The 113645-nt window shown below is 39.1% G+C and overlaps 12 protein-coding genes, 1 long non-coding RNA gene and 2 other non-coding genes across 22 annotated transcripts; 6 read left to right on the top strand and 9 right to left on the bottom strand.

Annotated features, from left to right (window-relative positions):
- The first annotated feature begins 3159 nt into the window (after positions 1–3159).
- On the top strand, positions 3160–12265 carry LOC103696658 (THO complex subunit 4A-like). The gene is made up of 5 exons (XM_008778346.5): positions 3160–3518; positions 3706–3852; positions 7254–7322; positions 7402–7586; positions 11891–12265. The coding sequence occupies exons 1-5, from the start codon at positions 3354–3356 to the stop codon at positions 12051–12053; spliced, it is 729 nt and encodes a 242-aa protein (XP_008776568.2). The 5' UTR covers positions 3160–3353; the 3' UTR covers positions 12054–12265.
- A 1954-nt stretch (positions 12266–14219) lies between these two features.
- On the bottom strand, positions 14220–22876 carry LOC103697838 (uncharacterized). Of its 3 annotated transcripts, none has more exons than XM_039132461.2 (4): positions 22470–22876; positions 21918–22110; positions 15134–15223; positions 14220–14940 (listed from the first exon to the last, which is right to left on the bottom strand). In XM_039132461.2, the coding sequence occupies exons 2-4, from the start codon at positions 22019–22021 to the stop codon at positions 14415–14417; spliced, it is 720 nt and encodes a 239-aa protein (XP_038988389.2). In that variant the 5' UTR covers positions 22022–22110; positions 22470–22876; the 3' UTR covers positions 14220–14414. The 3 variants fall into 3 exon arrangements, with proteins under 3 accessions (XP_038988389.2, XP_038988392.2, XP_038988390.2); XM_039132464.2 differs by having other exon boundaries at positions 21918–22128; positions 22470–22610; XM_039132462.3 differs by lacking the exon at positions 22470–22876 and having other exon boundaries at positions 21918–22164.
- A 736-nt stretch (positions 22877–23612) lies between these two features.
- On the top strand, positions 23613–27076 carry LOC103700457 (ATP synthase). 2 transcript variants are annotated; one of them, XM_039132466.2, is made up of 3 exons: positions 23613–23821; positions 23937–23979; positions 25759–26033. In XM_039132466.2, the coding sequence occupies exons 1-3, from the start codon at positions 23701–23703 to the stop codon at positions 25913–25915; spliced, it is 321 nt and encodes a 106-aa protein (XP_038988394.2). In that variant the 5' UTR covers positions 23613–23700; the 3' UTR covers positions 25916–26033. The 2 variants fall into 2 exon arrangements, with proteins under 2 accessions (XP_038988394.2, XP_038988395.1); XM_039132467.2 differs by lacking the exon at positions 25759–26033 and adding an exon at positions 26819–27076 and having other exon boundaries at positions 23614–23821.
- Positions 27077–29193: 2117 nt separating this feature from the next.
- On the bottom strand, positions 29194–34369 carry LOC103696667 (UDP-glucuronic acid decarboxylase 6). 2 transcript variants are annotated; one of them, XM_008778355.5, is made up of 14 exons: positions 34260–34369; positions 33920–34184; positions 33714–33820; positions 33171–33257; positions 32122–32209; positions 31702–31793; positions 30974–31038; positions 30795–30883; positions 30614–30691; positions 30386–30479; positions 30233–30299; positions 30073–30136; positions 29773–29813; positions 29194–29657 (listed from the first exon to the last, which is right to left on the bottom strand). In XM_008778355.5, exons 3-14 carry the CDS (start codon positions 33789–33791, stop codon positions 29472–29474), a joined length of 1029 nt encoding a protein of 342 aa, XP_008776577.1. In that variant the 5' UTR covers positions 33792–33820; positions 33920–34184; positions 34260–34369; the 3' UTR covers positions 29194–29471. The 2 variants fall into 2 exon arrangements, with proteins under 2 accessions (XP_008776577.1, XP_026656941.1); XM_026801140.3 differs by lacking the exon at positions 34260–34369 and having other exon boundaries at positions 33987–34209.
- Positions 34370–36572: 2203 nt separating this feature from the next.
- On the top strand, positions 36573–36644 carry TRNAH-GUG (transfer RNA histidin (anticodon GUG)). The gene has a single exon. It is a non-coding gene; the product is annotated as a tRNA-His (tRNA).
- Positions 36645–37572: 928 nt separating this feature from the next.
- TRNAR-CCG (transfer RNA arginine (anticodon CCG)) lies at positions 37573–37645 on the top strand. The gene has a single exon. It is a non-coding gene; the product is annotated as a tRNA-Arg (tRNA).
- A 2107-nt stretch (positions 37646–39752) lies between these two features.
- LOC103696681 (SEC14 cytosolic factor family protein / phosphoglyceride transfer family protein) lies at positions 39753–51174 on the bottom strand. Its single transcript, XM_008778372.5, has 7 exons — positions 50754–51174; positions 48434–48906; positions 47424–47566; positions 46333–46428; positions 43896–44152; positions 43153–43373; positions 39753–40235 (listed from the first exon to the last, which is right to left on the bottom strand). The coding sequence occupies exons 2-7, from the start codon at positions 48713–48715 to the stop codon at positions 39870–39872; spliced, it is 1365 nt and encodes a 454-aa protein (XP_008776594.2). The 5' UTR covers positions 48716–48906; positions 50754–51174; the 3' UTR covers positions 39753–39869.
- A 5472-nt stretch (positions 51175–56646) lies between these two features.
- On the bottom strand, positions 56647–57942 carry LOC103696696 (CASP-like protein 4C1). The gene is made up of 3 exons (XM_008778392.5): positions 57573–57942; positions 57334–57469; positions 56647–57252 (listed from the first exon to the last, which is right to left on the bottom strand). Exons 1-3 carry the CDS (start codon positions 57812–57814, stop codon positions 57031–57033), a joined length of 600 nt encoding a protein of 199 aa, XP_008776614.2. The 5' UTR covers positions 57815–57942; the 3' UTR covers positions 56647–57030.
- LOC113461297 (uncharacterized) lies at positions 57103–60629 on the top strand. Its single transcript, XR_015973260.1, has 3 exons — positions 57103–57240; positions 59274–59988; positions 60129–60629. It is a non-coding gene; the product is annotated as an uncharacterized LOC113461297 (long non-coding RNA).
- A 1549-nt stretch (positions 60630–62178) lies between these two features.
- LOC103696704 (ubiquitin-conjugating enzyme E2 7) lies at positions 62179–69095 on the bottom strand. 4 transcript variants are annotated; one of them, XR_015973259.1, is made up of 7 exons: positions 68865–69095; positions 68642–68744; positions 67438–67535; positions 67243–67343; positions 65760–65837; positions 62807–62896; positions 62503–62681 (listed from the first exon to the last, which is right to left on the bottom strand). XR_015973259.1 is itself a non-coding variant. In XM_008778404.5 (6 exons), exons 1-6 carry the CDS (start codon positions 68911–68913, stop codon positions 62506–62508), a joined length of 507 nt encoding a protein of 168 aa, XP_008776626.1. In that variant the 5' UTR covers positions 68914–69093; the 3' UTR covers positions 62179–62505. The 4 variants fall into 4 exon arrangements, 2 of the variants coding, with proteins under 2 accessions (XP_008776626.1, XP_088567079.1); XR_015973258.1 differs by having other exon boundaries at positions 62797–62896; XM_008778404.5 differs by lacking the exon at positions 62807–62896 and having other exon boundaries at positions 62179–62583; positions 68865–69093.
- Positions 69096–76197: 7102 nt separating this feature from the next.
- Positions 76198–77206, bottom strand: LOC103696718 (Pathogenesis-related thaumatin superfamily protein). The gene has a single exon (XM_008778421.6). It carries the CDS (start codon positions 77150–77152, stop codon positions 76382–76384), a length of 771 nt encoding a protein of 256 aa, XP_008776643.4. The 5' UTR covers positions 77153–77206; the 3' UTR covers positions 76198–76381.
- Positions 77207–88332: 11126 nt separating this feature from the next.
- LOC103696725 (heat shock cognate 70 kDa protein 2-like) lies at positions 88333–91532 on the top strand. The gene is made up of 2 exons (XM_008778434.5): positions 88333–88875; positions 89607–91532. The coding sequence occupies exons 1-2, from the start codon at positions 88665–88667 to the stop codon at positions 91343–91345; spliced, it is 1950 nt and encodes a 649-aa protein (XP_008776656.1). The 5' UTR covers positions 88333–88664; the 3' UTR covers positions 91346–91532.
- Positions 91533–93591: 2059 nt separating this feature from the next.
- LOC103696732 (uncharacterized) lies at positions 93592–96334 on the bottom strand. Its single transcript, XM_088711000.1, has 2 exons — positions 96213–96334; positions 93592–95516 (listed from the first exon to the last, which is right to left on the bottom strand). The coding sequence occupies exon 2, from the start codon at positions 95442–95444 to the stop codon at positions 93903–93905; it is 1542 nt and encodes a 513-aa protein (XP_088567126.1). The 5' UTR covers positions 95445–95516; positions 96213–96334; the 3' UTR covers positions 93592–93902.
- Positions 96335–100439: 4105 nt separating this feature from the next.
- LOC103696740 (vacuolar protein sorting-associated protein 2 homolog 1-like) lies at positions 100440–107002 on the bottom strand. The gene is made up of 5 exons (XM_008778456.5): positions 106732–107002; positions 106256–106386; positions 103739–103843; positions 100849–101109; positions 100440–100735 (listed from the first exon to the last, which is right to left on the bottom strand). The coding sequence occupies exons 1-5, from the start codon at positions 106766–106768 to the stop codon at positions 100598–100600; spliced, it is 672 nt and encodes a 223-aa protein (XP_008776678.1). The 5' UTR covers positions 106769–107002; the 3' UTR covers positions 100440–100597.
- A 4360-nt stretch (positions 107003–111362) lies between these two features.
- LOC103697847 (WUSCHEL-related homeobox 5-like) lies at positions 111363–113394 on the bottom strand. The gene is made up of 2 exons (XM_008779789.4): positions 113025–113394; positions 111363–112120 (listed from the first exon to the last, which is right to left on the bottom strand). Exons 1-2 carry the CDS (start codon positions 113356–113358, stop codon positions 111699–111701), a joined length of 756 nt encoding a protein of 251 aa, XP_008778011.1. The 5' UTR covers positions 113359–113394; the 3' UTR covers positions 111363–111698.
- Between the last annotated feature and the right edge of the window lie 251 nt (positions 113395–113645).

Consider the following 113645-nt stretch of genomic DNA (forward strand, 5'->3'; position numbering starts at 1 on the left):
TATTGTGCGGAGGGTTCTTCCATGATGCTGATATCCTAGACCAAGGACCAGGCAACCACCACTTCTCTACCTTCTTCAGTTTTAACATTTTAGTGGAGGTTGGTTTCCGAATTATAGCTACTTCGGGAGGGATTAGAACGAGTCTGAAGTGTAGAAGATAAACAGCACAAAGAACTGATCAAGAAAGGTGTATTCTTGATGATGAATAATGGAGAAATGAGGCTAGGAGCCTAGGATGTTATTACTTGAAAATAGACTCAAATTTCATTGATTCAAGTGCGTTTATTGAAGTTACAAAGCTGAAAAATTTATAAGCAAATTTCCATTTGAATTTACACTTATTAATGACACAACTTTCTAAGAGACAAGAACCAAGTTCCTAGAACATATTCAAAGTAATAATAAATTCTTCCCAAGAAACGAAGTTCATGAAACAGAAAATTCATGAACCACAGAAACCAAAGAGACAAAACATAAATTCTTCCCAAGCAACGAAATTTATGAATCAGAAAATTTATAACCCACAAAAACCAAAGAGACAACATTAACTAACCTCGGAAACCAAAAAGACAAAACTATAAGTCAAAGAAACAAAACATATGTCTAGCTTACAATTTCTAACATAAAGTAGATCTTCCTTTTTCTTTTTCCAGGGAATCTGCAGCTTTCTTGGCATTTCCATGCTTATTCTCTCGTTCCATACCCAACAAATGGGAACATCAGCTGAGAACAAGAAATGAAGCAGTTGCAATGCCATGATAAAGACCAAATATTACCTTCGTCTTTTCTCCAAGATAGCTTAAATTTGCAATGCCAAAGATTGCACAGTTGGAGACAGTAGCTTGACAAGAGTAAATGCTGAAGGGAGATAAGAAATAAAACCTACAGGAACAAAAAGACTTCAATCTGTCATAGGGAAGCAAGATCAGTTTGGGTACAAAGATTACCAATTGTTAGAAACAGGATGTCAAATAGTTGATGAACAATCTTGTATCAGCAGAGCTTTTCTAACCATAGAGAACTGATCTTCTTCCACTTCTTGGAAATCAATCATTTTCCTTTCTTTTGTTTCCTCAGATGATTCTAAATCCAGAAACGATTTTTCAGTCAGTTTATGTTAGTGCTACTCCATCCAGTAACGGCCATCAACATGGCTGCTGAGGCTGACCACACCAGTTTTGGACTTCCATAATTCCATGAAACAATTGCATACTGGCAAAGGCTCTATCTACTGCTTCTGCTGAAGCATAAGCCATCTGCATCCACTGATGTAAGGAATCATAAGCCTTAACACCACTTGCATACATGAATTCAGTAGCATGGCAAGACAATATGTCAAAAAAATAAAGCCAATTTGTGGAACATAATATATGATTCCGCTACCAGATAACCATCTATTCTAGGTTACTTGGAAATCCTACTGTTTGACATGCCATCACTGGCTCAGCCACACACTGTAGATAAGATCATGATGAATCAATCCATAGAATGTATTTGCACCACTTAGCAACAAAAGTTGCTATTCTAGCAGCCACGCGGAGAAATCTTGACACCCGGCACCCGAAGAGGCAAAAAGAGCTACACAAATTTATCAAGCAAGACTTTAGGTGAGTGACACAGGCAATGACTCCAATCAGAGATTAGAGGAAGGCTGTAAGGACGAGTGGATCCAGAGTCACGCCACGGCGGGTGTTGAGCATTTCCTTTTGCATTATATTTATGGCCTATTGTGGGACTATGACCCTATTTGAAGGAGCTTTTGGAGGGCTAAAAAGCACTTTCTGGCCTTCTAAAAGCACTTTTGGATGAAAAAGTGTGTTTGGTAAAAATTTCGAGAAGCTGTTTTAGTTTTTTAAGAAAGCTAACATAGCTTTTTGGGAGAAGCTCCATTTTGGAGCTTTTCGAAAAAACTATTTTGAGCTTTGTCGGAAAGCTATTTTTTTACCAAAATATCCATAATAAAATATAATAATTAAATACTTTGTTCTTTTATAAATCTAAAAATCTGCTGGAGTCCTAACAAAAAACCCTAGCCATGGATCAGACTTTCTTCCGTGCAAGAAAAGATATTCTTGTTTTCTATTATTGTATTATACTATAAACATAATATTATATTACATTATATCATAATACATTGATATGTTATGTTAAATAATTTAATATTATGTTATATTATGAAAAATTAATGTACACTAATAATTATAATATTTTGTATCTTTATTATTGTATTATACTATATATATAATATTATATTACATTATATCATAATACATTGATATGTGTATGTTAAATAATTAATATTATATTAAATTATTATGCTATAGTATATAATATTATATTACTATATTATAATAATATTATATTATATTACAGTAATATTATACTATATCATATATTTATATATTAATATATGTTATATTTTATTATACTCTGTTGTATAATATTATATAATGTCTTTTATGATAATTTTGTCATATAAAAGTACTTTTACAATTTATTTACCAAATACATGTTACAGTGCCACAACACTTTGAAGTTGTAGCTACCAAACAGCAAATAACTTTTTATAAAAACTATACTTCAGAAAGATCTACTTCCAACAGCCCTCCCAAATAAAGCCTTTGCGGATTTTTGTGTTGCCCATATGTACCAAAAGGCGAATAGGAGAGCTAATTGTGTGACTTAGTAAGTTGTCCAACATTAGCCTTCTTCTCTCTTTATTTTTTTTTTTGATTTCGTTGGATGGATTCTGTATTCTGTATTACTTAAAAAAAAAAAAGGTTATGATTAGATGGATTTCCGAGCCATTCATTTTACATGATGCTTCACGCCATGGTGGGGAGACTCGAGGAAGTTGACTTTTATGTTGCGATTACTCAACGCAATTCGTTGTGAGTCCACACAGGCTCATTGATGTTGGAGCCAGCTCATTAGTACCTTTTCCATTGTGAGATATTTTATTTTCTCGATGCTAGTGGTTTTATATATATATATAAAAGGGCAGTGCAATTGGACTGTACAATCGGGAAAAAAAACTAAAAAAAAAAGTTAGCAAAAGATTAGGATGAAATATCTATAATAAGTTTCGCTGAAAAATGCATAATATAGAAGGCTAAAAGGAAATTAACCTATTACACGACGACAGCTCGGATATTCAATGCTCTGTTTATTTAATTCGTGATTAAACGGGAACGTGTTCTTTATTCGTCCGAGCACCTCCGTCCCCTTCCCTCTCTTTTTTCCTTCTCCCTCTCCCATCGGAAACCCTACCTCGTGTCTCCCAACCCTCCATCCCATCCCCCACCACCCTCCCATAAGATCTTTGCTTGATCTCCCGAGGTCCATCGACGACGATGGCGAGCTCCTTGGATATGTCTCTCGACGACCTCATCAAGAACAACAAGAAGTCAGCCTCCGCCGCCTCCGGCGGCCGGGGGCGGGGTAGAGGATCCGGAGGCGCCGCCCGCCGGGTCCCCAACCGGGCTGGGAACCGCCTCGGGCCGTATTCGATGGGAAAGGTACGCCTAGGGTTTCCTCCACAGATCCCAATTCCCAAAAAGACTCCATCTCGATCTCGATCTCGATCTCGATGTCGATCTCGATCTCCACGGGCGCGGTTGGGTTATCTGATAGCGCCCCTCTAGAAGCTAGGCTAGCGTTTCTGATTTCCGTCTTGTTATCGTTCATGGAAACGATTCGATCCAGGCGCCCGACTCAGCGTGGCAGCACGATATGTATGCGAATCAGACGGAGGGTTATTTGCCTCCAGCGGCGAGGGTTTCTGCTATTGAGACAGGCACCAAGCTCTACATCTCCAACTTGGACTTTGGTGTCTCCAATGAGGACGTCAAGGTAATAAATCTTTCTAATATTAGTTCTAATAAATTTGGGATGATTTGACTGCATTCTCTTTTCTTTTTCCATCCAAATCTGCTACATTAGTGCTGCTTTTGCAATTTTTGACCAAAGATTCTATCTTTCCTATCAAAATCTTTTTTTTTCTTGGTTAACATGATAGGAACCCAGTTCCCATCAATGGTATTTTCAGCAGAAAAATAGCGAAAAAAGGAGAAAAGAGTAGAAGGTTGATTGCTCGACCACTCACAAGGGGATCGGGACTTCCCAAGCTAATAGGCGAATTTTATTAATCCAATGCTTGGACCTCTAGGCCCAAGGGGTTTGCATATTTATAGACCACTATGCCTTGACTGACATTAAAGACCCAACCCTAAAAATACTAGAAAAATCAAATAAAATAAGTAATAAAAAGTAAATAAGGCAAGAACAAAAAAAGAAGCCAGTCGGGGCTTTCTTATGAATTAGGAGTCGTATCATTCTCCTGCTCTTGAAATAAACCTTTTCTCAAGGTTGAGCTGTAACAAATATTTTTCCTAGATCAAATGGTATAACGATTACTTCATTCATCTTAATATTTTTCTTTTGTATGTGAGATCATTGATGGAATTTTTGGATACTTTGAAATTGTTGATCATGATGATTTCCATACCCACTTTGTAACAATTGAACAAGGGCAACTATTGGTGGATCTATGTAAAAGAGATCTTCATGTTCTTGAAGCTCAATCATGATCATCATTTGAATATCCTTTATCTCTTTGATAGTTGGATCCTCAATAATGTCCATTACTGTTTCTATCATCGAATATTTCACGACCATACCTTTCATGGTTTAGTCAATAGTTAAATCTTCCTCGATTACGTCTCCATGCTTTCATTGTTGATCGAATCTTCCATGATTCTACTTGTGAATTGTTGATTATTAATCACCACCAATTGGAGTGGCGGAATTTAACTCTCTAAGTTAGCGTCTATCAGATCAACCATGATTGAGACGTTCCTCTCCATCTCCTCCAATATTTGCACATCATTAGAAGCTTGCTATTTATATATTTTTCAAGGACACAATCACTTAAATGAGGATCATGGTCGCTACTATCATTGCAAAGATTTCTATCATGATTGGTGGTGCCATCATGAGTTGCCTCAGGTGGTTGACTGCTGACAGTTATGTTGTGGCATCGATTCTCATAGTGCGAGTTTTTGTTTATTTTAACTTCATGAGAAGTCCATCGATGAACTTTTCTAGAAGTTAATATTCGGACCAATTATGTGCACAATAGATCTGCTTGAGTTGATTTTGATACTCTAGCATGGTAGTTGTTTGTCAAATTTTTGCAAGCTTGCCATTGATATTATCATATTCAGTTGGTCCGAAGTGCACCGAAAGACCATCAAAAAATTACTCCTAAGTGGGTATGCCATGGCGTGACTTGAACCGACCATGCAACTAGATTGCATCTCCTTGAGACTAATGGAAGCAATCTCAACTTAGTTCAGTTTCAGCTAGAGTTTGGTGGAAGCGAAAAATTTCCTAGCTTGTGATTTGGTCAGATCATTGTCTTCCAATCAAGAAACCTCCACCTTTATGCTTGGATAATATTGTTCTCCATGAAAACTACCTTCTCTATCGTTATGATTAATTGGACAAAAATCATGATCACCGCTATCATCATGATCATGAAGATTCTCGTTGTTAACCAAACCTAATTCTTGGTTGGTTCGGTTTTTTGGAGTCATACTAAGTGCCACAACTTGTTAGGAAAGGTTTGTGGGCAACCCTTTCATCTCAACAATCCGTTGATCAGTTGAATTTCTTTGTGCTCCCAACTGGTTATTTTGTTGAGACAAGTCTCCCAAAGCCATAGCATTAGGACTTGAGGCAATGCCAAGCTTCTCGTCATGTAGAGGATCAATACTATGATACCAAGCTGATAGAAACTTAGAGTCTTTTAGTGGTATTTTCTAGCAAAAAATAGAGGAAAATAGAAGAAAAGAGCAGAAGAAGGATTGTTCGACTACTTCAAGGGGTTTGAGACCTCCAAATCTAGTAGGCAAAGTTTATTAATCTAATGCTTGAATTTCTAAGCCTAAGGTGCTTACATATTTATATACCACTATGCCTTGACCAACATTAAGGATCCAATCTTAAAAGTACTAGAAAAACTAAATAAAATAAATAATAGAAAATAAATAAGGGCAAACATTATTAAGCAGCTGCTTAGGGTTTCTTTGTAATATTAGAAGTCGTATCATAACATGATTTATGTTTGATTATAATAGCAAGGTCCTCATATAAAAGCTCCTTAAACATCCTTGCAAGATGACATCTTTTATGGCCCATGGTTTGTTGCTTGCTGAGCATGCGTCAAGTCTTATTTTTGCTATTTCAGTGCATAGGGTTATCCGAGATTCATAGTTTTACCTATAGATTTTGAATTCCAAACTCCTCTGTTTTGCATGTAGTTTGGATTCAGGCTTTTCGTTATGCTTCTTTGTACTGCTTGTTGTCGAAAAAGTGTATTAGACTTTGCATTGGAATGTTTGAGAGTTTGGGAATTCCAAACTCCTCTGTCCTTGTTTGCTACCTGAGGAATGCTGGTTGTTGGTTTTGGACTCAAAAAAAGAAACTAAGGAGATCTTTGGTTGGTAGTGCATGTTGGTGTTCTTCCATGCAAGGGAACATAGATCTCGCATTCCTCAGTATGCCAGGCATGTCACCACTGGTCGATACTTGTAGATAGATCCAGCATATTATTTGTCCGTGTCAGTCCAGTCATTCCTCATAAGAAAAGATGATCAGATCAGTTTGAAAAGGAGGAATGAATATGAGCGACTTGGTTGTTTTTAGTAATGTTCTGTTCTCCCTTGTTGGAAACTCTGAGAAATCAGCCTGTTGGTCTAGTCCCCTTCATATTTTGGACAATGTATGAAGATGTTAGGAGAAAGGTACATCCTTATATGATGTAATTAGCCCACCACCATGCATACTAGCAGAATATGAAGATAGGAGTAACTTTGGAATGAGTTTCCAAATCATTTTTATATTGATTAGTCGATGGAAAAGGAGGATTGAATTGAAAAGGAAAACGAAACATAGATGATGTTGGATGCCACACAATACCACATGCTGCATTAATTAACATTAACAAACCACAACGATGCATTATTGTGCTTATTAAGTTTTGCTTGCATGATTTTAAAGAAGTTTGATAATTCAATCCATTTTAGTCCAACTTGTTAATGCATCTATCGGAAGGCATAGCATGTCAATGTGTACTCTTTTGTTTCTTTTTCTTATTAAAGTCTCCATACAGTTGATTTCTAACTAAAATCCTCTGTTTTTATTTTATTTTTCTAATAGAGTAAAAGGTCCTACATATTTCCTTTTTTCAGGAACTCTTTGCAGAGGTTGGTGATCTCAAACGTTATTCGATCCATTATGATCGGAGTGGAAGATCAAAGGTATCTCATTGAGCTTGCACCTAGCTTGGATGTTTTAATGCTTTTCTATTTTGCCGTAGTTTGGAATCTATTCTTTTAGGGAACGGCTGAAGTTGTCTTTTCAAGGCGGGCAGATGCTGTAGCTGCCATAAAGAGATACAACAATGTACAACTTGATGGGAAGCCAATGAAAATTGAGATTGTAGGAACAAATATTGCGACACCTGCTGCTGTGCCCCAGATTACTAACGGGGCTTTTAGAAGTCTTAATGGCCCTCCTAAAAGGTTTGTAATTATAGCTCTTCAGCTAAGATATGATGTTTTTCAGAATCTTAATATTGATATTGTTGCTTTTAAACTCCATTTATTTGGAGAATTGTCTTCATAGTCTCTTTGACTTTTGCAACTTGGTATTCTTGTCGCATGCATGCATTCTGTTTTAAAATTCCTGATTATCCTGTTAAAAGAATTGTTCTAGTGTGACCTGGCATGTATTTTGTGGCTCTTTGTCAATATCTGGTTGTGCTGAAATAGTAGAACGCAAATTTCATTTTTCAAAGAGGGAAACAAAATTAAGGATACTCAGAAAGGAGGAGGAAGGAAAATAAGAGAAGGTTCCTATATAATAATGTGTTTTGGTTACTCGTCATAGGCTGTGTATGCTCGTTTCTGTTTGTACTACCTAAAAAGTCAAACTAGTGTTATGCACCTGAAAACAATTCCTATGTCAATATGCCACTTTCTACAGGTTTGTTTCAGAGTATCACATATTGTGCCTGAATCAGTTTGCTGAGACGCACTGTACCATGGCATATTGCGTTCATTGATACCGATTGGTATAAAGTAATACATTATCTTCTTCATGATACCCTAAGGGAACCCCAAAATTCCCCCCTCCCCGTTTTAAATAGTTTGAACTATTTTTGACTCTTTGTTGGAAATTGTTTGAACACTTCTACAATTCATTTTGTCCATGTAGATACATCACAAATAACAAATCATCTGAGTTGCATGATGCTGTTTATGATAAGCATCATAAAGAAACAAGATGCTCTACCAGCTATCAAATCTAGAAAGAGAAAAATGACATTAACGAAGAAAAGAGAACATTTTAAGAGAACTTACTTTGAAAAGGTCATGTTCAATTATTATGATCGGTAGCAAAGTATCACTGTATATCTTGTTATAGTTCTTCTTGTTGCTGTAATACAGCTCAGTAGTATAACACACTTTGGGACAATTCTACAAAATATGCATTTATGTGTTCTGTGTTTAATATTTAAGAAGTGGTAATGGCAATCTGAACCATCACATGAAAACCATATCAAAGAAATGAGAACATTGTCAATGCTGATATGGAAATATGGAGCACACTGTTTGGAGAGTAGTTGAATATCAGTCAACAAATTATATCAAATTATTAGAGGAATACAAATGAAAATGAGGATCTATTTCATGTCAATGATTCCTGTTGTGATTGATCTTTGTTATCATTTATCAACATTGAACAGAGTAATAAGCTGAAGATGTTCTTAAATAATAATGTACTATTGTAGTCGGAAGACTGTACATTCTTTTGGTTTTGTGCATAATCACTAGAATGTTGTGGAGAAACTTAAAGTGAACTTCTATAAAACCACCGTAAGACTGGCTTTGCTGGAAACTTTCAAGTTAGTATTTTTTTTAGGAATGTAATGATAAACATAATTGAGATAAACTTACAGGAGGCTTTGGTTGAAATGTAAGTGAGTTGAATTGGGGGAGAGAACTGAACAAAAATCAAATTGAAAAGATCTGTATTAACAGAGTGGATGTTCCGAGGTTTGTACGGCTGGCAGCAGGTTATGATTTACCAGTTGCATGTTTACTCAAGGATCAAGATTGGTGGTGGTCAGCTATGCCTGACCATATGAATTATGTATTCCTTGCCTGGAAGGAGTGTCAATATTTGGAGTGGATGAAAAAATGATGAATTGTTGTTTTGGGGTGACCAATATTACATGATGTATCTTTTGACAGCATACTTGTTATATGGAATTGCCTCTTTCTATAAAGGTAAACATTTATTAACTAATCTTTCATTGAACTTCTTTCATTTTCCATCATTGAAAGTTAGGACCTACTATCAATTCTTTTGTGCTAAGATGCATGTGGCTTCAGGCATGCAGCTCGGTAATCGACTAGAACTGAACTATGAGGTTGGCTTGGCTAATTAACCCTTGTAAATTTGCAAGAGTAGATAACTCTTTATTAGTTATATTCTATTGATTGACGGATACAGAGAACATATATTATCTAAATCTCACTCTTTTAATCAATAAGTTATGTTTTATTATTTGCATGCTTTGTGTAATGAGCAATTATTCCATGGCACTTCTGGAGCTTAAAGTTAAAACATCAGATTGCCAAATTTGTATTCCACAGATGTGCACCAGTTCAATTTTTTTCTATCATTGAAATGACAGCAAAATTTATCTCACTTTTGTTAATTAAGGTGAAAACCTTGAATATTTTGATCTATATTTTTTGCATTGGCCACTTGTCGGCACTATCGCATAACCATTAATTTGCATGTTTTATGCTTTTCTGTTCTTCAGTCTTAGAGTTTGGTGAAATTCAATTCCCTGTATGTATGAAAAGTGTTTTAAGAGTTAATATAATCAGGAACTTCTAATAGTATTACTGTCATCTTTTGAATCTGGCTATTTTGAGTTGAATTCTGTTTTAGATGCATAAGGGGATTCTGAAGTATTAGTCTAAGTGCCTAGGTTAATTTGAATGGTTGATTGGAGACAAGTATTCAACCCCAAAATCTTACAAAAATATTTTTATGGGAAGCGGGAATAAAAGTTAGGTTTGTTTCTAGGAGTTTATCTTTAGTGACTGTAGAAACTGTTGTTGGAGCATTGCTTCATCCTGTTATAAATTCCATTAATTTTCTATTTGAATTTTGAAGTCCTTTTATTGCATTTTGTATTAAGGGAATTGATTCTTAGAGCTATGATGGTGCTTATAATTCTTCCACCCTATATGTCTGGTGGAGTGCAATATATGGGTGCAAACATATCATAAATTCATTGTTCCTAGTGGAAGGTTCAGGGGAATAACTGGTCTGTTTGCTGGAGTTTCATTAGTTGTTGTGGCAAATGTTGTACTTTAATTAACTTGTGGCAAAAAATGGAAGAAACGAGATTGAATATTTTGATATGATTGTCTTTGTATTATGTTCTCCTCAAAAAAGAATATGAATGTCTTCAATAATCCTATCCTCCACCAGTTTATGCTCTTTACTTTCCTTTTTTTGGGGGAAAGGATTTGGCAGGGCCTGATCAATTTATTACTTTGCTTGAATTGTTGTATAACCAGCATTGTATGATTCAGCTTTTTGGGCTGAGTGATGCATCATAAACATAGAGGGAGTGGCTGGTTTTCTAAATACACACTATTAAATGCATGGTTGCAAAGAAGTTTGTTTCACTCTCAGCATTTTCTTGTGTATTTGTCTTAGAAACTGCAGCCTTCTTCCATAAGTGAGAAGCAGCATCTTCAGAAATGGTATTTGCTTACATGTTTGAAACATCGTGGGAGACATAATGTCCAATTCAGAGCAGCTATTAAAAGTTTCATGCTAACTTTTGTGTTTGATTGTGATATTTAAAACGGCACATTCTAGTGACTTTTTTTAATAAATTTATAATTTTTGATTGCACGGAACGAGTCCACATACTTTGTTTGCTTGTTTATTTGGGTGGTTGTGCAATTCTTTGTATTCTCCGGAATGTTTCATATTTCCCGGGAAACTTATTTGGCCTCGAATAACTGTTCCAGTTTCCAGTTCATCTTATGCACTTGTTTTTTATCCTGGCAAATCATAAGTCCTATTTTGTTTATGTGAGCGACAAAAGCTCCCTTCAATTAGTTGAATTCTATCTTTTAACTGAAAACAGATTGATGGATAGTTTGAGGTTTCTTTTCCTCCTCTTGGAATTTCAAGGACGCGAGACCTGCTCTTTTTTTCCCCCCACCAAACTTCTTCATTATATTTCTTACTGCCTTTAGCTGGATATGTCTTGTTGTTTATCATGAGATTTATCTCTGAAACAAGATCTGATAGGACTTCTGAATCTTTCATCAATTTGAAGCAATAACACATGGAATCATCATCAACTGGTGTCGTAATTTAGCAGTTTGGGGTGGTGCCTATGCTTTATTGCTTGGATTACTCCCTTCTAGCGCTGTCGTGGCAATAAGGTTTGAAGATTGTCAAACGTTTTAGTTTTAGTAGCCTCTCTGGCTTGACATTGTAATCACTGTTAATTTAAAGACTGGTGATCTTACAAAGAAATGCTGATTGATTGCTGAAGTGCTTTTGTTTTATACCAAAACAAGGTTCTTTATGTTTTATACCTAAACAAGGTTCTTCATGTTGTATAAGGTCCGAGTTTGCTCTTTTACTTAATGTTCTCATCTCTTCCCACTCTACTATTTTGTCGTGCTAGTTTAGCTTGTTTTATCATGTCTTTCTTCTAAAAATCCATTACTACAGCAAACAATCTGGTCCTAACTGTACTGCCATTGTAATGTAACAGTGCACCTGGAAGGGGTGGCTCTACAGGATGGCCACGAGGTGGTGGTGGCCGTGGACGGGCAAGAGGTCGTGGACGAGGTAGAGGCCGTGGTGATCAGCTTTCTGCTTCAGATCTTGATGCTGACTTGGAAAAATACCATGCAGAGGCAATGCAAATCAACTGAAAGTTATTACACCTTGGTGCTTTGCATGTTTTGTCCACTTGGTTGGATCTGCTCGAAAGTGGTATATTTCTATAATTGTGTGACATTAGGGAGGGGGATCATGAATCTTTAGTATTGTTACTGGTTTGTGGGACTTTGGTTTTTACTGTTATCTGCTCCTTTTGATTTCAATGTGCTACATCTGTTAAATGGACAACTAGTGATTGCCGTTATGGATTCATGTAGCTTAGATATTCTCCCATTAGGTTTAATGCTTGCACAATGCAGCCAAGAAGTAACATGTTGGAGGTAATCAGTTTGGAGCAATCTGATACATGTGAATCCGTAGTTTCTTCTCCTGATTCCCAAACCATAACAACTGAATATCTTTATGTTTTGTTCTATTTTTACATATTGATCATGTATTTTGGTTTGTGTTTCAGTCTGAAAGCTGAGTCTGTGAACTTCTGTTTTAATCCCTTATGTATGTTGAGGACCGATACTTCAGCATATACCTGAGTGTTGGAGTTGTTTCCGAGATTATCATTCCTTTTTATTGCACAAACTACTACGTTAATCAATACCTATGGATGATTTGCTTTTCAATGTGATTTTCCCCATAAAGCCAATTGCCATAATGTTTGGTGTTTTTACTAAAGCCAAATCTATGAACTGAGTTTGAGCGACATCAGTTGGTGCCGATGACTTCAAGCTTACTCAACTTGGGTATCGTTGCAGTAGCTGATAGTGTGATTAAGCTGAATTCGGTGCTCATGTCAAGGCACATGGTTGTGTATCTATTTGCTCGTTCAGGAAATTTTTGGATTTCACAGTATCCTGGCAGCATCCGGTTGAACGCCCTGTGGCGTGGTTGTGGAAAAGCATTTGACAGATGGAAAATTGGTATAAAACACGTAGCATTCAGCGACCAGTGAGTTTTCCCCAAAAGTCGATGTATTTGTAGATTATTTTTTGTCATGCCATTACATCTTCTGTGAAAGAGTAGTTAAGCAGGAGACATTGGCACAGTTCTGTCAGGCTATTTGACGGATGTATCAAAGTGAAGTTTCTTTTTCTTATGCTTATTTTTTTCTGGGAACAGCACGAGCATCAAGGAAACATTAAGTTTGGCCATAAGGGAGAGGGGAGAGAAGGAAACCGTGAAATTCAGCTGTCGTCTTTGAAGCGCAAGTCGTGTATCTTATGACATTACTCTGAGTTGGGCTATGATAACTCGAATCAACTGTTGGTTCAGGTGATGGGCATCTCTCGCCCACGGGAGAGGTCCAGGTTTTTACCCTAGAAATGGCATTTTACTATTATATTGCACAAAAATACAAAAGAAAGGAGGCAAGTCCATGTGCCAACAATTTATCATTTTTGATGTCTGTACAATAATTTTTCATGATTGGTGATGCATTTTGCATTTTCACAACTCATTTTCTGGTAGTTTCTCTCCCTTCTGAATGAATCCATGAAGTATGGCATAAATTGATCACACGCAAGAAGATCCTGCTCGGTTAAAGTATAATCAAACTAACTGACTAGCGGACCAAATGAACTACGCTTCCGTCTTGTCTTAGCTTCGTACATAAAAGACCACGATCTTGAGCCTGGTGCTGTTACGTATTGGCTAGTCAGGCTGTTATATTAATTTGAATTAACTGGCAGTCTTTGGGTTATCATCACTGTGAATCAATGCAATGCACGTCAACAAACACCCAAGCGACATTGAGATTGTCATCTGTATCCAAGCCAGAGAATTTGTCCTTAAATCAGAGTTGGCTTGAAAGTGTTCTCTGTACCAGAAATATGGAGGTGATCTGGAAACAAAAGTATTGAGGCAAGCACGAGATTTCAAAGCCGTATAATATTAACCATAACTGTGGGGCTACCATGACATCTTCACAAATCACGTTCAAGAACCTGGAAAGAAACTGAAACTGTAAAGGATACCATGCAGATCAGGTGCATATGACTACCAAAAAAGCATATATGGATCAGCAGTCCAACTTGCTCTTATCCATAGGAGTTTGGAATGGATTAACAGAATCCAGAGAACCTGTCATCACTTGGTGGCGTGTTACCACTGCAATGCAACAAAAAACTTAGCACTCACTAACTGGTTACCAACTATACAGCGAACAAAACCATGCAGGCTGCAGGAGCATGTAAGAGAAGAAAAGAAAAACGTAAAAATGTCAGAATATTCTATATCAGCTCAAGTAAAGAAGTTTCAATCTTCAATTCTGGCCAAAATATATGCCCACCAGAGTAAACACCTCCTCAATAACATGAACCCAAAATTTCGGAAAAGCATCAACTAGAATAGTCACAGCAGCCCAACCTTGCAGCATCCGATACCCAACAATGGAACCAAGTTTACCATAAGTATCTTCGAAGATCATGACCCAAAAACCTGCCAGAGGGGCACTCATAAGACAGATGGCCGCGCCCACCACAGTTGTTGCAGACAACAATACCAAGACAGTCACGGCTGATGTGACCTGGCTGGCCACAGATATGGCATATGATGCCGCAGAAGGGCCCACCTTGGATCTCTGATGCCACGCTTGCCTTGGGACAGTTGCATGCCACATGGCCTGAAACATTGCAGATATTGCATACTGGGTCGTTAGGGCATTCACGAGCCAGGTGACCAGTCTTGCGGCAGTTGTTCCAAGCCTTGTCATTGGTGCAGTCTGTGGCAATATGGCCTGGCTTGTAGCAGTTTTTGCAGAGCCTGGAGTTGAAGGGGACTAATCTTGAGCTGTGGCAATCTCGAGCCAGGTGGCCTGTTTTGTTACACATGTGGCAGACAGGTTCATTGCTGCACTCACTGGCAACATGTCCAGGCTCCTCGCAATTCCAGCACAGGGTCTTTGTAGTGCACTCTGCTGCAATGTGCCTGCAGACAAAGCGCCGACAGCAAGTATTTATGGTCAGGTTGGAAATAAACTGATGGTTGCTATTCTGCATTACTGTATGACCCAACAACTCATAGAAGGCCCCCCATGTTCGGCACTTGTTTTAGTTTTAGATGATTTAATCCATTAAAGTTGTTGAACATTTTTTTTTTGAAACCAAATATGATCACTTACCCTGGGAGTGCACAATTGTTGCAGACAGCTGCATTTGGACAGTCTCTAACATAGTGTCCAGGACGCTTACAGTTATTGCAGAGATAATCCCTGGAAGACAACGACAAAGAACATAGAACCACCAGCTTTAAACAATCCCCTGTGTACAATAAAGTATTCGTGCAAATAGTTTGATGAAATATCGCTGCCAACAATGCATGACATGTTCGATGCCAGTGAGCAATGTATCATCACTCCAAATCACGTAACTTAAGAGAGACATTATCCATTACCATCTTAAAAGGGAAAAAGATAAAGGCAACTATAATGGTTAGCGGTTATTATAAATTAGTTAAAATGTGCAAACTTATGATAAAAAAAACATGGCAACATCAAATTGCTCATAGATGAAAGAACCTTGATAGTGATATCTTACTATTTATTAAATAAGACGGACTCTCTTTCTAAATTTACTCATAAAATTTATAGTCAGATAAAATGTCCTCTATTTCTTGCAGAAGTAATGTTCATTTCAAAACAATTTATAGTTTGAGCTTCTTTCTACAACTAGGATCCAACTTAATGTATACATTCCACGTTCTTCATCCAGGTCGCAATCAGCATTGATGGCATTTGATTTCAGCACATGAAAATGAATCTCATATAGAATTTCATTAACAAATCAAAGTTAACCAACTGAACAAAGTGAAACATGTAACAATACGTCACAAACACCTTTCAAAAATATTTTTTCCAAAAGTATAAAGGACAAGCATGAGCTTTAGGTGACAGAAATGAATGATGTACAGATAAACTATAACATGACATATTCGTCAAAGGGAAAGGAGAGTTAATTTATATATGAAGGCAGCAACTGTCTATATAGAACATACATTCTGAACAGAGCTTACACCTTATCAACCAAGGATCCCAGCCTCCTACAAACAATTAGCTCACCGGAAGAACAAGTGCAGAACACATGACTAGGATTTAGGTATAAAAAAGAATCAGAAGGATAATTCCAGGATTCTCGCCCATTTTTTTCAATCAAGATTGAAGTGTTTAACTTAGCTCTCAACCAAGGCCTCCATGCGCTTGCAGCACCAAAATGACAAAGCCGCAACACTAAAAAATAAATATATAAAGAGGGAAAAAGTATATTCACGGTAGATAAACAATTATTTGGGAGACTTGAGTTAACCCTCATAACAATCCAAACCAGCTCCTTTTGGATCAATCTGAGCCATCTACAAACAAACAAAATGCGAGAAGGATAAAAAGAACAAAAGAAAAAGGCTAGCATATTGACTATGTAGGGCCCAATAACTTTGTCAAGACAGACTCTTCTGGTAATTTGACACTTTCAGTTTTTCTTTTTCTTTGAACATATACAAAAATGAGAGAATTGACAAAGGGATTTCAAACCTATGCCCCTCTAGAGTATATCATGAACTCCTTATTATAACTGAGGCTGCAATGAAATTTAGAATCAGACTTTCACGATTATGCTTGTAACAAACCCAATCAGGGCTTTAAACTAGCTAAATTTAAAATAAGCATAACACCAGACCTAATGGTTGTAAATCCATAAGCAGATTGTAATTTTTAATTTTTTTACTCTCTTTCCATTTCTGTTCTTTTTCCTCTTATTCTTACCCCCTTGTTAGGCTAGAAACAAATCCATGATAGACAATCCATTCAATATTGTTTCCTACCTTAAATGCATGAAGTTGATATGATCCCAAGCCACACAATATCAGTTGCCTATTGTAAATGAGCTTCTTTGCTTGATATCCAACACATTTTCTGCCACCAAGACCTGCTGCAGCAACCACCATCACCATGGCAACAATGATCATAATTGTTCCTTTTTTAGTGTTTTTTTTTTGTTGGAGGTGGGAGGTTGTGCTGAGGGCAGGAGGACGAAAAATGGAAGAAGAATAAGAAGAAGAGATGGAGGAAGTGGGGACAAGATTTAATGGGAGAAAAACAGGTTCAGTGTGTACAGTTATGCAAAAGCGCCATTGTTCAGTGTCATCATTGGTCATTGGAACTTTGGTGTCATCACCACCCCCCTTTCTTCTTCCTCCTTTTAATCTATATGCCTAGAGATGAACCAAATCCAAAATAGGAATAACTAGGCGATTGAGAATCCATAAAGCTAATCCCAAATAGTTGGGAAAAGACTAGATGGTTATGGTACCTTGAAATGCACCCGACCAACATATCATGATGCACCTTGGTCCAAGCATGCCGCCAAAGACTTGCACTAGGCCTAGCAAACTGCCCATGTACGTGCCCCAAGATCTATGTTGCCTAGGCAAATCACCCAGCGTTAGGCAGGGTGCCTAAAAGGCAGCTCCATAAAAAAAGTAAACAAAAACATAGTCACTTGGGTCTTTTTCTTCCAACATGCAAGAAATTCCATCTCCATTGTGATGATTCGAAGAATGGAAAGAAAATGAGTTCAGCATTTCATTATATGATGTTCGGATGAAAGATAACGAGACGGATAATCAGGCATCTGCATTTTAAAAAGATTATTTACTAATGTGGGATGTGAAGATGTGGGGAAAAAGACCAATTGAATACTCTCCTTAAAGATGATGCAAAAAAATGTAAAAAATCCCTTTTCCATAATTTAGTCACCTCTTCCCTTTTCTTCCTATCAACATCCAACTTCCTTACAATCCTTAAACCTCTAATGATCATTGAGCCAAGAAATACCATGCCTCATCAGGATGCTACGGAAGCATATGAGGACATTTGGTGCGGACACCAGTCCCAGATCATCAATTAGACATGTGTACAATCGCATGCATAGGAGGGCAGCCCACGCAGTGGCACTTTGGCTAGGTGACAGATTATGAGAGAGAGAGAGAGAGAGTTTTTTATGTTTTATTTGTTGGGTACATTGATCTTTTCTGTAGGGATATTTTGGTTTCTCTTTTTTTTTTTAGTTTTTGCCTATATAAAGGCTTATAAGGCTTTGTTAAAAGGATGATGATTAATTTTGAGAGCTTCCTCATATTTTCTTTTGTTGGTGGACTCTGTGGGTTTAGTTACCATTATTCAGTGGATTCTGGATGCCTTATTGGTGGACTCCTAGTATTTGTATTGTCCGAGGCGTTGTTCTGCATCAAATTGGTATCAGAGCCGAAGATCCTACTACTCATCATTTGATCATCCTTCGCTTCTTCGTCGAAGATCCTAGTTTATGGACGGTCCACCCCCACTCCCACTTCCTCACGTGTACGCATTTCCTCACTTGTTCTTCGATCAAGCACTCGCACCGCGAACGCCGGATCGTATCAAAATCCGTCGCTCATCAAGCACAAGTTCCGAACTTGGAGAAGACTTCGACGCCCTCGCTAAGCCGCAAGAAAAGATCATTGCCATCACCGAGCCGCACGAAGAGATCATCCTCATCGAACAACAAGAAGAACTCATCGTCACCGCCGAACCACGAAGCGAGATTCGACAGCCATCTCCTCCGGTTCCTCCGTCGTCACTGTCGTGTTGTTTTTGCGTCATCCAATAGACGCCGGCTGCCAAGTCCTTCACCATCTTCATCGTCGCCATCGCCTTAGTTTAAAAAAAAGGCAAACAGAGAGCACCAAAAAAAAAGAAAAAAAAAAGACTAGCAGATTTCAGTTTCTTTTTTCTTAATCTTCTCCCCAAATCTCGAAATCCATCACCACTGCTTTTCTTTTCTTCCCTCCATGTGTGCCACCACTCAAAGAGAGTGTAATTAGTTTTCTTAATAGATTACAACTCATCTAGAATTTGAATTTGGCTAACAAATTTGAATTTGGCCTTTCCCCCCAAATGTCTTTGAAACTAAATTTGCTCCTCAAATTCCAACTATCCATAATCTTCTCCCCAAATTTTGAAATCCATCACCACTTCCTTCCTTTTCTTTCTTCCACGTGTCCCACCTTCAAGAAAAGTGTAATTAGTTTTCTTAACAAATTACAGCTCATTTAGAATTAAAATTTGGCTAACAAATTTCAGATTTGGCCTTTTCCCCCAAATATCTTTCAAACTAAATTTGCTCCTCAAATTCTAACTATCCATAGCAATCCAAACAACCCAAATCCACATGATTTTGTTACGAGAATTTTTTCCACTCAACTAGTGTAATTTTTTTTTCCTTCTCCCACCGCTCCACCTCCGTTGCCGCCACCCACCTCGACGCCGCCACCCAACTCGATGCCGCATCCCATCTACCTCGACACCGCCACCCGCCTCAACCCCGATACCCCATTGGTGGATTTCGTAGGTTTAGTTACCATTGTTCGGTGGATTCCGAACGCTCTATTGGTGGATTTCTAGTATTTGCATTGTCTGAAATGTTGTTCTGCATCAACATTTAGACAATAACTATGGCACATGTGGCTATTGTTTTTCTAGCTAGCCTTAAGTCTTTAGGTTCTAGGGCATCATTAGGTCTATACCATTGATTCTTGAGATTGTTGAGCCTTTGTATGATTCAGTTATGTGGTAATAGATGCTATTTTAGGAAGTTGCATGTCTAGTAAATTGTGAGGCAAATAAGATAATTTTATATCAACAAAACTAGCAATACTTTTCTTAGCATTTGAAGCAAGGTCTACTGTACCGATTATACCGACATACTGGTGGGCGTCGATACCGGTACAATACCGAAACAAACCAGTACCAAACCGGCGAAGACAAAAAAAAAATTAATGCACGGACGCGCGCGCGGATGCGGTCCACGTTAAATGCCACAAAGTGGCATTAAATGCCACTCTGAGGCATTGAATTGGGCGAGCTGTCCCCTGCGCCTGCGTGGGTGCTCTTCCCTACGCGTGGGCGCGCAGAGCGCCCGCGCTTGGACCTGTGCAAACCGGCTCGGTTCGCCCCGATACACAGCGGAATTGGTCCATTCCGACCCCTGTAGGGCCGGAACCGTTTTCAATAGTCGAATCATACCGGTGGGTATCGGTACTGGTACGGTACGCGCTGAACCGGCCGGGTTGGGCCGGTTCAGCAGATCTTGATTCGAAGGTTTTTGTTATATTCTCCCTCCTATAACATTGGCTACAGTGCTTGCGTACTATATAATTGATCACCTAAATAGATGGTTTCTGTTGTCCTTGAGATAGTTTGATCATTGCATAAGTATTTTACTTCTCAATTAGTGACTGGGCTCCCTTATCTTCTGCAGTCAACTAAACTATGCCATGACACTCAGATGGCTGAAACTTCTATTTGGTATGCCTTTCAAAATTTATTTTTGGATGGCATTCCAAAGCCTTTGCAAGCCCTTGTTATTTGGTAGCAGTCGTTGTCAATCACTATTTTTAGCTAGGCAGGTTGGTGGGTATTGATAGCATTATGTTTCGGAGACCAGTCTGTTCTAGCCATAATAATGATCCCTGATAAAGGCAATGGAAGCATCAAGGCCAACAGAATACCACACTATCTTAAAAAGGATGCATACTCTTATGTGTCATGAAATGTGCGTGTGAATATGTACTTCTATCTTTTGTACCAAAAGAAAAAAATAAAAAACCATGTACTTCTATCTTTACCTCAAATGTTCTCATACTGCGGATGCAAGCTAGCTGGTTGTTGATTCAGTATTTCTCATACTGCGGATGCAAGCTAGCTGGTTGTTGATTCAGTATGATGTACCATGCCGAAATCATCGTATTAATTAACAGTTAAGAGTAAGCTGGTCGGAGGCAATCACATGGCCAAATAGGTAAACATTCAATGAAAACTAGGAGGGGGAACATCACACGTGGCTCTTAAGGAAGTCCTTGACAGAGTAGAGTTCCAAGACTCAACTTATGGTTTTTTGGAAGAAGCATCACATTAACTCGAAACTTTTTTTTTTTTTTTGGCTAATAACTCGAAACTATTTTTTCAATAGATTGCATTTATGTGGTGCTACAAATGGCTTGGTACTCAAAATTTCTGATAATGCAAAGGCAAGATTCATAAATTAAGATAAGAGCAAATATGCTAACATGTTTAAGACTTGGTAAATTTATAACAAAACCCATCTGTGCATCTCTCTGTCTCTCTCACACACACACTCACCCTCTCTCTATGTGTGTGTATGTCAATGTGCATGTACATACAGATGGTATTGTAAAGATAATACAACAGATACCAATACTGAGAAGGGTGTTCATAACAATAATGTAAAACTAAAAGCCAAGCCGATAACAAAGATGACAACATTGGTTTGGTATATTAAAACAATATTGCACCACTATGATTGTTCTGGTCAAAATAATGCAATGAAAGTAACATTGATATTGATGCTAATTTTGTTGGTGAGATTGACAGAGATCTTCTTATGCAAATACATGCTATTGATGCTACAATGTGTTTATTGCCTATGCTGGTAAGTTTGTGCTATACTTAGTAAGAAGGCAAATGTTAATCAACATTCTGACAAATGTACTGACAAAGAAATATCATTATCAGAATCAGCATCAAGTTTTTTTCCCCTCCTTAAAAAAACATGAAATATCAATCATTTAAGGGCTCTAAATGCCAGATCCCACAAGGTGGTGAATTGGAATTTTAAGCTCATGACCATCCATTAGTTATCTATCCATCTATTGTAGTAGTTCTCAAGCAATTTTGAAAATAAGGGATTTCGCATTTCACAACATTAAAATGAACAAATGTGGATAGATTGACCCCTGAGTTAGAAAGGGCAAGTCCAATTCATTCGAATACAAAAGGAACAACATTCCATCTACTACGAGTTCGAAGAGTGGAATACATGAAAGCAAATCCAGTAACATAAACGCAAGCTCACCGGTAGCTGCGGCGTTCCCTCTCATAGGGGGCGTCACGATAGGACATGCGCTCGGTGCGGAACCGACGTGCTCGAGGAGGGCTTCTGCCGCTGTCCGGACTCATACTGATAACCCCACAAATCACAACCTCTCCACTAAACAACCCCTCCTGCTACTCCGACTCCAGCTCCAGCTTCTCACCCAAACTTTATCCTGTCGTAAAACTCCATTCTAGTGATTTTTTTTTCAGAAAAAAGCCCACATCTTGTCATGAATATAAACAGTATAAACAAAATTAGACCAATCAATTTATCAAGAATCCGGTCTCTTTTCTTCAAGAAACCGCAAAAGTCTTCAAGAAGTGCAACTAATCAAAGACCAGAGCGTTAGAAACTAATTCTCGTAGCAGAAAACGATCGGAAGACTCGGAAACATAAACCTAAAGAAAGATTTAACAAGCAGATCCGTCCTCCCGCAAATCAGTCCCAAGAAATCTCGAGTGCGACCTAAAGTGCGAGAGAAATGCCATCGAATCGCGGGAAAAAAAAGGGATTGAGTTGGGGGGCCGATACCGTGTATTGAGGTCCGAAGCGATCAAGGCTCGCCCCTTGGCCGCGGTGCTCTGAAGAGAGAGAAACACGATCGAGATTGAGAGCAATGCACGGGGGCAAGAGAGGACTTCCACAGACGGACAAGATAAACCTCCTTGGCGGTGGACTTGGGGACGTGATCGGGACTCGGCACTCCGTTTTCTTTCCCTGACGACGGAAATTGACCTCTGGGCACAATCTCGTCGGAGTAGGCGTTTTGCGTCGTGTAGTCTCGATGGATGATGGGTCGCGCCGGGATCTTGTCAACCGAGGGAATTCCCTCGGCAATCACCGCCCGACCCGCCTCTGAGAGCCCTGAATGGCGTCATGGCTCTGGGTTTACGGCCAACGCGCACAGCTTATAAGCGTGTTTATTGCGCGGCAACCTCAGTTCCTCGCCAGAGCCCTAGTATTTTGTTGGGAAACTTGACATCCAATCGTTTCTTTGACTGGAGTTTAATATGGGGTTCCTTGATCATCGGCATTTAGTTCTTAGTCATGCATACATTTAAACAAGATCTGCGCGCATTTACAAGTATATCATATATATTTATGCTAGTTCTTCTATGTAGTTGTATTGTTCCTACATGCCGTTACACTGTCTTTATACACACTGAAGTATAAGAAACCTTGAATGTTTATATGGTGTCTTGCATAAGTACATCTCACAAGTGATTCTTGTTTTAGATATCGAGATGGAGTGAATGTTTATGTGTGATGATTTCATCCTGCAAATGTAATAATTAATGTGTTGGCATGACATGTTAAGTATGATGGCAAGGATTTACCAGCATAGATATTAAAGGCATTCCAACGTGGGGCTCATAAAAACGTAATAGATACAACTTGATCATAGGCAAAATGCTAAGATAGACATGGTTAAAACATTCTACCCCAGCCCATCCAGGGGCTGGACCCAAAGGCCTGGGCTGATGCTCACCTTGCGCAGCCCAAAGTTTCGAGCCCGAAAACCGAAGCCATAGTCCAGCCCAACTCAAGGCCTTGGCTTTTTAGCCCATATTACTACTGGGTCCTGACCTAAAATGAAATCATAGATGCGCCCATTTGATGTGTGCGTAGGCCCAGCATCACATCAGCACCGTTCATTTGGCTATGGAAACAAGCAAAAGTGGTCCCTGCGACTGCGTCTTTCATTTCCTCGCTTGGGCGATAGAGAGAGAGAGAGAGAGAGAGAGAGGGGAGAAAAGGAAGGATGAGGAAGTTCGATCCATGGCCGGTGTTTTTCAGGAGGGAGTTCAACCGCAACTGGCCCTTCCTCGTCGGCTTCGCCATCACCGGCGCCGTCATCGTCAAGCTCACCGCCGGCCTCACCGGTGATTAAATTTCCGCCTGTTTACCCCCCCGCGGCGATCTCGCCTCCCTTTTTGTCTTCGTCATTTTTGTCTTGTCTTCTAATTTTTCTTCTTTGTTTTTTCTTTGGTGCGCCAGAGGAGGACGCCAAGAACTCTCGCTTCGTGCAGGAGCACAACAGGTTCAGTCTTATCTCAAATCCTAGTTTTTCTTTTCCTTTTCCTTTTTCTTTTTTTAAAAAAAGGAATTTTGGATGCCCTTTGGATATTATTTCGATTTATCACCTTGTATGGACGTATGATCTCGCGGTGCTTGATGTTTGGGTGTTAGGATACGTTAGATTAGCGAAGATTTGGTGCTACATCTGGTACAAATGTTTTTGGGTTTTCTTTTCAAACAAAGGTTGCATCGTCTTCTCTTTTGTTCGATTTTTGTGGCATATATGTTGTACAGAATCGCCACGTTAAAAATTGCTCTGGTTCCGTTTCCCCCTAATGATTACATCTTGGATTCCCTTGTATTGGAGTTCAGTGTGAAGTCTTTTCTTTATTGTTAATGTTGTTCTCCCATTTTGCTGGTAAAAACAAGTTTTACAAACGACCGGTTTTGTGTTATGGATAATGTCTGCTAAATGAATGATTTGAGAGTCGCATGTGTTTTGGCAAAAAGTTTAAGGAGACATGGATGTATCTTATTCTAAGGCTTTTTGATTACCAAAGGTGTAGTTCTAATTTTGGTGTGTGTTACTCTTCCCGGATGAAGTCTAGAATTCATGGGGATGATTACAAAAATATGAATCTAGAGATGGAAAGCAGGGCACTTGGATTATATGGCTTTAGAAAAATCCAAGAACAAAATGATTGCAGGGATTTCAGTTCTAATAAATATTGGAAAGGATATTTTGATAGAGTAAAGGTGTAGAGCAGAGGGCCATAAGAAGTTCTATCTGTTCCCTTTTATTTGTTAAGAGCTAATACAGAGGCTAGTTTTGTATGCTGATGATATCCTAATGTTTCTTGGAATATATCTAAGAGTATGGAAAGGCAAGTCTCATTTCATTCTTTTTTTTTAAAATAAATAATTTCAATCCGTAAGTGCATTGGTTGCTAATGAATGATAACAATTTGTTGATTGAAGCATTGTGACATTAGATGATTAACTGAAATTTGCAAGAAGGTAATGGTAGTCCCAATAGTATTGACTGCTTATGCAAGAAGAACTAAGTTGACTGGATACCAATTTGTTAGTGCGGTTTCACTATCATGCCTTGTAAGATTTAGATGCCGTGCAGTTGTGCCAGAAGCCCACAGGAATTGAAAAACTGACCATAAGGTACCTATCATGAAACCACCATAGTTTGGAAGGGATATACAGGAGTTGCTTTGTCAAATGAGGCAGGCAAATTGAGTTCTTGTGATAGCTTATTTGATTACTGAAAACAAGGTAACAAACCCTAACAAGGAAAAAGAAATATTTATTAAACTCATTTTAAACCCTAACAAACCCTAACTTGATTTAACCATATTTATCAGTACTTAATGAGGAAAGATTTGGCATGCTTCTAAAGGAATGAGTGGCAAAAAGTACCCTTTTCATATGGTTTTAATTAATCAATGCCATGCAACTGGGTTATGTGGAAAATAGGATTTTCTAGATGATGGCTGGTTATGCAAGGATTTAAATTGCAGTTCTATTATACTCTTTCGCATTTTTCAATGAAGGCCTATGTAGATTGCCAATGTCTGTAATTAGAAGTTGATGTTAATGATGAGCAGTCTCAGGACACAATGTTGGTTTGAGAGATGCCTAAAATGTGTTGTGGAGATTATGGATATCTTTTTTTGGTCTCCAATTTTCACCGAATGTATCAACAGAATTATTTTCTTTATTCGGTTAATGATTCTAACCAAAATCGATTCGTTGGGACCTCACTCTCTTGTTTCATCTGACTTTCATCAAGCGATGCACTTATTGAATCCGGGACAGATTCGCTTATTGAGCTGCCTGCTTCCAACGCCCTTACCATTCCATACTGCTCTGCAGTCAACACTCCCAAATCTGGAAATGCTAACCAAAACTTCAATGGTAAACCTACATTCATGATTAGGACTGTCTGATATCATGTAACACGTGAGGGGTATAGAGCAAGCACAGTAGTTTTTCTGTCAAGATGCAAACGCACTTTTGCAAACAGTAGTATGATACAGCCTTCTCATTTTGGAGATGCAAATGTTTATACGTTGAAGAATAATTTTGAATTCATGCTGCACGTCTATGATTTTGGTATAGCAAAATGATCACCACTGCTATTATTCAAGTGTAAAGTTCGTGCACTTAGCAAACTTGCTGATCGTAGTGGTCACTTGCAACATTGCCATTTTTATTGGTTAAGCTGCTTGTTAGTTGTCTTTTATTTTTGAATATGTTGAATTTCCTGAGAGAAAAGCAAATTGTTACTTTGATATTGCAAGGGGGGAACATGTGTCAAAAATATTATACTAAGTTATAAAATGTGATAAGTCAGTTCAGATTAAAAACATGAACAAGTGTGGTGTGCAAGTGGCTGTTATAGCCTTTTGCTCAGAAAAAAAAAACTATTCTTTCACTGTCTTTTGCCCCTCGATACATGGTTTGGGTGTTTTCTTGTCTTTAGCCTTTTGCTGATTGCTTGCATGCCATGCCAACCAGTACATGTTGTTCTATCCAGTTTTATTAGAATTTTGTGTATTCATGCACATGCTTAATGTTATTCAACATTTCCAAGACTTAGAGAAGGCTGTCTTGATGAATTGAGGAAGCGCAATGGCATTCTAACAATTATATTAAAATAGGCCTGGTAGTCCATGTTCCTAGTGATCATGCAAAGATTATTCTGATTTTTCTCAATTTTGTTGTCAAAATGTTTTTTTTAACACCTGAACGAGTGGGTTCAAATGTTTGAATTATTTTTGTTGGACACATGTATGATATGTATATTTCCCATTGTAAACAAGCAGACTAAAAGCGTCAATTTTTTGTAGGTAAACTAAAGCTGATTTGGTTGCTGGTTTGAGTTTGTTTCCATGATGAGGCTGGCCAAGTCCCTCGTTGTTCTGCATAAAAACTGAGCATGGTCTATGTGCTTTATGTTGAAAACTTCTTAGTATTTTTCAATTGAAAATAAAGACTGATGGATGGTATATGGACAGTTCCTTGAAGGATTTTATTGTAAGTTGTAAGAGTGTTAAACTGCCGCCTAGTCTAATAGTCATATGTGCATGTTTGTTGCCTTATAATAAGGTTATCATACTACTGGCATGCTGGTGCTCTCGGCTGATATATGCTTTGAATCAGCCGCTGGCCTCTGTTCTGATATCAACATGAACTTCCCTTCTTTTGGCGGACGCTGGTGATGGCAATGCCTAAACGCAGTTGGAAATCGACTAACATAGCTATGATTTGTTGGACTTCCTTCCAGATTGTGCCTGTCTGGTTCGGCCTTCTGGCTGAATACAATCCCTTGGCACTTGCGGGGGGGTTGGTGAATGGTGATGCCTGTTCCTTCCAGATTGTGTTCTTATTCCATGTAACTTGATTGATGGTCTGTGCTCGGTTTCAACAGATGCACAATGATATGTCGTTGGTTGCTTCAAAGGGATGTATACAAGGTTATGATCTTTGTTAGTCCGTTCATCCCACTTTAAAGTGAATCCAGTATCCCAGTTGGCTGAGGTAACGTTCTAGTTGGCTGAGGTTGTGATAGGAGAGTGTGTGATTCAATGACTCTCCAAAGGGTTCATGTGCTGCATTCGGTTTGGAAGACTGGATATAAAGATGATTTCCAAAAGCAGTTGCTAACAGTGGTACAGGGTATAGGACATAAATAGATGATTGGAACTTCCTTGTATGTGAGGCATTTTGATTTCTATTTGGCAGTTCATCTTCTAAAATCTTCTCGCAGAGTTGTTGTCACTGGCTCTTTCATCAGGTCAGTAGAGAAGCATTGCATGCTTGTTTGCGCTACCGTTGTCTCATCTTTTTTATTTCTTCATCATACAGTGAAAAACACTTCCTCCAGTGCTCAGACTTCTTTTTGGAGGTTTGGTCCTATTTCTTTTTTTCTCTTAAGAAAAAGGGTAGGGAGCCTTAATCCGAATTCTAAACCGGCGTGGCACTGCCTTTCGATCCATAGAGCAGGAAGAGGATAAAATAAAGGCCCCCAAAAGTCACGACCACTAAGATGTGCATAGTGATTTGATCTTTTGAAAATTCATTTTTCGAAAAAAATCATTTTTGGGGGCTTACGCATTACACACGGAAGATCAGATTACCTGACTTGCATAGTAATTTCCCTCTTTTTTGATGATCAGTTTATGGATGTCTTGTGAACGCAGTTAGCAAATCTCATCAAGTTGCATCATAGCACCTTGGATAGGTTTTTAGATTCTGAAACCTACACCATCGCCAATGCCTCTGCTTCACCTTCTTACATAATTTTCCTTTCTGTTTATTTTTATTACTTTTTTTTATTCTCTCTTTTTGAGGTTAGGAGGAATTGATCCTCACCTTCTACTTCCATCCTCGAGGGCCAACGCTAACCAGAATTGTCCGCTTGATCCAAGTGGCAAAGGTGATACCATCCGTGCAGAAGTTTTGTAATTTTTCTTGGCTTATTCTTAATAAATAAAACTTATCGTGTTTGATTTATCTCCCATTCAGTCCGCAGACTGAAATCTTGTCTGCTGTCCGATACATCATAAATAAGTGCAGAGAAGACCACGGGTCTGACCAGCTTAGAGTCTCATTAGCCTCAATACGATTTCCGAAAGTTATTTTTAAGTAGGAAGAGGATCGTTATTGCGAATTCTAATTTGCAGTTATCTTGGTTCGATCAGAGCCGATTCAGCCTGTGATCCCTCAATTGTCATTTGCTCTTCCAGCCTAAGCCTGCTAAGATCAGATTATATCTGATTCATATTTCTGCCAGTAATGTCTATTCACATCTGATTATATCTGCTAAGATCAAATTATATCTATTCACATTAGATTTTGCCATTCCTCAAAGCATACTCCAAAGTTACCAAGATTTTCAGATGAGAAACATTATTAAGCTCTTTCTTTTTTTTAAAAAAAAAGATTTTTTAAATTACATAATTGCAAATCATTTGTTATAATGTCAAAAGCAATAACGAATTGCGGATGTGGCGCTTCTTCCTACCTACAACACTCAATAGTATTCCTGATGATATTGCAATAGTTTTGCTCTAGAGCTCTGAAAAAGATAATAAATATATACATGATGTCATGGTTGAGAGGTGCCGCAACATGCGTAAGATGGCAGAACAAACCTGGCATCTTTCCAGAAGTTGAGTTAGCAAATATCCATGCAGTAGACATTCATGACACAAGAAACAGCTAGAACAACCATTATTTTCTATAGCCATTTTGCTGGAAAAATAAGTCCTCACATGATCCAATAACTGAAATAACAACATCAAATGAAGCAAAAAAAGACCCTCCTTTGCTCAAATTACTCATCATACAGCTACTGTTTTTTCTCTTTTAAAATCCTTGTTGACAAACCACCACCATAATGAGCAATCATTTATTCTAAGATGACAAGGCATGCGATGCAGAATGCTGGCATCTCTGAAAACAAAGCTTCAATCCAGAGGGAAAAATTGATGCTCAAATTTATGCTTTTTTGGGCACGCCAAGACGCCGTCGGAAGTCCTCTTCCATGAGAGGAAGGCCCTGCCGTAGTGTAACCTTGTGCTCCCATCCTAGTAACTCCTTGGCTTTTGTGATGTCTGGCTTCCTTTGGCGAGGATCATCAGGTGTATTCTCCACTACTTTCACAGGCACCGTGGGATCAATTAACTGCATTTAAGTTAAAGTTTGTCATTACACTATTTAAATGAGGGGAGGATAGTGCAATTTAAGAATAAAAAACAGAGTTTGGATATTGGACTAAAAGGACCAGGTAAAAGCTTACCTCCTTAATGGTTTCAGCAAGTTCCATCATTGTAAATTCTCCTGCAGCATTGGCAATGCATACTTACATTAGATAAAATGATCATCAACACTGACCCTTGGTTAGGTTATAGTCTTGAATTAAGAGAATTCCAACACATCAAGCATTTGCCCCCATGTGGAGAGCTACAGATCCCAGGTCCAGGACTTGTTTCATTTGGTTGTCAGCTGCATGCTTGGATATCATGCAGCAATAATGCAATATGCTTCTTAATTCACATAACAGTCAATCATGCAAGTTCGAGATAATTAAGCAAATTACCAGGGTTTCCTAAATTGATAGGGCCTGTGTTATCTCCTTCCATCAGCCTAATAAGTCCATCAACCTTCAGAGTTTATAGAGAAGTGAATTCCCAGAGCATTAAATAACCAGATTGTACTTAAGAAACTGAATATCACCAAATAAAGCACTACTTTTTTACCATATCAGAAACATAACAGAAACTTCGAGTTTGCGTTCCAGGTGCTTGAACAGTTAAGGACTCGCCCCTGTATGAAATCAGAATAAATGAGATATGCAGACAATCTTGGATGGAATGCAAAGCGGAAATAACAGATGACGGCAAAGAGGTTACCGAAGCGCCTGAGCTATAAAGTTACTGACAACACGACCATCATCGATGTTCATGCGTGGTCCATATGTGTTAAAAATTCTAGCAATACGAATCTCTGTTGAATACAATAAGTCCAAAGTTAAAAGATGATTTATGATCATATGCCTCCCATCTCTCATGCCACTAGAACATCTTCCAGGATGTGCAAAACCAGCAAGTTGGATTTCTAATTCACAGATAATCAATCACCTATGCCATGCTGCCTATGATAGTCAAACATTAAAGTCTCTGCCACACGCTTGCCCTCATCATAGCAACTCCTGACTCCTGTGGTACAAGGAATAACCAATTACCAATAAGGAGCCAGAGACAGGAAAGCAATGTAGAAGATCGCTAACAAAATGCAAACACTTCAAGAAAAGAGTCTTACCGATTGGGTTAACATTTCCCCAGTACTCCTCCTTCTGAGGATGCTCAAGAGGATCACCATAAACCTCTGAGGTTGAGGTCAGCAAAATCCTGCAAGGGAAGAAAATAGTGCAGTAAAATATCACTAGTTATTCTTGCTAGAGATTTCAAATTGTCCAATAAAAGCAGTTTAAACACTACCTTGCTCCAACCCGCTTTGCAAGTCCCAACATGTTTAGTGTGCCAATGACATTTGTCTTTATCGTCTGTTGTAAAAAAAATCATTTCAAGCTAGATTTGCTTTCTAGTTCAGTACTCGTCATTCATATATACATGCATACAGCTACAATAGATGAGCTGTAATGTTACAGCAACAGAATGGGCAACTAGTGACAATTACGTGAAGAAAATTGAAACAATACAATTCAAGCTACTATTTTTTATAAAGCAAAAATATGACTATGGCAGAAGATTTCCTTCTGGGGGATGGAGTGCAAATGTATCATGTCACAGATTAGTTGAGAGAATACAAATACGTGTGTGCAGCACAAGACATAACTAGGATCAAGATACTAGCTGAATGAATGGAGGTGAGGAAGGAAAACCTGGGAAATGGTAAAATTTAACTAAGAGGCACTGTGCCAGAATATGTACATTGTCTCAAACTTCTGACACCCAAAGTCAGGTAATGTTCTTTGATTACTGTCTGGCTAACATGAGTTTCAAAATTCAATCACTTCAGGAGCTGGCAACTATTCGGACAGGCCAATTTATTATAAAGTAATTTCTTTTTTATACATACTATGTACTCTAAGCTTCTTCCAGCAATCAACTGATCAACTAGTAAAACCGTGCTAGGTTCATACTTGTCACTGACATAGATGCTCAGCATGACATGTCACCCTAAATTTTGGACTAGACAAACACACCTTCACAGGGTTGTATTTGTAGAAAATTGGAGAGGCAGGGCAAGCAAGATGATAGATTTGATCCACCTCTACCAGCAATGGCTCTGTGACATCTGAGAGTCAGCAGAAAAAAAAAAAAACAAAGTCAGGCAAGTGCAAAGTGAATTTAGTTAGCTACCAGGAAAATCTTCCAATACTGACAAAAAAATGCAAACTGCATAAAAAAGGTAGAAGCACTGAATTCCTAAATCATGTTATATCTGGAGAACCATAACCAGAAGTCGCAAGTAGGCAAAAGAACAAATTCACATTAGAAAAGATGATAGAAGAGTACTTAAGCAAGGGTCTGAAGTCTGAGCACAGAATCTCACAATCAGTTACAAAAAATAAACTTCCAGCTTGTCTTGATTAATTTAACCAGATGAATGTAAGTAACAGTACCATGTCGAATTAGCTCAAATCTTGGATGACCAATCCATTTTCTAAGATTGTCCTTTGAACCAGTGAAAAAGTTGTCAGCAACAATTACCTGCACAACATGGGTAGAAAGAAACACATGAATGTGTGTTCAGAAAAATTAACGATGAACATGCATACAATTGAAATTAGCAGACACATATACATTGCTGTACTTCTGGGGGATTTTTTTGACCCCAAGTTATGGATGGGAGAAACAACTGTGGCATTACAGCAGAAGGGGTGCCATGAATTTGATTAGGAGTTCCACTCGACAAATATGATGTATAAACAGGATAAAGTTCATGCATCCCAAGCGTAAATTGTGGTATCCCAAAATTGTGGGCTTATATATCAGATTATTTTCCCTTATTATTGATTGAAAACAACAAAAGGATGATTCAAAGATGAGAAACCAAATACTTATTCATTCAAGCCTAATTTGATTCAACAGCTAGAGTTAGATAAGGACATACGGCTTGGAGACATCGAACAATAATTTGTTTGTTAGCATCAACCTTTATCAGGCTCATTCATAACTGGTTTTAGATTTCAAATAATGCTTCCCGTCTATGCATGAGCCATGTCATACGGATAACAGGCAATGGTAGCTGCAATCCAAAAAACCCCTCCATATAAAATCATATAAATCTGAACTACTGAATCATAACAGGTAGTGATGCGATAAATGCAGTTGAAAGAATCAAAGAGTGTGAATGCTGCATTGCATGTTAATATCACTGAGGCAACATGTGCATGTAATATCATCACCAATATGCGCACAGATAATCCCATTTATGACACAGCAAAGGAGTGAAGTCTCCAACAACTTATTTGTTGACTGCATGCAAGTCAAATAGGTCTGTTTGTCCAGTTGGAACCACAGGAGAGATCAAAGTATTGGCTCAGAAATAAGTCGCGTTCCGAAAAATGTAACTTGTCTAGCGACCACAAGTTCCATAATGACCACCAAAACACAGCCAAAACCAATTATAATGAAAAAAATAAGGCATAAAAATTACAGTAAGAAATACCTCGTTCTTTTCATTCTCCATCAACTTGTCCACCAAATGAGACCCAATGAATCCAGCGCCCCCCGTCACCAAGATTCTCATATTGGACTGTCAAACAAGAATGCCTTCCAAATATTCAGTCGAGAACAAACCAATCTCCGCCCGTATCATATAAACAATGCATTTCGATTTTCATATACAGATCGGAGAGATCAGAGAGGGAAGATTTTATATCAAGTTAATCACTTAGATCACAGATCTGATTGCCAGAAAAATACCACTCTACACCAAATGAGGTGGTTCAAAAAATCCCTACTACATTTTGGTGAAGAAAAAAAAGCGTCTCCATCATGAAAACAATCCTCTATTTTAGACAACACGAGGGAAGAACGAACCCCTTGCTAAGATAATTCTTCTCTAAAATAACATCCAGAAATGTCCGTTTGAATACGTAGCCGATCCACTTGGTGAGACCTCGATCATACTTCTATAGAACTCATAAAATCAAGAAGGTAAACAGCACCAACCGGATCGGATCGGTAGTAAAACAGGAAGCAAATCTACCTGAAAAAATTTGGAATTCCGCAGTGGGGAAGGCATCGGAGGCGGCTTTGACACCCCGTTGGAAGATTCCTTCGCCATTGCTCCGATCACTTGTCGAACAAACGAGCCTGCACCAATGATTTTAAACCCTAACCTCTTCAGATCTAATCGAAAACAAACCAGAATGATTAAACAAAATAAGAAATGGTGGAAATTAGGGGAAAAACCTATTTAATGTCGGAATAAAAAAATAATAATATCTATATGTCGGACAGAGGAAGGCTCGCAGAAAACCTCGAGATCCAGAGGGGCTTATATAGACCGCAACCACCGGCACCAACCGATACCGATGTAACCAAATCCGTACATTCCATTAAAAATCAAGCGAGCACAGAGATCGGGGAGTTGAAAATGCTTAGGATACACGCAAAGGAAACTCTCGAGAGCGAAAGCCCTCCCGTTAGACACCAAACGATTCCGGAATCCAGCATTCTAAAAATCAAACTATTTTATTAACAAACACAGAATTAGAGCGAAAATTGACCAAATACTTTGGATTGGATTTACCGCAGTTTTAGAATTTTTGATCCAGATTTAATAACCAGGAGATAAATGGTGACAGGATGCGGTGAGACGAGAAGAATGGGATTGGATATGAGATTTATGAAAGAATTGGCAGACTGTAAAAGAGTTTGCTTTCGTTATAAAAATCGCGCGAGTGAAGATTTCTTTTTCTTTTTCTTTTTCTTTTTCTTTTTCTTTTTCTTTTTTATATGATAACAGCCGCACAGCTTTTATTGAAGAAAAAAAAAATTACAAAAAAAAAATCAGCATCTAACAGGTATTAGAATAGAGGAAGGCAATATGACAAAAATAAAACGGTTGCAGAAATAAAAAATAAAAAAAATAAAAAAAAATGATGCAATTTTAGCTCAACAAAAAATCAGCATGTTGTTCATATTAAGTAACCTATTTGGTAAAGTATGAGCGACGTCAAGCTCCATTTATCAGGATAGATAATTTTCTTATTTTGTGCCAAATTTTTGCATGCTTATTAAGCAATTTTGTGTTACAGAGATTGGACCAAAAAGAGAATGGTTGTAAACTTTCTGTAGCAATGGATCTTATAGAGATTGTTTATTTATAAAAATTCTAATATTTCTTTCTTTCTAGCATGTTTATGAAATGGCAGTAAACATAATTCTTCAAAAGTTCTGTGCGATTGCAGCACACCAGTTAAAAGACAAAATCCTTTCTAGATGGTAGCAAAAAAAGTTGCATTCCAGAAACAAATAGTTCACAAATTCGATTGAGTGGCAACACAATATGCATTCTCCCATATTTTTTCTAAATTTTCTTCAAATGCTATCTCTAGTATTGAACCGTTTTTTCCAACAAAGCCGTAAGAAGCATTTTACTTTAAGTGGCACTAAAAGGTTTCAAAGTAAGGAGACAAAGTTGTCCTTCACTCCTCTAAAATTAATGAACTAATAGTGAGATGCAGAGTTGAACTTTCCTTTACTGCTTAGTTTCCAAACAATCTTATCCTCATCTCTATCAAAGTTACCAAGGCGAATAAAGAGAGCAAATGATTTTGCTATTGAAAGATCTCCACTTATTGATTGCTCAATGATCTAAATTTCCACGACATACTTCTACAATTAAAAAAATCAGATACAGTGCCAATTTTGTTTTTATGCCGGGAGCGTAGGGAAGACCAATTTGAGGGGTGAATCACAAAGCCAACTATCTCTCCAATAAAGAGAGGTATCTTTAATATTTTATTCTTCTTAAGTCTTATCGGATCTAACATATGAACTCAATGTTGCAGCTTTACTCAACCACAAGCCAACTACTCAGCATATGGAGAAGCAAGTTTGGACACTGAATTCTTGAGATAAAAAAACAGGATGCATGCCTACCATACATGGCATCTCAATCACACAAAGGCTATCGATGATCCAATATGGTTCTACAACAGATACTGGCATCCCTCCAAATAGATCTTGTGATACCACTTATGCTAAAGATGAGAGTATTTTTTTGAGAAACGGAGTTTCTTTTGATACCAATTCCATAACAAGTTTCACCAAAATCTGCAGCTTGTTTGCTTGCCTTCTCGATAGACATGCGACACATATAGAGTAATAACCAAAGAAGAACAGCTCCAAATGTAGGATCATAAATACAAGAAGTTACTCCACCGCTTTGCATTGAGAAGTTTAATAGCAACTGATCATATGCCCTTCTATGCTCCTCGCAATTCTCTAGAGGAACATAGCACTTAGATAAACTAAAACCAGCAGCAAGAAAAATAATTCCTCCATAATCATGAATGATGAAGCCAGTGCCTGCCCTATCCTTTCGTGATCCTCTATCAAAATTGATTTAAGAAGCTTTGCTTAGCCAGAGATCCCGAGTGAGCGATAAGTTCTTAAGAAATAGATCGAGCTGCAGGAGTTAGAGACAAGGAGAGTAATTTAGGAGCATATGAAATAGCATGTTGGACAACAGAAATTGGAGAAGATACTCCATGGAAGAGCAAATTATTCCTTGCCAGCCAAATCCAATAAGCAATGTATTCAAAATTGGTAGCCAGCTCAAATTTGCTTGAAAAACTTGAATGCAGACGGTAAAGGAAATCAAACATGCATACCAATATAAAGAATGCAGTTGTGGATCCAACAAGAATTATGTCGGTCTTTTAAATCCAATGACATTTTATAAATCATTTTGAAGCTGAACATATATGAATGAATTGCATGAGCTTTTGATACAAATCTATGGGTCCCATTGTAGAGCAATTGCAGTAAATGTAATAGTTATCTTATTAACTGTACTTGATATCAATAGAAAAACTAAAACCCAATCGTACCGCTTGTGGCTGTAGTTTAGTGGTGAGAATTTCACGTTGTGGCCGTGAAGACCTGGGCTCGAATCCCAGCAGCCACATTTTTTTTTTATTTTATTTATTTAAATTGTCCCTTGTTTCCTGAAGGATGAGCAATTAAATCTTCTAAATATGTTGTAATAAATATTTATACATCTATTGATCTAGGTCTTAAAAAAACAGACAATTATGCAGCTCTTTCAAACTATCCATTTTGAGTTATTATTTATTTTTGCGAATGTTTTAGATATGAATTGTCGCTTGCTTTTTAAAAGATGAGTAATATAACAACCTTCAAGACATATTTATCTTGTACTAATTGTCAAACCAAACCTACACTTATGATCATCAATTTACTGCACATATAAGAAAAAATAAATTAATAAAAAAATCAAGGAATTAAGGGATAAATAAATGGGTTAGAGAAAGAGCATCAATACCTTTTTTATTTTTAGTATTTTAAATAGAAACCAATGGATTAAGAATGTGAATGAGAAATGAATAGAATTTCTTTAAAACTAGAGTCCGGCTAAGTTAAGATCTAAATATAAGAGATTAAGACACACAAATAAATAGAGACTCTAGCCAAAAAATTTTGACCGGGAGAATCTAATGTTTAATATATCTCTCATTTAATAGTATAGTATAGATTTGATGAGTTAGAAATTTTAGGAGCTTGATATATTGTTATGTTTGTTATATTTGCTAATCAACTTTCTACCCAATGCTCATTGATTGCGAGGCAATTCAATGACAAGAGAAATAAATATAATGAATATAGTTGCCTAAATTAAACTAATGTTATGTTCTAGATTTGTGGCTTGCTCTTCTAGACCATTATTAATAACTCATACATTTCTTCCTTCAAATTTACAGTATAGGCATAAAAAGTTTATTCCACATTTTTTTATATAATTCACGTTATAGGTAGAAAGGAAATTACAAAATTGTACATAAAGATTTTTGATGTAGCACAGTCAATGAAGGAAGGATCGCATAGCGAAGTGGATATCGCGTTAGACTCCGGATCTAAAGGTCGTGGGTTCAAATCCCACTGCGATCGTCGCGTTGGATTTGTTTTGTGTCCGTTGTAAATATCTTGTAGTTCTGTACCTGTCTCTAGTTGGACCACTCAATCCAAATGCTCGAAGCTAAACATACTCCCGCTACCGCGTTTGCTGGACTGAAATCCCGCGACTTTGAAATCATCCCTCCCCCTCCCTTAACTCGGTATACACCACCCACTCGGGCCCTTTTCAGAACTCGTCATCATCTAATGTACTTCGCTTCGGTCACCCCGGAACCATTTAGATTTTGCCATGACCAAGGCCACACTCCTCCGAGTCCAACGACGGCCCCGCCACCCTCTCGGAGATCAAACACCTTCAGGGCACACTCTCATCGAAGCCGGAGTCGCCCACACCAGCCCCCCCCCCCCCCCCCCCCAACCGCCTCGTCGCCCTCTACTCCGCCGCCGCCAACCACGCCCGCCAGCCCGACCCCGCCATCGACCATGCACTCCTCTTCCCCCGCTCCGGCGAGCCCAACCCCTGCTGAGCAACACCATCGTCCAGTCCCTCGCCGCCACCTCTTCCCCTGACCGCGCCCTCCGCTCCTACTCCGCCGTCCCACCAACCAACACGCCTTCCCCGCGCTCCTCCAGGCCCGCTTCCGCCTCCGCGCCTTCCTACAAGGGTCAAGGGAACCCGATCCACGCCCACGCCCTCGAATCCGGCCGCGGCCTTGATGTCCCCGTCCGCGCGCGCCGTTCCATTTGTACCGCTCTTGTGGCTCCCTCGACCTTCGAGAGCACGCCGGTTCCAACTCTCGTCCTTTGGACGGCCATGATTAACGGGTTCGCTATTAACGGGTCCGGTCATCAAGCAGCAGCGTTCTCTGATGGAATGGTTAAATGTCATAATTAGCAGCGGCAATTGGGTCGGATCAAATCTGATACTGATCATATTGGATGTACATTGAGTCAAAAATTTGAAAATAGGACCAGGTTCTAAAAATTAGAGATTGAAAAGATTATTTCTGAAAATCATTTTTTTTAAATGATGTGATAAAAATATGAAAAAAAAAATAGATTACTCTTGAAAATCCAACTTGATAAAAATATAATCTTATTTTTAAATTTTATTTTTAAAATTTAATCTCTCTCTCTCTCTCTCTCTCTCTCTCTCTCTCTCTCTCTCTCTATATATATATATATATATATATATATATATATATATAGCTTCAGTAATCAGTAGTACCTACAATTTGCATATAACATAACCTAAAGCTTTATTCTTTATTCTTTACTCCCAAATGCGCGTTATGCACGCATGGTCGCTAATCTCATTTAAGGAGTTCAAGATTACCGCACTAGTATGAATTGTTAAAAACAATAAAATTACAAAATAATCCACATAGTTCCAACAAACCAAATCAAGAATCTAATTAAATTCCTAAATAAACAGTATGCCAATAAGGAATAACCGATAACTGCAGCTTTTGTTAGATTCTTGACTCTTTGTGGAATTAAAATTGAAAACAGAATTGCCTTCTACCGGACATTGTTCAAAGTTGATGCACAGTTAATTTAGTAGCAAATAAACGGTATAACAAAGAAGAAAGAAGAATAGAGAATCCTCAGGTGGATATGATATCTGCTGGGCTGTGATTCGGACATTTAGATTTGCAGGTCAATCTTTGTCCGGCTTCTGAATCAAATTCCCAATCCTGTTCGGTTCTAACAAACTAGACCTTATCTTTTTGTGAAAATTAACTAGACCTTATTTTTGAAAAAACAAGAAAAATGAAAGCATAGACCGTGATTAGAGCTGAACCATCTAAACCTAATCTCAGGAAGACCAAAAACTGGAACTTGACAGATGGGTTCAGTACCAATTCAAATTATCACATCCGAAGTTGCTGCATGTAGAGGTTGGCTACCGCGCAGCCAACCTTTGTAGAATGTCAATCACCCTAGCGGCCTGTTCCGGCAGCAGTTCTACAAATTCAGATCTGATGTATAATACTAAATCTAACACTTCAGAGTTCAACAAATTTACACAAGGCATGTCGTAACTCATTCAAGAAAGATACACATAAAGGCCACTGTTAAATGGATGACTAAATATGTAAGACATAATTTCTAGACAACTTGACAACAACATACCAGGTATACTAATCACACATAGCTCTGTAATATATCCATTATTTTCAATAAAGATACTTAGTAGGGATATTGTTAGCTAATGACAGAATATTCAAAAAAGAAATTGAGCAAATGTAGCACTTTATGATAGTTGCGATGAAGGAGATTCAGTATCATTCATCCCTGCAAAAAATGAAATGAGAATCCACAGCATGAGGAAGACTACTATTACAGCCCTCAGTACATGGTCGCAGTTATCATTCATTGGAAGATCAGTGTTTGGGTAACCATTGACAGCTGCATCATCATCTGAAACATTTCTGTGATGCTGGCTTCTGCTCGTATCTTCCATTCGGCCTAGAGAGCTGCCAGCAACAAGCCTCCTGCAATGTGAACAAGTGCAGTTCCCACCTAAACAAGCCGGCACAGTCTGAAGGAATTCAGAAAGAACCTTCAGGTATGTTGGTCCCTCAACACGCAATTTTTGCCGAGTTGTGGGCTTCAGAACCTAATATATCAAGGCATTGTAAATCCAATTAAGCAAGTCCAGTATAGCAAGCTGCATGCATATCTTGACACATGATCATTAGCTAAAAATTACATGAACACCTAGCTAATCTTATAAAGGTAGGCTTCATATGAGGTAGTATTATACTCAAAAGAACACTTACCTAACTTGTTCGCAAGGCACTCCAAACCAGTAATTACATTGCATTAAGTAAAAATTATAAAACTTTTAACAAGGAACAATATGCAGTTCCTATTCCGTTAAATTTTTAACAATCACAAGGCTGTCATTACATAAAAATAATCACAAGTCTGTAATTTGAGTGATGGCAACATCCTTATGGAACTTGTCAGATCAATGTTTGATCAGAACAAGTTATAGAACAATCAGTTTAAACACCCAGGATATTTCTGAATATTCAATCTTCTGTCTAAAACTATAAAACAATATAGCAGAAAATCTCATCTGATTAAGTATTTCTAATTTAAATAGAGTAAATGACTGTAACTTGGAAAACAAATCAGGATGGGCTTGCTGGGTGCGTTTCAGAGCATGCTTAACAAAAGGCAAGGGCCAACTTTTACATGCAAACTGTGTCCCTAGATGCTTTGTCCATAACTACAGTTTGGCAAGAAGCAGCTCCAAGTTTTGCAAGAAGCTACAAAAACAAAACTAACGAAAACAAGTGCACAGGAAACTAAATCAACTCCAAACATGGCTAGACAATTCACCCTAAGGAAATCTACTCCAATAAGACTACACGATCCACCCTAAGCCTAATTGGTGTGATCTTAAAGAGAGGGCCAAAACCCAATTTAAGGCAAGAGGCTCTGAGCTGTGTACATTTGCCAATATCTGAATCGAGCCATTTTATCTATCATCTATCAAAACCTCCTGGTCTTGGCAATAGGATGATCATGCCTCCCTCCCTTCCTGGGCATGCTTGCATGAAAACATAGTTGTCCCACCAAAAGGTATCTTTTAGGTATATGGGGTCCCCCCAAGTGAAGAGGCAGAAAAAGAAAAGAATTGAGGGGAGGCTCAGGGGTCCCCAAGTGAAGAGGCAGAAAAGGAACAGGATTGAGGGGAGGCTCAAAATCAGAAAGAATCCCAATTTTTTCAAGGATGGCATCGCATGAAAAGCTGATTTTGCTATCCAAGAAATCTCAGTATGAACAACCTCAGCTGATTGTAGTTCTCAACCTCTACCTGATCAATATGAACAACCTCCATTCTCTCTTTACCTATCCCTACCCTGCAGGAGATATAACAGGCAAATACCATGCTCTGGCATCCAAACAGGTTATAGAAGTCTATATTGAAACTATGAAAGTAAAATATCGAAAGGGGCACCAGGAGAAGAAAGACGTACATCAAATCAGCTGTGTTATAGGAAAAATCGGTCCCCAGGCCCACATAGGATGCATGAGAAATTGGTTATTCCTCTCTCCAACTACCTCACAGGATGCACAAGATGATCTTGTTAAGTGATTCTACCTTCTGCCGGAGGACCAAACAGAAGTCTCAGGCCAAAATTTTTCTCTTTCGAGTCCTGATATCTAAATGTGAGAAATCGATATGCTGCACTCTCATTGGACCTCTGAACTTAAAGTTAGTTTGTCATTTTAACTAAGTTAGATCTATTGATTTATACTGTTTCTCTCAATGATGCTCTAATGCAGCCTTCATCCTAACCCTTTACCTTTTTCAGTTTTTCTATAATTAAGATTAATTACCAAGGGAAAATCTCATCATATCACAGCTCATGATGGTTAATAAGATATAATCTACTAACAATGGAATAATGCGTTTACTAGGATTTCCATTGCACTACCTACTTCTAGCCCTTCATATGGTTGTTTGGCTATAACAGTAATTGAGACATGTGGCTACTTTATGATGGAATATATGCAAGAAAGAAAATTTATTCAAGCAACAACAGCTTCTTCTAGATAATGCGAAGTAATCCATATAAAGTGAACTTAATGCCGATCTGAGATGCAATTGCACTACGATATGCATAGTAAGAAAAATACAATATCCAATGAATAGATAAAATTCTGTCATCACAGCTACCTACTCAGCTCTGTAAATTTAATGTCCCTCAGATGAAGATATACTGGAAGCAGTGATTTCTCCATAGCTTACTAGAGTAGGTAGCATTTTTCAGAATGATATAGCAAAGCATGGTCTCATAAGCAAGCAACGGTTAACAGAGATGCTACCAGCCACATAGATATGGACCTGAGTTCTTTGTAGAAGAAAATTACAGTGCATAACAAAAATTGCCAACTACAAGTAGAAATCTAAAGTGTTGTCAAAAGATAGGCCATCTGTAACATGACAACTTAAATGCATTTATCAATACTAGCAACAAGAAACAGACTTTTTCTATATATATAACTAAGAAACATGGTCATATTTGGGAGAAAACTGAGAAAATCTTTTTTCTCAAAAAAAAAAGAAAAATATTCTACCATTAAGATCCAACAAGCCTACATTCCATACACTTTTTCTAGATTTGTGAACATGTAACTTTGGAAGTGTATGTTATAAAAAATTTACTTTATTGACAGTTCTCTGTTTGAAGTTGGCGGTGATTATCTCTTAGAAGGCCAAATCTGGGAGACATGCAGACCCAATTATTTTGTGATCTTGTGCTTAACTGCACCAGAGAGCAAACTAGTAACAAGTAACCAACTCAATTCCATGCACAACTATGCATATCATGCTACAAATGTAAAAAAAAATATTTGCATGGCCAAAATCATGTTACATAGGCAGATGATATTGCACAAATTTAAATACAAAGACAACTAGTTCCACATGTTCAATATAGTCCTCAAAAATCTACAACATCAAGAAGATATTTGAATATAGCAAAACAGATTTTTTTTAATCAAAACAAGCATCTTACTTGAAAAAATGTCTGTGCAATAACTCGAACAACCGGAGGAAGACGCATAACGAATAAAGCCCCAAGGCGATCTGGATAATGATCTTGTACAAGAGTGGAACAAGATCTCATCATTTGCATTGGAAATTTGAGTGGAGATAACCCTTCACAATCCACTAAAACTGTAATCCGTGGATTTTCTTCATGAACCAAATGCAGGACTCCTTGTTCTATTTGAGAAACTGCAGCAACAACAAAAATGCACCATGAACATAGGGCCACAGATCCTCCTGACAAATATGAAGACTTGAAAAAACAGCTGCGAAAATGGTCATGTTTTTGCCATGGGTCATGATCAAGAAGACTTTTCCATCTATCTAGAATCAGATTGAAGGGATTTGATAGCTGATGTGTTCACCAAATTGGCAAAAGGCAGACAGTATCACCTGATATAATGTGTGAGATGTAAAATGAACATGAAACAGCTATGGTCAATCACACGTGCAAGCACAATTATGCAGCAGCTAATAAAACCCAAAAACAACAAAATCTTGTAGTTTGTTCTAAATCCATGACCACAACCATAACAAGTTCTCCTCTCAACTGTTTAGGTTGGCTTGCTTCTTCGGCTTTGTTCCCATGACATGCTTACCCAGATTCAATTCTACCTATGAATTGATAAATGTATGCAGTTGGTAAAAAGTTATGGTTGTCAGTATGATTACAAAAAACGTAAAAGTGGCTAATTCAAAGAAAAGCCATACCAATAGCTTGAACAAAGCGTGGCCTATTATGAGGCATTAAACTAGAGCATGCAAGTCCAATGCGGATGACAAGGCAAGGTCGAAACATCACATCAAATCCATGCCAAAAAATCAAATGTGACCACGTTTCTAGTTCTTGTGATGAGAGTATGTTGTAAGTTTCCCTCCAACGAATGGTCCTCTTGAGAGATGAAAGCAAGCATGAAATGTCACCATTTGATGCAGTATAGAATCTGTGAAGCTCATCCTCATCGATCCTGTATAAAATGATTATCTCACTCATTTCCTCTGGATGGGCATTAAATTTAAATGATACAAGGATACGCATAGTCACTCAGAATATGTATCTGTGTGTATGCGCGCATATAATATGTATTTTCTATGTACATATATGAAGTATGTGAATATTGAATGTAAACACATCAACATGCTACATGAAAATGCATCTATACATGCTGTGTACATCATGATAACCAATTTAAATTGTATGCACTTGCAAAGAATTCGAACTTTATACATGAAAAGAGCTGTGACCTCAACATAATTTCACTAAAATTGTGGAGGTATTCATATAGAAGAAAAGGCAATATGTATGATAACTTTTGTTGGTTATAGCATAAAATGTGGAAATTACTGAGCCTCTAAAACCTACACTTAATATTGTCTCATACATCATGGGATGCATTTAAATTGGTAAAATAACAGTATTTTAGTTCAGATAAATATATGCATTTATATATGTCTATGCTACTAAGGTGAAACTTATTGCCAAATATGATAATTTATATCATAATACCTATAATATATATGATTATGAATCAAAGGTATAAATATGGCTCGACACTGTCTTGTTGATGTCAGCAAAAAAAATCCAACAGGCTCCTTTTGTGGACACATTTATGATGCAGTACAAAGTTCGGAGACCGTATGTGGGTTAGGGGGTTGGTAAGAGAAAGAGAGTGGGAGGCTTGGGGTCAGATGGGTCTCTATTTCTAGACAAAGTGTGTTGTCCATGCCTATATAGAGGTATGGACCAAGAATGAGAACATTAACTATAATGACACTCAAAGAATTGTTTGACAATCATGAATTTCACATACAAAAACTCCATAAAATCTCCTAAGGCGCTTGACGATACAAGATCCCAAATCAGACAGAGGAAATAGAACCAATTTTACTTAAATTTTCAAAAAATAGAATAGCGCCAACTCCAAAAGGATGGGAAAAGAATTTTTTGCACTGCTCATAGTCCAAACTTGACAAAGGCATCCAGAAACTTGAACTACTTGCAATCTTCGGTCATATTGCATTCTGCTAATAATTACATCATTATGCTCCAGCCTCAAATTAATATGCAAGCCTTCAAGATTAATAGACAAAAAAAGATTGCACTATGTCATTTTATTTGATATGCATTAAGCAGAAGAATATATTTATGCCAAGTAGCTAAACAGAAAAGGCGCTAGCATTTCCTGTAAATTGTTTGTAAGATTTGACTAAGTGTAGGCATAAACTATTCTTATCTTCAGTCCTCTGGTTGTTATTCTGCGGTATCAAGAGATTCAGCACATGAAATTTACTTCATGGCACTACTCCAACAAGCAACTTCTGAAAAGGAGATAAAGTAGAATTTCGCAAGAATTACTTTACATATGATATGACAAGGTTAATAACTGGGTTGGTTTATTAGGTCAGAATCTGACAAGATCTATAGCAGATCCAGTGTGCAAGAATCCTAACCCATGGTCATTACTTAGTAAATTTATCCGGTGATTATTAAATAATGTTATGGTACCATTTGGAAGCTTCGTGCTACTGAAAAATATCAGAGCAATGATAGCCAAAGTCTTCCCTTTGATTCTGACATCTAGGTAGCTTTTTAATAGCAAGCTGTGATTAGCCTGCTCAAGCTAGGTAATATGTAGATATCACGAATACATACTGACCTATGTGCATACCCATATGTGCATTTGTGCATATATAGAAATAAATACATGGCCAGACATACATATCATGTATGTTTATTTCTATCCAGTGCCACATTCGGTTAACTTTTCTCAAATTATATGTATGCATGCAATTATGTATGCATGTATGCACATACTATGTATGTATATATGCATGTAAATATGTCTAAACTAGTTAAAGCCATCCATGGATATATTCCTTTCAAAAGTAAAACATATTACCAAATATTCTATTACTTGAAGAGGGAACACAAGCTAAATACAACCACCTCATTTCTTTATCCTTTTATATAATTAGTATATTCTTCCCAATTCTTAAATATGTAGAGAACAACTTAAATTACAATGGCATACAAGATATAAGCAAAGGACCAACAGCCTCTAACTTTCTAAGCAGAGATTCTACTACATATTTTATACACAAAACATACAAGATCATTAGCAGACAGGAACATGGATGAGAAGATGACCTTTCAGGTAAAGTAATTCCCTGTTTTTCCAATTCTCTAGAAAGTTGAACCAACCAAGATTCGGGCAATGTATCCTTAGGAGATTCATCAAAGTTCCTGAAAAACAAATTTTATCAATGAACCATCAGAATGCATCAGAGGCTATTGGTAGAATAATCTTTCTTTGAGGGGGAAAAACAGTATTCATGTGTTTCTGTATTTCAAGGAAGAAACAATCAAAGCATTAGATTATTTGTCATGAAAGTTTCAGACATTCCTTAGATATCACTTCATTAGTTTCTTCTGTATTAGTGGAGTTGACTTATCATCCATCACTTTCAAGCATAAATAGGTCTGAAGCAATTTGGAATAACAAAATCAACCTATCTATCAGAGTTTGTCAACTGCCTCTAGGAGATCCATTGAAATGATGAACCTCGATAGATGCCTTATCATATATAGCAGAAGCAGCTGGTCTCGGGGACGGCGTATAAATATTTCATGAATATTGCATTAACTCTTCTACTGCTCTCCAACATGAACAGCATTATCTTTCCGCCAATGATTGGTCAATAATATCCTTACACAGATGGCTAGTACTCATCATTCTCATTTTGAGGTTTCTATAAACAATCAATGAACTTTTGACAAAAGTTCTAATCAAAATTATACAGAGTTGAAAACTGTTGTCAGAAATAGCTGTTCTGGCTAGTCTGATTCAAGTGGAAACATGTGCAATCAAATCTGTGGAATGCAATTTATGCTACAGTTTTGTCTTTTTTTTCCACGTTTCAGAACTTTCTGAAGATTTTATACTAGCATCTAAAGTCATATTAAATATTCATGCAGCAGTAACTTTTGTTTTAGCCCAAAGTCCTAACACAGAAAGCTATGCCTTTCACTGGTAAAGACTTGCATCTTGGCCAGCTTCTTAATTTTATTTCTCTAATTATTTATGGTCGCCTACTAACATGTCTTGCTAAGTCAGTGTTCAAGGATTGCTTTTAAACTCTGTCACAGCACAGGAATCCAGAGCACATTGTCACAAATATCAGAGCAATTAGAACAGCAGGGACAAATATGAAAATACCTCTTTATATTCTTTCACCTACCTCATCTCAGAAGCTGATGACCTACTAGGTGATTCACAATGTGCTTCAGCATCATCCACACTATCAGATGTCCTTTTACAATTTGCAAAATGATCAGAAAAAGTTGTTGCAATCGAGAGAAACAGTAATGGGCTTGAAACATTCTGTCAGTATGAACAATGTCAGCACGAAAAAAACGAAAAAAAATTAGAAGAACTAAAATATAATGGCAGACACCAATATACATCATTCTCATTCGAACAAATATATGTGGGAAACACCCGTTGATAAATCTATCTGTATTAGAGGTTAGAAAATATAACACATAAAACGCTAGTCAGTAATTTTGAAGATACATACAAACAAGAAAGTCAATTTCTATAGGTCAGAAATGTAAAAGTCTACTATATAGAAGTCAATATACTTGGAAAAAGGGTGTCGCGTCTCTATATCCTATAAACCTAAAATTTCAATATACTACATAAAAGAGGCCAAAATGCCAGAGAAGATTTGAAAAAATCAGCAAAGGCACTGGATGTTGTTGGTCAGGAAATATCCATAAAGCTAACTTCAACTGGTTGGGGCAAGTAATGTCTATGACCAAGTTAAGTTGGCCTATGATTGGATACTTACTTGGTTAAGTTATACTTAGATTGCCCCGTAACCAAAACTGCCCAGGTTACAACGTAGCATGCATGTGCATGAGAGGGAGAGCAGGGGAGAGGGAAGGTGGGCATGGGGGGTGGGGGGGGGGGGGGGTGCGGGAGGAAGGGAGGGAGGGGGGAGAAGATGCACCAAGAACATCAAACACAATCAAGAAGGTAAAATAACATATGAAGTTTTCCAAATTTTGGACCACCTCTGGCCACGTCCATGTAACATCAGAAAAAAGCAGTTAGTAAAATTATTCTTGCCATAATTTTCTAGTCAGGGATTACAGACAACATTAACCATCTAAGCATATCCGAATAGAGAACAATGAATAGACTAAATCAATTAAGCAATTTTAAAGTTAACTCAATCAAACGAACCTGTGCACCTTTGACCAATATCCTAAGGGGTGTCCATCTTTGAATCCATTTGAATGGTGGATAGCAAAGACATTGAAAAGCCTGAACAGCCCGCCATACAAATGGACATCTTGCTCTGGAGAGTCTTCTTACAGCCTCTAGAGCAGCAACTTTCAGTAAGAAGAACGCTATCTCCCTTGTAGGTCCTCTTCTCAAGCTTAGAGGTTTTGGAGGTGATATGTGTTTGAAAGTCTTAGGAGAAATATATCCCGGGGAAGAAGCAACTAGGGTTCTTTTAGGCATCTTCTCCCCAGTAAGGTTTCTTGATTGAAGGTTTTTGCCTGAGCAAACAGATCAAAATGGAATGGAGCAGTAAAGTTCCATACTGGTGGACTCCATCTCAGTGATTGTACCTTATTACCCTCACAGGTAAACATTTACTGTCTCCATATTGACTAGTTGAAATATAGATCGAGGTTTCACTGAATTATGACCTGCAAAATACAAAAGAATAATTAATAAGGTATCTTAATCTGTCCAACATAGATAAAACAACATTTAACCTGGTATTTTAATCTGTCCAAAATGATGCTATTATTGCTGTGCAGAATTTCAGGACATATGCAAGAATGAAAAATTATATTACTGTTCTATATTATCATCCCATTAAAAAGTTGTAACCAAGTGAGAAGTTATCAAACTCAGCAAATCCAAAGTACAGAAAGTACAGAATGCATATGGCATGTCGAAGAACAGATAGCAAGTAAAAAAGAAAACTTCCCCTCTCTGTGTGTGTGTGTGAGGTATGCACATATCTGATGCATGTATTTAGTAAGCACTGTAAGACTGTATGCATAGTTGGGATGCCTTCCATTGCATAACTCTAATGATTAATGTTTCAGGCAACTTAACCATAGCAATAAAATCTGATTACCATCCATCTTGGGCCATGTAACAATAGCGCCTTTTTAAGAACTATCAAGTACCACATCCTTTGGCTATACCAGCTCGTTACAAATCCTATGTCTTAATCTTCATCCATGTTATTGAGGTGCATACATATTTTCACTCACCATGCCTATAAGAACTCAGCTGGTTTATCGCAATTTATATTCGCTATTGTTGCAACTCACATGCACTTCTGGCTGTAAAATGTACTAGGCTCTTATCCTCATGTATCACATATTGCCAGCACCTCTTTATTTCCAGAAGTTCTGATTCATGAAACATTAATTGCCTTGTAGTTGTATTATAAAATGTTTTCTATGTCTCAATGATGTCACAGTTACACGACAGCATCGCTGACTTTATTTACCTTCTCTCTCTGCACATATATTTTTCTAGAAAATATTTCAAGAAAGCAAAAGTTAACAGATTATGGTCTCTTTCGCCCATTTATCTTGCCACTAAAATTGCGTTATCAACATTGTGCTCGAGTTTTAATACTTCCACCACATTTGAGATCCTTTTCTTTCAAAATGTTCTCTATAATTTTATGTTGTAATTATAAACTGTACTTCATCAGTTAACACTAAATCATCTTCAACTAGATATACAATGGCACCTCCTCCTATATTAGCAAAAAGCTCATGACGAAAAGCTTGACAAAATGCGGTCTTAAGACCCATAGGGGAAGCCCCACCATGACAAAAAGACCTACCAGACAACAACTTCGAGGACATTTATCTTTCAGATGTTTTTAACAATATCAAGACACCTTTTAGCAAACCGTATTGCCTTTATGCCAACCAGAATTGATACCCTAACATTCATACGAACATGCCAAAAGTCAATATCTTAATCTCAAATTTTCTTTATTTCATTATGTGCACTATGCAGTTGAATCGCCACTCTGCTATTGACCTTGATGATTCACATCCATGATATAATTTTCATACTTAAATCACTAATAAGTTAATACATCTATAACTTCAAATTTGTTGCAGTACATAGTCTGTTCAAAAATGTGTCAGAAAAAAAAATAGAATAGTAAATTTTCAACAACACAATCAAGACTACGAGGCAACACTCCAACCATGGAGGCAACAAATCTCCAGAAACCCAGACGCAGGAGGTCAGCCTCGTGGCCGCGAGATCCTGATCCCGTGGCCATCGTCCAAGCATTAGACCGTTGATTTTTCTAAGCCCAGCCATTTCATTACTCCAACTACAACTGGAATTTAAAAGAGGGATCCAACAAGAGAAAATCAAGAACCGCAAAGAAAGCATGAGCCTAAAACGGATGAATTCGAGAAACGAAATCATGGAAAATTTTCGGAACAGAATAGCTAAAATTCCAGAAAAATTAAATAGATCGGGGATTTTTTTAAAAAAAACTTGCCTCCAGAAATTCAGGGAATGATCCTTCCAGATCCTCGCCGATTTGTAGATCTGAGCTGTGAAAGAAGAAAAAATAGGGCTGAAACAAGAGAAGAATTCTGGAACCCGGGAATTTTGCTGCTCTTCTCTCAGCTGCGCGATGATTTGGGTCGTAACCGAGAGAGGGGAGCGCGGGGCCCAAGGGGAACCCAAGGAAGTCAGCTGCACGTGACGGGATGACCCGTGGTCTTCACCGCCCTCCTTCACAGAACCTACGAGCGGACTTGTCCTTGTATTCTTCCCTCGCACGAATCCACCGTTGGATCATCTACTGCTTACTTTAAAAGCCGTGCAAGCGGATCGCTTTGGAATTGAATCCTTCTTCCGCGCAAGGGTCCAATCGCGATACCCTTCTACGACCTCGCGTCTCCCTCCGCCAACTACCGTCACCTACGGTGTTCGTCATCAGCTCCTCTTTGTAACCCAAAAAAACAATTAACTACTAAATTTAATTATTTTAATTGGTTTCTCTCTTTTTTTGGCTATCAACCATCTCCTGTGTTTTCATATAGTTGATGAGGAGGAAAATACCGCACATCTTGACATCTTAACACTAGGTTGGACCGACCTTCCTAACTTTAGTCATAAATAAGACGTATGACTTCAAAGTAGATCGAGACATTATCCTATTCGAAGCAATAAAGATTAATAATTATGCCAAAGCTACAGTTAAGACATACTCAACACGAATGTGACCGCATGCTACTTACGCAAAGCGGTTATTACGTCGTTAATGCACAACTCATCGTTACCACACAGTTAAGACATGTCGTGCCAAATCAGATAACGAACGTTTATCTTAACCATATATAAAGGAGTAATTTGGAGATCCTCAGGTGAGCTCACATAGACTTCTCTCGACATTTTTTTCTTTCTTCTACCGCTGCTCTAGGTTTCTAGCTTAGGCATCAGAGGGTCTCCTGTCGAAAACCTTCTGGCAAACCGACTTTTTGCATGTTGGCCTTAGTTACAACCAGTCTCAATTCTCCTCGGTCTCACTAGACCTCAATTATCCTCGGTTCTCACCGACCTTAGTGCACAACCTGCAAAGACTGACCTCAGCTCAGAATCTACCGACAACAATTAGATTAGATGACCAACAAGATTCATACTGATGATATGAAATATGTTACATCTACATGGATAAAAGTGAATTAATATAAACTTTAACTATTGGATATGATTATTTTAAATATTTTTTAATAATTAATACGGCTTATATTCATCAACCTGATCTCGCCAGCTGGCCAAAGTGATTACCTCGGCATAAATTGAGCTGACGAACTTAGTAGCGAACCAAGCCACCAGCCATGGTAGTCGACTGAACTGTTAACCTCAGTGCTTACCAAGAAGCCGACTTGAACCATCAAGCTAATCAAAGTGAGCTGGCCAACTAACAGCAATAAATCATGTCTCTAATTCAAATGTATTTAAAGCAACTAACCATCATTAAAGACACGATCATGGTTCCACCAGTCGAGAGGCAATTACGGCTCATCCCAAATAGATCCGCCATTACTACATGATTAGTAAAGTTAATATTTCTTATGCGTACAACATGACGCCGTTACTGAGCAGTCAAAGCCCACTTCCACATTTCTATAAAATGAGCTCTCTCATATTTTTCCTAATTCTATCCAAATCCGATTGGCCTAAGTATCGGATGATCTCTTACTACGTAAATTCCAACAAATAGACTTTCTTTTCTGATTTCAGGTTGAAACATGAAATATCATAAGAGTTCCTCCAGCCAAACTCTCCAGTTTGGAGCCGAGCTCATTGCTTCACATCGGTCTTTACCCAACCATAGTTCAACTCAGATTTTAGCAGCAATAGTAATCCAATATTTTTCATGTTTTAAATAATCACATGAAAAATGAGATATCTCCTTGATATGGATAACAACAAACACATCCCATGTTTTTGTCGGCATGTTAGATGTGCCGGCACTTTGTGCTAGTCAAATGTGTCACATCCAGAATCAATGGCTCGTCCAAAAAAGATTATTTAAAACATCGATTGAGTAGCGAAAAAAAAAAAATTGTGCTTTAAATGGAGGGCTCGATTATCTTTCCCTCATGAGGCATCTTGTAAAGGGCAAAACCGTGAGGAAGGCCGATTCATGCGGTATCTGGCCTAAAGCGGATAATACCTCCTGTGGGGACGCAGTCCCATTTCTCCGCTCTAACAGGTGGCGCTAGAGGAATGGTCCCGCCGTAACTTCCTCGCACGAATCCTCTCTGGTGGGGGGGGGGGGGGGCTAGTGTTAGGTCTTCATCCATGTAAAACTTTCAGATTGTCACGAATCCTTTCCGTTGGGGGGCTAGTGTTGGAAGGTGGATGGAGGATCCGAAACTTTAGTCCCACATCAGTTAAGTAGCGAAAAAGATTGTGCCTTTAATGGAGGGCTCGATTACTCTTCTCTCAAGGGCGTCTTTTAAAGGACAACTTCGTGAGGAAGACCAACTCGTGCGGTACCTACCTCAAAGCGGACAATACCTTCTATAGAGATGCAGTCTCATTTTTTTGCTTTAACAATCATGTATACAAGAATTTGGCTCACCTTTGCAACAAATATAGTCCCGTTTTACTTTTTCAATATTCATCGAGAATACCATTAAGAATCCATGTCACTGCCGTACGATAATTTAGGATGGAATTCAAAACATCGAGTTAAAAGTGATTTGGCCATCTTGAGAGAGATGGCTTCAACTACAACTGCTTACGTTCTCATGAAACCTTGTCAATCAACTCAGCAGTGTCCTTCTTTGATAATTCTATTAGAAGATATAGTGACCGCAAGGTAATTCAAGGACTTATCAGTAATCTCCAATTGAAGGTTCCTCCTAATCATACATTTCAATCTGGAGGTGGATGAGATTTAGTGAGCAACAGAATGGACATACTCTTATTTACCTTCTAATCTATATATCACCTGATAGGTTTCCAAACCTAACAACGGTCCTCCAATGAAGCTCTAGCACAACGAATGACATCATTAGCATAAAAAAAAAGATAAATTGGAATCATCAGCAAGCTTCGGACCTTTAATTCTTCCTATCTGCAATTGACCATCAAGGATACCACCAAGCAGTTAAATAATGGGAGGTAGAAATGTAGGATAAATAGATAAGGCGATAAAGAGCGGCCTTGCTTAATACATCTACTAGCTGTAATTCACTGAGGTGTGAACACATGATATACAGGTCTGAATCCAAAGAAATCCGGGTTTCGGGTAAAATTCGTACTGCCAAGCACTTGGATAAATAGCCTCTCGGCTGAGACAATCATATGCTTTTTCCATATCAAACTTGAATGACATAGGATGTTCCTCCCTATTAACATTCATGGAACATAGAACTTTCCGAATAGCGAAAATATTGAACAAGAGCATAGCTAATAAATGGCAGCAAACAATACATAAGGAAATGAGCCTTAATCTTGAACATTTTGTGCGTGTTCTGTTTTTGGTATCAATACAATATAAATATTGCACCACAGTGGAGAAAGAACACCATAGATCTATTAATAATTGATGGATGTAAGAAAATATAAAATATATAAATAAATCTACTTTATTCTATCAGCTTAAGTTTTTGAGACAAATTATAATTTTAATATGGTATATATAAAATATATAAAATAAATCTATCTCATCCTATTAACTTAAGCTTTTGGGATATGGAAAGGTCTAACAAGCATCTCATGATAACCAACTGGCAACACAAGAAGCACAGAGCAGTCAACAAGCACGGTATCATTAGAATTAATTTAGAAGAAGCAACCCAAAGTTCAGGTTAAAGATGAGCAGATTCATTCTCAATTGTCCTACCATCAGGGATTCTGACACCATTAGGCATTTCAAAAGACCAAATAGCATTTCTGCTTTCATGAATACGAGTAGGCATATGAAAATAGTAGGAGTTTTGATCACCCTGAGCAACCAATTCCTCCCCTAAAGATGAAGAGAAATAATTCCTGGGATCCTCGCTCGATTCAAGGCAATTTCGGACACGAGCAACTGCCTCCCCGTGGGCTTGCCCGTTAAGAAAACTCCATAAGCAACCCGAAATTTTTGGCTGAAAGCTCAGCAGTTGACGAGTCGAACGACAGTCCAACGCACGCCAATGAGGAGAAAATTAGAAAAAAAGATGAAACGATAACGTTACCTGCTACATACGGTACGTCATCGTTGAAAGTGGCCGGAAAGCTATGGTTGATCCTAATGTGGCATGTTCAGATATCAAAATAAACGAAGTTACGTGGCATGCTGCGTGAGTGCCGTGTTGTTTAGATCAGACATGTCTTTCGGAAAGCGAACTGAGCTGCGGATTGAGACGCGTTATCTATTGTTCATCATTCTAAAAATTTTCTATAAATTTAGCTGTCTTTTGTTGTTTCAGATTTATGTAGTTGTTTTTAATGGTAATGTAGCTAGTTGCGCTCATGTAAGGATGGCATGAGCGGTCGGTGTACTAAAAAAAAAAAAAAAAAAACTTTGGATGCTATTCTGGCAAACTGTGCGCTGATGTAACACTAATAGGAGCATGCAGCACCAAAAGCAATGCTCGAATCCAAAAGAAATCCATAGCCATCGGCTATTCCCCAATTCCAATGCTGTATTCTCTGTTTTGGTACGTACGAAGAGTAAATTGGGGGAGAGGATAGATCGGGAGAAAAATCCATTCATTTTTTATATATTTGGTGAAACATAAAAAAATTTGGATGTGAATAATTTTTCCCTCTATTTGTTAATTATATAATATTTTTATTAAACTATCATTTAATATAAAAATATTATTATTATTATCAATTTATAATACTTATTCGTACTACACAAGCAAAACACTATATAAAATTGTTTTTTATAATTTATAATTATATAAATATTTACTTTTTATTACATTAAACAAAATAAAAAAATTATAAACTAATTTTATATAAAAATAATTAAATATTTTATAATTTAATTTAAACAGTTAATTAATTTTATATAAATAGTTTACTTTAAAAAATGGTGAATATAAATAGGAAAATAGAAGTTGTGTTAGAGTTTTGCCCCAAAAAAATTAATAAAGATAATTTTTATTAATATTAATATCTATTTTCTATATACTTTATTATTATTATTTATATTTTTTTTATTTGAAAGGATATAAATTGGTGGAATAGGATAGATGAATAATTTTATTCTTTTTAATTCATCCTTTTTAAAAAAAATTAAACTAGATCGCGGACGGAGACCAATTATTTTTTCAATCTTATCCACCCTTCCTTTCACGATCCCAGCCAAACCCCCAGCCCAGTTATTGCCCGCCACCATTCAATGCAGGGTCGGGTTATACCTTTCGCACGAAAAAAAAAGATCAACCTTTCTTCGTAAGAATCCACGGTTTGATCGCGAGATCGGAATGCCAGGGCGCGATCCAATGGTCATCGTGGCGAAAGAAAATCAATCATTATTCTGCGCCAAGGATACAACCCGAACCATGGCATCACCGTCCAGAGAAAAAAAATCTCAATTGATTCGCCGGGGTCCACCGTCCGGCGAAAAAAATGCGATGGCCCCACTTCGCGAGGCATGTGCCAGGGAACGGCTGCTGCCGTTGACCAACTCAAACGGAGCCTGGGAAACTATTCCGTCTGAAGCGCGGCAAGAGCCCGTACTCGGAGAGGTACGTCCAAGCAAAAAAACTCAAGTAGGCTACGCGGCGCCTCCCGCCTGACGTGCCGATTGCGTCGCGATAACGTGGCGCCCGATTAATAATTTCCCGAGCTTGACACGTTCCGAACTCCTGCCACGTAGGACGAGAACCGGCGGGGGCAGTGAAAGTTGTGTTACACTGGCACCATACTTCACAAAAGATCTAAAGTTTTTTTTTTGTACCAAAGAAAATATTTCAAATTGAACTCCCAGGATCACATTTTGTACAGACCAGGTGACGAGCGATTAAAACAATATATCTACACAAAATTAGTGGAGCCTTCGTCTTTCGGATCGAAGGGGATCACAACCGCACGATGGACTCAAAGATTCGGAAAAAAACACTCTTCTACAAAAACTTATTATAAAAAAAACTAGAGATCATATCAGATCACCGTTCAGTTCATCGTCTACCGTTCGGCGATTGCTTGAGCGATAGGCGGAGCTCGTCCGTGTAGTGCACCAGTCTACTGCTGCCACGTCAGTCAGGTGATGGAAGGCCATTTGACGAGTGAGCGAGGGAGAAGTGACCGTCCTAGAGGTGGAACCGAGAGCCGGTGATGACGTAGCAGGCGACGCGGAAGCCGGAGACGAGCGCGGAAAGGGCAAGGAAGACGAATCCGGCGAAGCCGAGAGCGACGGAGATGTAGGCCTGCACGCAGAAGGCGCTCTCCGCCGTGCACACGTGCGCCCCCACCAGCCCCCGGGCCTCCACGGTCCCCGCCGCCTCCGCCGCCAGCACCAGGTACGAGAAAACCTAATTCGCCACAATAAAACTCCCATCTTCATAAAAAATCGAATCTTTACGGAATTAATTAGAGAGCAACGAGTAATTTACCTGGTCGTGGGCGAAGTCGAACCAGAGCTGGAGGGGCTCGGGGAAGAGGGTGGCGCCCTTTAGGATCTCCGAGATGGAAAACCCCATCGCGAACAAGGAATAGGCGGCCATGATGGCGTTCGCCGCGAACACGAGCCTGCGAGATTACCGATTTGCCCCTCAGCAGGCCGGGAGCTCAGGGGTGGCAGTTTTGGTAAATAGGGAGGAAGGGGAGGGACTGAGTTGGAATATAATAGTACCTGAAGGGGTGGAAGTGGAGCCAGGAAGGGGAACCAGGGGAGCGGGAGGTGTTGGTGCCCATGAAGATGGCGGCGGCGAGGGAGAAGCAGAAGGCGGCGAGGCGGAGAAGGAGGATAAGCGCGTTGAGGCGGCGGATCTTCTGCTCGGAGACGGTGGAGTGGAAGTGATGGGGGTGGCGGCCGACGGCGGGTGAGGGGAGGCGGGGAGGGGGTGCGTCGCCGTTGCGGAGAGGGGATGGCATCGTGGGGGAAGAAGGGTCATGAGAGAGAAAAGGAGACAGCGGGAGGGGAAAGGCGAGGCGAGACAAAGCGAGCCTTCTTTTTTTCTTATGATCTTGGATCGCCGTTGGAATCGCAAGACGAGCGATGAGGTCCGTCACGAGTTAAAAAGGACGGCAAGAGACAGATGGAGATGGCAACGGCACAGGACAGAGCACGAGGAGGAAGTCGGAGTGGGACCCACATCCTTTTCAGGCCAATCTCTCTCTCTCTCTCTCTCTATTTTTTTTAATGTTTGTTTGTTTGGTTGGTTGTCGTCGTAAGGGGAGGTGAGAACTGAGCCGACGCAGAATTTCCTGGTCTGACCGCATGACATTGGAACCGGGTTTATTAGTGTCTGAGTTTGGGTCTGTCGGGTGGAGTTTTAAATTACATACTTTGACCTGGATGTTAGACAGGTCAGAGTATGGATTAGAATTTTGATTCAACTCGGAACTGGTGTATTTGTTTTGTTTTTTATTTTTTTTTTTTTAGTTACATCGGCAGCTTATACTAGTCTCGAATGAGCATTGTCATCAAAGTCAAGAAACAAAATAGGTGAAGGAACATATACAAAGTGGGTTCAGAAATTTTTTTCAGACTCAATCAGCAGCTCAATTCATCTTCCGAAACACACAATTTGATAGGCATCACACTTTTTCAGGAACTTCTATGTCATCTAAAAGCTGGTTGAAAGAAATCAGTTAGGGTTGGGGCATGGAGAGTAAAGTTAGATTGAGTCTTCGCTGTTACAAGAGTCCTATCTGGGTTCAGCAGCAGGTTGATTACCCTTCAGGTAGATTGCCATCTACAGGTGACGTGGAAGCGAACAATGAATACGGTCAAAGTCCTAGATTGGGTCTTTTTTTTCAGTATCAAAAAAAAAGGGGGTTCCCTCATTAGCAATATATTTATTATGGTGGCCGGCCATGGCCTTGAAAAGGCTTGATTTGGCCGAACTCCAGGATCCTGGTGAAGCGCTTAAGGCTCCTTTGATTGTTTAACCTTGCGATGTTAATAGCGCACTTGCAACAATTAAATTAAACTGCTGATCAGCGTCATAGGGCACCGCAACGTTCCCCACTTAGAGCACCAACCTTGCTTAAGGCTTCTTAAACTATCTACTTATAAAGCCATTAGTCTTAACCCTAGTGTAATTACTATTTTCTTTCAAAACACCTAAGATTTGAACCCCAAACTTTCTGAAAGGTAAGCTCTTAGGAATGAGGTACCAACCAACTATATTAAGAACCCAATTTAATTGCTTAGACACTAATATTATTTTTTCAAGGCTGCTTGTGAGAGTTGTTTGATACCTTAGGCAGTATTTTGTTCAACAATAAAGCAAGGAAATTGCTATCATGAGCCGTTTCTCACATAACCCTTCATTCATTCTCACACCCATAGAAAAATTTTAATCTCTCTTGATTGACTTTTTTTTAGATCCAGGTGGATGGGGGATAGCAGCCTGAGATGGCCACCAGCTTTTCGCCGCCGGACGTCGGAGTTGGGAAAGTGGAGAATGCGGGCCTGATTCGGCCGGTCTCTAAGAGTGAGGTGCTGGGGGATCTTTGAGCCTTAGCAGAGGACAAAGGCCCGAGTCTAGATGGTTTCCTCCTTTTTTTAAGGAGGTATTGGTGCATCACTTAGAGGATAGTAATAGAGCCAGTGCAACCGTTTTTCAGCACGGTGTCGATGGCATATTCCTGGAAGGCAACCTACGTCGCTCTTATTCCGAAGCGCTAGGATGCGATGGAGCTCAGCCATTTTGGGTCGATCAGTTTTTGCACTACTCTTTACAAAATAGTGGCAAAGATTATGGTGGACGGGATGAAGTTGTTGCTGTTGAGCTCATCAGCCAGGAGCAGGAGGCGTTTGTGGGGAGTCGCCGTATTAACAACGTCCTAATTGCCTATGAGATGATGTGAGATCTACAGCGTGCCCCGAGGCGACAAAGCTACATGGCAGTAAAGCTGGATATGGAAAGAGCCTCCAATAGAGTCTACTGAGACTTCCTCAGGTTTGTGCTGGAGAGCTTTGGCCTCCACGAGATTTGGATCGGTTGAGTTCTTGGCTGTGTACAGAGGTCGTCCTTCTCCATCATGATCAAAGGGACGTCATCGTCGTTCTTCCATTCCACCATTGAGCTACATCAAGGGTGCCCCTTATCCCATTATCTATTTATTATTTGTGCTGATGTGTTATCTCGTGCTCTGCGAGCTGCGTGTTGAGAGTGGAAGATAGTCGCCTACAGACTAGCCTCCGATGTCTGACCGATCTTATATTTTTTGTTTACAGATGATTGTCTTCTTCTAGTCAGGATGAGGACAAAGGATGGATACTTACGGATAAATTTTTGGTGTCCGACAAATCTTCCATCTCTTCCTTGCAGAAGATCATCAGGTTAGGGAGCGAACCTTTTTTAAGTCTATAATCTATTTCAGTCCAAAGATGAAGTTGCCGATGAAGTATGCTATCAAGGGGCTCGGAGTTGGAGATGCCGTGGAGTTATATGGTGTCCCATCACTGAAAAGACACTGCAATGTGTCGGAGCCAAAATAAAAAAGGCAGCACCACTTGAAATTAAACTTCCCGGACACCGCAAATCCGAGTCATATCATCCAGGAGTCATCATGTGAATGGGAAATGGGAATTTATGCCATTGTTTAGGTCGCTAGACGGTCACATTTGATTTGTTTTGATGAGCTTGTACTTGCATCATGAATCCTATTATTATGACTCGGAACAAACAATAAGGTTCCAATCCGATGTCGCAACCCCACGCATCATTAACTCTTACATGATCCATACCAGACTGGTTCCAAACCGATGTGGCATCCCGTGAATGGCCAACCCCCCAGCATTGCGCTGGAAATAATTTTAAGAGCAATACTAAAGGTACATATGAAAGTGGTTCCAAAGAAAATAGCAGTAACTTGCAGCAATTGATAGGGTACATGGAATAGTTGAACATTAAGCTGCCAAACCAAAGACTGGAGCATTATTAAAATTTCACTTTGTCAACCATGATAAGTTATATAATTAATTCTGTCAATTAAGAGGGGATTTATAATTGTATGCCGTAAATATGGACTTTGGAGGAGGGGGCCAAGACTGGTCTGAGGATTGGTCAATGGGAGAAGCTCGAGAACAGAAGAAAGTTGTTCAGCAATCAGACCTGGCAGAGTCCAAGGAGATCCACAAACAGAACCTCTTACTTTTCAAATCATTGTTCCAAGTATTTGCGTACTGATCAGTGACAGGGAGCTCTATAAAGAACATGCCCATGTTAAATCTTATTGGTCCAATGTCCTCTCACAAAAAAAAAAAGCTCAAAGTAATCTTCCAGAATCCGACTTCTAAGGAAAAATTCATATTGAAAGACCATCAAGGTCCAAGCAACTACAACCTGCTCCATGGATGACTTCAAATCCTTGTTCAAGGGACAAGGACTGTAGTAAGTTGCACATGCACATATTGATAGACCAAAAGTTCAAGGTGCTGCATCTCCGTCCAGGATTAAGATACTCTGGTTCACACACAAACTTGAAAGGATCCAAACTCTTTTCCTTTCCCCCTGAGACCAACCACCCCAGGGTGAGTTGAATGAGGGTCAAAGTCAGAGCCAAAATTATCTGCCACGTTTCCTTGTTAGAGATTTTGAAGTTAATTGCAGGAGTACAGAAATTACCAGACATTGAATCCTCGACAAGTCAGCCAACAGCTATGTTAATAACACAGAATGTTGGAAAACTTAGCATTGGATGAGCTAAAATAGTGCAAGTTTAGTGATTTCTTCCATAGTGTGTGTTCAACATTTACAATACCATAGAGTAACATAAAAGGTTCAACAAAAGGTTCCATAAAGTTAACAAAGATCTGTTTGTCCTAAATTTCTTCATTTGGACTTTATGACCTGTCAGACTTTCCACCAGAGATTATATGAAAAGCAAACAAGCAGATATTTTCAAAAAAATCACTCAAGTGAAGCCTAATGAGAACTCATTAAAGTTTTTTAATTGGATAGCCGACAACCCTTTAAGAGCAAGATGATGCCAAATAATCAGCATCTTTCAAACTTTTCTTGCGATAAAAAATAACAAGTATTGTTGCTGCTACAAACGATAAACTATAACCAGAATATGTGGAACCCACAGTCAACAGTCACCTAGTTTTAGCCATGATAATTATCTGAACAGTAACTTACTGCTACAAGCAAAACAGTTCAAACCACACATGACGAACTAACGTCTGAAAAAAAAAACTGCAACGAACATATGGATTCAAATGCCACAAACTTAAAATACAAAAAGGGGAGAGAGAGAGATGAAAAAGAAGAAGGCCCAACTTCACTAAACTGAAGCGATCATAATTTATAGAAATGAAGAGGGTTACAGTAGTGAGATGTGTCCCCTAGAATCATTACAACAGACCAAGACACTTGAAACTCACCAAACCCACATTAGATAAGCAAACGACCAAATAGCGTGCAACCGCAGTTTGTTGAGAGACAAAAACGAGACCACCACTGGAAGACAATGGAAAATCTACAAGAGTTGTAAGAGACTGCCACTGGATATGCAGCATCTCTCCCATACCACAAGACTTCCACAGAGACCAGCATGAAGCTGGGCAGACCCTTTTATCTCCGACAAAGCTCCACTCTTTCAAGCTCTTACAGAATTTCTTGGGATCGTCTAACAATGCGGCTGACTTTCTTCTTAAATTCATCCCTCCTCTCCCTCCATTCCTTCTGCATGGCAATTTAAGTAAATTCACATCGGATCAACTTCCATGACAAAATTCAGAGGCGACTGCAGATTGGACTAACCTTATTGAAAAATTATGACACTGGTGTATGAAAGAAGGATAAGCAAATCAGAAACTTAAAATATGGTGGAACATGGCATCAAATTCCAAACAAGCAACAAATATCAAATTCCAATAATAAAATTGACAGGGAAACCTGAAGTTACAATGTAACTCAAATTTAACCAATGCTGAAGTATGGGAGGAATATCCACACTAAACTGTCAGATTTGCCAGCTCTTCAGAGGCAAAGACCCCTGACATACAGAACAATATTTTTACACATTTTGCTAAAAACTCTAAGCAAAATCCAATTGTGTCATATATTAATTCTATATTTGTGCATGAAGAACAAATGAACCTGAGTTCCCTTGTAAACACTGACCAAAATTATTAAGAAAGTACAGCAGCATCATTCTAAAATTAATTTTACTTGGAAGGTGTAATGTGTCCCTACACCAGAAATATGATGAAAAATTCAAGGGTATCATTTGACATTTAAGTTACTACAACAATAAGTGATTCGGCCATTTCCTTTTTGGTGCTCAATAATTATAGGTAATGCAGCATCATTTTCTAACCAACAATTTATAAATTTAGCTAAAAACATCATAAGAAAAATAAGAATTAATTGAACAATTTAATAATTTATAATCTTCTCTCTGTAAATGAAAACTAGACCTAAAAACTTATGACTTCGTGGTACAAGTTGATATATAATTTCAGATTAGTTTCTAAGCACAAGGGATCAGAGAAAGGATCCAGGGCCATCAGGCCACTTGAGCAGTCAGATATGGAACCAGTTAGGTAAATGCATGGGCATGTGTTGTTATGTTGTTCCACCATACAACCGGAACACATATTAGGAAAAATGATATATAAACAAAACTAAGATACTGCTTCTAAGCAACCAAAAATGACCAAAAGAAAACAATGTCTAAAGTAACATATTGATACAAGTAACTTAAAAATTATGTTTTTCTAAATGCTGGTCCTTAAACCGACATCCAAAATCATCACAATGCACAGGTACAAGACAGTTTTCTGCTTTCTCAAGCCTTCCTCTTGAAATTGCCCTTTAAAAGATCCAAGGTACCTACGAAACAGTAGCCTTCCAGCACCTAAAACAAGGCTTCTGTACATTAAGTTCGCTTGAGATTTTGTGCTCCTTTATCACATTCAGCCTTTATATCTCCAAGATAGCATTTAGTTCTACTTGATTTAAAATAAATTCCCACCAAAAGTTTTCTAACCATCATATTTGGACTGTCCTAAGACTCTAGCATGAAAATCGATATGTAGAAGCATCAGATGGATTCTCAAATACTCAAAAGTGCATTAAGGAAAAATATCTGTTAAGAATAAAAGAGACACCTAAGCATTCAACAGCACAGACACAAGATCTGACAGGTTCTGTTCTCCAGTAGAAAGAAGGGGCTTTACTGTCCTTGGGAAATAACACTTGAACAAAGAAAATAACTTGAATGAGGACATGTTATTTACTTGAACCATTAGGTAATCAAAACTTCCGCGGCACAAGTGACACCTCACACATAAACTAAGAAAATTTAACTCAGCTAGGTACTTCTTTGTTAAGACATTATCTCAAATCTTCAAATCTTCAGCAATCACACTCTTCTGTAAATGTCCATTGGCTTCGTGGAGTGCAAAGTGTGTATAGAACATTTTGGACATCAGCTGGCTGGTCTCACTCTTATGACCCAGTTTGTGGCAGCAGCAGCGAATGCCAGCAATGGTCAAACAATTCAAATTTCAAGTCTTATTGGCATCATGAGTGCAGTGCTGCAGCAATATGAAATGATTAGAATTCCAAATTAAATTCCCTCTCATGAGCCAAATGCCTAAACCATAGAGCATATAGGTTCGGCAGCTCCAGGATCCACCGGAAACCCAAAATAACATATCTGATCAGCTCAGAATTGAGTTTTAAGCAACATAAGCAATCAGCAGTCTGGTCAAGTCTGATGTTGACTTGTATCTTATAGATTCTGCAATTGGACCTGGACTAATCCCTTGTATAAAGGTGTAGACCCCACCTAATCCTGAATTGTTCACATGTTTCAAATTAGAGCATGGAATAATTCCAACTGTTGCATTGAAGTGGTCAAGCTTATGGCCCAAAATTCTTTGAGACATCTCAAATCACTTCTAATCATAGCCAATTAAGACTCAGGTCCATTGTTGTTGGAACCATTTGTAGCCTAATTGGAGAATAAACCCAAGTCCATCAGAGGATCACAACAATTCTTATGATCCAGACAGGGTTTATCTGAACAGATGCAATGCTTGTATCATATTTCAACTGAATATATCCCATGGAGTCAACTATGTATATAGTTTTTTAAAATTCAAATAAGGATATTGATATTCATGTAATAAATATACAAAAAATAGAAACCATTGTCATTGATAATCAATGTGAGAGTGAATCATTGACCATTGGTCAAGCTTAGGCAACATTAATGTTGTCAAATCTTAAACAAAAGTTTATATGATCTTTCTAATTGCACTGCCTCTGACATAAAAGGAGATGCAACTTATAAATATAGTGTTGTTTTTCCATTCACCAGGTTAAGCACTTCAAGCCACAAATTACTACAAACACTCATAACTAACTGCTTAGGGACAACTTTTACTGCACTAGACTTCTGGCCTTCCACTCTTCATATTTAATAAGCTAGTATATTCACAAATCCATCTCAAACAAAGATTTACTTTGGATAATTGTCTATGAATAAGCAAAACTAATCAATGATATTAGTGTGATTTTCACGTTTTACAATGATATTTGTTCAAATTCTCTTATTAATGCAAGTCCAGAGTATATCCAGGAAGACAAACTTTACAGCTTATTGGACACCATCAGTAAATAGACGAGATCTTAAAAGGAACACATCAATTTATAATATATATATAAAACGTAGCAAATTGAAAACAAAACATTTTCTTATGTCCACTGTTTCTTGCAGCCCTCAATGGGCTGCAACCCAGAGATAGATTTTCATAAATAATGAATAAATGACTGACAATTAATAAAGAGAAACCAAGAATAATAAAAATTAGAAAAACAGTATCTAAAAACGCAAAATTTTCACTTACAGCAGCTTCAATGTTAGCTGGAGATTCATCATTAGGACTAGAAAGCATAGAGATAATACTCAGTACTATGCTCTCAACCTGCATATTTCACGTATCCCATTATTCTGATGTAGTAACATGCTCCAATAACAAAATATATAGAAAGTTAAATATTGAAATACAGATGAAGATTACACCTTCAGATGATTGCAATCATAAATAAATAGATACACAATGCTGCAGAATGTTGATATCTTTACAGTCAAAATAAGCATTATAGGCAAACCATTATCGGTAAAATAATGAAAATGAATCCTGCAATCCTACAGGGAATACTGCACCCATACATTTAAATAACTCCTTGATTTATTTTATCATAGGACTATTTTCCCAAAAATTACAGAAGTTATGATCCCCTAGGTATCAATTAACTTTCTCTATTGAAGTTTAATCCCTCTGACTTGAAGGGCTGCAAGCAGGTCAGGCAGGATGTAGTTTCAGCACAACCTAAGCTTCATCCATGTTTGAATTGCCACAAAAAGATATAAATCCAAGATTGGTCCGCTTCCCTCCAGGGCAAGTTGAATTGGTTCGAGATTTATTTTATTGATCTATCTAGTTATTTTTGGGTCAAATCTTGAACAACAGGCATTATTATAACATACAGGCATTAACAACAACCAGTTCCACATAGGATTAACCAACAACTACATATAACTTATCATTAATCAATACAAATCGATCAACTTCGTGTCTGTTAAATAGTATTGTTATAAATTGGGACAACTAGTAGAAATAAAATCAAGAATGTATAAAAAAATAAGAAAAAACTTTGAGTTTTAAATACTGTTGATGGTTAAATTTATGGAGCCTTAAAATATTTTTAATATGCCACAGTTCTTGAATAACTTACATTGTTTCAAAATTTAAAAATTACTTTGGTTTATCTCCATAAGTTCCAGCAGCCCTCAAGTTTCTTCTACTAGTTAACGATCAATGAAGTTCCAATGTCAAAAGTTATGCTAAAATAATCTCAACCTCTCTATAAAACAAATGATTCCAGTCATTTGAAATGACCAGAAAAGGTTCCATTGAATACATATCCTATCACCCAAAAGATGAATGTTAGAACATAATCCTTCATTGCTGTACCAAATAAAGAGAAAATGTTTGTATAGTATAACATAGGGAATTACTTACCCAGTGAAACAATCCTTATATCACTAAATTCGACTTCTAATGTAGGCCCGATTTTTTTGAGCTTGAAGATGACCAGATCATGTGCAAATGATGATATTCAGATTTACTACAATTAGCAGAATTTGGAATTTATATGACATTTGGATTGGCTATTTGTTCAATATAAAAAATGAATACAAATATGGGATACTATCTGCACCATTCGCGAGATAATTAGAACATTCTTAATAGGAAGCCAATTAAGAAAAGAAAAATCAATATAAACAAAAGAGAATACACCATTATAACATGTGAAAAGCCATACTGTATGCACAGGTGTCCAACGCTCACTTGCGAGCTCATATCCATTTGGGTCTTCCCCAGGTGGATGAAGAATTGATATGCAAACACGGCCATCAGGATAAACTGAAGTTCCAATAAGAAACAAGACATTCTTATATACTGTATCACATGGTAAGGTAAACAGGATGATTTATAAAAACACGCTTTAGAAACTAACCATTTGGATGCCACATCTCTGATGTAAATCTGACTGTTGGAGGGCTATTGGGATAGTTGGCAGGAAAGCTCATAATTGCATTAAAATAGCCACCATCACTGCAAGATTAGATACCAACAAGGTAGCAAAAACAAAAAAAAAAAGGAAATTTATCGAAGTCTAAGAACTGCCTTTGAATAATAAAAAATGACAACAACATTTAAGCCACTATATAACAGTTTGATATTCTCTCCTACATTTACTGTAATCTTATTTTCTGATTCCTACAGGTTCACTAACAAATCATCATCAAATGTCATGGAATATAAGATGCAAGAGAAGAATTTCCTGCAAAAGTTTTGAATTCAGAAAACCATTTTCAAATTCCAATACATGGGCCTTAGCATAAAAAATTATACAGGCATTAGCCTATCAACAGTGGGGTGGGCATCATGATCCCACTTGACTATTGGTTCCTTATCATTGCCACCATCAAGATGGAGAATGCCTTGAAATCTCTTCTAAACATATGCTAACACGCTGTATGGACTTCTACAAACATCCACCTAAATATCAGAGAACCTGACAATTGTAAGAAAATTAATTTCTGCAGGTACAAAGGGTCAAACAAAATTTAAAAGATGGTTTACAGTTCCCACTCATAGCCCACAGTGTCATCAAATCGCTGACTCATCAATTTTGGCTTAGCCTAAAAGATCCCGCTTTGCTATGGGTTCCTATCCCAAGCCAGGACCTCCAAAATCATGAGTTCATTCATACAACTATGAATTGCACTCCAAAACTCAGATTAGAAAATTCTCTGACGGACTCATCTCCATATCGAAGAATCAAATAATTACGAGAAAATTAATAATAAAGGCCTCGCAGGACCAAATCAAAGAGCTTTGGATGAGGTAAAAGATAACCAGAAACTAAAGTTTCTTTTGAGGCATCGCGATCAAAGATCCTATCTTTCCATGTTCCAAGTCATGCAAAACCCCAAGCAATCGAACTAAAACCCTAACTTCACCACACAAACCAGCCGTAGCTCGACAGAATCCATAAAAATCCTAATTTTCAAGCAGTCCAAACAGTCAACCAGCGAAAACAACAAAAAGATTCACGTTTCTACCAACAGAATTCACAATAACTAGAACGAAAAGAGATGAACAAAAGAAAGAAGAGATAAAACCATGATTACACGAGGTGGGAAGCCACGACTCACTAAAGCGTATCGGGGGGGCCGATGATAGTCACGTTCCACTCAAAAATATTGGTATCATCAACCAGGCCGGCCGAGAACCCGTCCACAGGATTCTTGGTAAGATCTGATCCAACAACAAGAAAAACAAAACATTTCATCCGATCGATGCACGCCAAGAAAGCAAATCTCCAAAAGAAAACCCTTGAAACCATCAGAATCGACGCAGAAATGATCTTATCCGCACCTTTCAGCTGCTTCGCGAGGAGCAGGCTCGCTTGGCTCGTCGCGGCCATCAACAACCCAACCCAATTGATAGAGATAGGGATACGAGAGCGGCCGATAAGAAGAGCTTCCGACCGAAATGGGAAAGAGGGGAAGGCGAGGAGGAGGAGGACCGGGCTTCCAAAAAGACACGAGTTGCCGTGTGCGGATTCCGGAAAGAGAAGGGGATGCAATGGACGACGGGCGAGAAAGAGAAGAAAATTTTAATTTTAAATAAAATAAAGAAAAATATATTAAAAAAAATTTAGAAATACATTTATATTATTTGATTTCCTTTTTTTCGGTAAATATATTGCGTGGTGATCCGTTCGACGTCGAATGGTTATATCCAAACGCAAACCCGCAAACTTACGGGGCAAACTAAACGGCGTGGTCGGGACGACGCCGTTTTGCCGGCAGCTGGCAACGGGAGTTACTTTGGGTCGGATGATCCTGGCCGTCTGATGGGCAGGGGAGTCATAATTTGGTTGGGTTGGGTTACTTGGTGGTGAATGGGAGCGAGTTAGGCCGTAGGTGCGCTGTTGTAGGTCACAAGCCATTGGAATTCAGTTGACCAAAGAATGTGATATAGAGTGTATCATACTGTACCAATTCAATACTGATATATGATATGAAGGGTATATAGTCCGAACCGATTTCATACCATTTTGATACAGTAATGATACCGGTACGAAGCTCAGAACCAAAATGGCATAGCTAAATGTGCACCATTTTATATATGGGCCATTTGCGATAAAAGTAGATAGCATTTTTAGTCGGTCTAGGACATGGGTGAATTCAATTTGAACTTTGGGATAGGGTCGTGTGGCTGATGCAGTGTTACATTTGACGCATTTGTGAACAAACAAAAAGAACACGTCATGGTATCTTTTTAGAAGCATCGAATAGTTTCTAGATAACTCACCTTCCATGCAACTTGATAAATCAAGATTGCTTTTTTTTTAAAAAAAAAGAAGAAACTAACAGGGGGAAATCAAGGGGTGCACAGAGAGAGAGAGAGAGAGAGAGAGAAGCAGCACGAGCAATGGATCACTTTTTTTTGTGAACTAATTAATTGACGTAAAAATTTTAGGTTAATAGAATATATTAATAATATCTGTAAAAATAAACACTTTCTGCTGTGTATGGTCCAATTCATGTGCATGGAAATACAACTAAGCCAGTGAATTATCTCCAACTAACTAATTAACTCTTAAGACCTAAATTAATTGGTGAATGGATCAATAATGTTTATTATACTTAATATTTCTAGCAATATGAAAATCTCTAAAACCCGTATATCCATGCTGAAAGCATTCTCCGTTGTTCCGTTCTTGTTTTCTTGCATGTCAATTTGCAATAATATTAATATTTTATGTAGTTTCATGCTAAGTTTTTGAGCTGACAAATACTAGAAATATAAATAAAAACAATCCATTATAAGTTATTAATATTTATTCAATTTAAAATAAAAATTGCCTAGCATAGGAATTTTAAGAGCCATAGGTTCAAATTAATTCATGCTATCCAGCGTTGTAAGACCTTTGCAATGCACTGCAGGGGATCCAAACTTCAGATAGCACGGTATTTGATTGGTCCGAATTTAAGCATCCAAGCCTCGCTGAAATAATTTGAATCAACATGACGTTACCTAAATGATACTTCTCTTTAATAAATTATGATTTGATTTTTAATTTTCACGGACGGATGCTTTGGCCGGAGCCTCATGCAATAGTTAGCCCACATTAAGCTAACAGAGAAAGAGAACTATATTCCTTCCAAGGTATTGTCCGCTTTGGGCGCTCCGGCCCGCACGTCCAACACAGACGGGGGGAGACTGGTGTCCTCACGGTTTTGTCCCACAAAAGGGCCCTCGAGAGGAAAGGATTTCCACCCCCCATTTAAGGCACAGAACCTTTCCGCTACTAGCCAATGTGGGACTAAATTCAAAGCCCCCTCCCCCTCCACAACATAGCCCCCCTAGCGGGAAGGTCCTGTGCCGGTTTAACCCGACTTTACCAGCCCCCCAGGCAACTTGAGGGGTAGTCAACGGAGAGCGGAGATTCGGGCCCTCCTTCTAGCGCCATCTGTTGCAGATCTTCGACCCAACAACAGCGTAGCCCCAACCAACTGGCGACAGGGAACATCCCATGTCCCCCACGAGGTATTGTCCGCTCTGGGACTCCGGCCCGCGCGTCCAGCGCTACGGAAGGAATTTTCTCCGGCCTGCGCGTCCAACGCTGACGGGGGATACCCTCACAGTTTTGTCCTTCAAAAGGCGCCTCGTGAGGAAAGAGGTTTCCCCTCTTTATAAGGCACAGACATTTCCGCTGCCTAGTCGGTAATCGGTATGAGACTAAATTTAGGCTCATCCCCCATCACGACCCAATTCAGGCAAGAACATAATCAGGCGAGAGGGCTCGACTCGCTGATGGTTCTGAAAACTAAAAATCATTACTACCGTCGCCATCCACAGAAAACATAATGCAAAAATCAAGCTAGCAGGATCAAAATCCGCCGAGGTGGCTCCAAGGAAGATCAAATCATTTAGCTTGCAGACATACAACTGTGACCCTACTGTCTCCGGTTATCTTTTTAAAAGGATTCTTATGAACCCTCCCTTTCTCCAACTTGCAGCAGCTACATCCACCTTTTCTATCCTTAAACGTTCCTTAGCCGTTCATTTGATTTTTCCCCACATCGTTTGGTTCAATTATGAATGGATCCCTCTTAAAGCATGAATAGTTGTGGGACAGGGCAAGGTTTAGGAGCCTTTGTCTTCTTTTGCTGCTTGAGGTGACCATTAGCTTGCAAAAGGGGGTTGCGACCATTCCTCTCCCTCCTGCTTTTCCAGATCAAACCAACAGGCTACAAGGAAAAAAAAGTTGGGACAGGAGAAATGGAATCCAGTCCGCGACCACAAAAACTACAAGGCCGCAGTTTAGTTTTTCACGTCACATATCCTTACATTATTTATGCCACCGAGTCCTCCTTAAAGTCGAGGGGCTTGTTTGGTTCGCGGAAAGCATTTTTTCTTCTAGAAATATAATTCCTGGAAAACAAATTCTTAGAAAGAGAATGCCTAGGAAAGTACTTTTGGCATGTTTGATTGACCATGGAAAAGTGACAAATTTCCAAAGTGCTTATGTTTGGTTGGCCATCCATTTTTCTGGAAAAGTTATGTATAATTTCTATTATGCCCTTAATAAAAATTAGGTCTTTAATGCCTCTTTAATGCTTCTTTAATGCTGAAGGATCTTTTTGGGAAAAAGTAAAAATAGAGTGATTCCCGTCTCATAGGAAAGTTTCTAATGGAAAAGACTTTCCCATGAAATGTGAAAATCATATTTCCACGGGAATACAACTTTCCTGTCTCTCTCCTTTGAAAACTCCAACCAAATAAGAGCCATCTCATTACTTTCCCGTTGACCACACTTTCCCCCCTTCTTTTCCCGCGAACCAAACGAGCCCTAGATGCCAGCGGCATACGGCAATCGGGTCAGATTGAATATGGTTGGAGTTGGATTGGATATATGATAGATCAAGCCGGTCTATCCAAATTCGAACGGTTAATTAAACATGTCAAAAACTTAGATCCAAATCTGACTATTTTATTAAATAGATAATCTACTTTGACTCACAATAGGTTGAAATAAATTAAATAAGTTGAACGGTTAAGCATTGCCATCCTTATCAATAATGTTCATGATGCAAGACGATGGGCATATGATCAAGGAGGTAGTATAGCCAACTTAGGTTTGATCGGGACAAATCAAGTCCAAAGTAATATTCCAAATAATTATGAGTATTCAATGTAATGATACGTTGATTATAGTGGTGCATGATTCCAGGATAACCGATCATTCATGAAATGAGCAAGTATTCCTAGATATGAAATCATATGACATCATTGTTCTTGGATGTAAGTGTTCTTCTTCTCACTATGATTATTTCTCTATATGGTACCAAGGAATTACATCTTCCAAATTGGAGGTGCGTTTATCAGTCTTGGGAGTATGATAATTGATAAAGAACTAGATTAATGCAGCCCACATGAGAGTTTAGTTCAAATCGTTGTAGAGATATATACAAGTAATGCATTCTCGGAGAAAAAGATAACAATGATAATTGCCTTCTTTGATTTCAGAAATACTATTATTTATGTTTTTTGAAACTTGGTTGCCCTACGATCTTCAGAAGTGCACGAAATGCACCGCAGAGTACTATATAGCCGCTATCAGGAGATGAACATGTAAGATAGCAACACACCATAAATAATGCTTAAAGCCGTTTTATATGATAGCCCTTTGACTTTGCAAAGGATTCATGCTCAACTTGGTTTCAGATAAGTTACAATACTCTTTTGAAAAAGGCAGCTATTTTACTAACATGTCTCATTGTCTAAATCCCCCAGGACTTAAAAAGGAAGCGCGCCACCTTTGTGATTCACTGAATAGGCTTCGGCCCCATGGTTACCGGGCTGGGCATGTCTTCCACTATCAGCCCATAAATGAAGTGTTGGTGCCACAAGGCGGGCCGGACTTATAACCCACTGAAGAACCCAGCCTAAAAGGGCATGGTTGTTACAAAAAAATTTTCTCAGATTGGATGGATCATAAAATTCTAGTATGGATATACTCAATAAAATTAAAAAACAAATATCCTGAAACTAGAATGAGAGGGCATCATAAGTCTCCTATCTGATGTCTTCATAATGCTTAGCTACGTAGAAAGCAATCCAATCAGCTACACTATTCACCTAAGGACAGATGAGAAAAACCTAGTCGGCACAAGAATGTGCGTTCACCTGACCCTGGATATCCGTAACTACAGCAAGTTAATTGGCCAAAGACTTTAACCAGCACTAATTGGAAGCACGCAGAATTGCAATCACGAGTGCGGTTTTGAATGGATTCTCTCTTCCAGAATTGAGATCTCCAGTCACGCGGTGAGTTATATATTAGAGCACATAGGAACGCAAGGCTATGGGTGTCCACTTAATGCACTTCCTTGTTGTAACTGGTCATATATATCTAATAATACCTCCTGGGCTTAGTGCAAATGATATAACTAGGTCAGGACGAACATGATTCGGAACCAACTTGGTTTATTCTTTCTGTTCATGGTTTTAAACCCAAGCCCTGTAAGTTAGGTAATCGGATCAGGTCATGTCCGGAGATATAATTTTGACTCATGACAGTTCTAGCTAGGTTGGATTAAGCATGATTGAAATCCAATTTATCAAGGTCCTGAGACAGGCTGGGCTTGAGTGCGGATACCATGTAAAATTTTGGAAAAATTACAAGAACACCTCAACTTTGGGCCAATTTGAAAGATACTCTCTCGGCTTTAATAAGTTTCAAACAGATGTTTGAAGTTTTCAAATTGTATAGATGGACGAATAATCTTGATCATCTACCGATTGCTTTGAGAGCTATGCAAGTGGATGAATAGTCGAATTATCCATTTATTGCTTAGAGATTTGTGCACACGAATGAATATATGAATTGCTTCAAGATCTGTGTAGTGGATGAATAATCCCGAACATCTATTGATCATTTTGAGATCTATGTGAGCGGATGAATATCTGGATTATCCACCGATACTTAGAGATCTATGCATATATCATCCCTTTCTTCTCCTTGAATCGCCTCTTCTTCCTCTTTCTCCACGTTTGCCAACGGTCGATGGAGAGCATATTTATCAAGACCAGTGAACATCTCATAGCAGCATTAGGAGTACCGATGCATCATTCCCCCGTTTGTGGCAAATCTCTCTTTTCTCCATAAAGTCCATAGCTTTCTACTTGCCCAAACCCTAATTCCCTCCAATTTCTTCTAATCTCTCAATCTCCGACTCCGAATTCCGACCTGATGATCTCCCACACAACCTAGCTTTGACCTTTATGGCCACTTTGATCCATTCTCACCCTACCAAACCCTAATATCTCAAGCTCGAACCATCCGCAGCCCCCGCTATCTCGTCTCCGTTGGCAGCATTGGGATCTCTGATAACTGGAGCCTTTCGTCGAGGGACAGGGTGGCCCTAGTGGTGGCCTAAGTGGAGGAGAAGCCCTCTCCCATCTTTCGATTCGTAAAAATTCGAATCACTCATCTAGCATTAAGATCCATGCAGATGGATGAATAATTTAAGTTTTATAATCTATACAGTTGAATGAATAATTCTAATCATCTATTGGTCACCTTAAGATCTACGCAAAAAGACGAATAATTTGAAACAACAATAGGATGACTTTAAGACTTATGCAAGTGGATGAATAATTTAGATCATCGTTGCTTTAAGATCTTTGCACTTTAAGATTTTGGTAGATGGACAAGTGATCCCGATTACATGGATGGTTTGAGATCGATACAGTAGATAAATAAAAAAAAATTGGAGCACTTTAAGATCTTTACATACAAAAATTTCTAACAGCACTGTACAACGAACGATTCCAACACCGGATCCTTTTTTGATGGGAAAGAAGTTTGATAATAATACAATTTTGTGCTGACGGTCATATGATATCCGGGCTTGCAAATTTGAAACATCCTTTTTTGAAACTTTTAAAGCCAAGGAAGCGTAGTTTAGGAAGCCGTTCCCGTAGCCTTCCCTAAAATTTTTTAAAAAGACGCTAAATTTTTCGAAAAAAAAACCGTACATCAGTCCCGAGCACAATCATTGGGTCCCACCGAAATGTGGGCCCCTTTTTCCACAACGTTTACACGAAGAGAGACGTTGCCGCCCTCTGGGTCTGACGTACAACCTTCACGGCAGCGAACCCTTCGGCACCCTAATTTAAAAAAGCCCACGAACTTCTACTGTTTGGTCTGAATAAGTGGAAGCTTTTTAGCAAAACAATTAAGTAAAAGAAACGTATTCCCGAATCCTCTGCCTTTAACTTTTCCGTGCTTTTTTTTTTTTTTTAACTTTTAGTTGTTTCGAGCCCTTCCATATTTTCGTCTAAACAACCTTTTTTTTTAAAAAAAAGTTACGGTACTTCTAACAAATTATTTTTGGTTCAAGTAAAATATTTTTTTTTCTACTTTTAGTTTTTTCGTCTAAACAACTTTTTTAAAAAAGCTTTTTGCTGCGCGCCACGCAACATCTCTCTTTTTTCCAAGCGGCGTACCACCGTTCCGCCAGCTCCGCTTTGCACCGCTCCCCATGAAGAAAACCAACAAAGCCTGCCCCACAACAGAACAGACGACACGCCACCTTTCCCCTCCAAGCACTGGGAAAGCCAGGCTTTCCTACAGAAAGCATGGGCGTCTTGAGTTCCCCATTCCCAAATCAAACCACTTCTTCTCTAGAAGTTCAAAGTTAAATACATCTTCTTTTAACCAAACCAAATTACCATACAACCATAGCCGGCCATTACATCAACTTCATCCACACCTTAACCTTAGCAGAAGAACATAACAACATATAGACTACTAGAACGTTAAAGAGCAACAAGTTCCTAACAACATAGAGATGTAGTGGAAGCAGGATTCAGGATCAGTGACAGAAGATGACCTTAAGTTCTTTCGGAGATGCGCAGTCATGGGTGAGGGAAGGGCTGTCGTGAGCGTACGTAAAGGTGGCCGGGCACGCGTGCTTGAAGAACTCCGAGTACGTCGACGCCCGGCACGTGCGAGGGTCGTTGAACTTGTTCCGGCAGCACAGCTCGTCGGTACCGAAGGCCTGGCAACCGCTCTTGCACCCAATCACAGCCCCCCCCGCCGGGGCCCGCACCTGGAGCACGTCGGGACACGTGGCGAGGAGGTTGGCGCGGCATCCGACGACGGGACACTGGCCCTTGCCCTCGTGCGGGGTGACGGTCATGCCCACGTTGAAGCCGTCGACGAGGCTGACGCCGTAGGAGGTGAGGTCGCGGCGGCCGCCGTGGTGGAGGGTGATCTGGGCAAGGGTGGCGGGGACGGCGCCGCCGAGGCCACCGCACTCGAGACGGCCGCCGCAGTCACCGGTGCTGCAGGAGAAGCGGCCGCCGGAGAAGGTGCAGCCGGTCCGGGCCCAGATGCGGCCGGACCAGTGGTGGGTCGGGGCCTGAAAGGACCGGTGGGTCAGAGTCGGGAGGGCGAAGCCTCCCTTCTCGAGGAGGTCGTGGCCAGAGTTGGGCTGGATGGCCGGCCACACCGTGAAGGGACAGTTGTTGACCACGGTCAACATCATCGCCGGGTACTGGGCCGCCACCTGCTGGACCACGAAAATCAAGAACAAGGAGTAGAAGGTTAATGAGAAGAACGTAAAGCTAGAAGAAGCAGCCATGGCTGCGACCTGGTTGGTGGGGTTGGTGGGTAGAGAGATGGGGGGGCTAATGGGAGGATTTATAGGCGTTTCGAGGAGCTTCTGGGCTCTTGGGAAGGTGTGCAGTGCGGTGTTCCGGCGGCCCATTTAAACGTGGTTTTGACTGTCTACGTGGCCGACTGTCGTATCTTTCAGTGTGTTTATCGTGTTACAGTGGCAGTGGGTTTTCTTCTGGGCGAATGAAGAGGGGGAAGAATGCGGCGTCTGGGGCTCGTATTTTGAGGCAGTTTGATGCTTTGGTTTTCTTTTGAAAAAGGGGTGCTACTTCCCTTTGTTTTCTTTATTTAGGTTTTCGTCGTTTTCCAGTGGCTAAGCATGCACATTGTTTGGGGCATTGCTGGGTATCCGTATTTGAACAGTGGATGCCAGAGGAAATGGGCATTAATGGTCATCGTTCATCACTAAGATGTTCAGATTGTCGTACGTCGACATGTAATTTTGAATTTTAAATTTTGAAATGAAAGCAACGTGCGCAAGACGCTGGGTATAAAAAAAAATTCGATCTCTTATCATGTGTCCTTATGCTAGTTGCCAGAAAAATGATTTAATTAGTAAAGAACGTGACTTCAAAACTCCTAGAAAGCGTGCTTAATTGATATCAAACTTTTTTTTTTTCGCGTGAAAACGGCATCTAAATTATTAGAATGTAAGTATTACCTGTCAAATATATTAAAAAAAAAAATGATACTCATCCAAATATACTTTCTGAAATGTCGAGGAACATAAGAAACGATCCAACTTGTCATACTGTTCATCTCTTGATATACATGTACTGCATAAAAAAATTTATTTTTTTAATCAGATTACAAGTCTCGCAAAGTAATGGATAACCATTACTGGAACGGGCTACGGCCCTGGGCGACTGTCATTGGGCTACGGCCCTGGGCGACCTCGACCCCGATCCCCAAAGCGGACAATACCTTGCTCTACCGAGCTGAGCTGCTCCAGCACTCTCTCGTTCAGACGAGGCGCCTTTTATAGGACAAAACCGTGAGGGTAGGGGGCAACCTCCGCGGACCCCCGCGCCGTCAGGGCTCGGGACTGTCATTGGAACTGTCATTGGGCTCCGGCCCTGGGCGACCTCCCGCAGACCCGAAGCGGCAATCCCAGAGCGGACAATACCTCGTGAGGGACGCAGATGCTTTCCCTGCTCGGCCGGTATGTGGGCTGGTGTCGGGGTTCCGACCCCACATCAATTACTATGACAACCTATTTTTGTATCTAGTCGTTCACGGGAGTGGAGTCTCCCTAGAGAGCTAGCTGCTCAAAACTTTGAAACTCCATTTTGCAACGTTTCAGGCTTCATCTAATTTACTCACTGATATCGGCCGCACAGTGCATATATTCTTGACAAAATTATGGTGTTGCACCGGTGTCCCAACGGATAGTCTTTTGGATTTAATTAAATGCAGAAGAATCGAGAAGTCGAGGACATGGCCATAAAAAAAACAACTAAAGGTACGAAAGCTGCGGACCCAACTCATAAAGCGAAGGAAGCAAAAGTTTTTTTTTTGATGGGAAGGTTCGCACGAAAGACATGTCCGCGTGAGCACCAGCAGAGGATAAGGACGCGCCGCGGGGATAGATTCCTCCACTGCCATAAATAAAAAAAAAAGAAAGAAAAAAGAAAGAGTGGCCTTCGTTTTTATCTTCACGCGCTTGCTGACTGGGAGGTGTCTGCTCCCTGATTTTTACACTCATGGTGTTGGTGTCACTTCCTATTTACGATGAGCTCTCAGCAGTAAACCCAAGTTCTACCATGTCATTTAATGCATGCTTCGCGAGATATGTACTAGAAGTTCACTGTATCGTCCGAAGAAAAGCTGCATTTATTGGACAATTACGAAAGAAAGAGCGGGAGGCCCCAGAACATCCATTTCTCAGTGACACGAAAGATAAATCGAGTTCCAGATTAAATCGTCTTACTTGCTATTCATCTTTCGAAAAATTTTCTATGATTCTAATAGACTTTTTTTTCTATTTTATATAATCTTCTTATTAATGATCTAGCTGGCTATACTGCCATGTGAGTAACCGATTTATTTAAAATAAAATAAAATAAAATAAAAAGCATGCCGAGGACGGGGTGGGACTCGTCCCACCTACCAAATATAAGTCAAAATAATAGAGCAATAATATATATAAGAAAAAAAAAATATAGAAAAAAATTTCCAAAATGAGACTACTTAAGGATCCTCATTTTCTAATTTGGTGTGACGTATTTTAATTGTAAGGTAATGAGCGGCTGTATGTTAACAGCATAAAAATTATCGGTAATTACGTTGATCATGCATTGATACCAAGCTATTAGTCTTTATTAGACCAAGCCGATTGGCACCTCGGTTTTCATGAGGTTGTTCGTCTTGATTAATACCAAGGTCAAAAAGATCGGTTAAGGCCGAGGTCAAGATATCCAATATTTTTTCTATCATATACTATCAATGGATCCACTCCTTTTATAAAAATAGTCACAAAGAGATGCAATTAATTGGGAACAAATCAGCATAAACTCAAGCAATGCTTTTGCTTAAGTAAACTTAAATAATGTTATAAACTGGTATCGGCCAACCTTTTTAAGGAATAAGATTTAAACATGGACCCCACCGGACAGTAAATTGAAGATTAATTTTGGCGAAAAACTAAAAAAATCGTACATACAAAGATTCATATCCAACCATAAATTTGATCAAATCAACTCAAAAGCTTCCGACTGCCAAAATTTCTACCAAGCGAAAAAGGGAAAAAGTAGAGTTATCTTAATAAATAACTGATGTATGCATCAAATAATTGACGTCCTACAGTAATTACGAGGACAAACGGAGACACAAATGATGGAGAAAACAGGAAACTGCTCCTAACCATCCAACTAGAGGTACCAATAATTGTTCATGCGCGTAAAAATTCCTGCGAAGAAGTAAAACTTTAATGGAAGACCACGAGGGGTTTTCATCGAAAGCAAAATGATAACACTTTGTTTCCACCAGCTGCATGCGTGATGCCTAGAAAACTTCAATTTGTTTACGTAAAACGTTGTCAAAAGGCTCCATGAAAAAGTGATCATGCACATGAACACGTATCGGAAAGTCTGCCTCAACACTCAAACGGTCGATGCGGACGCCAGGGGTTTCCAATCAACAGTGTTTCATTTATAAGCAAAGTTCCAAGCCCACACCTCAAACCATTCCAAAGAAACTTTTTGAGCACTGTAGATCGCTAATCAACTACTCATGGAAAAATCAGGCATGCAAAATTCATTAGATCTCGTTAAATCAAATAAAAACTAGGGATAAAACAAATCAACAGCTTACTTTTCATATCAACATAAAGCTAAAGTCCTAGACAGCAAATAAATCATGCAAAAAAGTGAAGGAACAAACATATAATAATATGAATGGATTATTACTAAGCAGTCCCCAACAAATAAATCTAAAGCACCAAAGTCCAAACCATAAGGTCCGCAGGATGAAATACTAATAAAACTTAATTAATTCACCAACATACGAACAATGGTTGGGGCTGGTGGGGAAGAACTAATAATCTTCATTTATTTGATCTCCTAAATCAAGAAGAAGAAACCAGCGGCCACAACACCGGCGAGGACAGCAGGCACCGATACCACAGCCGAAGCAGCGCTGCTAGCTCCGGGAGGGGATGATGGAGACGCCGCCGGGGATGGAGGAGAAACCGGGGGAGAAACGTTGCCTGACGGTGGAACCGCAGAAGGTGACGGAGACGGAGCTGGAGGATGCTTGGGGTGGTAAGGGGCTGGCGCCGGTGAGTTCGACGCAGCTGTTCCCGCGAGTAATGCTACCGCCATCAAAACCACCATGAGGAGAGTATTGCACGAGATCGACATGGCCACTGCGAGAGAGAGAGTGAGAGAGAGAAAGAAAGGCGGTTGGAATAGAAGTGAAAGAAAGCGAGGGGGTTCAGGGTTTATATAGTAGGGAGGAGGAGGTGCCTGCTTTATTCTCGCCGAGATTAGTTTTGGTAAGCAATTTTCTCGCCGAGATCAAATTAACGAAAGAAATATTTATTCCAAAACTGAAGAGTTTTATCGTTTCTTGACACGGCTTTCTCGTTTAGGTGGTACCAATAGGGATGAAAGAAAGTCGGTGATGTTGCCAATAAACGTAGAACTAATTAAAGAACGAGATGGTGAGTTGTAAAATTGTGAGAAAGCTTCTCTGCTAAGTTGTAGCAACTTTTGATACGTGACAGCTTGGAGGGCTGATTTAGGAATAGGTTAACCTAATTAGCGGGACCCGAGGCTGAATGATATCATAGAAGTTTCTCTAAGTTAGGATTGTGATTGGTGACCGAGCCGGTTGCACCATGACACTATCGGTAAGTCCCATGCAGGCTTGGACCTACGCATGTCCGCATTAGTAAGCGAGCAGGTCATTACACGATTCACGGCTCTACGTTACCAATTAAAGCGCTCTTCTTTCCTATCTTAGGCTTTGTTTACGTGATTAGGTTTGGTTACTAGCTTTAGGGATCAGACCTTCGCTTTGCCGAAGAACGCGGTTTCAAATTCGGATGTGTACGATTAATTTTGTCATGAGAGCTGTGTGGCGTATTACCTTTGCATGCCGGGTTTTCCTGGGGAGATACTAGACCGCCTGGGTTCCAATACGAAGCATGAAGGAAGGGCAGGCTTAATTTCTGATGGACACAAAGCAGCCCTAACTTCTCAATTCTTTTCCCTTTCTTAATCCTCCCAGATCATAAACCTTGTTTTGTTGCATGGAGGGAATAATTAACCTTAATGAGAAAGTTCAATCCTTAAAGGCTTGTTTGGATATTCCTGCAAGAATATTCTGCCTAGCATGTATCTTGTAAAGAGCCCACCAAAATTCTAACCCAAATTCTAGCGTTTGTTAGAAGCCTACACGAAGGAAAGAACAAGGGCCATAGTTAATTGGAGGAAGGATGGATGGATCTTCTATCTATCCTTCGGTGTGTTTTGGTGCAATATAAAAGGATGGACGAAGATTCCTTCTCTATTCATTTTGGGAAGAATGAAAGAGAGGATGAATCATATTTATGTGATATTTTTACTAAATTATCCTTTAATAAAAAAGATGGCATATGGGTTGCTTATCTTTTGTCAAAAAATTAATAAAAAGTAATTTTGTTAATGCAAAAATCCACCATTCACATGCTTCATCCATCCTTATTGGGAGGGTATAAATTGGTGTATGGACAATTATCTTTTTTTTCATCCATTTTTTTTTATTTTTTGTTTTTTTTGGATCAAACAGTGGATTGAGGCTATCTAGCCTTTCAACTCCATCCTCTCTCTCTAACCCAAATAATACTGGTGTTCCAATGAGTGTAGGTTATGGACGTTTTCACTCTCACAACTAATTCTCTCTCTCCAACCTTAATTATAATTCGATGAATAATATAACTGGCCTTCGAACAAGCTTTTCATGTTTAATTGTGCCAGATGATCAAGCATATTAGTGTTGTTTTTAAGCAATTCCCAGGATTCGAACCTGGACTTCCTTTGTTGAGCCTCAAGATTTGATCGCTAAAGTTTGCTTGCGAGGTACACTGCAGGGAAGATGCGAAAGTATTGCAAGACGATGTCGTTTTTTCTTGATTTTTCAAACTCATCCAATTTAATTGTTATCAGAGAACTCTGAAAGTAGAACGATTTCTCACTTCCATCACAAAGTAGAACAAGCGGAGTCTTCAGAGATCCACCAAGAAAGGCATAGGCACCAATGCAACTACTACTAAACTGTAAATAGTTTTTTTTTCTTTTTTTCTTTTCTTTTTTTTGAATGCCGTGTAGAAAATAGAGGTACGTAAGAAGAACAAATAATTGTACCATTATTGATCAAATATTCAATAATCAAATATAACCAATCTCGCGTTTATACCAGAGAAGAGATATCAAGAACTAAACGAAGAAAAGCATGAAAGCTGGACAACCAGAAATGGCACAAGCCGCACGACCATGAAGATGGCTAAAGAAAGAGAGTGCGACGATGCATCCATCAATTAATAGTAGAAGAAGAAAGAACTGGCAAGGATTCCGAGCAGCGCGAAGACCGGAGCGGACTGCAGAACGGCCGCACTGACATCCGACGCCGGAGGCTCCGACGGTGGTGCAGCGATCGACGGTGGTGTCGCGGTCGGCGACGGGGGCGTCGATGGAGTTGACGGCGACGGGGGCGGCGAAGGAGTTGACGGCGACGGGGAGGGAGGAGGAGTTGACCGCGACGGGGACGGCGAAGGAGTTGACGGCGAAGGGGACGGCGAAGGAGTTGACGGCGACGGGGACGGCGAAGGACAAGAATGCGAGACACTAGTTCCGGCAAGTAATCCTACCGCCATAACCACCACGAAGAGACCATGAATGAAAGACGGCATCTTGAAAAAGAGAGAGAGAGAGAGAGAGAGAGAGAGAGAGAGAGAGAGGACTTGGGGAGGAGGAGAGGCCGGGTATAAGAGATTTATATTGGAGAGGCGGAAGCGAGGAATCACGGAAACTTCGAGTATTAATATCTCAATATCATTGGGCGAATATTTTCTGTATCTCATTACGCGGTGCCTTTAATTCGGGGTATGTGAAAGGAAGGTGGAGATATGAAACGAAAAGGAAAGACAGCTAACTTCCGTTTTGGTGCACATGAATTTGAGACCGCGTTTCCATGAATACTGCTCGGTTTATGTTCTTGGTATCGGTCGAATCCAATCACAGATTTCCACACCGAATCAGTGAACTGAGCATTGATTACAAGTGATCCCTAGTTTATTTTTTTAAAAAAAAAATTATTATTAGTTCAATTCTTTATCCTTGTAGATTTTTGAGGCTTGAATGGTCTTGTTTGATGTTTTTTTTTTAAAAGTTCTTATCACAAAAGGAAAAGACAGGATTTGGACTTTCTTTCTTCTAAAGACAGTCTTTAAATCTTCCGTTCTATAGACATTTTTTAGGTACGTTACAGAGAGGAAGATTGTAGCACATCCTTTTTATACCATGTTATAAGAGGAAGAAATAATAAAACTTCAATTCGTGGATAGAAAGTTTTAACTGCGAATGATGACAAATGAAGAAAATGGTTTGATGCAGGCGATGGAACCCCATGTAAGGTCAATGAAGTGGAGAATGAAATTCTAGCGTATGCTGTTAGCTTAGATGAAATAGAAAACACAGTGACAGGCATGGCACTGGAGGATGCCCATGGATTTGATGGCTTTCAATCCTTTTTTTTTTCAGAAATATTTTGGCCTGTCATAAGAAATGATATGATAGATGTAGTCCAGGACCTTTCAAGGACAGCTATATGCCTAAGATTGGGATGCAACCATCATTACTTTGATTCCAAAGAAAAGTAGTCCTTTGGGTGCCAAAGATTGCAGGGCAATTAGTATTTTGAGTCCAACCTATATGGTAATGGCTGAAGTCCTGGTTATTAGATTGAAACCTTTATTACACAAACTAATTTCTGGGAGCTAAGGAGCATTTGTTCAGGGTATTAACATATCAAACAATACTTGCTTGGCTCGAGGCTCCTAAATCAAAAGCTTTAATGGTAGTGAAAGTTGACATGAAAAGGACTCAATGACAGGATGGGTATATTGGAATTATCTTTGGCAGGCACTTCACAAGCTTGGCTTCTCATGGATTTATTTCTCGGATCACTGGATGCATACATGAATGGTAACCCAACAAGTTGATTTGATTCTTTAATGGGACCTAGACAGGGGTGTCCCCTGTCACCATTTCTCTTTAATGACTCTTAATAAGACTGTAGGGGAATGGCAATTGAAGTTCATCAGACTATTCCCACTGGACCCAAGGTTTCCCATATTTTGTTTGTTGATGAGTGTTTGTTACCAGTAAAGTCCATCAAACTAGTAAGGAGGATTGCTTATGTTTTAAACAATTTATTCTAGATTACAGCTTCGGGTCAGCAAGTCAATTTGCAGAAATTCCATGTATTTTGAGGAAAATGGAGGAAGTAGGCACTTTCTCCAACTTTATAAGAAAATTAATTAATTACCTGAGATCTCTTTAGCTATTTCTATAGAATTAGACCGAGGAAAATAGAGAAAGTGAGGCACTTTCTCCAACTTTATTAAAAAATTAATTAATTACTAGAGATCTCTTTGGCTATTTTTATAGAATTGGGCCGAAGAAAATGGAGGAAGTGAGGCACTTTCTCCAACTTTATTAGAAAATTAATTAATTACTAGAGATGTCTTTGGCTATTTTTATAGAACTGGAATGAATATCTTGTAGGATTTATGGACCCAGCTATCCATTGAAGTATAGTTATGCATCAACCAAACTTCACCTAGCCAGAATTTTGTCCAAAAAAATATTTTTTCCATTAAAGTATAGTCATGCATCAACCAAACTTCACCTAGCCAGAATTTTATCCAAAAAAATATTTTTTCTTTCTTTCTGCAGTACAAATGCTAGAATCTGGACTGAGTCTGGATAGGCTCTTAGATAATATAAGATAGATGGGCTAACGAACTGGATTTTCATATAATTTTCTGCACAATCCTATAGAAATATCCAAATAGACTCTAAAAGTATTTTAAAATCCTGCATATTGTAGTCTACTCTATCATAGGCTGTTCAATTTGACATCAGTAGTTGTAGAAGAATTACCACTGAAATGGGAGTTTGGTCTTGTCAAGAAAATCCATCCACCATCTCATGATCTTCTCACTCTAATTTCATATTTGAAAAGGTGCACAACAAGCTAAATAGCCAGGAATGGAGAGTATGTAAAATGCCATGCTATACGGAGTAGATCGACTGTGTCAACCTAAGATCTAGAACAAACACTAAACAAAAAACAAAAAAAAGAAACTGGAAGAAAACTTGCTCTCTCTCACTCTTCACCAAAAGGACGACTCACACTCTCTCCTTCTCTCTCTTCTCACGCCACACTAAAGGAGACACCAAATGTCCTTTTAAATAAAGTACCATATGGATATGATGTTTGACTTATACTTAAATTTAAAAACCAATATTTACTAAAAGATAAAACTTGATCTCCATTAAAAGCTAAGAATAACTATTATAGAAAGAATAACTAAGTAGAATAAAACTAGAAATAGAATCATAACGTCATTAAAACTAATGACCAACTAAACATAAATCCTAATAAAATTAGAACTTGGCAATGAATCTCAACGAAGTATTGTCCTTCGCTAGTAGAGCTGCAATGCTATAGTCTTTGCTATATTGCATTCTTATCTCCATGTCATCTTATTGCGTTGTACCCTTGAGGATTTTGGACAAATTGGAATTAAGATACAAATCATTTTTATTGGGCAATTCTGGGGATAAGAGGAAACTTCAACTTATAGCATGGGACAGCATAACTACAACCCTAAGGAGAACGGTGGTTTGGGCTTCTTTTCGATTAGAGCCAGGAGGCCAGCATTTTGCGATAAAGCTGCGGCCATTAGCCTCAGGAGCTATCAAATATGCTAACTGAGTTGGAAGAATACTGTCCCCCATGCAAGCTTTTGTAGATACACCAACATTAGCTAACCAATCAGCTAATTGGTTACCCTCTCGAAAAAAATATGTAGCTTTCGATGCCTATAGAGACCAATTAAACTGCCATTGAACTGTGGTAAGTGAATCTTCCTCAACCCACACCTTAGAGGCTTCATAGATATAGACCGATCCACTCGGTCCTTCACATGCTGCTTTTTGTTTGGTGCAGAGACATCACTTAAAGACTTGGAAGCAACGTGAATCACCTTACCCGATTAGTCTCTGATGATAAAACCAGCATCTGCAATGGAATTTCATTGACCCATCAAAGTTGACCTTTAAGACCCCTAAGGGTCGGGGATGGCCAAACAACCAATTAGAAGACAGTAGGAGGTTAGCCAAACTATTTCTGCAAGTTGAGTCACTTATACATCGATCCCCCTTGCACTTGTAAAGTCTCCAGACGATTAGCCTTAATTTGTTTGGAATTTGTCGTCTATCAAGTTATCTCATTTGCAATTGTTTCATATAATCAATTACATCATCAAAAGGCTTAAATCTTAAGAAAACAAGAAATAGATTACAAGTTGCACGAAGGAAAAGAAATAAGGCAATATTTATTTTTCACCCCTCCCTTATGAAAAGAGTTGTTTAGTCCAAGAGCTATTCAAATTGTGGTTTGGGAGGAATCTAATTTTTCTTCAAAGTCTGTTTTATTTTCTTGCCAGAAACAGAAAGTACTTTACTTAAACCCAAATATGCAGTGAATGGTTAGCTGGCTTGTTCCACATTTTTCACAATCAGTGATTTAATTTTAAGTCCACACATGTCATGTTGATAATTTGCCCGCTCAAACTTGGTTATTGTTATATATGATAATTTCTTTAGCTTTTAGCTCACTTGGTTTATATAAGAAAACTCCAGGGACTTGGATTCAAAAAGTATTGCTTCATGTAGAAATGCGGCAAACATTTACAACTTTTAATTTATAAACTTTTTGTCAAATTTCTAATTATAATTCAATCCTATAGTTAAAATATATTACCATATTTTTTTTCATAAATATTCTTCTAAACATTCAATTTACATGAATATTCTTTTACAATTTATATTTATTTATGTAACTCATAAAATACTATTTTTACACAAATGCCCATAATATAACGGTTCTTCTAACACCGTTAATAACAATCATATTTATTTTAATTAAAAATAAAATAAAACTTTGAAATTACTTTTTATCTTTCATTGCGATCGCCTTATAAATATTTTTTTTTGCACATCTATCCATTCTAGATATTTTAGTTATTTTAATTTGAAACCGTTAATTTTTAACCATATTAGATGGTGTAGGTATATATGCAAAAATAAGGATAAAAATGGGATAAAATAACAAAACAAGTGTTTGAGGAAGATATATATGTAAATATAAATTAGAAAGGATATTTATAAAAAAATAATATTTACAAGAATATTTATGAAAAAAAATAGGGCCGGTGCTGTTTAGTGGAACCAGGTTTGTCCTCCAGGCCGGTCGGCCCGGCCCAACTGAACCCAACACAAAAAAATCAGAAGCGGTGGGGCCAGGTACGGGCCGGATTCCGTCATCGGTGGAATACGGTAAGGCGGCAGGCGCGAGGAGACCCACGCTCGCCCCCGGGTTTTTCACAAGACACGAAGCAAAAGACGGTTCCAGAATTCGCCAGACTTCGCGAGAACCATTCCACGCCTTCCGAGCGCGGGTGGCCCCTCTCCCACCGTCGATCCACAACCAACCCGACGGCCACGATTCCCCCATTCGAACCTTCCGGAAATACGAGCCATCCAATAAAAGCGAGCCCTTACACCTCCTCCCCAACTCATACTGAACCGAATTCCTACTCTTCTCCGCAGAAGTCTCCGTTCCACTGTGGTTTTTTTGATCTCTTTTCCTGTTCTCTTTGCTCTGTTCTCTTCTTCTCTTCGATTAGCTCCGAGAGATCGCGATACATGGCGAAAGGCGAGGGTCCGGCGATCGGGATCGATCTCGGGACGACCTACTCGTGCGTCGGGGTGTGGCAGCACGATCGGGTGGAGATCATCGCCAATGACCAAGGAAACCGCACCACCCCATCTTATGTCGCCTTCACAGACACCGAGCGGCTCATCGGCGACGCTGCCAAGAACCAGGTTGCCATGAACCCCACCAACACCGTCTTCGGTGAGCTCTCTTCTCTATGTTTGGGTAGTCATAGCGTTAATAGTTCTATTTGTTGTTATGAAGTTAATTTTTAATTCCATAAGTTTGAATTAATTGCTCATTTACTGTTGATATTCGGAAATTTTTCATTTTTTTTTTCGGGCCGTTGTATTTTTTTTTTTTTTTTTTTGCATGATTCATGGGTCCGTTTGGGAAATAATTTGGGATTTGCGTAGTTTTTGTGATGTTTATTATTTAGAGGCGTCTTTTTTTTGTTTCCGTGGATGTTAGATATGATTGTGAACAGAAAATTCTGTGTTTGTTCTAGTTTTGTGCATCCGGATCGGACCAAATAATGCATAAATTTTTCGTTGTGAAAAATTCAATATATATAATGAGATTTTTAAATGAAAAGAGAGAGCGTGTACTTTAGTCCGAGTGATCTGCTTTATATCAAATAACCCGTGTTGTTTGTAAGGTTATGTACTTTGAAAGCTATTGCAGGTAGTCTAGTTTTGGAATATATAGTTATCAATGAGAAATTAAAAGAAGGCTAGAATTTTAAATCCGATCAACTTTAAAACCTTGTTTCTTAACTTTAACTTATCATGATTTATTAAGAATTTTGTCTACTTGTAATGATTTGTGTTTATTTTATCTTTGTGAAGTACCTTACATCTTCTTTTTTTTTTTTTTGCAATTTTTTTTCTGATAATTTTTTTTCTGTTTGTGCTTATCTTCTTCTACAACAGATGCGAAGCGGTTGATTGGTAGACGTTTCAGCGATCCCTCTGTCCAGAGTGACATGAAGCTATGGCCGTTCAAGGTCATCGCAGGCCCTGGTGACAAGCCCATGATCGTGGTGCAGTACAAGGGCGAGGAGAAGCAGTTTTCTGCAGAGGAGATTTCATCCATGGTGCTCATGAAGATGAAGGAGATCGCCGAAGCCTACCTTGGTTCTACTATTAAGAACGCAGTGGTGACAGTCCCTGCCTACTTCAATGACTCCCAGCGCCAGGCCACCAAGGATGCCGGAGTCATTTCTGGCCTCAATGTCATGCGAATTATCAACGAGCCTACCGCCGCTGCCATCGCCTATGGTCTCGACAAGAAGGCCAGCAGCTCTGGCGAGAAGAATGTTCTCATCTTCGACCTCGGCGGTGGCACCTTCGATGTCTCTATTCTCACCATTGAAGAGGGTATCTTCGAGGTGAAGGCTACCGCTGGTGACACCCACCTTGGCGGCGAGGACTTCGACAACCGGATGGTCAACCACTTCGTTCAGGAGTTCAAGAGGAAGCACAAGAAGGACATCAGTGGCAACCCAAGGGCCCTGAGGAGACTGAGGACAGCCTGCGAGCGGGCCAAGAGGACCCTCTCTTCCACCGCCCAGACCACTATCGAGATCGATTCCCTGTACGAGGGCATCGATTTCTACTCCACCATCACCCGTGCCAGATTCGAGGAGCTCAATATGGACCTGTTCAGGAAGTGCATGGAGCCGGTGGAGAAGTGCCTGAGAGATGCTAAGATGGACAAGAGCGGCATCCACGACGTTGTCCTGGTTGGTGGGTCGACCAGGATTCCCAAGGTGCAGCAGCTTCTTCAGGACTTCTTTAATGGGAAGGAGCTCTGCAAGAGCATCAACCCCGATGAGGCCGTTGCCTATGGTGCTGCTGTCCAAGCTGCCATCTTGAGCGGCGAGGGCAATGAGAAGGTCCAGGACTTGCTGCTGCTGGATGTCACCCCTCTCTCCCTAGGTCTGGAGACGGCTGGGGGGGTCATGACCGTCTTGATTCCGAGGAACACCACCATCCCAACCAAGAAGGAGCAGGTCTTCTCCACCTACTCCGACAACCAGCCCGGAGTCTTGATTCAAGTCTACGAGGGCGAGAGAACCAGGACCAGGGACAACAACCTCCTTGGAAAATTTGAGCTATCCGGCATTCCTCCTGCTCCAAGAGGCGTGCCTCAGATCAATGTGTGCTTCGATATAGACGCGAATGGCATCTTGAATGTGACTGCTGAGGATAAGACCACCGGGCAAAAGAACAAGATCACCATCACCAACGACAAGGGCAGGCTGAGCAAGGAAGAGATCGAGAAGATGGTCCAAGAGGCCGAGAAGTACAAGGCTGAAGACGAGGAGCACAAGAAGAAGATTGAGGCCAAGAATGCCTTGGAGAACTATGCCTACAACATGAGGAATACCATCAAGGATGAGAAGATTGCTGCCAAGTTGCCGCCGGCCGACAAGAAGAAGATTGAGGATGCCATCGAGCAGGCCATCAATTGGCTGGACGGCAACCAGCTAGCTGAGGCCGATGAGTTTGAGGACAAAATGAAGGAGCTGGAGAGCATCTGCAACCCGATCATTGCCAAGATGTATCAGGGTGCAGGCGCTGGAATGGACGCCGGGATGGATGAGGATGCTCCGGCTGCCGGCGGCAGCAGCAGCGGTGCCGGGCCAAAAATTGAGGAAGTTGATTAAGGTGTTTGCTGTAGTTGTAGTCATGGTGTCTTTTGCAGTTTCTCACCCGAACTCGTTCCCACCCCCCACCTTCTCAGTTTGAGCTCTGTATTTTTTCCTCTTTGTTTAAACTCTTTCGTTTTTTTTTTCTTTAACTTTTGGGTGGCTGCAGCGACCATTGCATCTATAATATTATCTTAGTCTTTAATGCGTGCAGTTAAATATTATTGACCCTAAAACCGAAGATGATTTTTATCTCGAAATATTCGGGATTTTTTTTTTTATTAATTGATGGAAGGAAATTGAAACTGTGATGGTATGTGGAAAGGGGTAGAGGCTGCAGGTTCAGCTCGTAACGAGGGAGAAAAGGCAAGTTACGAGAATATCCGGAAATGAATCTAAGTTGTGGACCATGGATTAATGTATGTTTACAATGTCACTGCCATGGTGTGTAAAGTTTCTTATCGAAGATAATTTACGTGTATACCAGGTCGGAAGATGGTTCTTTCGGCTTCGAGTCTCGAGCAATTTGGGAAGAACTTGCAGAATGGTCTAATGCAAAATAAGATGCCTATTGTGCGAAGATGAGGCACAGAGGAAATTGAAGTTTAACGAGTCTCGGTTGAAGGTCCGTCAAAATAATTTAGAACCGCGTACCAGTAGACTTCAAAGAGGAATTTTCCTCTTTCTTCTACTCAATTGCAAAGATCTGTTCGTCAGGATACAATGATATTATGATGCGTACAATCGGGATAAACAGCAGCCGATGGCAATATTTGCAGATTATGAAATTCAGGACTCTTGTATTTAGTGTGACAATTTACATACGTTTGCATAGGATATCGAGACAAATCTTAGCATATCCTTTTAAAACTCAATCTCCACGATATCTTTCTTTAATATTTTTAAAAAACCGTTTCGTGGTTGGATTTGGTGTTTTGGACTTGGACCATACCTGAGTCAGCAAATTTTGGATGAGGAGTCTTCGTTTAGAACCCTAAATATCTTCGCCTACAATTATTCTACTCTAAATTGTGAAAATTGTCAAAGCAATTTCGAGACCTTAGTCTTTCCACGAATATAAATCTAGCTGCAAACAGAGACTAAGCTAGTCTCTCATTGCAAGATTAACACAGCGTAAGATCTCTAGGACCAGCACTTATCTAATTGTGATCGTCCAGAACTGACAATCTATGATAGCGTGTATCCTGTAGTACTTTGTGTCCAGAAATGGGGGAAAGAAAAAAAAAGAGAAACCAATATAATCAATTTCACTTATTAACACCATAAAAACAAAGATCGATGGTTATCCTAGATAGTCACCAGAAGCTATCAGGGAAGAAAAGTTACAAGAATAGTTAAGAAATAGCTAAAAACCAGCAACATTAATTAAAAAAAATTCATCACACAACCCATACGTGGGACAAGCACATGCATATGGACATAAAAACTAAAGAAAGAAATGGAACAATCCAAATATATCTACCATTGAGCAATGAACACAAATTCCATATTTAGAGGACACTTAGTAAAACCACACAAGCAAAGACCTCATGGGTCAATCAACATTATCCGTGACCGTCCAGCCGAGTGACTTTAAGCAGAGCAGTTTGGATGCGCTCAGAAATTAAAAAAGGACACAGTGTGCAGAAAAATCGTTTCTGCCATTCCAAGCACCAATTCACATAAAATGTCTAATTGCAGGTCAAGAGGGCAACACACCCTGTGCGCACCATGAAGAGAAAACCAATACATTCATTGAATCAAAGACTACACCAAATGAACTAAGTATATAAGTATACAAGCAGAACACAAGTATATAATTTGATTGGCAAAGAAGCTACAAACACAAAATGAACAGGAGAAGTTGTTGACATTGAGGGGCGCCGGCAGAAATCTTTGATATTAAAATACATCATCAGATGGAATCAAAAGTTATAGTGTTACACCATTATTAGATGATCCAAATATCCTGAAGGCCTTTAGATATACTAAGTAACGGGTTCACTTTAACTAGCCACACATTTTTTTTATCACCGGTCTTCTTTAAACTGACACAAGCATAAATATCCATTAGAAAAACGAATAAGGGATTTCACTGGATAATCGTACTTTGAGAATGCATACAAGAACGCAGAGGCATCACCCTACCACATACAGAGCAGAAGCCTGATAGATTTTTACTGGAAGTTTACGAAATTCCAAGCAAATGTGTCATTGAACCACAAATCTGGTTTATAGCTATGCCAACAAAACAATCAACCAGATGACAGAAGAAAATTTTGATTTAACTAGATTCATCATGTCAAATATTTCAACATGAACCATAAAGACATTCTCAAAAGTATTTCAACATGAACTGCAGAGTATGGCCTCAAAGCTCAACATTTTGTTGGGACCTTCAAGCATGCAGCTCGGTAGAAATATCCAAAAAACATGAAAGAACACCAAATTGCAAAAGAGAGTTAAATATGGTAAGGATGCGCTTCCATTGCACAGATATCCTTTTATGCTACAGAGTTAGTAAACAACAGAAACTGGCCAAAGGAACAACCCATCACATATTATTCCCACTTATTCAGGTCAACATAAGATTATTGGCACCAAGGTGAGGAGGGCGCATGCACACACGCACTTCATGTTCTTCTGGCCCAACACGGTGTTTAGGAACCATTATTTCTAGCACGGCACCAGTCTCATCATAGTAGGCTTCCAACTTAGCATCTTCAGGGATTCGGGTGGCAAGCGGTATCTCTCTTATGAATTCCCCTGGCAGGCAGTGCTCGGGAGATGGATCGGTCAGCTTGAATGTTCTATCATGCCTCTTTATATATGGCATCCGGGCGGTACTGACACAAAGTATCTTCACTATCCCATGAGTAAGACTGTTCCTCCAAGAAACCTTCACACTCTGTTGATCAACAAAGGGCAAGCTAACCGTTATCAAGTAACCTTGCTCATCCTCATAAATTGTCTTCGCAGCAGTCACCGGCCCATAGGCATTCCTCATTACACCACTAAACTCATTCAGCCACGATGGCTCGACCGGGTGCATGTCCATATCTTGGGCTTTTTCTGAAAAAGAGTTCATAGGCAAGCCGCAATCCTCATCTATCCTATGGGGGAAGAGATCCTTCCTGCGTTTGCTGCATTCCGGAGAAAGGTCCATCCCATCACCATTGGAATGATTCGACTGCGACAACAAGTTCAAACCTGATCCATTAAGCAATTTCTTTGGGTGGGGATGCAAAGTGCTCTTCCAAGGAGGAGAAGGCCTTTCAAGCTCAAATTCAGTGTTAGGAAGATTCCTCCATGTCTCAAAATCACTGGCTTCCAACGGGATAGAGAAATTAAGCTCCCTACCAGTGAGCTCCATCCACTTCTTGCGGTCCTCCTCGGCGACCACCGCCAAGTTGGGTGACCTCACCACCTCAATACCATGCACACACTGAGGGTTCGACAGCCCACGGTACTGCTTGCGCTGCATCCGGTGGGACCGGACAAAGCCCTTGTCAACGCCGAATGGGAATTGGGGTTCACCAAGGCGGGAGTGCCCATTCATGTAGCTCCTCAGCTGCATCTTGCCTAGTGCATTCTCCGGCCTCTCCTTGAAGACCCACATGTACATGTTCTCCATGTCATGCTGGACCAGGAACACATCAAGCCGAAGGTCAGACTTGTCAAAGCCCAAGAAACCATTCCCGTCCCTTGTTACCTTGGCCTTGGATTTCTCAGAGAGCGCCGGCTTGAAATAGAAGTTGAAGAAGAACCATGCGCCCCAGATGCTGTCGCCTCTCTTGGCGCACTTGCGGGCGGCGCTGACCTTGGGGAGGTGCAGGATAGCCTCAGTATCATACACCTGAGAGCCGAGGCCGACGTCCAAGATGTCGCAGGGGTCAGGGTTCCAAGATTGCTGGGGAGGGGAGCGCTCGGCAGAGAGAGGGAGGTTGATGTCGGGCGGGCCGGAGAGGACCATCTGCGGGCGCTGGATCATCAGCTCGCGGTCGGTGAAGTCCTCATGGGAGGAAAACAAGGCCGGGCCGCCGGATGGGTCCATGGAAAGGAGAGTGGACGGGTGGTGGTTCTCCATGGACAAAGTGGTGAGGAGATCTTCCCCCATGGCTCTTTCTCTGCTATCTCTTTGTGCTCTCTAACAGCCTCCTCCTCCTCCTCTTCCTTAGATGCTATCTGTCTGGTGGGTTTCGAATTCCACCGCATTCAATGAACGCATCCCATAGAAAACACTCACAGATCCATTCCATAAATCCCACTACACGAAATCCTATCAACCAAACGATACCCAATACCCCCAAACCCAACAAATCTTCGCCAGAAGAAGCAAAACGGAATTTTTATGAGAGAAAAAAGGCTAGCCCTGGAGATTTCTCAGAAGCCCTTTAACAAACTCTTAGGATTAGAAATGAACTGATCAGATGACAAGAAAGATCAAACCTTGCTCGATCTGCAGCGAAGGAATTCCCAAATCCTCCAATAAGCGTAGAGACGAGCCCCCGTTAATTTCTTGGAAACCCTTTCCAGGCCTTAATCTAACAAACTAAGTAGATAACTATAAAAGATGAGATCTATCTCGGTCTACCACTATGGAATCCCAGAACCCCCAACAACGAGAAAGAAAATCCCTAAAATCATGATATTCTTGCAAATCCTTCGCGAGCCTTAAACCAGCAATCCCACAAAACAAAAAAGACGGAAGATCTTTATCATCCTACGACCACAAAGTCCCCAGAATCCTCCGAAATCGGGAGGAAAACACCGAATCGGGGAGATCAAACCCGACTATCCATATAAAGATCAAAAGGTGCAGAAAAAAAAAAAGCGAAAGGAAATCGAAAACCTAACCCTGAAAAACAGATTGCATCATGATTACCTCTTGGATTCCATAGGAGACCGCTAGAACTCGAATTCCTTCCCCATTCGAGGTTTTCATCGGAGTTAACACCCCCCCCGAGATCGAGAGAGCGAAGTGGCGAAGTGAGAAGAAAGAAGGGGAGAACGTTAACGTCTCTGTTTAAAGAACCAGGCCAACCTCGCCGTTAAGTGACGGTGACCAAGTTTAACTCTCTTCCATCGTATGGCGAAACGGCGAAAGGGTTGGGTCCGTTACCCGGGGGGCGGAGTGTTTGGGTCAAAAAAGAGGCTCGTCAAAGTGGCTGTCGGTGAGCTCATATCTCGCTTTTAAATGATGAAAGCACCCTATCAACTCTCCCTCCCCTCTTATCATAGTAGTTGTTGGCGACGGACCTTGACGAAAAGAAGTGGTTGTTGGCGATGGACTTGACAAAAAAAATTATGTTTGTGATCTTTTTGCTGAAAATTAGAATAACCTAACCCGCGGACGGTAGGATAGCTTTACTGATTCGGAAAAAAATTATACCCTACACCAGATGCACCGCTGAGATAGAATGAGAAGAGCGATAATTTGAGATAAGTTGCATGATAAATGAAATCCACAGAAACGAAAAATCGCCGACATGGTGCATCAAACGTAACCTAGAGTAGGATATAATTTTAATTGATAGAAGGCATTCAATGGAGATAATGACTAGTTAGCTGTCACTAATTGATAAAATACAATAAGATGCTAAATTGAGGGTGGCATATGCTAGATTTCTTATTTGATAAGTTGTGGAAAGAGCCATGTTGCATAGAGTCTAGGATAGCGTGTATTATGGGTTGCGTCTCTATTACTATAGCTTAACAAGGCAACTTTATCCATCCTTGGTTGATGAAAGACCACTATGCATTGCAGTAAAGTAATCCTAATTTGCCAACAGTATTCCCAATACAATGGGCTTAATTTTATGATTAGGCTATAGAGGTGTGGTTAGTATTAAAATGATGACTCAAAGGAAAAAAAAGGTTAATTCCCATGTATCCACTGCCACTTGCAAATCCTTGCATTAATGGATGAGTAGAAGTGGCCAAGCAACTGACCTGTGAGGTATTTATGAAATGCTTTGCATCACACATGTAGAAGGTGGAGGTAACTACTTCATCCCCTTATATAAGTTCACAAAAGGAAGAAGGAAATATCTTGAATGGGGAGCATTAAGTTAAAAATGGGGGAGCGCAAAGGTAGTATTACTCTTTTCAAATATAACACATAGGAAAAAAAAAGAAAAGAAAAAAAAAAAGAAGCTTGGCACAAGTAATTTGGGTTAGGGGTACAACAAAGTTTATGAGACAATCAAAGCAAGGCAGCTCTTCCGTCTTGACTTCGCCAACCAAGCTTATTTAACGTGTTGCATGCTATGGAATCTTAGACTAGCTACAAAATATCACTATCCTCGAGACCATTTGCACTATAAAACCAATCTAAGCAATCTTATATAACAAGAACTCAAGCCGTTTAGTATTAGCAACCACTAGTTTTCCACTCTCTTAGCCAAGATTCTCCTATTGATCAACATTCATGGCCCATGACGTGTTCCCCAACCAGCTTGTGGATAACTACTGAAATAATAGAGACAACTTTAATTTACACCAAAAAAGTAGAGACAATATTTTGTAGGTTAATGATCATAAAAAATGAAGTAGACTAATGACATTAGACACTTGTCGTTCGGGCAGTGGCACACATCGTGCTTTGAAGATCTCCAAGCAAGAAAGTTCAATGCGCACTCCACATTAGCAATCAGCCACGACTCAATGACTAGGGTTTCCACCAAAAAAAATATACCAATAATTGTAGTTATTTTAAACCCGAGCAAAAGTACAATAGGCCGGAGTAAAAGTGCATACTTACCACCCTAAAATATTACTCCAAAGAGGGGTGAGTGGGTACTCATTGTCCATATTATCTTGGTGCTCCCATGCGTCCAACTGCACGAAACCTCGGTGCATTCTCCAGGGACAAAGGGGAACATGTCATAATGGAGTAGAATAGCAATTGATAGAAGAGTTCTTTTGAGGAGCCAAATGATGTATGTCTATGATGATCCCAAATGCACTCCCCCCTGGGTAGGCTGATTGGCTGTGTCTATTGCATCTTGATAGTTACCTTTTCTACGTGCCTTGCCTTTATTCTCATCATACCATGTGAGACTCCTCGTTGTTCAAACAAAAGTCAGCCAACAAAATTTTTGGAATGGATGGTACTACTTTCTAAATGGAGATGTGAGGATCCGTGCAAGCGTATATTTAGTCACATATCAGTTATTCACTAGAAAGATTTTAGATATTTATACAGGAACAAGAAATCCAAAAAATACCTTACGATTAGCTATTTTGGGTGAGGTTTTGAATTGTTACAAATGAGCGAACTCGGCCCATGACCTATATGAACCAGAGGACACTACATCAGTATAGGTTCATTAAGGCTGACCACAGGTCAATTATGATGCTTGTGATTGATTTGAACGGATCTGAACTTTGGGAGCACGCCACTGTGATCTAACATGGTCCGAATGCAGTTTTGCAATAGCTTTTGCCTATCATGTGACATTTATAGGTTCATTGGATGCCGCTCTCTCCTTCAATTAGGCTTTCGTTGTAGGACTTCATAGGAGCCAATCAGTGTGGCCAAAGAGATAAAATCTTCTCTTATCTCAGTTCGTAGGTTTGAGAGTGGTTCTAAACCGATGTTCTGCGTCTTTAAGGTAAATTTCAGTTGGACTTTCACCACTAAATGTTGCTGTCGACAACTGATGGACTCAAAAAATCCAGGCTAGTTGTATTCTTGTTTGAGTTTTTTGAGTATTGAGTTGCGATCTTGGTTAAATCAAGGCTCATGCGAACCCGTAAAATCTATTTCTCGATGAGGACGTGATTGGCTACACTAACACGCTCTACACCTCACTGTGATGACTGATTAAGGGATGGAGTGCACTGTATATCCATCTCTCTAGGGGCACAACCAAAAGAAATGAGATTAGAGGTAGAGACTGAGGCATTTACGAAATTTGCTCCATCTCTCTCTCTCTCTCTCTTTGGAGTGCCCATTGCATGATAAAAGAGGAAACTTCAATTATCATCAACTTTTTAAGTTATCCTACTATTTGCCTTGGTCACACCAGAAGAAATGTGTGGCTAGGCTTCCATTTAGACCAATTGTAACGTTGTACGTTACTTCCATGTGCCTTGCATTGATACCCGGCTCCGGTTGCATTCAACTTTCCTGGTGTGCCGTGCGGAGACAACTCCGGTGCATCACCATCAGGGTTGTGGTGGAATGCCAAGCTTTGATGGATAATCTCTTGAGCTTAATATTTTTATGAAAGTTTAGGTAACATATTTGATCACCTTTTCTCCATTGAGCTTATTCCCTCCTCCTTATATCTAAGCATTATTCGCTTTGTGTTTATGATCGAAAAACCAATAAGTGCCAACAAACTTAGTCATGAGATACTCGACAGTTGTTGATTTCCATCCCCTTTCTTTACCTAGTCAAGAATTGTTCATGCAATCTATTAGCATAATGATCAAGCAAACAATAAGAAGACTATTGCATGCATTAGCTCTTTCAGGCACCGAAGGAATAAAATTGTCCCCTTTGCCATGCTAGGGTTCCAGATATGGCGAAATGGTCAGCATCGCCGGCGATCTTGTGTGATATTGTGACATGATCATCAGCTTTGTTCTTAATTTTTTTCATTTTGTTTTCCCTTTTTAGGTTCTGTGTGACTAATTTCATCAATCTGCCTGATACAAGAGCCGAAGTATCAGAGCATCTTCACCTGCAAACTGGTGACATGAATTCCATGCGTTTTCAGAGACATGTTCACAAATTCTAAGGAAATGCATTAGTTTTAAACAAAAGTTGTAAAATCACATGCTAATATGATAATTGTTCATCCTACAGCCGTTTCTCTTCTTTTTTTTTTTTCAGGAAAAACGAAGGTGAAACGACCCAAAATTTATTTCAAATAGAGAGAAGAAACACAAGATCCTCAACGAGCGAGGCAGCACAAAAGTATGACGTAGGACCTCAGCAAGCTAATTGCCTACCAGCACACCTTAGTTTTGGAAAACCCTATCAAATATTTCTGGTTAAAAGATCCTCAACAAGAGACCTGTCGTTTCTCAGAATCTTAGAACCGCTTCTCTGAGAGAACAAGAATGGAGATGATAGGCTTGCAAGCGATAATCTATTGGATGTCTTGATAAAACATAATTTATTAAATGTCTTGATAAAACATACACTGGTGCAACTTTGTATGGGGGAAATTTTTCACAATCAGACTACAATACATGATGCTAGATGCTAGTGATCCATTGTGTCATTGCTTCATCAGTCACACGCTATTAAGATTACTACATTTTTCTTAGATTGTCTAATCTTGCCTGCAGTTCACTGTCAATTGCGCTGTCAACGGTCCCAGATGTTTCAGCTTGAGCAACCTTGTTAGTTGCCACTGGTTGAGCCACAGCAGATGTTGGTGCTTTGACAAGCTGTGCACAAATTACAAAAACCAATGGATCTCAGTACATCATCTATGAAGCAAGCTTAAGAAAATTCTCTGGTTTCAAGGAAGGGAAAGGTAAACAGATAAATAAAAATATACCTCGGCATTAATGTCAATTCCAATTTCATCAAGGACCTGGTTCACAAGTTCTTCTGTTTCTTCTTCTTCCTCGTCACCTTCCAAGGCATCATCAATGGCATCTCCCATCACCTCGCTGACCATTTCCATCCTCTCATTTTGCCGTTCAAATTCTTGCATTATCTTCTGCATTGCTGGTATGTTCATCTGCCTGTTCATCTGTCCCATTGCCTTAGTAACACCTTTCATAGCCTCACCCATGGCTTGGGTTGATTTCAATGTCTGCAAGAAGCACAAATAGTTATAGCTGTCATCAGTCGAAAACCGAATGGTGAGATTAACAGCTTCCGAATTTTAAATCTGTTCCAACTCTAGTAAAAAAAAAAAATCACAAACAGCATGCATCTGCTGATTCAACCAACTTATATTGGATTAGAGAACCTCACACTGCATGTGGAATATTTAATTCTCCATGGAATTGGCAAAAGTATGGTTGCTTGCACGTTCAGAGTCAGACTTGCTTATTAAGTCTTCTGCAACTTTCATATCAGTTCTATCATCCTCTCAAGCAACTTTGAAGGAGTGGAAATTGTAAAACTTCATCAATTAGGGCTGAAAGCATATCAGATTATATTCGACTGTATCCGTTTCCGTATACGATTCGGGTCGGATTGGATACTATTTTATTGGTCCGATCGGATTCAAATCCAGATAGTCAGATCAAAAATCTCCCAGATACGGATACAGATGCGGATATATTTGATTTTCGGGATCCGGATATCCGTATAACAAAGATAGGTGAAAAGAAAAAGTTTAAATTAAGTTAAATTAGAGAACCAATTAAGTGGTTAACCAAACCTAAACTAAAACAAATTTAGATATCGAATGACCGTTACTTAAGACAATAACCCGAATATAGAATACTCGATTTGAATAAAATCTTTCGAATCACCTCACACGCCTGAAAAGCTCAAACCTCTTATTCATCCATTTCATCCCTTTTTCCTCTTCGTCGTCTTCAAGCTATTAGGGTCTCGAAGATCCCGTCCACTTTTGAATTTTCACCCAGCAATTGCAAACCAGTGACAACCGTGAGACGCCTTGGAGGCGGCATAGAGCTCGTCTACTTCGGTGATGAGCAACCTCGAGCGGTATATCCTTTATGACATTGTTAGTTTTTATTATCGATAAATACTTGTCAAAATTATTTTTTTTATTGAATCTTTCTTTTACGATCATGTCTTCATTACTAGTTTTCATCATTGAATTTTGCTCAAATTTGATTAATATCCGAAAAGATATTCGATTTATATCTGTATACAGATAAAAAAATATGGATATATTTAATATCCGATTTGTATTTATATCCGTTTATAACAAATATGGATACGCTTAATATCCGATTCATATCTGTATCCATTTAGAACAAATATGAATATTAATTTTGATATCTGTTTAATATCCGTATCCATATCCGTATTCGTTGAAAAATATAGATACAACAATATCCAATCCGTTTTCAGCCTTATCATCGATCAATGCAACTTGTACACCACTTATATTGATCACCTATGTGATCAAGGATATTACATTTTTTTTAACACAATAATTGTTAATTATTTACAAGTCAACATCCCAACCCACACACAAACAACAGAACCAAAAAAATACCCCTTGCCCTACCCATGTCCAATGAGCACTTGTTTCCATTAGAAAGCGATGGAATCTATAAACCTAGCCAACTTCCTTCCACTCATCTCTCTCTCTCTCTCTATTTATCTATCTGTATCTCTCTCTTCTCATTTCTAGCTGCCTACTCATCTTTCTCTTCTTTTCCTTTCATGCCTTTATCTCAACTTGCCCGCTACCTCTTAATTTCTTTTTATTCCCTTTTTCTTTTCATTCTCTTTCCTTTTTATCTGTTTCCTTCTTTTTTTCCATTCTTAATTTCTTTTTTTCCTCCAATCTTTTGTTTTCCGACATCTACACATTTTTATGGCTGAATTTGTAAATTGATGGGAACGAAGCCAGCTCATCTGGCTTTGAATTATTTTGCAACCATTGGAAAACATTTAATAATTGAATTACTACCAGAAATAATATAATTAGATCTACTTATTTTCTTTCATTTTGTTAGCTGTAAATATAGCTGATCACGGGCCATGCCTCGGGCCTAAATTTTATTCTTTTTTAATCGGGTTTCGGGCCGGGCCTGTTTAAAATTTGATCTTCTTTGTGCCCAAGCCCGGCCCATGATCAGCTCTAGCTGTCATGAAGAACAACAACTAAATTGGATTGCAAGATATTGCACAAATGATTCTCTTAAACACCATTGTATTACTATGAAGTGGATTGCTCAAAAAATTTTATACAATATAAAAATTTGATGCCTGCCATACATCACACATTTACTGCAAAGATTCTATAGTCATCAATATAGAGCCTAAATGGTTGCTTGATCCGTTCAGCGCATGATATTTGTTGCTTCAATTCAATTTTATTTAAGTCCACAAAACCTTCTAATTGGAGGCACAGGCATCCTACAGTTTGATAGTCTTCTAGTATTCAGTACCCCAGTATAATCATAGCATATTCAATTATTTAATTGTTAGAGAGGCCCTCTGAGAGATGTCTGCAGTTTCCAGATCATTTTAATTCCAAGCATGACAAGAATTGAATCTTTAACAAGCATGAAGTATGTTTTAAAACAGAGCTTGTGCACAACATTTTCACCTTCTCAGCATCAAAAGTAGTTATAATAGGCACTTTCATAAAGGAACGGTCGACTGACTATTATTATATCAAAGAATCAAACTAATCGTATCAGACAAAATTTAATGAACAAAATGTAATTTCTGGCCTTCTTCATCACCATTTTCACATCAAAAGCAAGTGAAGAGACTTGATTTACCTGAATTCTAAGAGATACACCTTGGAGCTGTGATTTCAGAGCATAAAACTTTGTGATCTGATGTCTTGTTCGAATAAGATCTTTGGCCATAACTTTTACAGCTCCCTATAACAAAATATTTATACAACAAGAAAGAGATACGGCTCAGGAAACGGTGAAGCTTACTGTAAGTTAGACATAAAAATAATGCTCATAGATTAATTCTCAAACAAAAGAATACAGCAAAGGACCAAATAAAAAGGTAAACAGGGAAGCCAAAAAAAGATCACAGCTAAAAGATTTCAGATGTTCCAAATACAAGTAACTAGATGATTGAGAGTAACAAATACTTTAAAGTAACAATTAGCACAGAATTCAAGATACATTCTGAAAATAAGTAAAGCATACTCCTTGGTGCCCTCAGAATGAAAACTTGAAATATATGTTGGTTTAGCAGGGTCAAATATCTCAGTTTCGCTGATATTATGATAAAAGAAAGGGACATGTTCGATGTTGAATGCGTTTATGTGTACCCAGTTATCTGATGACGAAAGAAAGTCAGAGTGACTTGTCCTGCATCAGTAATGGCAAGTCCAAATACTTTAAATCATCAGCTGCACAAGGAACTCATACAGCCTTCTGAAAATCTAAGTTGACATTAAAAATATAGTAACAAAGCATCCAACTTAGTAGTTACATAACAATGCCAGAAAATGCAAGCAATATAATTTTACAGCCATCTTTAGATATGGCAGGATGGTGAAATCACCGCACAGGCATCAATTTTAATCCATTGATAAAAGCAGAGCTGCCTTTAATTTTTAACTTCCAAAAAAAAAGCAGTGAATGTTCAAATTCCTGGTGTCCACATAAATAGTTAAATACTTACAGTTATCCACAACAGTTTCTAAGCTTACTAGAAGAATTATTGCTCAGCACAGTTCAGAATTTATATATATAGGATGGCATACTATACTAGGGAGTGATAGGTACAAGAAACAAAATATTTGTTCAATTCAAATATTACTATTTTCTGAAATATTTGTTTCCCTTAAGAGAATTGGATAGGTGTTGGTTAATGGACTGGGGTTTTCAGTATGTCATAGAATGTTTGGTTTATTGAAGACAAAATAATGAAAACTGATTGAGATGGCATGATCATGTTTGGCATAGATAATAGGAGGCTTCATAGGGACGGGTGCTCGAACTTCTTGTAGTAGTCGAAAGAGAGGACAGGAAGACCTAAGTTTATTTAAAATCCAAGGAAAAGAGTTGCAAAAGCTTCTGGTTGCGTCAAAATGTAAACATTAAAAGAAATCGGAGGCAAACAAGGATTCACAAAGATAGTTGGGGCAAAGCTTGAAGGTTTTGGTCATGGATATGGTTATTATAAGTACAAAGTTTTTGTCTTAGTTATGTTTATCAGCATCAAAATGTACTTAAGATGTTACAATGTGTATGACTGCATGCATGATATAGAATCTAGCTTTTATAAATAAGTTCTGATAAAAGATAAATATTATGTGACGATTAACCTGTTGTACTGACTTCAAAAAGATAAAGATAATATCTCGCTTCAATACAATATGTGGCCTTGATCATTGGTTCTCATGTTTGCTACCCTCAAACTTTTACCACCAGCAATTACATTGCATATTGTCCATAACCTACAATGTTAATAATCACCATCACTTCTCTTCCCCCTCCAACGACCAACATAACTTCCCCCAGCTTAATCCCAATCCCAATCCCAATCCCAATCCCAACCCAAATATGAATGTAGTAGGTTGGATTTGGATCTAATCAGTCTACATCTAATAATCCTGACCAAGGTAGATCAATGGGTTCATCATCTATAATAACAGAGCCCACCCAAAGCTATAAATTCCTGGGTCTGGGTCATAAGTCAAGCCATAAATAAACCAAGACTGCCAAAACCTGGATCAAACAAGCCAAGAACACGACTCATTCATCATCATAGAATATGAAATTTAATTGAAAATATAGAACAGCATGGAAAATCACTAGAGAGCTCAAGGAAAAAAAATACTGCTTGAGGTAAACATGAAGCATAACCTAAAAGGTCATAAGAAGGAAACACAAGAGGCAGACCTTTACATGTATATTCCTGCTTATTCATCATTCCAGATATAACAGATCTAAAATGTGGGATCATGGGATATAGCTCACGCCTATCTGACAAATCAACCTGCTTGTCCTAGCCTCAAACTTCTTTGTTCCTTTCTCTTTCCAACTTGTAAACTAAATGATTCACAATTCAGCTTAATCATCCATGATCTACCTTTTCCAGAAAGTATCACACTATCACTTATTGCCCCAGCTATCCCAAGGCAACCGAGAAAACATCAACAAGAGATATGACCTTTAAAAGGATGCAGAACGAATTTTAATGGTAACATGGAAGTATTGGAGCAGTAAGTAACACATAATAATTTGAAGACCAAGCTAGACCGAAGCAAAACTCAAAGATCTGAACTGTTCGATAGGAGCATCGGAGAAGTCGCAAAAGGGGCATACCATCTGCCCTTGCTTGGCCGCTTTCTTGATCTCCGTGATAAGCTTTTTCTCCTGGGTTTGCAGTCCTTGCCTCTCCCTTTCGATTTCTCTTATCGATCTATCCAACATTCGCTTGTTCTCCCTCAGCAGCTCTGTAATTAAACATAGCAACCATTAAATCCTCAAAATGTCCTCCACTTTTGGGAGGGTATTAGAGACGAAATCATAATTTTTTTCATAGCTAAAGATAAAATTATACACAAAAGATCCATTTGTACTTAAAAAATGGAAAAAACCTCAAAATTAGAGAATAAATAAATTTAATTTTAAGAAAATATGGTTAACAGCCCTAATCGAATCGCAAGCCGAAAACATTATCGAATTGGTGACAAAAACAGGGAAATAACATGATATTTACTTGCCTGCGTTCAAATAGATTTACAAAATCAACAAAAAGAAAACCAAAAGGATCATGGACGGGTTAAGGGAAAGAGTACCTGCGGGGGTTTTCTTCTTGCCGAAGAGAAAACTCATAGTTGGAAATTCCGATTTGTTCTCTTTCCACTCTCTCCTTTTGTTGCTAGATCGATCTGATGGAGAGAATTATAAGAGGAAAGGGCGTGAGCTTCTCTTCGTTTCTCTCGTCGTTCTTCTCCGCTGTTTCCTTTTCTTTTCTTTTTTTTAAATTTCTCTTCGAAAAGGCTAGGTTCGATCGATCGACCTTCCTCCTTCCTCACGCGGTAAGGGGCTGTCGGTAGCTGGCGAATTGGGAATTTTAATCCATTACGGCCTCTCTATAAACTTAGAAGACACCTAACATTATTAGCATAATATGTAGGGACCTAGAAATAATTCTTCTAAAGCATGTTTCGCAGGTAAACACTGCGCGTGATCTGCCGTCTTTACGTGAAAATTGCTTTAAGAGAATTATCCAGGGATGCCTGAACATGTTACAACTTTTTTTCAGGTCTACTAGTAGAGAAAGTTCGCACGCCGTGTACTTTAAATGAAATTAGTGTTTGACCCTTGTTAATTTATTATGCCAAGTATTATATGAGGTATGTTGGAGGAAAGTTCTAATTTTAACTTTTTTTATAAGTCTTATACGACATAGTTTTAAGTCATTAGAGAAATATTTTATGTCGACTACCCTGATATCTATTACCTTTTATTTGAGCACCTAAACAATAGTCACAATTTCAACGTTTGGAAACTATTTGGCTTGAGGTAATGGTTCAAAATTTTGGAAAAATCTGACAACTTTAAAGAAGTTTGGATAACGAAAAAAATTGAACAGACGGCATTTTTTGAATATTTAGAAACTTATTAATCAAAAAGTTATGAGAGGCAAAAATAATGAATGATAATAAAACCATCGTTCTTAGCAACAATATATGGTCTATATCATTAACTTGCAATATATATTTTTAAAATTAGTTATAATAACTTATGAATAAATCATAAAATTAGTCTATAATTCAAGAAAAAATGAATAACTTTGAACTAATTCATTCCGGAATTGTTCAACCAAGAGGATAAAATAGTTTAAGATTTTTTTGATAATTTAGATAATATTATAAATATGGTGTAAACTAATATATGTTACTTCTTCATTATGATATTGTTCTTTGAATAATAACATAGACCTTTCTATATTGAAATACAACTTATATAAGGAGGATTTATATTAATAAAACCAATATGTACACATATATATAACATAATCATATTACTAGCTATTTATGTATCATAATAAACTTTATCTATACAGTTATATTTGCAATATGCTTAAGCAAAATGGATTCTTTTTTCCTTTAAGAAAGCAAATAAAATTTGTACGCATGTTGCACATGATGACGATTTTTAATCTATGCAATGAATTGGGGCATGCACTAATAGTCACACATATTTGCTTTGAAAGTAAAAGTTTCGAGTTTGAGTTCCTGAGGACAATATCCTCATCGTCTAGGAGTTCATGCATGACTTATCGAGAGCCTTATGCAGACAGAGCCTAATGTCATTAAGCTGAATATGGAGAAGGCTTATGATCGGATGAGCTGGTGTTTTCTTACCTACTCCTTAAATGGAGAGTTTCGGATTTGGTGAGGCCTAGATCTGTTGGGTTATGGATGTGTTCAAGCACCTTCCTTCATTGTGAATGGTACATCCACCCCCTTCTTCATCTCCACCGTTGGCCTTCAGCAAGATGGGGGCACAATAGAAGTATCTAGGGCTTGACCTGTCAGTGTAAGGTGAGGGGCATTGATTTTAGAGTGTTGTATAGAGTCACAGCGTTGCGACCGACTGATGGAAGCTAGCTATGGAAGCTCCGAATCCACCCAAGGGTAGCCTTGTTCCTAAGGTAGCATGGACGAGGCTGCTGACTTGGGGGGTGCTTTGTAGAAGATGGTGAGTCTCTCCCTTAGTTATGATAGTTGCTCGGAGGTCGAGAAATCAATGGATCATGTTCTCTTCGGTTGCCCAAGGGTTGTACTAGTGTGGCGCCAAACAGGAGCAGCCTATAATTTTCTGCATTCTCCATCTTCGGCCACAACTTTTCTTGATTACTTGAAGAAATTCGTGAAGAGACCTGCCAGCTCGGCTAGTGGTACTAGATGCGCCTATATTGCTTATCATGTCTAGTTAAGCAGGAACGCTAGAGTTTTTGAGGGCAGGTGGTAGTGCCCAAGGTGTGTAGCAAACATGGCACTCATCCATGCAGCAGAGCATGACTAGGCTGAGTCCGTCGATCGAACCGAAATGGTGAGGAATATCTGGGGCTTTCATTTAGCTCTGATGGTGCCTCGGGCAATATTTATTACCTGAGAGCCCCCATCCCCGAGCCTTCTTAAGATGAATTTTGGCGGCAGTGTATTGGAAGATGGAAGAGGAGGCGGCAAAGATTGACCCGCCGTTTCTTATTCTGCACAAAAAAACCCTGCATGATTCACTAATTCGTGGGAAGATATTGAACTTTTGGATTTGAAAATGTTTCAGAAGGCATCTCTGAAGTAGATGGTGATTGATAGAGCAATCCTTGATCGTAATTTCCAGTCTGAGTACTTTTGTCATCAGAAATTTTAAGTCCAGCTTGATTGCAGCAGGGGGATATCAACTTCATGACACTTTTATTTTTGAGGCAGAGATGAGAGCAGCCTAGGAGGATATCTCTTATGCTCGCCTTGTCCTAGGGACTGATCGGATTCAGCTCAAAGGAGATTTGCTGACTGTCATCTAGCGGATCCAGGGTCATGCCAGGGCTAGTGTTGATTGCGGTAGGGGGATGTCGACTTCATGCCACTTTCATTTTTGAGGTGGAGATGAGAGCAGCCTGAGAGGGTATCTGTTATGCTTGCCTTGTCCTAAAGGTCGATCAGATTCAACTTGAAGGAGATTAGACGACTGTCATCCAATGGATCCAGAGTCACGCTAGGGCTAGTGTTGACCATCCTTTACTGTATGATATTTGTGGTCTTCTACGGGATTGTCTGGACACTTGGATCACTCATGTGTTCTAGGAGGTGAATAGAATGGCTGCTTGGGTGGCATCTTACGTCACCCAGCATTCTGATGGTCTATTGCGGGATAGCCTGTAGCCTTCTCCTCTTGCCCTTCATCTTCTTCTCTTTTCTGATTTTGTTGGTTACTATAATGGTATGATACTATCCATGTTACCAAAAAAAAAATATGGACTTGGATAACTATAATATTGATGGTCCTTTTTTTCTTAAAAAAAGACGTTTAATCCATTAGAATAACTATTTTTTATACTATACAAACAAGCAAATACCAATGTCCACCTTTGGTATATATAAAATAATTGTTGAACCTTCATTGGTAACTTGATAAGTGCACTATCTGTGTTAACAATTGAGAAGCTTAACCATGATATGTTCTTAAAATTCTAATTCATTGTTTATATATCCTAAACACATATATCATAAACTCAAATTCATTTATTGCATTAGGAAAAATTAAATAGATATCATCATATTTCCACGATTGATAACATATCTATATCATTTGTATGTCACTTTGTATGGAAGTTGTTATACGAAAACATTATTCAAGATCAAAATAGTATTGGCATTTAAGAAGTCCAATAACGCTCCCAATGCATGTCTAGTCCAATCTATGTCCTCTTGTTTCTATTTCCTTATTTTAATTTTAATATATTTTCTTTCAACGTTGGACCCATATTTAGTTTCCTGCCATTATATTTATTAGTTATAATGCATGCGCAAATACATGTGATTACTGCTAAAGTTTGCATATATATAAAGTATACGCATTTAATTTTAAAAAATATTGTAGATTTGGTATTAATATGTCATGTTCATGAAATTGTTTAATATCGATCTAGTTAGTATACTTAATTAAGATAAATTTTATTTTTTTGCTAGAACCAATAAACCCCTATCAATTTAGATATTAAGGATAAGATCACCGTAGACCTGCACGTGTGTGAGGTAAATTATATTTTTAGGATAGTGTTAATCATATGCATTGATTCGGGAAAGATCTTTTAATAATTTTTATTCTTTTATAATACTATTCTAAAATTATAACAATAGCAACATAGCAGTCTCTATGCCATATTCCTCCAGCATATTGTACGTAAAATTATGGAAATTTCAACTTAAGAAGAGCTTCTCCTTTGGACACCTCGGAGTACAGCAATGTCAAAATCCTTCTTTACAGAAATTTAGCATAGTTAAATCGACGAGAAAGTAATCCAATTAGGGTTATCATGGGAATTCAAAACTTGAGAAATTAATCTGCTGTTATACAGTGTTAGGATTAGATATTGGATATTGATTAGAATTCATTTCTTATGAAAATCCTTTGGTACATACATGTATTTTTTTAATTTTTTTTTTAAAATTTCACAACTTGGAATTTCTTTCTTGGAGCACAAAGATGTTTTAAGCCATTTGCAAAGCTGTTGGTATTACACCAATGACAGGCGCTGAAACGGGACTACTGTCTTGTTTTGGATTAAAAAACGGGACTACTGGTTGCAGACGGTAAAGAAACCATACAAAGCTACAACTATATTGGCGAATAGCAATCGTAGGACTTCCAAATCATAAATAACTCACACGAACCCGCTTCGTTTTCAAGCGATTTCACGTTTCAGTCCAAAAATGCGACCTCAGGCGCATGACCCACACTGTCCGGCCCCTTCCGGCGTTCACAGACATAGAAAATAAAAGAAGATAAACAAAGCCGGGCAACATCACCAGTCCTGAACATTTGACGACATTTCCTCAAACTAGAGGAACAAAGCCAACAAAACCAACCATTCCTTGTTCCCTCCAATCTCTCTATACATTCATTTATTCACCATGGCCTAAAAGACACAAAACGGTAGCAAAACATAAAAGGCAAAGGAGATGAGATCCAAGCAGCAAACGTCCAGTCCTTTTTTTTTTTTGAAACACCCAGAACAGTACTGGTTTTCTTAGTATGGCTTCTTAGGAGCACTGAAGAAATCGAAGGGTGGTTGGCTCTCATCACCACCGACCTCTTCTTCTCCATCGTCCACGCTCTCGGCCTCTGCTGAGGCAGAGGTTAGAGTGCTTCCGGATCTCTCCTCCAATGTTCCCGTGGGGTGCAATGGGAACAGCTGCAGCGTCTCATGGGGGCCGTTCATGTCGGCATGACCAACATCGCTGTGGTCCGTTCCAGTGGCAAGATGATCATAATGGTAAGCTCGATGATGTGAGTTGCTGCATGCCTGTGGGATTCTCTCTTGGTTCACTTGAAACTCTGGTCTTGGTTTCATGTTCCCAGCTCCGGGTAAGAAAATGCTAGGGAACTGTGGTTGGTGCCAGCCAACTCCACCAACCTGTGGTACCGGAAAGTAATATGGGCCGCGGACAACTGCGTCAAAGATGGGCCAGAAAACCATCCGATAGATGATATGATGAGGGGGGGAAAAGAGAGCTTGTTTAACAAATAGGAAAGCTATGACAGAGAGAGAGAGAGAGAGAGAGAGAGAAATAATGTAGTTTTACTTGAAACTTTAAGATGATTCCAACTGTAGCACAGCAATACAAAAGGTGATTAGCAGTACAAAATTTTTATTCCGGTGTACGAAAAAAAAACAATTATAAGTTGCCTGGAAAATTAACATAAGAGCTACTAGAGATAAAAGTAGGAGATCTGCTGTTATCTGAAAATTCACACAAAAAAATGAAGGGGAAGTAATTGAGGGAGAAGCCTGAAGGACAGCTTAGAATAGGATAGTTGTTCAATCTGGAGCAAATAAAAAAGTAACTGCTAAGGGAAGAAGAGATGGCTAGTTTTTATAATTCTTATTATTATTATTATTATGCAGTTACTGAAGGCTAGTTAAAACATGAGCAAAAGCATGAGAATGGTAGTAAAGCGAGAGAAGCATCAGACCCAAAACGAGAAAGGAGATATTATAACAAAGAAGCAAACAGAAAGGTAAAAGTAAATTTAAGAAATTACACAAGGAAAGAGAAGTGCACAATCTCTTATGCACGCAAACAAGTAAAGGATCATTAATTATATTTCCAGCTTAAGCAAAAATGATGCATTAATTACAGATTGGAAATATAACCAATATATAAATGGAACCACAATGACAACCTGCGCGATAAATACGGTTTTTAGGCGAGGGAGTAAAAACAAGAACTGAAAAAAATCTTATCTCAAGCAAATAAAAAAGAAAGGACGGATCACCTTAGACCCTTCAAAAAATAATTAGCCAACTTAAAATAAAAGAATAAACGAAGAACAGAGAGCCCAAGAGGCTCACCATTGGTGCAAGTTGGTGGAGGAGGTGGTGAGAGGACGGGTGCCGGGGGTGCCTGCAGGTGGAGGAGTGGGCTATAGGAGGCAAAGCTCTCCTGCTTCTGCTTCTGCCGCTGGCGAGCCTTGTGGTTTTGAAACCAGTAGAACACATTCTTCCCCTCGATACTCCCGTACTCCCTCAGCAGGCTAGTTATCTGCTGTATCTGCTCGGCGCTCGGCGTCCGCATCCCCTGCCGGTAGAAACCCTCCAGTATCGCAATCTGCTCCTTGGTCGGACTCCACCGAGAGGCGGACGACGACGGCGGCGAGGCCGATGCCGATCCCTTGCATTCCTCCATGGTTGGAGGAGGCTATAGAGAGCTAAGGGGAGGAGCTGCTTGATGTGAAGTAGGGTTTTGTTTTGTGGGGGCAGGGGCTGGCCTCTTTTATGCATGCATGAAGGGTGGTGGGGGCTGGGAGTGTGATATGTATTTGTCGTGTAGTGGGGTCAAAGAGCGTGAGAGGGGGGAAGGGGTGGGTTGGAGTTTGACATGCGGGTGGTTTCTGGTGGCGGACAGCTCTGAAAACATGGCCGGGAGCGGCCGAGGGGCGCGGGTGCCGCGTCGCTTGTTTGGCCTGGATCTGG

Source organism: Phoenix dactylifera, chromosome 14 (genome assembly GCF_051530095.1).
Source record: "Phoenix dactylifera cultivar Ajwa chromosome 14, Ajwa_hap1_PhDact_Kaust_v1.1, whole genome shotgun sequence".
Taxonomy (NCBI): Eukaryota; Viridiplantae; Streptophyta; class Magnoliopsida; order Arecales; family Arecaceae; genus Phoenix; species Phoenix dactylifera.

Bases quoted from the DNA above. Each gene is read 5' to 3' on its own strand.
- LOC103696658 (XM_008778346.5), top strand. From the start codon at position 3,354: ATGGCGAGCTCCTTGGATATGTCTCTCGACGACCTCATCAAGAACAAC. The intron at 3,519-3,705 runs GTACGCCTAGGG...GATTCGATCCAG, and splicing joins GGCCGTATTCGATGGGAAAG to GCGCCCGACTCAGCGTGGCA. The intron at 7,587-11,890 runs GTTTGTAATTAT...GTAATGTAACAG, and splicing joins CTTAATGGCCCTCCTAAAAG to TGCACCTGGAAGGGGTGGCT.
- LOC103697838 (XM_039132461.2), bottom strand. From the start codon at position 22,021: ATGAGTCCGGACAGCGGCAGAAGCCCTCCTCGAGCACGTCGGTTCCGC. The intron at 15,224-21,917 runs GTGAGCTTGCGT...GTTGTCTTCCAG, and splicing joins AGGGAACGCCGCAGCTACCG to GGATTATCTCTGCAATAACT. The intron at 14,941-15,133 runs GTAAGTGATCAT...CTTTGTCTGCAG, and splicing joins AACAATTGTGCACTCCCAGG to GCACATTGCAGCAGAGTGCA.
- LOC103700457 (XM_039132466.2), top strand. From the start codon at position 23,701: ATGAGGAAGTTCGATCCATGGCCGGTGTTTTTCAGGAGGGAGTTCAAC. The intron at 23,822-23,936 runs GTGATTAAATTT...TTGGTGCGCCAG, and splicing joins GCTCACCGCCGGCCTCACCG to AGGAGGACGCCAAGAACTCT. The intron at 23,980-25,758 runs GTTCAGTCTTAT...ACTTTCATCAAG, and splicing joins TTCGTGCAGGAGCACAACAG to CGATGCACTTATTGAATCCG.
- LOC103696667 (XM_008778355.5), bottom strand. From the start codon at position 33,791: ATGGCGAAGGAATCTTCCAACGGGGTGTCAAAGCCGCCTCCGATGCCT. The intron at 32,210-33,170 runs GTATTTCTTACT...CATGTTGTGCAG, and splicing joins TGGAGAATGAAAAGAACGAG to GTAATTGTTGCTGACAACTT. The intron at 29,658-29,772 runs GTAAGCTTTTAC...ACTTAAATGCAG, and splicing joins TTGCTGAAACCATTAAGGAG to TTAATTGATCCCACGGTGCC.
- LOC103696681 (XM_008778372.5), bottom strand. From the start codon at position 48,715: ATGCCTAAAAGAACCCTAGTTGCTTCTTCCCCGGGATATATTTCTCCT. The intron at 47,567-48,433 runs GTTCGTTTGATT...TCATACTGACAG, and splicing joins TATTGGTCAAAGGTGCACAG to AATGTTTCAAGCCCATTACT. The intron at 46,429-47,423 runs GTAGGTGAAAGA...TTTGTTTTTCAG, and splicing joins TCATCAGCTTCTGAGATGAG to GAACTTTGATGAATCTCCTA.
- LOC103696696 (XM_008778392.5), bottom strand. From the start codon at position 57,814: ATGCCATCCCCTCTCCGCAACGGCGACGCACCCCCTCCCCGCCTCCCC. The intron at 57,470-57,572 runs GTACTATTATAT...GTAATCTCGCAG, and splicing joins CTCCACTTCCACCCCTTCAG to GCTCGTGTTCGCGGCGAACG. The intron at 57,253-57,333 runs GTAAATTACTCG...GTGGCGAATTAG, and splicing joins TCGACTTCGCCCACGACCAG to GTTTTCTCGTACCTGGTGCT.
- LOC103696704 (XM_008778404.5), bottom strand. From the start codon at position 68,913: ATGGCCGCGACGAGCCAAGCGAGCCTGCTCCTCGCGAAGCAGCTGAAA. The intron at 68,745-68,864 runs GTGCGGATAAGA...TTGTTGGATCAG, and splicing joins CCTCGCGAAGCAGCTGAAAG to ATCTTACCAAGAATCCTGTG. The intron at 62,584-65,759 runs GTAAGTGAAAAT...ATTGCCATGCAG, and splicing joins CAGCTAACATTGAAGCTGCT to AAGGAATGGAGGGAGAGGAG.
- LOC103696718 (XM_008778421.6), bottom strand. From the start codon at position 77,152: ATGGCTGCTTCTTCTAGCTTTACGTTCTTCTCATTAACCTTCTACTCC.
- LOC103696725 (XM_008778434.5), top strand. From the start codon at position 88,665: ATGGCGAAAGGCGAGGGTCCGGCGATCGGGATCGATCTCGGGACGACC. The intron at 88,876-89,606 runs GTGAGCTCTCTT...CTTCTACAACAG, and splicing joins CCCCACCAACACCGTCTTCG to ATGCGAAGCGGTTGATTGGT.
- LOC103696732 (XM_088711000.1), bottom strand. From the start codon at position 95,444: ATGGGGGAAGATCTCCTCACCACTTTGTCCATGGAGAACCACCACCCG.
- LOC103696740 (XM_008778456.5), bottom strand. From the start codon at position 106,768: ATGAGTTTTCTCTTCGGCAAGAAGAAAACCCCCGCAG. The intron at 101,110-103,738 runs GTAAATCAAGTC...TGCTTCTTGCAG, and splicing joins GTGTATCTCTTAGAATTCAG to ACATTGAAATCAACCCAAGC. The intron at 100,736-100,848 runs GTATATTTTTAT...ATTTGTGCACAG, and splicing joins GAATTGACATTAATGCCGAG to CTTGTCAAAGCACCAACATC.
- LOC103697847 (XM_008779789.4), bottom strand. From the start codon at position 113,358: ATGGAGGAATGCAAGGGATCGGCATCGGCCTCGCCGCCGTCGTCGTCC. The intron at 112,121-113,024 runs GTGAGCCTCTTG...TCTTTGACGCAG, and splicing joins TCCACCAACTTGCACCAATG to TTGTCCGCGGCCCATATTAC.